Here is a 140703-nt window from a genome sequence, read left to right as displayed (position 1 = left end):
CCTTCCCCTGCCACACCCACCAAGCCACGCCCACCAAGGCACACCCATAGAACCGGTAGTAAAAAAATTTGAAACCCATCACTGCCATAACCTATGAGACGGTCTTTTGCCACCAATAGCCTCCCACCGACCAGTTCGTTCTCACAGGGAGGGACTACTCAGGGTACCGTCAGTCAAATTATGTCGACTGGCGACTCCCAGGGGGAGGGCCTTCTCTCTGGGGGCTCCAACCCTTTGGAATGAACTGCCCTCGGAGATACGGAATATCCCTGATCTCCGTGCTTTCCGCCGTGCCCTCAAGACCCTGATGTTCCAACAGGCGGGGCTAAACATACGAACATGTGAATGATTTTTTAAATGTTATCTAATTCTGGGTTTTATTTAATTGACCAAACTAAGTAATAATTTTAATTAGCAATTTTATGATGTTTGTGTGTCTATATTTTTCTTGACTGTACACCGCCTGGAGTCCTACGGGAGAAAGGCGGTATAGAAATATAATGAATAAATATGCTGAAATCTTCGCCATCTCTGCAAAACTAGCCATCTTCAAAGTCCATTCCTCGATAGTAGGCAAAGCTTCATTCTTCCAATATTTACCTATCAACAATCTTGCTGCTGTTATCATATACAATATTAGTTTTATTTCACCCCGTGTAAAACCCTTAACTATACCCAATAAAAACAATTGTGGGGAGAATTGAATTTTTTTCTTCAAAACATTCTGCATGACCCACCATATTTTTATCCAAAAAGCCTTAACTTTCCTACAGGTCCACAAAACATGATAATACGTAGCATCCAAACATTCGCATCTCCAACATTTTGGCTGAACATTAGGGTACATACATGACAACTTTTTGGGATCTAAATGCCATCTATAAAACATTTTGTAGAAATTTTCCCTCAGGTTCTGCGACTGTGTAAATTTAACATTCTGAACCCAAATTTTTTCCCATGTTTCCAACATCACTGGTTCTTCAAAATTTTGTGCCCACTTAATCATACAATCTTTAACTAATTCAGTTTCTGAATCCCTTTCTAGCAAAACATTATAAAGCCTTTTGATATGCATTGGACCTTTCTCTCTTATATGTCTAACCAATTCTTCCTCATGCAACATAATACCAGTTTTTTGGTCCTCTTTCCATCTCAATTGTAGTTGATTATATTGTAACCAAGTTAAATTAATTCCTTCATCCAACAGTGTCTGTAATGTCTTCAAGGATTGTTCACAAGAGACTTATGAATGGGAATGGAAAAGGTGGATAGAATATGTTCAGAACAAATACCAAACTAGAAAGTATCAAATAGCTTTTATTTGAAAATAATGTATTAGAAATATCTTAATGTAAAGAGACAAAGAGGAAAAATTATATAGGGGGAGGGATGGGTTCAGGTTTATATATCAGTGTTATTAGTTATGAGTACATAATAGGGAAGTCTGGGGGGGGGAGGGTTAGGGAGGGTTAGGGAGGATGGGAAGTTTGGGGAGGGAGGTGGGGGGGTGAAAAAAGGGGTGAAAATGTAATTGTAAAACTTTTGCAATAAAAAAAAAAAGAAATATAATAAATAAATAAATAAATAAATAAATAAATAATCCCCTACTCCCAGAGTCACTGGACTTGAGTGGCAGATACATTTAATAAATTGTGGATGCGGTAGTGTATTCCTTCCCAAGTATCTCCAGCAAAATTTAAACTTTTGCATTGGAACGTTTATGCAGTGAAATAAATTTAAATTCATTTATTTACATAGATAAATTTAAATGTTTATGCAATCTCTCATGCATGCTCAACCTTTCCTGGATGACCTGCTTGGTTGACAGTCCAAATCCCAATAAAGAGTTAAGAGTTTTTCTCTCAAAAAAAATGTGCAGGCAACAGGCGCATGAGCTTGGCGCATCACTGGTTCTACTGGTTGCCATGAGCCAAGAAAGAAATTTGAGCCTCTAATTAGCAGACTGTCTGAAGCAAACATCTGGAAGGCATCTGAAAACAGCTGGCTCGTTGGTCTAGGGGTATGATTCTTGCTTAGGGTGCAAGAGGTCCCGGGTTCAAATCCCGGACGAGCCCAATTTTTTTTTCTCCCTGGAATAACTTCTCCAGGAAGCAGAGAAACAAAGACAGAATTTCAAGAGGGATTTCTTGGTGTAGTTGCTGACTGGGGAATTCTGGGAGTTGAAGTCCACATATCTTAACACATGTTGGCTGGAGAATCCTGGGAGTTCACTGTATGACAGTTGCATTGTCCTGAGATCAAGTGATCCCCTTTTGTTGTGACCCAGGCCCAAGAAGGTAGTAATCGACGCAAACAGTTCCAAAACAAACAATCTTTATTAGAACAGATGAGAATTAACTGATTCTCAACGTAGTCCAAACTAAATTAAAACAAACTGTTCATAACACAAATTCTTCAGTCTAATCACCAACCTTGGTATAATTAGGCCAACTGCCAAAGGCTTCTCTTGGCAAAAGTTCAAAAGCAGAAGACACCGACAAGAGATAAGTGCAGCAAGACTATCAACATTGTTTTCCGACAAAGAGCCCAAGAGCCGTTGCTGGTCTTTTAAGCCTTATGGGAGGGGCCAATCATCTCTTGGCCTTACTCCAGAGTCGTCCTCTTTGCTTTAGCTGCTCCTGCCTTCTGGCAGTTCTTCTCATACATGCACTAGGAACAGGCTCCTCCTGTTCCTCTGCCTCTCTGCTGTCAGCCTCTGGAGGCTCCGGAGTCCGCACATCACTCCCCGATGGCCCTGGCCCCATCTCTGCCTCCGGCGCAGAGCCCTCATCCGGGCCTTCCCCAGCCTCCAGGACTGGCCCCTGTTCTTCCTCAGCCTCATCACTGTCCGACTTCGCTGCCAGCTCCGCAGGCTGCTGGCGAACCACAACACTTTTTCTGACCTTTTGATGAGCGAAGTCAATGGGGAAACCAGATTTGCTTAACAACGGTGTTACTATCTTAGCATCTAGAACACGGGTGTCAAACTTGCGGTGTCATGTGATGTATCACGTTTTTTTCCCTTCACGGAGCTAGGGTGGGCATGGCCTGCGTCTGACACATCCAGCCCACAGGCCACCAGTTTGACACCCAACCTAGAATAAACCTAGAATAGAATAGAACCGGAAGGGACCTTGGAGGTCTTCTAGTCCAGTTTCGTGCTCCAGCAGGAGACCCTATACCAGGGGTCTGCAACCTTAAACACTCAAAGAGCCATTTAGATCCGTTTCCCACAGAAAAGAAAACACCGGGAGCCACAAAACCCTTCCCGTGCCTGACGATTTCTTGAGTGGCCACAAAACTGGCATATGTAGTTGAATTAAACGTTCTATTTTCTTCTGAAACTTTTCTTTTCTTGGATTTATCCATGGTTGGCCTACCGGGGGTTGAAAAGCTCAAGCTCAAAAGGGCCTTGGTAGTACAGTGGTCTAAGGCACCCTGTTATTAAGCTGGTTGTTAAGACCAGCTTCCTGCAATTACTGCAGGTTCAAATCTCGCCAAGGCTCAAGGTTGACTCAGCCTTCCATCCTTTCAAAGGTAGGTAAAATGAGGACCCGGTTTGTGGGGGCAATAAGCGGACTTTGTATAAATATACAAAAGAATGAAGGCTATTGCTTAGCGCATTGTAAGCCGCCCTGAGTCTCCGGAGAAGGGTGGCATATAAATCGTACGTTTTCACAAATGCCAGATACTTTATAGACCCCAATAACAGTATATGTTTGTTCCAGGAAGTTAGTCAATGTGGCACATTTGTATTACAACTTTAAAGGCATAATATATGTATGTGTTCCAGGAAACAAATATTTACAGCATGCAGGTATACAAAGACATCATATGTTGCAGGAAACAACAAGTTTCTACTAATTCTGGAATTTCAGTATATCTATTTCCTTACAGTGCTTTTTCAGGCGGCAACTGGACTTTCTTGTTTTTTCTTTGAAGACGTTTCGCTTCTCCTCCAAGAAGTTTTTTCAGATCTGACTGGATGGTGGGCAATGGAAGGATTTATATTCCTTGCAGGCAGCTGGGTATTTGCATCCTTTTCAGAGAGTCGTTGAGGCCACTTGGAGGTTTATCTGTGTCCTCAGTGCCACCTGAAGGTTCCTGTAGTCTGCAGTTTTTTCTTCTCTCTCTGGAAATCCATTCTTACTCCCACACCATTCATACCGTGTTCATCCCAAATTGTATAGCTAAAATGACCAGCTGTCTGCAAGGAATATAAATCCTTCCATTCCCCACCATCCAGTCAGAGCTGAAGAAGCTTCTTGGATGAGAAGCGAAACGTCTTCAAAAGAAAAAAAAAAACAAGAAATGTCTCTTGAAAAAAAAAGCATCTTTGGGACCTCAAAGGAGACTTTGACAAGGGTTGAATTCAGCTTCCCCCCTCCCAAACCCGGGGGGGGGGGGGCGGAAGTGAGTGCTGCGCAGTACTCTATGCTTGTAGTTTTCCTGCATTCCTTTGGGGAGAGGAGGGGTCCAATTGCCCGCGAGTTTTCATTGGTCCGGACCAGGCCGCTCTTCAACTTGAAGAAGGAGCGAGCTCTGCGATAGGGCAGCAGAGACCCATCAGTCGCAAGAGGCGTGGTTTCATTGGTTGAAGTGTGAACCCATTAGATTGCGCTGGCTGGGAGCTATTTGCGGTGCGTATGCAACAGCGGAGGCTGTTTGCAAATTAGGCGAAAGTCAAAGTAAGTTCAAATTGTCAAATTTAAATTAAAATGCAATTAATTGCTAATTAGATTCTTGGTATTTGTTATGTATGTATCTATATGATACATATTATTATGTATTATGTACATATTATTATGTATTATGTTATATTATAACATACATATTATTATTATATTATAAAATTAATATTATTATGTATTATTATATTATGTATTATGTATACATATTATTATGTATGAGCTGGGAAAGCATTGTCATCCGGGCAGAATTATTTCCCATCCGGATTTTGGAGGAAAGTAATTGAATTTCTTTTTGTGGGGAAAAACGAAAGTCAGTTGCAACCCGACCATCGTCAACCTGGCGGCCTCCAGATATTGGAGGTATTACACGTCCTATCATCCCCTGCATGCAGGGTGCGGGATTCTGGGAGTGGGAGTCCACAAGTCTTAAAGGTTGCCAAGGTTGAGAAACTGCGGCTTAAGGCATCTTCTGCCTCTTAAAAGGAAGGGCTTTTAAATGGGATGCCTTAAGGGCAAGGATAAGAGGAAATTAAAACCACTTTTGAGGCAGCCAGAAGTTCGATTTTATTACTTTTGAGCAGTGGTGAAATCCAATTTTTTTTTTACTACCGGTTCTGTGGGTGTGGCTTGGTGGGCGTGGCAGGGGAAGGATGTTGCAAAATCTTCATTCCCACCCCGCTGCAGGGGAAGGATACTGCAAAATCCCCATTCCCTCCCTACTCCTGGGGGAAGGATATTGCAACATCTCCATTCCCACCCTGCTTCAGGGGAAGGATGTTGCAAAATCTCCATTCCCACCCCGCTCCAGGGCAAGGATACTGCAAAATCCCCATTCCCTCCCTACTCCTGGGGGAAGGATATTGCAAAAAAGGATATTTGCTGGTTCTCCGAACTGCTCAAAATTTCCGCTACCGGTTCTCCAGAACCTGTCGGAACCTGCTGGATTTCACCCCTGCTGTTGTGCCAGCCAGACTCGCTTGGGAGAGTGAGATCCCTTTGCATGAAAGGCCAACCTAGGCACTGAACTGCACTCTTCTGTATACTTTTGTTATTAATATTTAATTTCCCAATTTCACTCTTGTGCTATGTAATACAAAAATGTGATTAATGTGATTAATGTGTGTGTGTGTGTGTGTGTGTGTGTCTGTATGTATATAAACACACACAGACACAGAAACAAACAGGACACACACACACACACACACACACATACACAAAGACAATAGCTGGACACCCTTGCTTCTCTGGAAACGAAACTAGGTGCTACAGCTTGATAAATCGAAACTTAAGAGTTTGAAAAATAACCACTAGTTACAACCAGCCTTTTCTCCCTCAGGCTGCCCCCATAGATCCTCCCCTAACTCCCTTCTTTTTTTTTGGATTTTTTTTTTTATTTTTAAACAAAACTTAAAACATAAAACAATTATCATCCATTACAATTACAGAAAGTGTATTGATTGGTTACAAATCTTTTGTGCTTAATCCTCTAACCAAGGATTAGGATAGGAAGGGATCTATGGGGGCAGCCTGAGGGAGAGAAGGGGAATAGGAGAGAACCTATGGGAGCAGCCTGAAGGAGACAAGGGGGATAGGAGAGGATCTATGGGGCCACCCTGAGGGAGAAAAGGGGGATAGGAAGGGATCTATGGGGGCAGCCTGAGGGAGAGAAGGGGGATAGGAAAGGATCTATGGGGCCAGTCTGAGGGAGAGAAGGGGGATAGGAAAGGATCTATGGGGCCACCCTCAGGGAGAGAAGGGGGATAGGAAGGGATCTATGGGGGGCAGCCTGAGGGAGAAAAGGGGGATAGGAAGGGATCTATGGGGGGCAGCCTGAGGGAGAGAAGGGGATAGGGGAGGATCTATGGGGCCACCCTGAGGGAGAGAAGGGGGATAGGAAAGGATCTATGGGGCCACCCTGAGGGAGAGAAGGGGGATAGGAAGGGATCTATGGCGGGCAGCCTGAGGGAGAGAAGGGGAATAGGAGAGGATCTATGGGGGCAGCCTGAGGGAGAGAAGGGGAATAGGAGAGGATCTATGGGGCCACCCTGAGGGAGAGAAGGGGATAGGAAAGGATCTATGGGACCACCCTGAGGGAGAAAAGGGGGATAGGAAGGGATCTATGGGGGCAGCCTGAGGGAGAGAAGGGGGATAGGAAGGGATCTATGGGAGGAGCCTGAGGGAGAGAAGGGGGATAGGAAGGGATCTATGGGGGGCAGCCTGAGGAAGAAAAGGGGAATAGGAGAGGATCTATGGGGCAGCCTGAGAGAGAAAAGGAGAATAGGAGAGGATCTATGGTGGCAGCCTGAGGGAGAGAAGGGGAATAGGAGACGATCTAGGGGGCAGCCTGAGGGAGAAAAGGAGAATAGGAGAGGATCTATGGGGGCAGCCTGAGGGAGAGAAGGGGGATAGGAAGGGATCTATGGGGCCACCCTGAGGGAGAAAAGGGGGATAGGAAGGGATCTATGGGGGCAGCCTGAGGGAGAAAAGGGGGATAGGAAGGGATCTATGGGGGCAGCCTGAGGGAGAGAAGGGGAATAGGAGAGAACCTATGGGAGCAGCCTGAAGGAGACAAGGGGGATAGGAGAGGATCTATGGGGCCAGTCTGAGGGAGAGAAGGGGGATAGGAAAGGATCTATGGGGCCACCCTCAGGGAGAGAAGGGGGATAGGAAGGGATCTATGGGGGGCAGCCTGAGGGAGAGAAGGGGATAGGGGAGGATCTATGGGGCCACGCTGAGGGAGAGAAGGGGGATAGGAGAGGATCTATGGGGCCACCCTGAGGGAGAGAAGGGGGATAGGAAGGGATCTATGGGGGGCAGCCTGAGGGAGAGAAGGGGATAGGAAAGGATCTATGGGGCCACCCTGAGGGAGAGAAGGGGAATAGGAGAGGATCTATGTGGGACAGCCTGAGGGAGAGAAGGGGATAGGAGAGGATCTATGGGGCCACCCTGAGGGAGAGAAGGGGGATAGGAAAGGATCTATGGGGCCACCCTGAGGGAGAGAAGGGGGATAGGAAAGGATCTATGGGGCCACCCTGAGGGAGAGAAGGGGGATAGGAAAGGATCTATGGGGGCAGCCTGAGGGAGAGAAGGGGGATAGGAAGGGATCTATGGGGGCAGCCTGAGGGAGAGAAGGGGGATAGGAAGGGATCTATGGGGGGCAGCCTGAGGGAGAGAAGGGGATAGGGGAGGATCTATGGGGCCACCCTGAGGGAAGTTAGTCAATGTGGCACATTTGTATTACAACTTTAAAGGCATAATATATGTATGTGTTCCAGGAAACAAATATTTACAGCATGCAGGTATACAAAGACATCATATGTTGCAGGAAACAACAAGTTTCTACTAATTCTGGAATTTCAGTATATCTATTTCCTTACAGTGCTTTTTCAGGAGGCAACTGGACTTTCTTGTTTTTTCTTTGAAGACGTTTCGCTTCTCTGCCAAGAAGTTTTTTCAGATCTGACTGGATGGTGGGCAATGGAAGGATTTATATTCCTTGCAGGCAGCTGGGTATTTGCATCCTTTTCAGAGAGTCGTTGAGGCCACTTGGAGGTTTATCTGTGTCCTCAGTGCCACCTGAAGGTTCCTGTAGTCTGCAGTTTTTTCTTCTCTCTCTGGAAATCCATTCTTACTCCCACACCATTCATACCGTGTTCATCCCAAATTGTATAGCTAAAATGACCAGCTGTCTGCAAGGAATATAAATCCTTCCATTCCCCACCATCCAGTCAGAGCTGAAGAAGCTTCTTGGATGAGAAGCGAAACGTCTTCAAAAGAAAAAAAAAACAAGAAATGTCTCTTGAAAAAAAAAGCACCTTTGGGACCTCAAAAGAGACTTTGACAAGAGTTGAATTCAGCTTCTCCCCCCCAACGCGGGGGGGGGGGGGAAGTGAGTGCTGCGCAGTACTCTATGCTTGTAGTTTTCCTGCATCCCTTTGGGGACAGGAGGGGTCCAATTGCCCGCGAGTTTTCATTGGTCCGGACCAGGCCGCTCTTCAACTTGAAGAAGGAGCGAGCTCTGCGATAGGGCAGCAGAGACCCATCAGTCGCAAGAGGCGGGGTTTCATTGGTTGAAGTGTGAACCCATTAGATTGCGCTGGCTGGGAGCTATTTGCGGTGCGTATGCAACAGCGGAGGCTGTTTGCAAATTAGGCGAAAGTCAAAGTAAGTTCAAATTGTCTAATTTAAATTAAAATGCAATTAATTGCTAATTAGATTCTTGGTATTTGTTATGTATGTATCTATATGATACATATTATTATGTATTATGTTATATTATAACATACATATTATTATATTATAAAATTAATATTATTATGTATTATTATATTATGTATTATGTATACATATTATTATGTATGAGCTGGAAAAGCTTTGTCATCCGGGCAGAATTATTTCCCATCCGGATTTTGGAGGAAAGTAATTGAATTTCTTTCTGTGGGGAAAAACGAAAGTCAGTTGCAACCCGACCATCGTCAACCTGGCGCCCTCCAGATATTGGAGGTATTATGCGTCCTATCATCCCCTGCATGCAGGGTGGGGGATTCTGGGAGTGGGAGTCCACAAGTCTTAAAGGTTGCCAAGGTTGAGAAACGGCAGCTTAAGGCATCTTCTGCCTCTTAAAAGGAAGGGCTTTTAAATGGGATGCCTTAAGGGCAAGGATAAGAGGAAATTAAAACCACTTTTGAGGCAGCCAGAAGTTCGATTTTATTACTGTTGAGCAGTGGTGAAATCCAATTTATTTTTACTACCGGTTCTGTGGGTGTGGCTTGGTGGGCGTGGCAGGGGAAGGATGTTGCAAAATCTTCATTCCCAACCCGCTGCAGGGGAAGGATACTGCAAAATCCCCATTCCCTCCCTACTCCTGGGGGAAGGATATTGCAAAAAAGGATATTTGCAAAATTTCCACTACCGGTTCTCCAGAAGCTCTCGGAATCTGCTGGATTTCACCCCTGCTGTTGTGCCAGCCAGATTCGCTTGGGAGAGTGAGATGGGCAGCATGTAAATGAAACAGGAAAACAACGATCCCTTTGCATGAAAAGCCCACCTAGGCACTGAACTGGACTCTTCTGTATACTTTTGTTATTTATATTTAATTTCCCAATTTTACTCTTTTTGCTATGTATTACAAAAGTGAACAGTGATTAATGTGTGTGTATTTGTGTATTTATACAGACACACACACACACACACACACACACACACAGAGAAAGACACTAGCTCCTTCCCTAGAAACGAAACTATGTGCTCCGGCTTGATAAATCGAAACTTAAGAGTTTGAAAAATAATGAGTAGTTCCAACCAGCCTTTTCTCTCCCCTTCTCTCCCTCTGGCTGGCCCCATAGATCCTCTCGTATCACCCTCCTATGGGGGGGTCTATGGGGCCAGCCTGAGGGAAACAAGGGGGATAGGAAGGGATTTATGGGGGAGCCTGAGGGGGAGAAGGGGGATAGGAGAGGATCTATGGGGCCAGGCTGAAGGAGAGAAGGGGGATAGGAGAGGATCTATGGGGTCAGCCTGAGGGAGAGAAGCAGGATAGGAGAGGATCTATGGGGCCACCCTGAAGGAGAGAAGGGGGATAGGAGGGGATCTATGGGGCCACCCTGAGGGAGAGAAGGAGGATAGGAAGGGATCTATGGGAGCAGCCTGAGGGGGAGAAGGGGGATAGGAGAGGATCTATGGGGTCAGCCTGAGGGAGAGAAGGAGGATAGGAGAGGATCTATGGGACCAGACTGAAGGAGAGAAGGAGGATAGGAAGGGATCTATGGGAGCAGCCTGAGGGAGAGAAGGGGGATAGGAGAGGATCTATGGGGTCAGCCTGAGGGGGAGAAGGGGGATAGGAGAGGATCTATGGGGCCAGGCTGAAGGAGAGAAGGGGGATAGGAGAGGATCTATGGGGTCAGCCTGAGGGAGAGAAGGGGGATAGGAGAGGATCTATGGGGCCACCTGAGGGAAAGAAGGGGGATAGGAGAGGATCTATGAGTGCAGCCTGAGGGAGAGAAGGGGGATAGGAGAGGATCTATGGGGTCAGCCTGAGGGAGAGAAGGGGGATAGGAGAGGATCTATGGGGCCAGGCTGAAGGAGAGAAGGGGGATAGGAGAGGATCTATGGGGTCAGCCTGAGGGAGAGAAGGGGGATAGGAGAGGATCTATGGGGCCACCTGAGGGAAAGAAGGGGGATAGGAGAGGATCTATGGGGCCAGGCTGAGGGAGAGAAGGGGGATAGGAGAGGATCTATGGGACCATCCTGAGGGAGATAAAAGGCCAACCTAGGCACTGAAATGCACTCTTCTGTATACTTTTGTTATTTATATTTAATTTCCCAATTTTACTCTTTTTGCTATGTATTACAAAAGTGAACAGTGATTAATGTGTGTGTATTTGTGTATTTATACAGACACACACACACACACACACACACACACAGAGAAAGACACTAGCTCCTTCCCTAGAAACGAAACTATGTGCTCCGGCTTGATAAATCGAAACTTAAGAGTTTGAAAAATAATGAGTAGTTCCAACCAGCCTTTTCTCTCCCCTTCTCTCCCTCTGGCTGGCCCCATAGATCCTCTCGTATCACCCTCCTATGGGGGGGTCTATGGGGCCAGCCTGAGGGAAACAAGGGAGATAGGAAGGGATTTATGGGGGAGCCTGAGGGGGAGAAGGGGGATAGGAGAGGATCTATGGGGTCAGCCTGAGGGAGAGAAGGGGGATAGGAGAGGATCTATGGGGCCACCTGAGGGAAAGAAGGGGGATAGGAGAGGATCTACGGGGTCAGCCTGAGGGAGAGAAGGGGGATAGGAGAGGATCTATGGGGCCAGACTGAAGGAGAGAAGGGGGATAGGAGAGGATCTATGGGGTCAGCCTGAGGGAGAGAAGGGGGATAGGAGAGCATCTATGGGGCCACCTGAGGGAAAGAAGGGGGATAGGAGAGGATCTACGGGGTCAGCCTGAGGGAGAGAAGGGGGATAGGAGAGGATCTATGGGGCCAGGCTGAAGGAGAGAAGGGGGATAGGAGAGGATCTATGGGGTCAGCCTGAGGGAGAGAAGGGGGATAGGAGAGCATCTATGGGGCCACCTGAGGGAAAGAAGGGGGATAGGAGAGGATCTACGGGGTCAGCCTGAGGGAGAGAAGGGGGATAGGAGAGGATCTATGGGGCCAGACTGAAGGAGAGAAGGAGGATAGGAAGGGATCTATGGGAGCAGCCTGAGGGAGAGAAGGAGGATAGGAGAGGATCTATGGGGCCAGACTGAAGGAGAGAAGGAGGATAGGAAGGGATCTATGAGTGCAGCCTGAGGGAGAGAAGGGGGATAGGAGAGGATCTATGGGGTCAGCCTGAGGGAGAGAAGGGGGATAGGAGAGGATCTATGGGGCCAGGCTGAAGGAGAGAAGGGGGATAGGAGAGGATCTATGGGGTCAGCCTGAGGGAGAGAAGGGGGATAGGAGAGGATCTATGGGGCCACCTGAGGGAAAGAAGGGGGATAGGAGAGGATCTATGGGGCCAGGCTGAGGGAGAGAAGGGGGATAGGAGAGGATCTATGGGACCATCCTGAGGGAGATAAAAGGCCAACCTAGGCACTGAAATGCACTCTTCTGTATACTTTTGTTATTTATATTTAATTTCCCAATTTTACTCTTTTTGCTATGTATTACAAAAGTGAACAGTGATTAATGTGTGTGTATTTGTGTATTTATACAGACACACAGACACACACACACACACACACACACACACACAGAAAGACACTAGCTCCTTCCCTAGAAACGAAACTATGTGCTCCGGCTTGATAAATCGAAACTTAAGAGTTTGAAAAATAATGAGTAGTTCCAACCAGCCTTTTCTCTCCCCTTCTCTCCCTCTGGCTGGCCCCATAGATCCTCTCGTATCACCCTCCTATGGGGGGGTCTATGGGGCCAGCCTGAGGGAAACAAGGGGGATAGGAAGGGATTTATGGGGGAGCCTGAGGGGGAGAAGGGGGATAGGAGAGGATCTATGGGGCCAGGCTGAAGGAGAGAAGGGGGATAGGAGAGGATCTATGGGGTCAGCCTGAGGGAGAGAAGCAGGATAGGAGAGGATCTATGGGGCCACCCTGAAGGAGAGAAGGGGGATAGGAGGGGATCTATGGGGCCACCCTGAGGGAGAGAAGGAGGATAGGAAGGGATCTATGGGAGCAGCCTGAGGGGGAGAAGGGGGATAGGAGAGGATCTATGGGGCCAGGCTGAAGGAGAGAAGGGGGATAGGAGAGGATCTATGGGGTCAGCCTGAGGGAGAGAAGGGGGATAGGAGAGGATCTATGGGGCCACCTGAGGGAAAGAAGGGGGATAGGAGAGGATCTACGGGGTCAGCCTGAGGGAGAGAAGGGGGATAGGAGAGGATCTATGGGACCAGACTGAAGGAGAGAAGGAGGATAGGAAGGGATCTATGGGAGCAGCCTGAGGGAGAGAAGGAGGATAGGAGAGGATCTATGGGGCCAGACTGAAGGAGAGAAGGAGGATAGGAAGGGATCTATGAGTGCAGCCTGAGGGAGAGAAGGGGGATAGGAGAGGATCTATGGGGTCAGCCTGAGGGGGAGAAGGGGGATAGGAGAGGATCTATGGGGCCAGGCTGAAGGAGAGAAGGGGGATAGGAGAGGATCTATGGGGTCAGCCTGAGGGAGAGAAGGGGGATAGGAGAGGATCTATGGGGCCACCTGAGGGAAAGAAGGGGGATAGGAGAGGATCTATGGGGCCAGGCTGAGGGAGAGAAGGGGGATAGGAGAGGATCTATGGGACCATCCTGAGGGAGATAAAAGGCCAACCTAGGCACTGAAATGCACTCTTCTGTATACTTTTGTTATTTATATTTAATTTCCCAATTTTACTCTTTTTGCTATGTATTACAAAAGTGAACAGTGATTAATGTGTGTGTATTTGTGTATTTATACAGACACACACACACACACACACACACAGAGAAAGACACTAGCTCCTTCCCTAGAAACGAAACTATGTGCTCCGGCTTGATAAATCGAAACTTAAGAGTTTGAAAAATAATGAGTAGTTCCAACCAGCCTTTTCTCTCCCCTTCTCTCCCTCTGGCTGGCCCCATAGATCCTCTCGTATCACCCTCCTATGGGGGGGTCTATGGGGCCAGCCTGAGGGAAACAAGGGGGATAGGAAGGGATTTATGGGGGAGCCTGAGGGGGAGAAGGGGGATAGGAGAGGATCTATGGGGCCAGGCTGAAGGAGAGAAGGGGGATAGGAGAGGATCTATGGGGTCAGCCTGAGGGAGAGAAGCAGGATAGGAGAGGATCTATGGGGCCACCCTGAAGGAGAGAAGGGGGATAGGAGGGGATCTATGGGGCCACCCTGAGGGAGAGAAGGAGGATAGGAAGGGATCTATGGGAGCAGCCTGAGGGGGAGAAGGGGGATAGGAGAGGATCTATGGGGCCAGGCTGAAGGAGAGAAGGGGGATAGGAGAGGATCTATGGGGCCAGGCTGAAGGAGAGAAGGGGGATAGGAGAGGATCTATGGGGTCAGCCTGAGGGAGAGAAGGGGGATAGGAGAGGATCTATGGGGTCAGCCTGAGGGAGAGAAGGGGGATAGGAGAGGATCTATGGGGCCACCTGAGGGAAAGAAGGGGGATAGGAGAGGATCTACGGGGTCAGCCTGAGGGAGAGAAGGGGGATAGGAGAGGATCTATGGGGTCAGCCTGAGGGAGAGAAGGGGGATAGGAGAGGATCTATGGGGCCACCTGAGGGAAAGAAGGGGGATAGGAGAGGATCTACGGGGTCAGCCTGAGGGAAACAAGGGGGATAGGAAGGGATTTATGGGGGAGCCTGAGGGAGAGAAGGGGGATAGGAGAGGATCTATGGGGCCAGGCTGAAGGAGAGAAGGGGGATAGGAGAGGATCTATGGGGTCAGCCTGAGGGAGAGAAGCAGGATAGGAGAGGATCTATGGGGCCACCCTGAAGGAGAGAAGGGGGATAGGAGGGGATCTATGGGGCCACCCTGAGGGAGAGAAGGAGGATAGGAAGGGATCTATGGGAGCAGCCTGAGGGGGAGAAGGGGGATAGGAGAGGATCTATGGGGCCAGGCTGAAGGAGAGAAGGGGGATAGGAGAGGATCTATGGGGCCAGGCTGAAGGAGAGAAGGGGGATAGGAGAGGATCTATGGGGTCAGCCTGAGGGAGAGAAGGGGGATAGGAGAGGATCTATGGGGTCAGCCTGAGGGAGAGAAGGGGGATAGGAGAGGATCTATGGGGCCACCTGAGGGAAAGAAGGGGGATAGGAGAGGATCTACGGGGTCAGCCTGAGGGAGAGAAGGGGGATAGGAGAGGATCTATGGGGCCACCTGAGGGAAAGAAGGGGGATAGGAGAGGATCTACGGGGTCAGCCTGAGGGAGAGAAGGGGGATAGGAGAGGATCTATGGGGTCAGCCTGAGGGAGAGAAGGGGGATAGGAGAGGATCTATGGGGCCACCTGAGGGAAAGAAGGGGGATAGGAGAGGATCTACGGGGTCAGCCTGAGGGAAACAAGGGGGATAGGAAGGGATTTATGGGGGAGCCTGAGGGAGAGAAGGGGGATAGGAGAGGATCTATGGGGCCAGGCTGAAGGAGAGAAGGGGGATAGGAGAGGATCTATGGGGTCAGCCTGAGGGAGAGAAGCAGGATAGGAGAGGATCTATGGGGCCACCCTGAAGGAGAGAAGGGGGATAGGAGGGGATCTATGGGGCCACCCTGAGGGAAACAAGGGGGATAGGAAGGGATTTATGGGGGAGCCTGAGGGGGAGAAGGGGGATAGGAGAGGATCTATGGGGTCAGCCTGAGGGAGAGAAGGGGGATAGGAGAGGATCTATGGGGCCACCTGAGGGAAAGAAGGGGGATAGGAGAGGATCTACGGGGTCAGCCTGAGGGAGAGAAGGAGGATAGGAGAGGATCTATGGGACCAGACTGAAGGAGAGAAGGAGGATAGGAAGGGATCTATGGGAGCAGCCTGAGGGAGAGAAGGGGGATAGGAGAGGATCTATGGGGTCAGCCTGAGGGGGAGAAGGGGGATAGGAGAGGATCTATGGGGCCAGGCTGAAGGAGAGAAGGGGGATAGGAGAGGATCTATGGGGTCAGCCTGAGGGAGAGAAGGGGGATAGGAGAGGATCTATGGGGCCACCTGAGGGAAAGAAGGGGGATAGGAGAGGATCTATGAGTGCAGCCTGAGGGAGAGAAGGGGGATAGGAGAGGATCTATGGGGTCAGCCTGAGGGGGAGAAGGGGGATAGGAGAGGATCTATGGGGCCAGGCTGAAGGAGAGAAGGGGGATAGGAGAGGATCTATGGGGTCAGCCTGAGGGAGAGAAGGGGGATAGGAGAGGATCTATGGGGCCACCTGAGGGAAAGAAGGGGGATAGGAGAGGATCTATGGGGCCAGGCTGAGGGAGAGAAGGGGGATAGGAGAGGATCTATGGGACCATCCTGAGGGAGATAAAAGGCCAACCTAGGCACTGAAATGCACTCTTCTGTATACTTTTGTTATTTATATTTAATTTCCCAATTTTACTCTTTTTGCTATGTATTACAAAAGTGAACAGTGATTAATGTGTGTGTATTTGTGTATTTATACAGACACACACACACACACACACACACACAGAGAGAAAGACACTAGCTCCTTCCCTAGAAACGAAACTATGTGCTCCGGCTTGATAAATCGAAACTTAAGAGTTTGAAAAATAATGAGTAGTTCCAACCAGCCTTTTCTCTCCCCTTCTCTCCCTCTGGCTGGCCCCATAGATCCTCTCGTATCACCCTCCTATGGGGGGGTCTATGGGGCCAGCCTGAGGGAAACAAGGGGGATAGGAAGGGATTTATGGGGGAGCCTGAGGGGGAGAAGGGGGATAGGAGAGGATCTATGGGGCCAGGCTGAAGGAGAGAAGGGGGATAGGAGAGGATCTATGGGGTCAGCCTGAGGGAGAGAAGCAGGATAGGAGAGGATCTATGGGGCCACCCTGAAGGAGAGAAGGGGGATAGGAGGGGATCTATGGGGCCACCCTGAGGGAGAGAAGGAGGATAGGAAGGGATCTATGGGAGCAGCCTGAGGGGGAGAAGGGGGATAGGAGAGGATCTATGGGGCCAGGCTGATGGAGAGAAGGGGAATAGGAGAGGATCTATGGGGTCAGCCTGAGGGAGAGAAGGGGGATAGGAGAGGATCTATGGGGCCACCTGAGGGAAAGAAGGGGGATAGGAGAGGATCTATGGGACCATCCTGAGGGAGATAAAAGGCCAACCTAGGCACTGAAATGCACTCTTCTGTATACTTTTGTTATTTATATTTAATTTCCCAATTTTACTCTTTTTGCTATGTATTACAAAAGTGAACAGTGATTAATGTGTGTGTATTTGTGTATTTATACAGACACACACACACACACACACACACAGAGAAAGACACTAGCTCCTTCCCTAGAAACGAAACTATGTGCTCCGGCTTGATAAATCGAAACTTAAGAGTTTGAAAAATAATGAGTAGTTCCAACCAGCCTTTTCTCTCCCCTTCTCTCCCTCTGGCTGGCCCCATAGATCCTCTCGTATCACCCTCCTATGGGGGGGTCTATGGGGCCAGCCTGAGGGAAACAAGGGGGATAGGAAGGGATTTATGGGGCAGCCTGAGGGGGAGAAGGGGGATAGGAGAGGATCTATGGGGCCAGGCTGAAGGAGAGAAGGGGGATAGGAGAGGATCTATGGGGTCAGCCTGAGGGAGAGAAGGGGGATAGGAGAGCATCTATGGGGCCACCTGAGGGAAAGAAGGGGGATAGGAGAGGATCTACGGGGTCAGCCTGAGGGAGAGAAGGGGGATAGGAGAGGATCTATGGGGCCAGACTGAAGGAGAGAAGGAGGATAGGAAGGGATCTATGGGAGCAGCCTGAGGGAGAGAAGGAGGATAGGAGAGGATCTATGGGGCCAGACTGAAGGAGAGAAGGAGGATAGGAAGGGATCTATGAGTGCAGCCTGAGGGAGAGAAGGGGGATAGGAGAGGATCTATGGGGTCAGCCTGAGGGAGAGAAGGGGGATAGGAGAGGATCTATGGGACCATCCTGAGGGAGATAAAGGGGATAGGAAAGGATCTATGGGGGCAGCCTGAGGGAGAGAAGGGGGATAGGAGAGGATCTATGGGAGCAGCCTGAGGGAAACAAGGGGGATAGGAGAGGATCTATGGGTGCAGCCTGAGGGAGAGAAGGGGGATAGGAGAGGATCTATGGGACCATCCTGAGGGAGATAAAGGGGATAGGAAGGGATCTATGGGTGCAGCCTGAGGGAGAGAAGGGGGATAGGAGAGGACCTATGGGACCATCCTGAGGGAAACAAGGGGGATAGGAGAGGATCTATGGCGCCACCCTGAAGGAGAAAGGGGGGATAGGAAGGGATTTATGGGGGAGCCTGAGGGAGAGAAGGGGGATAGGAGAGGATCTATGGGGCCAGGCTGAGGGAGAGAAGGGGGATAGGAGAGGATCTATGGGGCCAGGCTGAGGGAGAAAAGGGGGATAGGAGAGGATCTATGGGTGCAGCCTGAGGGAGATAAAGGGGATAGGAAGGGATTTAATGGGGAGCCTGAGGGAGACAAGTGGGATAGGAGAGGATCTATGGGGCCAGGCTGAGGGAGAGAAGGGGGATAGGAGAGGATCTATGGGGCCAGGCTGAGGGAGAGAAGGGGGATAGGAAGGGATTTATGGGGCCACCCTGAGGGAGAGAAGGAGGATAGGAAGGGATCTATGGGGCCAGACTGAAGGAGAGAAGGAGGATAGGAAGGGATCTATGAGTGCAGCCTGAGGGAGAGAAGGGGGATAGGAGAGGATCTATGGGGTCAGCCTGAGGGGGAGAAGGGGGATAGGAGAGGATCTATGGGGCCAGGCTGAAGGAGAGAAGGGGGATAGGAGAGGATCTATGGGGTCAGCCTGAGGGAGAGAAGGGGGATAGGAGAGGATCTATGGGGCCACCTGAGGGAAAGAAGGGGGATAGGAGAGGATCTATGGGGCCAGGCTGAGGGAGAGAAGGGGGATAGGAGAGGATCTATGGGACCATCCTGAGGGAGATAAAAGGCCAACCTAGGCACTGAAATGCACTCTTCTGTATACTTTTGTTATTTATATTTAATTTCCCAATTTTACTCTTTTTGCTATGTATTACAAAAGTGAACAGTGATTAATGTGTGTGTATTTGTGTATTTATACAGACACACACACACACACACACACACAGAGAAAGACACTAGCTCCTTCCCTAGAAACGAAACTATGTGCTCCGGCTTGATAAATCGAAACTTAAGAGTTTGAAAAATAATGAGTAGTTCCAACCAGCCTTTTCTCTCCCCTTCTCTCCCTCTGGCTGGCCCCATAGATCCTCTCGTATCACCCTCCTATGGGGGGGTCTATGGGGCCAGCCTGAGGGAAACAAGGGGGATAGGAAGGGATTTATGGGGGAGCCTGAGGGGGAGAAGGGGGATAGGAGAGGATCTATGGGGCCAGGCTGAAGGAGAGAAGGGGGATAGGAGAGGATCTATGGGGTCAGCCTGAGGGAGAGAAGCAGGATAGGAGAGGATCTATGGGGCCACCCTGAAGGAGAGAAGGGGGATAGGAGGGGATCTATGGGGCCACCCTGAGGGAGAGAAGGAGGATAGGAAGGGATCTATGGGAGCAGCCTGAGGGGGAGAAGGGGGATAGGAGAGGATCTATGGGGCCAGGCTGAAGGAGAGAAGGGGGATAGGAGAGGATCTATGGGGCCAGGCTGAAGGAGAGAAGGGGGATAGGAGAGGATCTATGGGGTCAGCCTGAGGGAGAGAAGGGGGATAGGAGAGGATCTATGGGGTCAGCCTGAGGGAGAGAAGGGGGATAGGAGAGGATCTATGGGGCCACCTGAGGGAAAGAAGGGGGATAGGAGAGGATCTACGGGGTCAGCCTGAGGGAGAGAAGGGGGATAGGAGAGGATCTATGGGGTCAGCCTGAGGGAGAGAAGGGGGATAGGAGAGGATCTATGGGGCCACCTGAGGGAAAGAAGGGGGATAGGAGAGGATCTACGGGGTCAGCCTGAGGGAAACAAGGGGGATAGGAAGGGATTTATGGGGGAGCCTGAGGGAGAGAAGGGGGATAGGAGAGGATCTATGGGGCCAGGCTGAAGGAGAGAAGGGGGATAGGAGAGGATCTATGGGGTCAGCCTGAGGGAGAGAAGCAGGATAGGAGAGGATCTATGGGGCCACCCTGAAGGAGAGAAGGGGGATAGGAGGGGATCTATGGGGCCACCCTGAGGGAGAGAAGGAGGATAGGAAGGGATCTATGGGAGCAGCCTGAGGGGGAGAAGGGGGATAGGAGAGGATCTATGGGGCCAGGCTGAAGGAGAGAAGGGGGATAGGAGAGGATCTATGGGGCCAGGCTGAAGGAGAGAAGGGGGATAGGAGAGGATCTATGGGGTCAGCCTGAGGGAGAGAAGGGGGATAGGAGAGGATCTATGGGGTCAGCCTGAGGGAGAGAAGGGGGATAGGAGAGGATCTATGGGGCCACCTGAGGGAAAGAAGGGGGATAGGAGAGGATCTACGGGGTCAGCCTGAGGGAGAGAAGGGGGATAGGAGAGGATCTATGGGGCCACCTGAGGGAAAGAAGGGGGATAGGAGAGGATCTACGGGGTCAGCCTGAGGGAGAGAAGGGGGATAGGAGAGGATCTATGGGGTCAGCCTGAGGGAGAGAAGGGGGATAGGAGAGGATCTATGGGGCCACCTGAGGGAAAGAAGGGGGATAGGAGAGGATCTACGGGGTCAGCCTGAGGGAAACAAGGGGGATAGGAAGGGATTTATGGGGGAGCCTGAGGGAGAGAAGGGGGATAGGAGAGGATCTATGGGGCCAGGCTGAAGGAGAGAAGGGGGATAGGAGAGGATCTATGGGGTCAGCCTGAGGGAGAGAAGCAGGATAGGAGAGGATCTATGGGGCCACCCTGAAGGAGAGAAGGGGGATAGGAGGGGATCTATGGGGCCACCCTGAGGGAAACAAGGGGGATAGGAAGGGATTTATGGGGGAGCCTGAGGGGGAGAAGGGGGATAGGAGAGGATCTATGGGGTCAGCCTGAGGGAGAGAAGGGGGATAGGAGAGGATCTATGGGGCCACCTGAGGGAAAGAAGGGGGATAGGAGAGGATCTACGGGGTCAGCCTGAGGGAGAGAAGGAGGATAGGAGAGGATCTATGGGACCAGACTGAAGGAGAGAAGGAGGATAGGAAGGGATCTATGGGAGCAGCCTGAGGGAGAGAAGGGGGATAGGAGAGGATCTATGGGGTCAGCCTGAGGGGGAGAAGGGGGATAGGAGAGGATCTATGGGGCCAGGCTGAAGGAGAGAAGGGGGATAGGAGAGGATCTATGGGGTCAGCCTGAGGGAGAGAAGGGGGATAGGAGAGGATCTATGGGGCCACCTGAGGGAAAGAAGGGGGATAGGAGAGGATCTATGAGTGCAGCCTGAGGGAGAGAAGGGGGATAGGAGAGGATCTATGGGGTCAGCCTGAGGGGGAGAAGGGGGATAGGAGAGGATCTATGGGGCCAGGCTGAAGGAGAGAAGGGGGATAGGAGAGGATCTATGGGGTCAGCCTGAGGGAGAGAAGGGGGATAGGAGAGGATCTATGGGGCCACCTGAGGGAAAGAAGGGGGATAGGAGAGGATCTATGGGGCCAGGCTGAGGGAGAGAAGGGGGATAGGAGAGGATCTATGGGACCATCCTGAGGGAGATAAAAGGCCAACCTAGGCACTGAAATGCACTCTTCTGTATACTTTTGTTATTTATATTTAATTTCCCAATTTTACTCTTTTTGCTATGTATTACAAAAGTGAACAGTGATTAATGTGTGTGTATTTGTGTATTTATACAGACACACACACACACACACACACACACACAGAGAAAGACACTAGCTCCTTCCCTAGAAACGAAACTATGTGCTCCGGCTTGATAAATCGAAACTTAAGAGTTTGAAAAATAATGAGTAGTTCCAACCAGCCTTTTCTCTCCCCTTCTCTCCCTCTGGCTGGCCCCATAGATCCTCTCGTATCACCCTCCTATGGGGGGGTCTATGGGGCCAGCCTGAGGGAAACAAGGGGGATAGGAAGGGATTTATGGGGGAGCCTGAGGGGGAGAAGGGGGATAGGAGAGGATCTATGGGGCCAGGCTGAAGGAGAGAAGGGGGATAGGAGAGGATCTATGGGGTCAGCCTGAGGGAGAGAAGCAGGATAGGAGAGGATCTATGGGGCCACCCTGAAGGAGAGAAGGGGGATAGGAGGGGATCTATGGGGCCACCCTGAGGGAGAGAAGGAGGATAGGAAGGGATCTATGGGAGCAGCCTGAGGGGGAGAAGGGGGATAGGAGAGGATCTATGGGGCCAGGCTGATGGAGAGAAGGGGAATAGGAGAGGATCTATGGGGTCAGCCTGAGGGAGAGAAGGGGGATAGGAGAGGATCTATGGGGCCACCTGAGGGAAAGAAGGGGGATAGGAGAGGATCTATGGGACCATCCTGAGGGAGATAAAAGGCCAACCTAGGCACTGAAATGCACTCTTCTGTATACTTTTGTTATTTATATTTAATTTCCCAATTTTACTCTTTTTGCTATGTATTACAAAAGTGAACAGTGATTAATGTGTGTGTATTTGTGTATTTATACAGACACACACACACACACACACACACAGAGAAAGACACTAGCTCCTTCCCTAGAAACGAAACTATGTGCTCCGGCTTGATAAATCGAAACTTAAGAGTTTGAAAAATAATGAGTAGTTCCAACCAGCCTTTTCTCTCCCCTTCTCTCCCTCTGGCTGGCCCCATAGATCCTCTCGTATCACCCTCCTATGGGGGGGTCTATGGGGCCAGCCTGAGGGAAACAAGGGGGATAGGAAGGGATTTATGGGGCAGCCTGAGGGGGAGAAGGGGGATAGGAGAGGATCTATGGGGCCAGGCTGAAGGAGAGAAGGGGGATAGGAGAGGATCTATGGGGTCAGCCTGAGGGAGAGAAGGGGGATAGGAGAGCATCTATGGGGCCACCTGAGGGAAAGAAGGGGGATAGGAGAGGATCTACGGGGTCAGCCTGAGGGAGAGAAGGGGGATAGGAGAGGATCTATGGGGCCAGACTGAAGGAGAGAAGGAGGATAGGAAGGGATCTATGGGAGCAGCCTGAGGGAGAGAAGGAGGATAGGAGAGGATCTATGGGGCCAGACTGAAGGAGAGAAGGAGGATAGGAAGGGATCTATGAGTGCAGCCTGAGGGAGAGAAGGGGGATAGGAGAGGATCTATGGGGTCAGCCTGAGGGAGAGAAGGGGGATAGGAGAGGATCTATGGGACCATCCTGAGGGAGATAAAGGGGATAGGAAAGGATCTATGGGGGCAGCCTGAGGGAGAGAAGGGGGATAGGAGAGGATCTATGGGAGCAGCCTGAGGGAAACAAGGGGGATAGGAGAGGATCTATGGGTGCAGCCTGAGGGAGAGAAGGGGGATAGGAGAGGATCTATGGGACCATCCTGAGGGAGATAAAGGGGATAGGAAGGGATCTATGGGTGCAGCCTGAGGGAGAGAAGGGGGATAGGAGAGGACCTATGGGACCATCCTGAGGGAAACAAGGGGGATAGGAGAGGATCTATGGCGCCACCCTGAAGGAGAAAGGGGGGATAGGAAGGGATTTATGGGGGAGCCTGAGGGAGAGAAGGGGGATAGGAGAGGATCTATGGGGCCAGGCTGAGGGAGAGAAGGGGGATAGGAGAGGATCTATGGGGCCAGGCTGAGGGAGAAAAGGGGGATAGGAGAGGATCTATGGGTGCAGCCTGAGGGAGATAAAGGGGATAGGAAGGGATTTAATGGGGAGCCTGAGGGAGACAAGTGGGATAGGAGAGGATCTATGGGGCCAGGCTGAGGGAGAGAAGGGGGATAGGAGAGGATCTATGGGGCCAGGCTGAGGGAGAGAAGGGGGATAGGAAGGGATTTATGGGGCCACCCTGAGGGAGAGAAGGAGGATAGGAAGGGATCTATGGGAGCAGCCTGAGGGGGAGAAGGGGGATAGAGAGGATCTATGGGGCCAGGCTGAGGGAGATAAAAGGCCAACCTAGGCACTGAAATGCACTCTTCTGTATACTTTTGTTATTTATATTTAATTTCCCAATTTTACTCTTTTCGCTATGTATTACAAAAGTGAACAGTGATTAATGTGTGTGTATTTCTCTCTGTGTGTATATATATACAGACAGACACAGAAACGAACAGACACACAGACACACACACACACACACACACACACACACAGAAAGACACTAGCTCCTTCCCTAGAAACGAAACTATGTGCTCCGGCTTGATAAATCGAAACTTAAGAGTTTGAAAAATAATGAGTAGTTCCAACCAGCCTTTTCTCTCCCCTTCTCTCCCTCTGGCTGGCCCCATAGATCCTCTCGTATCACCCTCCTATGGGGGGGTCTATGGGGCCAGCCTGAGGGAAACAAGGGGGATAGGAAGGGATTTATGGGGGAGCCTGAGGGGGAGAAGGGGGATAGGAGAGGATCTATGGGGCCAGGCTGAAGGAGAGAAGGGGGATAGGAGAGGATCTATGGGGTCAGCCTGAGGGAGAGAAGCAGGATAGGAGAGGATCTATGGGGCCACCCTGAAGGAGAGAAGGGGGATAGGAGGGGATCTATGGGGCCACCCTGAGGGAGAGAAGGAGGATAGGAAGGGATCTATGGGAGCAGCCTGAGGGGGAGAAGGGGGATAGGAGAGGATCTATGGGGCCAGGCTGAAGGAGAGAAGGGGGATAGGAGAGGATCTATGGGGTCAGCCTGAGGGAGAGAAGGGGGATAGGAGAGGATCTATGGGGCCACCTGAGGGAAAGAAGGGGGATAGGAGAGGATCTATGGGGTCAGCCTGAGGGGGAGAAGGGGGATAGGAGAGGATCTATGGGGCCCGGCTGAAGGAGAGAAGGGGGATAGGAGAGGATCTATGGGGTCAGCCTGAGGGAGAGAAGCAGGATAGGAGAGGATCTATGGGGCCACCCTGAAGGAGAGAAGGGGGATAGGAGGGGATCTATGGGGCCACCCTGAGGGAGAGAAGGAGGATAGGAAGGGATCTATGGGAGCAGCCTGAGGGGGAGAAGGGGGATAGGAGAGGATCTATGGGGCCAGGCTGAAGGAGAGAAGGGGGATAGGAGAGGATCTATGGGGCCAGGCTGAAGGAGAGAAGGGGGATAGGAGAGGATCTATGGGGTCAGCCTGAGGGAGAGAAGGGGGATAGGAGAGGATCTATGGGGCCAGCCTGAGGGAAACAAGGGGGATAGGAAGGGATTTATGGGGGAGCCTGAGGGAGAGAAGGGGGATAGGAGAGGATCTATGGGGCCAGGCTGAAGGAGAGAAGGGGGATAGGAGAGGATCTATGGGGTCAGCCTGAGGGAGAGAAGCAGGATAGGAGAGGATCTATGGGGCCACCCTGAAGGAGAGAAGGGGGATAGGAGGGGATCTATGGGGCCACCCTGAGGGAAACAAGGGGGATAGGAAGGGATTTATGGGGGAGCCTGAGGGGGAGAAGGGGGATAGGAGAGGATCTATGGGGTCAGCCTGAGGGAGAGAAGGGGGATAGGAGAGGATCTATGGGGCCACCTGAGGGAAAGAAGGGGGATAGGAGAGGATCTACGGGGTCAGCCTGAGGGAGAGAAGGGGGATAGGAGAGGATCTATGGGACCAGACTGAAGGAGAGAAGGAGGATAGGAAGGGATCTATGGGAGCAGCCTGAGGGAGAGAAGGGGGATAGGAGAGGATCTATGGGGTCAGCCTGAGGGGGAGAAGGGGGATAGGAGAGGATCTATGGGGCCAGGCTGAAGGAGAGAAGGGGGATAGGAGAGGATCTATGGGGTCAGCCTGAGGGAGAGAAGGGGGATAGGAGAGGATCTATGGGGCCACCTGAGGGAAAGAAGGGGGATAGGAGAGGATCTATGAGTGCAGCCTGAGGGAGAGAAGGGGGATAGGAGAGGATCTATGGGGTCAGCCTGAGGGAGAGAAGGGGGATAGGAGAGGATCTATGGGGCCAGGCTGAAGGAGAGAAGGGGGATAGGAGAGGATCTATGGGGTCAGCCTGAGGGAGAGAAGGGGGATAGGAGAGGATCTATGGGGCCACCTGAGGGAAAGAAGGGGGATAGGAGAGGATCTATGGGGCCAGGCTGAGGGAGAGAAGGGGGATAGGAGAGGATCTATGGGACCATCCTGAGGGAGATAAAAGGCCAACCTAGGCACTGAAATGCACTCTTCTGTATACTTTTGTTATTTATATTTAATTTCCCAATTTTACTCTTTTTGCTATGTATTACAAAAGTGAACAGTGATTAATGTGTGTGTATTTGTGTATTTATACAGACACACACACACACACACACACACACACAGAGAAAGACACTAGCTCCTTCCCTAGAAACGAAACTATGTGCTCCGGCTTGATAAATCGAAACTTAAGAGTTTGAAAAATAATGAGTAGTTCCAACCAGCCTTTTCTCTCCCCTTCTCTCCCTCTGGCTGGCCCCATAGATCCTCTCGTATCACCCTCCTTTCGGGGGGGTCTATGGGTCCACCCTGAGGGAAACAAGGGGAATAGGAAGGGATTTATGGGGGAGCCTGAGGGAGAGAAGGGGGATAGCAGGGAATCTATGGGGCAGCCTGAGGGAGACAAGGGGGATAGGAGAGGATCTATGGGGCCAGGCTGAGGGAGAAAGGGGGGATAGGAAGGGATTTATGGGGGAGCCTGAGGGAGAGAAGGGGGATAGGAGAGGATCTATGGGGCCAAGCTGAGGGAGAGAAGGGGGATAGGAGAGGATCTATGGGTGCAGCCTGAGGGAGAGAAGGGGGATAGGAGAGGATCTATGGGTGCAGCCTGAGGGAGAGAAGGGGGATAGCAGGGAATCTATGGGGCAGCCTGAGGGAGACAAGGGGGATAGGAGAGGATCTATGGGGCCAGGGTGAGGGAACGAAGGGGTATAGGAAGGGATTTATGGGGGAGCCTGAGGGAGAGAAGGGGGATAGGAGAGGATCTATGGGGCCAAGCTGAGGGAGAGAAGGGGGACAGGAGAGGATCTATGGGTGCAGCCTGAGGGAGAGAAGGGGGATAGGAGAGGATCTATGGGTGCAGCCTGAGGGAGAGAAGGGGGATCGGAGAGGATCTATGGTTGCAGCCTGAGGGAGATAAAGGGGATAGGAAGGGATTTATGTGGGAGCCTGAGGGAGAGAAGGGGGATCGGAGAGGATCTATGGGGCCAGCCTGAGGGAAACAAGGGGGATAGGAGAGGACCTATGGGACCATCCTGAGGGAGATAAAGGGGATAGGAAGGGATTTATGGGGGAGCCTGAGGGAGAGAAGGGGGATAGGAGAGGATCTATGGGACCAGGCTGAGGGAGAGAAGGGGGATAGAAAGGGATTTATGGGGGAGCCTGAGGGAGAGAAGGGGGATAGGAGAGGATCTATGGGACCAGGCTGAGGTAACGAAAGAGGATAGGAAGGGATTTATAGGGGAGCCTGAGGGAGAGAAGGGGGATAGGAGAGGATCTATGGGACCACCCTGAGGGAGATAAAGGGGATAGGAAGGGATTTATGGGGGAGCCTGAGGGAGAGAAGGCGGATAGGAGAGGATCTATGGGGCCAGGCTGAGGGAGAGAAGGGGGATAGGAAGGGATTTATGGGGGAGCCTGAGGGAGAGAAGGGGGATAGGAGAGGATCTATGGGACCAGGCTGAGGGAGAGAAGGGGGATAGAAAGGGATTTATGGGGGAGCCTGAGGGAGAGAAGGGGGATAGGAGAGGATCTATGGGACCAGGCTGAGGGAACGAAAGAGGATAGGAAGGGATTTATAGGGGAGCCTGAGGGAGAGAAGGGGGATAGGAGAGGATCTATGGGACCACCCTGAGGGAGATAAAGGGGATAGGAAGGGATTTATGGGGGAGCCTGAGGAAGAGAAGGCGGATAGGAGAGGATCTATGGGGCCAGGCTGAGGGAGAGAAGGTGGATAGGAAGGGATTTATGGGGGAGCCTGAGGGAGAGAAGGGGGATAGGAGAGGATCTATGGGGCCAGGCTGAGGGAAACAAGGGGGATAGGAAGGGATTTATGGGTGAGCCTGAGGGAGAGAAGGGGGATAGGAGAGGACCTTTGGGACCATCGTGAGGGAGATAAAGGGGATAGGAAGGGATTTAATGGGGAGCCTGAGGGAGAGAAGGGGGATAGGCGAGGATCTATGGGACCACCTTGAGAGAGAGAAGGGGGATAGCAGAGGATCTATGGGGCCAGGCTGAGGGAGAGAAGGGATAGAAAGGGATCTATGGGGTCAGCTTGAGGGAAACAAGGGGGATAGGAGAGGATCTATGGGGCCACCCTGAGGGAGATAAAGGGGATAGGAAAGGATTTATGGGGGAGCCTGAGGGAGAGAAGGGGGATAGGAGAGGATCTATGGGGCCAGGCTGAGGGAGAGAAGGGGGATAGGAAGGGATTTATGGGTGAGCCTGAGGGAGAGAAGGGGGATACGAGAGGACCTATGGGACCATCCTGTGGGAGATAAAGGGGATAGGAAGGGATCTATGGGGTCAGCCTGAGGGAGAGAAGGGAGATAGGAGAGGATCTATGGGAGCAGCCTGAGGAAGAGAAGTGGGATAGGAGAGGATCTATTGGTGCAGCCTGAGGGAGAGAAGGGGGATAGGAAAGGATCTATGGGGGCAACCTGAGGGAGACAAGGGGGATAGGAAGGGATCAATGGGAGCAGCCTGAGGGAGACAAGGGGGATAGGAGAGAACCTATTGGGCCAGCCTGAGGGAGAGAATATGGATAGGAGAGGATCTATGGGGGCAGCCTGAGGGAGAGAAGGAGATAGGAAGGGATCTGTGGGGTCAGCCTGAGGGAGACAAGGGGGACAAGAGAGGATCTATGGGGCCACCCTCTGGGAGAGGAGGGGGATAGGAGAGGAGATATGGGGCAGCCTCAGGGAGACAAGGGGGATAGGAGAGCTTAAATAAAGTATTTGTTGCTAACAGAGTGTCCAGTCCTTTTTTGCGTCCCATACGTAACACTGGCGACGAAGGTGGGATACTGAAGGACGACAAACGCCACAATATATCTCCACGAGCAATCAGCAGCCACCTAGATCTTTTTTTTTTTAATTGAAAAGTTTTATGAAAAGTACAAACATTTTCACCCCCCCTTCCCCCCTCAACCCCCCCTCCCCTTCCCACCCTCCCTTCCCCTCCCTCCCCCCCACCCCCCTCCCTAGACTTCCCAGAACGAGCACAGGGTATAGCATTCACAAACCAAGAACTAAAATGTGCTAACAAATTATTACATTTCATGTTCTCCCTAGGTCCTTAACTCCTTATAACTCAGAAAAAACAAACATAAACTACTTAATATTATTTCATTCATAAGCTAAATGAATCTTCTTATTCGGATACTTCTTCTGTATGTAATCAATCCATTTTCTCCATTCCGATATATATCTCTCATTTGAATGGTCTTTAAGGTATGATGAAATTTTTGCCATTTCCGCCAAATGCACAACTTTTAATGTCCATTCCTCAATGGTGGGTGGATCTTCCTTCTTCCAGTACTGTGCCAGCAGTAACCTGGCAGCCGTTATTAAGTTCAAAACCAGCTTAGTCTCTATTACAGTACAATCCGTAACTATTCCCAACAGAAAAAACTGTGGTGTAAATTTAATTTTTTTCTTCAAAATATTTTGAATAATCCACCATATTTTTATCCAAAAAGCCTTAATCTTTTTACATGTCCACCATATATGGAAATATGTAGCATCTTCACACTCACATCGCCAACACTTGGGTTGTAAATTTGGATACATACAAGCCAGTTTTTTTGGGTCTAAATGCCACCTATAAAACATTTTGTAAAAATTCTCCCTTAAATTTTGTGCTTGTGTAAATCTTACATTTCTAACCCATATCTTTTCCCACGTTTCCATCATTGTTGGTTCACCTACATTTTGTGCCATTTTTATCATACAATCCTTGACTAACTCTGTTTCTGAATCTATTTCCAAAGCAGCCACCTAGATCAACGACTACCGACACGGGTTAGATCGTCGGCTAAGAAGGATGTCTTTGATCAGCCCACCCACACCGTTCAACCCGGCTGGAGAAGATTGGGAATTGTACATGGATAGGTTCTACATGTACATGGAGGCGAACGACCTGCTGAGCTTGTCGGAACAAAGAAAGAGAGCCCTCTTTCTCATGCACTGCGGTCCAGCTGTATTCAAAATGGCAAAAGTGCTCGCCGCCCCTGCTGAGCTGAGAACCATGACTTGGACGTCCCTGCAACGCATCCTGAAGGCGCATTACGCCCCCCAATCATCGTCCCTGGTGAGAAGGCAAGAATTCTACCGGAGGGACCAGAGGGAGGGTGAGACGATCAGTGAGTTCGTGGCAATTTTAAGAGAGATAGCCGCTGCGTGCGACTTTGTGAGCCTAGAGGAAGCCATGAGGGATCGGCTAGTGTTGGGACTAAGGGACCTCACCCTACAAAGCAGGTTGCTGGCCAGGCCCCAAATAACTTTCAAGGAGGCCCTGAAAGAAGCCTCAGCGATGGAGGCATCCCAGAAATCCACGGCAACCATGAAGAAGGTCAACAAGGGGCCGCAAGGGAAAAGGGAATCCTCGGTCCATTACGAGGAAGCAGAAATGGAATCGGAAGAAGAGGAGGATGAGGATGAAGTGCACCACGTCGGACCACCCAGTTCGCCGCAAAAGAGCCGATCGTTCCAGGCAAGCGGGAAAAGAAGAAGAAGTCGTAAAAGCGAGGATTCTGGTGAGGGAGACAAGGGGGATAGGAGAGGATCTATGGGGGCAGCCTGAGGGAGAGAAGGGGGATAGGAGAGAACCTATGGGGCAGCCTGAGGGAGACAAGAGGGATAGGAGAGGATCTATGGGGGCAGCCTGAGGGAGAGAAGGGGGATAGGAGAGAACCTATGGGGCAGCCTGAGGGAGACAAGAGCGATAGGAGAGGATTTATGGGGCCACCCTCTGGGAGAGGAGGGGGATAGAAGAGAATCTATGGGGGCAGCCTGAGGGAGAGAGGATCTATAGGGCCACCCTGAGGGAGAGAAGGGGGATAGGAAGGGATCTATGGGGGCAGCCTGAGGGAGAGAAGGGGGATAGGAAAGGATCTATAGGGGCAGCCTGAGGGAGACAAGGGGGATAGGAGAGGATCTATGGGGCCACCCTCTGGGAGAGGAGGGGGATAGAAGAGAACCTATGGGGGCAGCCTGAGGGAGAGAAGGGGGATAGGAGAGGATCTATGGGGCAGCCTGAGGGAGAGAAGGGGGATAGCCTGAGGGAGAGAAGGGGATAGGATAGAATCTATGGGGCCACCCTCTGGGAGAGGAGGGGGATAGGAGAGAATCTATGGGGGCAGCCTGAGGGAGAGAGGATCTATAGGGCCACCCTGAGGGAGAGAAGGGGATAGGAAAGGATCTATGGGGGCAGCTTGAGGGAGAGAAGGGGGATAGGAGAGAACCTATGGGGCAGCCTGAGGGAGACAAGGGGGATAGGAGAGGTTCTATGGGGCCACCCTCTGGGAGAGGAGGGGGATAGAAGAGAACCTATGGGGGCAGCCTGAGGGAGAGAAGGGGGATAGGAGAGGATCTATGGGGCAGCCTGAGGGAGAGAAGGGGGATAGCCTGAGGGAGAGAAGGGGATAGGATAGAATCTATGGGGCCACCCTCTGGGAGAGGAGGGGGATAGGAGAGAATCTATGGGGGCAGCCTGAGGGAGAGAGGATCTATAGGGCCACCCTGAGGGAGAGAAGGGGATAGGAAAGGATCTATGGGGGCAGCTTGAGGGAGAGAAGGGGGATAGGAGAGAACCTATGGGGCAGCCTGAGGGAGACAAGGGGGATAGGAGAGGTTCTATGGGGCCACCCTCTGGGAGAGGAGGGGGATAGAAGAGAACCTATGGGGGCAGCCTGAGGGAGAGAAGGGGGATAGGAGAGGATCTATGGGGCAGCCTGAGGGAGAGAAGGGGGATAGCCTGAGGGAGAGAAGGGGATAGGAAAGGATCTATGGGGGCAGCTTGAGGGAGAGAAGGGGGATAGGAGAGAACCTATGGGGCAGCCTGAGGGAGAGAAGGGGGATAGGAGAGGATCTATGGGGCCACCCTGCGGGAAAGAAGGGGGATAGGAGAGGATCTATGGGGCCACCCTGAGGGAAAGAAGGGGGATAGGAGAGGAACTATGGGGCCAGGCTGAGGGAAAGAAGGGGGATAGGAGAGGATCTATGGGGCCACCCTCTGGGAGAGGAGGGGGATAGGAAAGGATCTATGTGGCCAGCCTGAGGGAGAGAATGGGGATAGCCTGAGGGAGAGAAGGGGATAGGAGAGAATTTATGGGGACAGCCTGAGGGAGAGATGGGGAATAGGAGAGGATCTATGGGGCCACCCTGAGGGAGAGACAGGGGATAGGAGAGAACCTATGTGGGCAGCCTGAGGGAGACAAGGGGGATAGGGGTCTGACTCAGACGACTCTTGTATTCTTCTTGCAGATGAAAGAGACACAGTGGTGCCCAGGAAACACGTTTGTTTGCCCTTGGAACCTAGCAGCTCCAATGGAAGCGCTGGCCAAGAGGTCCAAGAACCATTGTTGGTGAGGCTTCCTGTAGAGAGCTCAAGCGATGGAACTGTCCAGCAGGAAGTTCAAGATGTTGAGGTGGATCCTCTTTCTGATGCCCAGCCTGAGCTCTCCGGAACTACATCTGGGGATGACGTATCTCAGGTAATCATGGAGAAACTGCCAGATGAAATCCTTCAGGAGATCTTTGCCCTGGTACCTCTGGTTGATCTCCTCCAAAACCTTTGTCTGGTGTGTAAGTGTTGGAAGTGTATCATCATCTCTTTATTTCGTCTTCCAATATTTGAAACGTTGCCCGAAAGAAGAGGGGGTCAAATTATTCTCCAAAGCACCCGAGGGCAGGACAAGAAGCAACAGGTGGAAACCAATCAAGGAGAGAAGCAACCTAGAACTCAGGAGAAATTTCCTGACAGTTGGAACAATTCATCAGTGAAACGACTTGCCTCCAGAAGTTGCGAATGCTCCAACGATGGAAGTTTTTAAGAAGATGTTGGACAACCATTTGTCTGAAAATGGTATAGGGCCATGATGGCGAACCTATGGCAAGAGTGCCAGAGGTGGCGCATGGAGCCATATCTGTGGGCATTCGAGCATTGCCCTAGCTCAGCTCCAGCGCGCATGCGTGTGCCGGCCAGCTGATTTTCGGGCCTTCTGGAAGTTGGGAAAACGGGCTGTTTTCAGCCCCGCCCCGGAGTGGGGATGGTTGTTTTTGCCCTCCCCAGGATCCAGAAAAGCCTCTGGAGCCTTGGGAGGGTGAAAAATAGGCCCACCGTGCCATTGTGCGCCAAACGTTGGAGGGTTGCGCGCATATGCCTGGCGGGGCAAGGCGCATTGAATTATGGATATGGCCACAAACGTACGTGACCTCCCCGTGTTCCTCCCGCTTTTGGCATGCAATGGCAAAAAGGTTTGCCATCCCTGGTATAGGGTCTCCTGCCTGAGTAGAGGTTGGACTACAAGACCTCCAAGGTCCCTTCCATCGTTTTCAGGAAGATGGACAGGACCTGGTGCAGACACAGTCTCCCTTACAAAGTTTCTTCCATGGTCTAACCCTAGTCAGGTACATACCCCTGTTTAAAACCCCCTTCTGTTTACAGAATAATAGAGTTAATTGGGACCTTGGAGGTCTTCTAGTCCAATCCCCAGCTGAGGCAGAAAATGGTTCAATCTCTTCTTAAAAACCTCCAGTCCTGGAGCACCCACAACTTCTGGAGGCAAGCCGTTCCACTGGCTAATTGTTCTCACTGCCAGGAAATTTCTCCTTAATTCCAGGTTTCTTCTCTCCTTGCTTAGTTTCCCTCTGTTGCTTCTTGTCCTGACTTCAGGTGCTTTGGAGAATAGGTTGACCCCCTCTTCTTTGGGGCAGCCCCTCAAAGATTGGAAGGGATTGCGCTCATGTCATGGCTGGCTGGCGAATTTGGGGAATTGAAGTCCACAGGTCTTAAAGTTGCCAGATTTAACCAATATTGATCTAACAGGTATCTGCTAATAACGCTTTGTAAGTGATTAACAAAACAACGGTGCAACTGTTGAATTATGGGAGGTAGGTAATGCACGGATTGTTGCTGATCCCGACGACGAGGCTGGTGTAGTGCTGCGCCAGTAGCCTGTGCAGCCGGCGCCCGAGTTGGACAGCAAGAAGGCTGAAGAAGATGTGGTGCCAGAGGTAGGGATCCAGTCAGGGCCTTCAGAACCTCCAGAGGCTCCTTTAAGTACAGAGGATGAAGAGGAGGAGCCTTTTCTCAATGCATGGGCATGCAGAGCTGCCAAAAGGCAGGAGTGGTTCCTCAGGAGGAGATCTCCTCGAGAGTAAGGCTTGGGGCTAATTGGCCACTCCCTTAGCCTATTTAAGAAAGGACGCAGCTTGCAACAAGCTGCAGGAAACAACTTTAGTTCGCTAATCATTGTGTTGGGATTTCTCTGCAACTGGTTTCTGGGCTTTCTGCCAACTCCAGTAAGACTGACTATCTTATCTGTGGAATTCTGGCAGGCTGTTAAGAATGCTTATTAACAGCCGGCATTTAAAACTGCATTTTTGAGTAAACAAAGTTTTGTTCAGAGTTTGTGTGTGCTGTGTTCTTTGGGATCCGTGGCTGGGGCAGAACAGTCATGCTTATGTAGTGTATATTGGAGGGGGTGACCCTTTGAGAGCTGTACGCCATTAAATTTCATTTTAATGTATGCTGATTAGTGTACATTTAAAGCGACAGTAAAGTTATTCTAAGTTAAAGTCAGGTCTAAGTCATATCCAATATTTGCTCTGGAATTTTAGTTAATTCCTTGGAAGACGCTGTACAATCAGTATTTGGAAAAAGATGACCACGCCTTACTGATCATAGGAGCCATTCTGAAACGGTATGGCCTAACCAAGGAGCACCGCCAATGCATGCTGGGATTTATTCAGTGAGTGGCCTTCGGTATCACAACCGCAAACCATCTCTTTTGCTTTCTCGACTGACGACCTCAATTGAGCTACAAATTTCTGTGGCTAAGCCAGACAGCTGTAAAGCAAAGTTTGGCCTGATGTTATGAACTTCTTTGACAAAGTTGTTAAGTGAATCCCTGCAGTGGTGAAGTTAGCAACACAGTCATTAAGCATATCCTTGACATTGCTCATTGGACGCTTCTGGGCGATGAGCATGTGACTCCCTGCCAAGCTATGATTCCACTGTATTTTGTTGTGTGTCTCATCTTTGGTTGTGATAAGCTCTAAATCTGTGTTTCTCAAACTGGGCCATTGTAAGAAGGATGGACTTCAACTTCCAGAATCCCCCAGCCTGGGCCAGAATTCTGGGAATTGACGTCCATCCATCTTAAACTGGCCATGTTTGAGACGTGCTGCTCTAAACCCTGGTTTGTGCACCCAAAATCTTCTGCCTTCTGACCTATTCTCTGTGTCTCCCCAATCCATGAAAAGGGAGAAACCTTTTTCCACAATCCCGCAAAAGGGGATCACGTGACCCCAGGACACTGCAGCTGTCATAAATATGAGCCACGGTCGTAAGTGTGAAAAATGGTCATGAGTCACTTTTTTCAGTGCTGTTGTAACTTCAAACGGTCACTAAACGAATGGTAAGTCGAAGATTCGTCATCCTAGTCAGCCATTCAATCGTGTGACCTTCGGCCACTGTATGGACTGACACTCTCGATGCCTCTCTTGTCTTTCACTACCTGGATCTGCCATAGATCTGAGCTTACCTGTACAAGTAGCCCTTGACTTACACCACAGTGAAAGAGGTCTTAGCAATGATGAAATGTAAAATTTGTTAATACCGGTTCTGTGGTCTTGGCTTTGGGGGTGGGGAGTGTTAATGTGACTGGGTGGGCATGGCCAACTTTTTTTTTTTTTACTTTTAAAAAAAGTAAAGTTTTTTTAGTAGAGGTTGTAAAAAAATGCTTTTAAAAGGCTCTGACAATCCCAGCCGAGCCATGCAATCATCAGAGGCTTTTTTTTAACTTTTAAAAGCATTTTTTCGGCTGAAGAAAAAATGCTTTAAAAAGTAAAAAAAAAAAGCCTCTGATGATCGTGCGGCTCAGCTGGGCATGGGGGGGGCGGCAGGGATTTTTGCTACCAGTTCTCTGAACCACCCGCCTCCATCGCTACCATATTGGGCGATCCAGTCTGAACCGGGAGCATTTCACCCCTGGGTTTTAGGTACATATGTTAACTTTGTGTGTTAATATAAGTAATCCTCAATTTATGACAATTCATTTAGGGACTGTCCAAAGTTACAGCAGCACTGAAAAAAGTGACTCATGATTGTTTTTCACACTTATGACGGTTGCAGCATCCCCAGGGCCACATGATGAAAATTCAGACGCTTGGCAACTGACTCACATTTATGACAGTTGCAGGTTCCCGGGGTCATGTGACCGTTTTTTGCGACTCCGGGACCAGTCAGTGCGGAAGCCAGATTCTCTTAACAGCCGTGTTATTACCTTGACAACGGCAGCGATTCACTTAACAAATGTGGCGAGGAAAGTCGTAAAATGGGGCAAGACTCACTTCACAAATTTTTCACTCAGCGACAGGAATTTTGGGCTCAATTGTGGTCATAAGTTAAGGACTGCCTGTAAGTTATCTATGGTGTGCTGGCTTCCTCTAATGTAACTAAGTAAAAATAAGAAATCTATATATACTTGTTTCAAACTGCATTCAGGGTTCTCTCAATCTTATGGGAGAACCCACCTTTGTTCGGCTGAATAAATGTGTATTTTTTAAGTGAGGTAACCTGGGCTCTGTCTCTTTGTTCTCACCGAGCCACATTGTAACCTGGGGTCCAGAGGTGAGTTTCAGCAGGTTCTGACCAGTTCTGGAGAACCGGTAGCGGACATTTTGAGTAGTTCAGAGAACCGGTAAATACCACCTCTGACTGGCCTCGCCTCCATCTATTCTTTGCCTCCCGAATCCCAGCTAATCGGGAGGGAATGGGGATTTTGCAGTAACCTTCCCCTGGATTGAGGAGGGAATGGGGATTTTGCAGTATCTTTCCCCTGGAGTGGGGAGGGAATGGGGATTTTACAGTAACCTTCCCCTGGAGTGGGGAGGGAATGGGGATTTTGCAGTATCCTTCCTCTGGAGTGGGGAGGGAATGGGGATTTTGCAGTATCCTTCCCCTGGAGTGGGGAAGGAATGGGGATTTTACAGTATCCTTCCCTGGATTGGGGAAGGAATAGAGATTTTGCAGTATCCTTCCCCTGGAGTTGGGAGGGAATGGGGATTTTGCAGTATCCTTCCCCTGCCACCCACACCAAGCCATGCCCACAGAAACCTCCGGCACTAGGCCGGGGTCCCAGTTTGGCAGTCCAGCCTAGTGCCGGGGGTGGGGGGGACGCGTATGAGTGGCAGGCGCACACATGCACACACAGGTCCATTTGTATGAGCAGCACACGTTTGCCCAGTTCTCCCACAGTCCAGTTTCGAATAGGCTGCGGCCCAGTAGTGGCCCTTGACCCGGGGGTTGGGGGGGCGGCCTGCTGTAACCAATCTACTCCTATTGGGATTGCCATCCTGAGAAAATGACAAAAATTAGTGGAACTGAGGACGTAATCCATGTTTGTATTTCTCTTCCCAATCCAGGTGTGTGGCTGCTGTTCGGACCTGCCACTGTAAAGATCCCACCGCTGCCCTCACATGTCTGCAACACCACTCACTCTATCCCAAGGCGAAAGTCTGCATCGCCAGGAAACTTCCGGATTTGGACGGTCGCAAAGAGACTGTAGGTCTTGGCAGTCTTAAACGCTCCCTGGAATTGAGGTTATGGGGGGGCTTCCATTGTGTTTTTCCTTGGAGGTGGGTTTTCTTGCTCAGAATTTGGGGATGTCACGCAAAAGGCAATGGATTCCCAGACAGAGAATTCCAAACCATTTGTTTTAGCAACTATTTAGTGCTTAGTCTGAGTGCCAGGCTTCCAAATAATAAGGATCTTATAGTTCTTTTCCTCTTCCTCCCCCTCCCTTCTTTCACTGATGATGTTACTTAGTTGGGTAATGAAATGTCTGCAAGAAAACAACCCAGCTCAGAGCACCAAGGATCCCACAGTCGTCCTCCTCCTCCCCCTCTCTGCAAAAGCCACTCTCTTCTAGCACTGGTGATGTTAGGTATTGGTTAATAAAATGTCTGCAAGAGAACAATCAAGCTCAGAGAGCACCAAGGACTCCACAGTCCTCCCCCTCCCCTCTGCAAACCCCCCTCCCTTCTAGCACTGATGACGTTATCTAGTCAAGTGATGAAACGTCTGCAAGAAAACCACCAAGCTCAGAGAGCACCAAGGACCCCACATTCCTTGCATAACTGTTAAGTCGGAGCACTCCTTGTACCATTCACCCTGCTCCCCTGTCAGACAGGACAGATAATACAACCCGTGAGAGAAAAAATGGTTTCCCCCACCCCTATAATGATTCACCCTATGTTCTTCCAGCCGGCCTATATTCGGGCAGTGATGGCGGCCATTGTGCTCTTTGCTGGAGGCTTTTGCGACATTCAGGAGCTGGCGAACTGTCTCCAAAGTCCCAGCTCATCCATGTCGCTGACGGACACCCTTGAGATCTTGTATTCCGCGGCCACCCTACTTTATGCCATGTGGGAGAATGAGGTCAGGATCAGTATCAGGTAAGTTTGCAAAGGGTCAGGAGGCTCCTAGGACTGATACCTGTAGTTTACGGCAGTAGTAAAACTAGGAGTATCTTTGCCAGGGCTGTGCGTGCATTTAAAAATGGTTCAGCAAAAGCACTTTGAATCTAGCATGACAGCCGATTTGGTCTAGTGGTTAACGCATCAGGCTAGAAAGCAGCAGACGGTGAGTTCTAGCCCCGCCTTAGGCATGAAAACTGGCTGGGCCAATGAGCAGGAGACATGAGTTCTAGTCCCACCTTAGGCATGAAAGCCAACTGGGTGACTTTGGGCTACTGTCTCTCTCAGTCCAACCCACCTCACAGAGTTGTTGTGCGGAGGAGGAGGAAGCTGCATTGGCTATTTTCACCCCCTTGAGTTATGTGCAAAAATAAAGGCAGGATATCAATAAATATAACTAAAAATAAAACTCCTCTTCTATTCATTAAAGCAGCTGCAACTTTGCTCTCTCAGGCATCTGCAAAGAGATGCTGCTGCTTTTAAGGGTTGGTTCATTAAAACAGAAATCTGCCGAGGTGTGTTTATTCCAACCTCTGAATTATTTTGCCTTGGTTTTGTACAATTTAGAGTTTACTTTGAGGTTCATTTTAATTTTTCCCAAATTCTGTATCCTTCTAGGCTTCACTACAGTGTTTCTTATTGCTTGTATCACTTGGAGAATTCACCCGGCAGCACGCCTTCCATAAATGATCCTGAATTACCCAGCAGTGGAGGAGGTTTTAGGTATGTACGTTAAGTTTCTGTGTTAATATAAGTAGTCCTCAACTTATAAGAGTTTGTTTAGTGACCAAAGTTACAACAACATTGAAAAAAGTGACTCATGACTGCTTTTCACACTTACGACCAATTGCAGCATCCTTGTGGTCATGTGATCACAATTCGGACACTTAGCAAGTGACTCGTATTTATGACGGTCACAGTGTTCCCGGGGTCGCGTGATCCCCTTTTGCGACCTGACAAGCCAAATCAAGAGGGAAGCCAGATTCACTTAACAACCATGTCACTAACTTAACAAGTGCGGTGATTGACTTAGCAACAGTGGCAGGAAAGGTGGGACAATGGGGTAAAACTCACTTAACAACAGTTAACAACAGAAATGTTGGGCTCAATTGTGATCATAAGTCGAGGACTATCTGTATGAACAACCAGGATTTTACGGAATGTTTGCAAACATGTACAGGTAGTCCTCAACTTACGACCGTAATTGAGCCTAAAATTACTTGTTGCTAAGGCAAACATTTGTTAAGTGAATTTTGTCCCATTTTATTACTTTTCTTGCCACCGTTGTTAAGTGAGTAACACAATTGTTAAATGAATCTGGCCCTCCCCCTTGAATTCGTTTGTCCGAAGGTTGCAAAAGGGATCACCTGACTCCAGGATACTACAACTGTCATAAATATGAATCAGTTGCCAAGCATCTGAATTTTGATCACGTGACCATTGGGATGTTACAATGGTCGTAAGTGTGCAAAACAGTCGTAAGTCACTGCCGTCAGTGCTGTTGTAACATTGAACGGTCACTAAATGAAATGTTGTAAGGCGAGGACTAACTGCCCAAGTTTTCCGAGGAGAACAATTTAGCCCAATGTGTCTCAAACTTGACAACCGTAAGCTGTGTGGACTTCAACTCCCAGAATTCCCCAGCCAGCAAATGCAAATGCTGGCTGGGGAATTCTGGGAGTTGAAGTCCACACATCTTAAAGATGCCAAGTTTGAGAAACCTTGAATTAGACCCTGTTTGCTCTGTTGTATAGACCACATGTTTACCTATGTTAACCTTTTACTATCTTCTGGTTCTATTCATCGACAGGCCTATTTCACAACCTACTAATGAACAACAACTGATCTTAGACCACAGGCTTAACCCTGGAGACCGGGTAAAAATTGTGGGTTCTGCAGGTAAGGCAGCCGGAGGCCAGAAGATTCTTGATTCTCTCTATAGGTGCAAACTCGCTAATCATTGCATATTTTTTGAGCTGCTCTAACCTTGTTCAGATCTTCATTTCACTGGTTAAAGAATCTCCTTGTGGGTGATGCATGCTACTGTGGTTCTTCTCCACTATTATGGAGATTGTAGTGTTGCCAATAGAAGAGAATATTTGTAGCTCAGGGATGAACTGTGGAGTCCTCGGTGCTCTCTGAGCCTGGTGGTTTTCTTGCAGACGTTTCATGACCCAACTAGGGAACATCATCAGTGCTAGAAGAGAGTGGAGATTGTGGAGAGAAGGAGGAGGAGGAGAAGGAAAACTAAGGGATCCTGAGTTTGATTGTTTACTTGTAGACATTTCATGATGTTCCCTAGTTGGATCGTGAAATGCTTGCAATCAAACAATCAAACTCAGAGAGCACTTTAGACCCCACAATTCTCCTCCTCCTCCTCCTCCTCCTCCTCCTCCTCCTCCTCCTCCTCCTCCTCCTCCTCCTCCTCCTCCTCCTCCTCCTCCACACCAACCTCACTCCCTCCTAGCCCTGATGATGTTACCTAATTGGGTCATGAAACATCTGCAAGAAAACCACCCAGCTCAGAGAGCATCAAGAACCCAAAGTTCAACCCTGAGTTACAAATATTTTCTTCATTCTCTCTATCTCTCTCTCCCTCTCTCTCTCTCTCTTTCTCTCTCTCTCTCTCTCTCTCTCTCTCTCCCCCTCACACACACACACACACACTCGTATACACTCATGCACACCCTTCTCCACTAGGCTAGCACTCTTGAACCCACAAAGTCCTTGCTTTGTAAATTGACAGCTTCTAACATAGACGCACAACACTTCACTTGGTGACCATTCAAACGGCACTGAAAAAAGTGTCTTATGAGCATTTTTTCACACTTAAGACTGTTGCAGCATCCCCATGGTCACATGATCAAAATTCAGATGCTTGGGAATTGACTCATATTTATGACAGTTGCATTGTCCTGGGGTTCCATGATCCCCTTTTCCGACCACTTAATAAGCAAAATCAATGGGAAAAACAGATTCACTTAACAACCGGATTACTAATTTTAACAACTCCGGTGATTCGCTTAACAACTTTAGCAAGAAAGGTTGCAAAACGGAGCAAAAATCACTTTAACAAATGTTTCACTTAGCAACAAAAGATTTTGGTCATAAGTGGAGGACTATCTGTATTGTTGATTTTGAAGTCTGATAACTGTTGATGAGATTTGTGACATTTTTTTCTTTGTTTCCTTAATGACTTGGTTTCTTCGACTGCATCCTATTTAATGAATCTGCCCTGTTTTTTTAAAAAGAAAACAGCAATACGATGTGGTATAAAATAATGAAAAAGAAATGTATCTGAAGGGATTTATTAGACAAGATTCCTGGATTTTATCCACCTTGCTTAATTTCATCTTTATACATGGAAGCTTCAATCTAACCTCACACCTTCAACCTATAAAATCCTGGGAATTTTTTCTGTCGTCATGGCTGTCTGGAAGGAACCGGGCTTTGGGGCAGGGGGGAGAAACCTCCAGAAGGACTGAAATGTTTTTAATTTTTCATGCAGGCACTGGGAAATCATCCACTCTGCTCCAGTATGCCAGGAAGTGGCCCAAGCTTAAATTCTTGTACATAGTGTTCAACAAAATCATCAAGGACCAGTTATCGCTGTTTTGCCCTGAAAATGTCACCTGTCATACCTTCCATTCCTTAGCTTATGACGAAGTCGGCAAACAGTAAGTGACTGCATTCTATTTAATGAATCTGCCCTGTTTTTTTTTTTAAAAAAACAGCAATACGATGTGGTATAAAATAATGAAAAAGAAAAAATAAACCCGATAAAAATAATAGCGATAAAATCAAAGAGGTGGTCAGATCCCAACAAACCAGAAATGAAACAATAATTTATTATTTTGAAATGGTTTCTTAGGACATTTATGAAATAGAATAGGATTCCTCCGCTGCTGGAAAGATTGAAAGAACAGAGTAATAGAATTGGAAGGGACCTTGGAGGTCTTCTAGCCCAACCCCCTGCTGAGGCAGGAGACCCTATAACATTTCAGACCAAATAGTTGTCAAATGTGTTCTTAAACACTGCCGCTGTTGGAGCACCCACAACTTCTAGAAGCAAGCCGTCTCACTGATTAATTGTTCTCACTGTCAGGAGATTTCATGAACGAGAGTGATTCACTTCACTTCAATTCAAGATGGATAACAGATGTTCTTTTCCCACCACATCATGATTTAATGCATGTCTCAGCCTGTGGTGTCGTGTCCTCCCTCTCGCAGTGCCTGGAGGCTGTTAGGGGTTGGATGGGGAGCAATGGGTTGAAACTAAACCCTGGCAAGACCCGAGTGGCCCTGGGTTTGGGGTTCGTTGGCTCAGGGATAATTGCCATCTTTAGTCTTGGATGGGGTGGCACTACCCCAAACAGACCCTGTGCGTAATCTGGAGGTTCTCCTGGACTCACGACTCCAGCTTGAAGAGCAGGTGATGGTCGCGGCCAGGAGGGCCATTGCGCAACTGCAAGTTGTGCGCAGTTACGCCCTTTCCTGGACCAGCAATCCCTACTCACAGTCATTCATGTCTTAGTCACTTCCTGTCTTGACTGTTGCAACATGCTCTACATGGGACTGCCCTTGAAGAGCATCCGGAAGCTCCAGTTGGTGCAAAATGCAGCGACTCGCATGGTTTTGTGCAGACCCCGATGTGCACATATATCACCTCTCCTGTGGGAGCTGCAGTGGCTGCCGATTTGCTTCCGGGTGCGATTCAAGGTGCTGGTTGTCACCTTTAAAGCGCTTCATGACTTGGGACCAGGTTATCTGAGGAACCATCTCTTGCCGGTCACATCTACCTGACCCATTAGAGCGGGGAGGCAGGGAATGCTGCGGGTCCCATCCCCTAGGGAGATACAGCTGGTGGGACCCAGAAGAAGGGCCTTCTCCATGGTGGCTCCCTCTCTCTGGAACATCATTCCCCCAGAGATTAGAAGGGCTCCCACCCTAATTCTCTTCCAGAAGGTGTTGAAGACCTGGTTCTGCCAGCGGGCCTGGGGAACCCAGAATGGGATGGAGCCCATTAAATGGCTCATGTGATTGGCTGTCGTTGGAGTGGGAGTTAGGTGATTTTATTACATTAATTTATTTGATTTTTTTTATGAATGTTACTGTTTTTTAAATATGGTTTTGTTTTAGAAATTAAAATGGACTCTTGAGGTCTTTGATGCTCTCTGAGCTTGGTTGTTTGATTGCAAACATTTCATGAGCCAAGTAGGTAACATCCACAGTGCTATCTAGGAGCGGCAGTGGCGCAGTGATTAGAATGCAGTATTGCAGGCTACTTTTGTTGATCACCGGCTGCCAGCAGTTTGGCAGTTTGGGTCTCACTGGCTCAAGGTTGACTCGGCCTTCCGTTCTTTCGAGTTCGGTAAAATGAAGACCCAGATTGTTGGGGGGCAATATGCTGACTCTGTAAACCACTTAGAGAGGGCTATAAAAGCACTGTGAAGCAGTATATACTGTAAGTCAAAGTGCTATTGCTATCTAAAATGCCAGAGAATTCCTGGCACTCAGGAAAAAAAAAATCAGCCATCAACAGGCACATTGAGAGAAACAACAACTACATCCCATTGAAAACCGACAATCAAAGAGCCAAAAACGAAACAGAAAGACCAAAAGGCTTCCTTGCTAGTAAGCAACATTCAAATAAGCTTAATTCCACCTTCCCTCTTTCATTCTGCTGTAGATATGAGGATGAACTTATTCCGGACATACTGACCAATGAGGTAGACCATGTCCTCTCCAATCCTGAGGTCAGTGCCAAGGAGGTTGTTCAGACCCTCAAAGCCTTTTTTGCTTCGGCACATGAGTTCTTAACTGTGGAGCACACCGTCTGTGGAAAATATGTGACGGCATGGAAAAAGCAAGTGAGTATTGGTTCTTAGGACCTGTGACAGGTAGTCCTCGACTTACAACAGTTCATTTAGTGACAATTCAAAGTTACAACGGCACTGAAAAAAGTGACTTAGGACTGTTTTTCACAATTGCGACTGTTGCAGCATCCCTGCGGTCACGTGATCAAAATTCACACGCTTGGCAACTGATTCATATTTATGACAGTCGCAGTGTCCTGAGGTTATCCAATCCTTTTTTTTTTTTTTAATTGATTTATATGCCGCCCTTCTCTGGGACTCGGCGGCTTACAATGCGTTAAGCAATAGCCTTCATACTTTTGTATATTTATACAAAGTCAGCCCACCAGGCTTCCGTGCATTTCATCAGCCAAGGGCTCAGGGCAGGGGCGGGGGGGGTGGCGGTTATTATAAAGGAAGGTCTGGATCCGAGGGAGACAACTGTTCCACAGATAGCCGGATGTGAGTTCCTTTTTGTGAAGTGGGGCCATGGAGTACAGATGGGCTTGATCACGTACCTGGTTCCCTGCCACGTGGCAACGGCCCTGCCTGAGCTGCTCAACGTCATAGCTGAGGTGGCGGTTGATACCCCCAGACTTGTAGTCATGGGGGATTTCAACCTGCCATCTATCGGCGAAATGTCTGAGGTGGCTCGAGAGTTCATGGCTTCCATGACGGCCATGGACCTTACTCAGTTAATTCATGACCCCACTCACACAGGCGGACACACTCTGGACTTAGTTTTTGTCTCTGGTCAGTGGTTGAGTGGCCTTGATATAGGGGATATAGCCATCGAACCCTTGTCATGGTCTGACCACTCGCTCCTTCGATTGGACTTTCTAACCGCTGCACCCCGCCGCAGGGAGGTGGGACCGACCAGGTGGTTCCGCCCCAGGCGCCTGATGGATCCTGATAGGTTCCAGATGGAGCTTGGGCCATTCCCTGAGACTTTGGCTCATGACTCGGCTGAAGACCTAGTAGCCGCCTGGGATAGTGCGGCTGCCGGGGCCTTGGACCGTGTCCTGCCTTTGCAGCCTCTGACCCAGCACCGAACTCACCTAGCTCCTTGGTTTTCCGAGGAGCTGAGGGAGATGAAGCGTTGGAAAAGATGCCTAGAGAGCAGTTGGAGGACCAGCCACTCCGAATCCGACCGAACACTGGTGAGGTCTCATATTAAGACCTACCTAGTGGCGATAAAAGCGGCGAAATCTAGCTATTTTGCCGCTCTTATCGCATCATCAGATAATCACCCAGCCGCCCTGTTTAGGGTGAACCTCTCCCTCCTCCATCTGGGAGTGCGGGATGACCCCTTGCAGGGTCGAGCTGAGGATTTTGTGCAGTATCTGTATGACAAGATAGCTCAGATTCGGGAAGGCCTGGCCTCTGACTGGGTAAGTCCAGACGGGATGACTGAGGCAGGTCTTGAGAGCGTTATCTGGGAGGAGTTCGATCCTGTGGCTCCCGAGGACATGGACAGGATCCTGGGACGGCTGAACGCGACCACATGTTTATTGGACCCGTGTCCCTCCTGGTTGGTACTGGCTTCCCGGGAGGTTACATGAGGCTGGCTCCAGAGGATTGTTAACGCTTCTCTGAGTGAGGGGGTCCTGCCGGCCGCTTTGAAAGAAGCGGTGGTGAGGCCCCTCCTCAAGAAGCCCTCTCTGGATCATGCTGTTTTGGCTAAATATCGCCTAGTCTCCAACCTTCGCTTCATTGCGAAGGTTGTTGAGAGTGTGGTGGCGCAGCAGCTTCCCCGGTACCTGGATGAAGCTGTCTATCTAGACCCGCTCCAGTCCGGCTTCCGGCCTGGGTACAGCACGGAAACGGCATTGGTCGCGTTGGTGGATGATCTCTGGAGGACTCGGGATAGGGTTTGCTCCTCTATCCTGGTCCTGTTAGATCTCTCAGCAGCTTTTGATACCATCGACCATGGTATTGACCATGGCACCGGTTGAAGGGGCTGGGGGTGGGGGGCACCATTCTGCGGTGGTTCTCCTCCTTTCTCTCCGACCGGTCGCAATCTGTTGACGGGGGCAGAGGTCGACCTTGAGGCCTCTCATCTGTGAAGTGCCGCAGGGATCGGTCCTCTCGCCCCTTCTGTTCAACATTTATATGAAGCCGCTGGGCGAGATCATCCGTGGCTTTGGGGTGAGATACCACCAGTACGCTGATGACACCCACCTGTACATCTCCACCCCAGGCCACCCCAACGATGCCCTTGAAGTGATGTCTCAGTGCCTGGAGGCTGTGCGGATCTGGATGGGGAGGAACAGGCTCAAGCTCAACCCTTCCAAGACTGAGTGGCTGTGGCTCCCGGCATCCCAATATAGCCAGTTGACTCCATCACTGGCTATTGGGGGCGAGTCTTTGGCCCCCACAGAGAGGGCTCGCAATCTGGGAGTCCTCCTGGATATGCAGCTGTCCTTGGAGGAACATCTGACGGCTGTAACCAGGGGGACCTTTTATCAGGTTCGCCTGATTCGCCAGTTGCGGCCCTTTCTTGATCGGGATTCCCTGTGCACAGTCACTCATGCCCTCGTCACCTCTCGCCTTGACTACTGCAATGCTCTCTACATGGGGCTCCCCTTGAAGGGCACCCGGAGGCTCCAGCTGGTCCAGAACGCAGCAGCGTGGGTAGTGACGGGAGCAGCATGGCGCTCCCATGTAACACCGCTCCTGCGTGAGCTGCACTGGCTCCCGGTGGTCTTCCGGGTGCGCTTCAAGGTGTTGGTTATCACCTTTAAAGCGCTCCATGGCATAGGGCCTAGCTATCTTCGAGACGGCCTGCTGCTACCGACGACCTCCCATCGACCCGTGCGCTCCCACAGAGAGGGCCTCCTCAGGGTGCCATCAGCCAAACAGTGCAGGCTGGTGACCCCCAGAGGGAGGGCCTTCTCTGTGGGGGCACCTACCCTCTGGAATCAGCTGCCCCCAGAGATAAGGAGAATCCAAGACCTCAGTGCCTTCCGCCCTTAAAACCCACTTTTTCCAGCAAGCCGGGCTGGCTTAAGAAGAAATTTTTAAATTTTTTAAATGTTTTAATTGGTGTGTGATTTTTAAATTTTTGGGCCAAATTTTTATATATATTAATTGTTCTTAATATTTGTAGTTCATGTTCTTAATTCTGGCTGTGCACCACCCTGAGTCCTTAGGGAGAAGGGTGGTATATAAATTGAAAAATAAAATAAAATAAAATAAATAAAAACCATGTGTTGAACTTAACAACTGCAGTGGCAAGAAAAGTTGCAATATGGGGAAAAATTCACTTAAGAACTGTCTCGCTTAGCAACAGAAATTTTGGGCTCCATTGTGGTCCTAAGTCGAGGACTACCTGTATTTATCACCGTTGCAGTGTCCAGGAGGTCACGTGATCTCCTTCTGACAAAGTCAATGGGGACAGCCAGATTCCCTTAACAACTGTCTGATGAACTTAACAACTGCAGTGATTCACTTAACAACTGTGGCAAGAAAGGTTGTAAAATGGGGCAAAACAACAACTGTCTTGCTTAGCAGTGGAAATGTGGGACTCCATTGTGATCGTAAGTCGAGGACTAGCTGTAGATCCAGACCTTCCTTCTCCTTCAAGAACTCTGGGCAGCCTAGATGAGAAAACTCTGGATGTGAATCTTTTCACTTGCAAGATCCTCTTACCAGCTTTTGCTTTCTAGATCATTGTTGAAGAAGCGGAACAAATATGGGCCAAGATGAAAGTGCAGGACCCAACCAAGGAGAAGGCGTACTACATGACGCATGACGGTAAGTGGAATATGTGAGGGAAGGTTGGTGGCATTTAGTTCTGCTGAAGAAACGGGGGAAAAAAAAGAATAAAGGGGAAATTTTCTTCATGGAGGGAAATTCCAGTTCTACCTTAGGCGTAAAGCCAGCTGGGTGACTTTGGACCAATCACCAGGAGACAGTGAGTTCTAGTCCCGCCTTAAGAATGAATGCCCAAGGGATATTAAGGTCTAGGGGAGATTTGATTGATAAAGGAATTAGGCTAGATTGGTGGACCTATGCTACAGTTCAATCTCGTTACAGGAGAGATAGAGATAATCGTGGGATATATGTGATGGAACAGAGCTTTGATAAAATATATTATTGGGAGAGGACCATAAATACATAACCAAAATGTATGTACAATTGCTTGAGTGAATGGTAGGAGAGGAGGTTGTAAAAGACACGATGATTGCCTGGGGGAGGAATTTTGGGTACTCGATCCCCCTAGAAAAATGGCAACAAATGTGGGGGCGGGGGAAATATTAAAATGACTATGGCAACGTCTTTCAAGGAAAATGCATCTAAAATGTTGTATAGGTGGCACCTCCCACCAGCAAGAATTGCTAAAATGTTTCCGGGTGCATCAGAGTTATGTTGGAAATGTGGGAAAACCAGAGGTACGTATTTCCATCAATGGTGGACTTGTATAATGGCAAAGATGTATTGGAGAAGGATTAAGAACTGGATTAAGGAAATTACTAATGCAGACCTCAAATGGAAACCTGAGATATATTTACTAGGTATTCGCCCAGAGGGGCTGAGCAAGAAAAAATGGTATCTCACTCTACATATTTTAGTCGCAGCTAGAATAATGTTCGCTCAACAGTGGAAAGGAAAAGAGATACCAGCTAGTGCCCAAATTATAAACAAAGTATTAGAGTGCGCTGAGGCGGATAGAATGACGTATAGGTTGGAAGAAAAAAAAGATTCTGAATTTTTTCAAAGTTGGGACAGTTGGTATCGGTGGTTGAATAAAAGAATTGAGATGAAGTGAGGGCCTATGTTAATATGAAGAGAGATATACTAATTTAGAATGAAAGATAATTGTATGAAAATCACATTTGGAGATTACTTACCTTATTCTATGTTGTGGGCATAATTATTTACTAATGAGGGCAGGAACAATATCTGCCGGGATAGACGTGTTTTTTTATGTTTAGTGTTATGAATGGGGGAGGGAGGGAGGGGAATGTATGGTTTTTGTTTGTATGTATAAACAATGTTTTTGTCTTGTGTTGATTATAACTTGAAAAAATTAATAAAATTTATTTTTTAAAAAAAGAATGAAAGCCGACTGGGTGAATTTGGTGAGTTCTAATCCTGACTTGGTCAGTTTAAGACTTGTGGACTTCAATTTCCAGAATTCCCCAGCCAGCATGTTGGGAGTTGAAATCCGCGCATCTTTAAGCGGCCAAAGTAGAGGAACCCTGTATTAAAAGAAATTATAACATAATGCTTCCTTTTTATTTTATTTTTTTAAAAAAAATAATATTTATTAAATTTCCAAAGATTAAAATACACAGTACAAAAAGAAACATAATACACAAAAAAAGGAAGAAAAAAAAAAACCACACACAGAAAGAAAACAAAAAATATAAACAACCAAAAACAAACATATCAAAATTTCAATACTAATAACAACTTTTCTGCATCGGTATCTCTAATCTATTTAACCTCTTTACACAAATTCTACTTCTTTTTTTTGAATTTTTTTTTTTAAACAAAAACATAAAATACATCTTTTTAGAACGAAGTATTGATCTGGTCATAAATTGGTACAATTACTAATTCCTCTTTAACAACAACTTTTTTCTAATCTCCACTAATTACCATTTTATAGAAAATTTTAAAAAAAGAAAACAGAAAAATAAAGACTAACTTATAATGATTTACTCAAAACAATTACCTTTCTATTATTTCACCTCAAATCTTAATTTCCAAATAACACAATGTCAGCACGTCAAAATGCATTTATCCTAGTGCTGACATGAGAAGGAGAATGCAAGCGTCTGCAACGGGAGGGTGGCCTTTCACCTAATTATTTGCTCTGGAGATAATGTGCCCTAGGAGATGGATGGGAGGGGGGACATTCTTTGAATTGGAGCAGTAGATAAGGGGTGAATGATTGGGAAGATGGCCAATGAATGCAGAGGAGAGGGGGAAGGAAGAGGAGGGTTTTTGGGTCAGCACAGCAGTGCTGGCAGCATGGAGTCGGTGTAAAAAGCGCTGTGCTAAAATAAATGGAAGTTTCTCTCATGAAAGACTTTGTTTTGGACTGCAATTTATTTGAAGACAGCCTGAAAACCTGACAGATTGCCAGCACTCTCTTTCTCATGTCAGCACTAGGATAAATGAATTTTGACGTGCTGACATCCGGCCCCTCTCCCTTCATTTCTCCAGGGTGGCCTGTGTAAGACAAACAACAAGTTAGGTACCAGTACCCCGTCCGGGAGTGTGTGTCCCGTCCCCTCCCACCTTTCCCGGGTGATCTGCATGGAATTTGGCTATAAGGCGGTCAGCTTGGATGTTCCTGGTCACCCAGGAAAAGCGCTGTGCTAAAATAAATGGAAGTTTCTCTCATGAAAGACTTTGTTTTGGACTGCAATTTATTTGAAGACAGCCTGAAAACCTGGCACACAATTTGTTTTCCTAAATTCTGTCTATTTAATAATACCATTATCCAAAAACCCGTTGCTTAAATCTTTAAATCCTAACCCAATATCATTTCATTTTCTTTTTCTTTTTGCTTAGATGAATGTCTCTTAAAAATATAAATCATTACAATTATCATAAATATTTAAACAATATCATAATCATCTTCATTGCTATTAATCCCAGCATAATCATTTATTTTTACTGTTAATCCCAGCATAATCCTCCTTGTTTTTACTGTTAAACCTAGTATAATCATTTTTGTTTTGCTGTTAATCCCAGCATAATCATCTTAATTTTACTGTTAAACCTAGTATAATCATTTTTGTTTTGCTGTTAATCCCAGCATAATCATCTTAATTTTACTGTTAATCTCAGCATAATCGTCTTTTTATTGTTACCATCCATCTATACCTTACTTATTCACATTTAATCATATTATCATTATCTTTTTATAACAATTTAACATTGAGACGTAGTTCTTACTTCAAGCACATCTTTGTATACATTATTAAATTTCTTTTAACATAGTATTTCTCTTATGTTCTAACTTCCATCAATATTTCAATTTTATATATCTATGACATATTCTTCTTATATTCCTATTCATCCTTATTAATCTTTAAAAACCTCCTTTTTATTACTATCCACCTATACATTGTTTTTTCATTTTTAATCACATTGTTTTAATCTTCTTTCTTTTTTCCAACCGTGTATATCTTGTTTCTTTATTTTCTCGTCTGCTTGCATATATTTCATTTCATTTTCAATATTCTCAAAGTTTATCCTCCGTGAATCATTTTAGTTCTTTTTCTTACTTCTGTTCCAAACAAAATGCATCAAATTCTTCCTTCTCTTGTTCCTGCGCCATTTTATTCTTTTTGAATTGTTGTTGTACCAATTATAAAAGTTCCGTTATAATTTCCCTTTCTTTTCACCAAAGTCAAACTGCCTGCAGACAAAAAAAACAAAACAAAAACCTTCCTCCGCAAAATCCCACGGCTATTATCTGTTAAATTCACAATTTTCCAAAACAAAAAGCAAGTTACAATGTTCCTTTTTAAACCAGAAGGTGTCTCTCTGCAATCCACAATTTCCATTAGTTATGCAAGTATCTATTTTGTTTCAATTATGTAACAGTCCAGCTTGATTACTCTTCTTTTCATTTTAAAAATGTCAAATCATCTTCTTTTTTTAAAGTTCAATTCAAATTCAAAACTCTATCCAGTCTTTTAATCATGTCTCAATATTTAATTTTTCCAATTGGTTCTATTCAAAAATCAATTTCCTGTTGGGTCTTTGTTTCTTTAAAATTACATTTTGGAATTGTCATTGCCCTTTTGTTGCTCAGCTGCTGTTTTGTGGCTAGGGGTCTTATAAAAAATATTGCTCTAAACGTTGTTACAAGCCTGGGTTGGTTGTTACTCACCCAGCTTCAAAGAACTCCGTTCCACTCCACTTTCCTCCTGCACATCTCTTTGTACGGTTTATCCCAGCTTCGTGACAGCCGCCATGGCTGCCACTCCCCGCCATCAACTCACAGAGAGTTCCCTCCAACCTCCGAGGAACTTGTCTGTTCCTCTTGGTCGTCCAAGGCGCCTCTCTTCCTACCCTGTCCCTGCAGGACAGTTCTGGTCCGAAGACCCATCGGCAGTGGTTCTGCAGTTGGGGTTTTCGCGGGACTCATCAGAGCCCGCTATTTTCCCGACTGTCTCGCCGTGACGCCAAACCAGAAGTATACTTCTAAACATCTCTATCTTAAACTTACACCTTTATCTAAATTATCTTAACTTCTATTTACAATTCGATCTCGTAACAAAAACATCCCTGAAGTTTTATGCTTACTCTCCAACCAGGAATACCATTTATTCCATATTAAATAGTACTCGGTGTCCTCCCTCTCCTTCATTTCCATAGATAATCTGTCCATTTCTTCATTGTGCTTCCTTTTTAAAGTCAGTGGGCTCTGTTTCTGCTCTAACACAGGAGCCCAAGAAACAAAATCATACAATGTTGTTTTATTGTACATTGATTTTAAGCATCGGTCTTGTGCCTTTTAGGTTACTTGAAACTTTGGCAACTTCAAAAGCCTTCTCTTTCCAAATACAACGTCATCATGGTGGATGAGGCCCAAGACTACACCCCCGGTGAGTGAGGTGTAGGGTATGAGTTCAAGTACAGATAATCCTCGACTTTTCAACTGTTCGCTTAGTGACCATATGAAGTTATGACAACACTGAAAAAAGCGACATTACTGTTTTTCACACAACCCGGTTGCAGCCATGATAAAAATTTGGACGCTTGGCAACTGACTGTACTTATGACGGTTGCAGTGTCTTGGGGATGCCATGATCTCCTTTTGTGACCTACTGACAAGCAAAGTGAAAGGAGAAGCCAGATTTGCTTAGCAACCAGGTGACTTAACTTAACAACTGCAGTGATTCACTTGACAACGGTGGCAAAGAAAAGTCATAAAATGGGGCAAAATTAACTTAACGGTCTTGGAATAGAAGGGTGCGATTTCCTCTAGATCTCTTCCTTGTTTTGGAAATTCCAGTTCCCATCATTTCTGATAAAAGATCAAAATCCATGGCTCATTAAAGCCACTGTGGTTTTTTGAGGGCCTTGTTCCTGTGAGAACGTTGATCTCCTTTCTACACTGAGTTTCTAAAGATCTCTTCCCCCCCACCCCCCATTTCTCTAGCTATGATGAATATTGTCCTCTTGCAAAAATGTGCGGTGATCTTGGTAGAAAATCCACACCAACAGATTTACATCTTCCAAGGTGCTGACAACACAGTTTTGGATGTGCCCAACAGCCGCATCTTCCACCTGACGCAGGTAAGCTGAGGAAGAAGGGCAGGCGAGCTGAGATGTTTGACTGGGAGTTGTGGGTTAGCTGTAGATCGAAGAGCCGGAAGATTCAGTTTTTAGAGATTCAGGGATCTCATTGTGATCTTCTCTAGTTCCAATGGAAAGTAATCTCATAATTCCAATTGGAGAAGATATGCAATTCGATCCAAAAAAATCAGTTCCTAGAAATTCATGGATGTAAACTGTGGATCTTCTCCAGTTCCAGTTCAAAGCTATCTCACAGTGTCAATTGGAGAAGATCCACACATCCATCCATTATATCTCTCTCTCTCTCTCCCTCTCTCTCTCATCTATCTATCTATCTATCTATCTATCTATCTATCTATCTATCTCTATTTATCTATTTCTATCATCTATCTATCTATCTATCTATCTATCTATCTATCTATCTCTACCTACCTATCTACCTACCTACCTATTATCTCTCCCTCCCTCCCTTCCTCCTTCTATTATCTCTCTCTCTCTCTCTCATGTGTTTTAGTGTTACAATGGTTTTGCCAAAAACCAGCACTTCCAGTTCTGGTTGGGTTAATCAGTGCAGCATTCCCTTGTCCCCTGCAAAACAAAATAGTAAAATTGGATCAATGATGCTACATTTTCCTTTCCCCTCTTGCTTCCATAGAGTTTGCGGTTTGGCTACGAAATAGGTTACATTTGTGCAATCCTGGATTATTACAGAAAAATCCGGAAACCCACGGTGGGAAATAACCAGGACAGTGAGTGTTTTTAGTCAGTTGTCCTTTTATTGCTCCAAGTAAGTCTTGCTAAGTGGGGCTGACAGGTTACTCTGATTTTGACAGGTGATGTCAGCGTGGAGGGGAAGGTGGCTTGGTTATCCGAGACCAACGGAGAAGTCTTTCATAAAGCTGTGAACATTATATATGGATCCTCACCTAGGATACACTTCGTGGGGGTGAGTGTGAGAAGGCACAGGAAGGGTGCAGTAGGGATTGATTCCTCCCTCCCTCTTTTCCTTCCCTCTCTCTTTTTCTCCCTTCTTCCCTTCTTCCTCCCTCCCTCTCTTTCTCCTCCCCTCCCTCCCTTCCTCCTTCTCTCCTCCTGCTTCCTCTCTCCTTCCCTCCTCCCTCCCTCCTCCCTCCCTCCTTCTCCTCTTCCATTTCTTCCTTTGCTCCCTTCCTTCCTCCTTCCCTCCTCCTCCCCTCCCTCCCTCCTTCTCCTCTTCTCCTGCTTCCTCCCTCCCTCCCTCCTTCTCCCATTCCTTCCTTCGCTCCCTTCCTTCCTTCTTCCTTCCTTTCTTCCTTCCTCCTCCCCTCCCTCCCTCCTTCTCCTCTTCTCCTGCTTCCTCCCTCCCTCCCTCCCTTCCCACTTAGCAATAGCCCTTAGACTTACATACTGCTTCACAGTGCTTTTACAGCCCTCTCTAGGTGGTTTACAGAGTCAGCCTCTTGCCCCCCAACCATCTGGGTCCTCATTTGACCGTTGCTTCTCTCCTTGATGAGTTTCCATCCATTCCTTCTTGCCTGCCCTCTGATATTTTGGAGAATATTTTGACCCCCCTCTTCTTTGTGGCAGCCCCTCTGATATTGGAAGACTGCTATGTTGAGGCATGTGTTTGCTAAACCAGGGAATTCTGCAGATGCACCTTACTGTATGGGGGGCATTAAGGAGCCCCAAAGTACAGACAGATAATTATCACTATGCATCGGACTACAACCCCCATCTCACAGGGTTCTGCTTGATATGGTTGTCTTTTTTTCGTTAGGGTATTGAAACTGTTGGACTGGATATAATTGAAGATCTCTATAATGTCCTGCATCCTGAACGTGAGTTCTCTCAACTGTTATTTTTTTGTAGGTGTCCAAGCTGTAAGAAGTGCCTGGTCATATGTCTGTGAAGTCATAAAATGGGTCAGTTATGTGGCCAACCCAATTTTACGACCCTTTTGGCAGGGGTGCTTAAGCGAGATCTCTGGTTAAGTGAACCAAGGGTTCAAAAGATGGAAGAAGTGCAGCTTTTCAGCAAAAATGTGACTGTAGGAAACTGAAAAAGGGACGTAAAGGCTACCCGGTTGCAGGTGATAACATGACAACGATCTTTCTTGCCACAATTGTTAAGTGAATCAGTGCAGTGGTTCAGTTACCAATACAGTTGTTAAGTGAATCTGGCTTCCACATTGACCTGGCTTGTCAGAAGGTCACAAAAGGAGGTTACGTAACCCCAAGGCACTGCAACCGTCATAGATATGAATCGGTTGCCAAGATCAAAATTCAGGTGCTTGGCCACTGGCACGTATTTACCGTATTTTTTGGAGTATAAGACGCAACTTTTTTTTTTTTTAATTTGATTTATATGCCGCCCTTCTCCGAAGACTCAGGGCGGCTTACAATGTGCTCAGCAATAGTCTTCATCCTTTTGTATATTTATACAATGTCAGCTTATTCCCCCCACAACTGGGTCCTCATTTCACCTACCTTAGAAAGGATGGAAGGCTGAGTCAACCTTGAGCCTGGGGAGATTCGAACCCTGCAGTAATTGCAGGCAGCTGGTCTTAATAAGCTTAATAACAGGGTGCCTTAAACCCCTGTACTACCAAGGCTCTAAAAGGGGGTGAAAATTTGGGTGCGTCTTATAAACCGAATGTAGCCCCGCCCACCCACTGGCCCCCACCCTTTGGCCTTTGCCTCCCAGCAGTTTACCTCTTTGCAGCAAACAGCAAGAAAAAACAGCTCCTTTCAGCTTCAGCACAGTCTAATTAGCACAAGTTGTTTGGATCGGCCTCCTGACTCTCAGCTGTTTTGCCCAGGCCTCTGCTGCTTGCTGCAAGGAAGAAAATTGCTGGAGCTGATTTTTTTTTCCTTGTGCTAATCAAGCTATGCTGAAATCGAAACTGAAAGTAAAGCAGGCTGTTTGCTGCAACGAGGCAAAATTGCTCGGAGACAGAGGGAGATTTCTTTTTCTTCTTTTCCTCACCAAAAAAGGTAGGTGCGTCTTATAGTCCGGTGTATCTTTTACTCTGAAAAATACGGTATGTTAAATAAGTAAATAAATAATAATTCAAAAATGTTCCAATCTTAGGGGATTTCCTTCCCTCAAACCCTCAGCCAATAACATGAACAACCCTAACATCAACACCAAGTTGCCTGATTCGTACATTGACTTAATCCTAGTTCGTTGACTAAGCTACAGCTGGATCCGTTCAGCCATCATGCTAAGCTGTAAACCAGAGATCTTCAAACTTGGCAGCTTTAAGACTTGTGAACTTCAACTCCCAGAATTCTCCAGCCAGCATAGTTGAAATCCACAAGTCTTAAAGCTGCCAAGTTTCAAGGCCTCTGCTGTAAACTATGATTTATAAAGTCAGGTTACACCCATTATAGTAGCCATCTTGTGTGGGCCCCACACTGGCCCCAAACATGTAAGACTCTTTGGGCTAACCCAGTGGTGAAATCTGAACCGGTTTACTACCGGTTTGCTGGCAGCGCATGCGCAGTGCACACCACGCACCAAATGCGAGGTGCGCAGTGCATGCCAAAAGGAGGCATGTGGTAAGTAGAACAGCGCACGAGGGGGGGCGATCAGCTGTGGCACACAATATTTTTTTTACTTTTAAAAACATTGCTTTTAAAAGTAAAAAAAAAGCCCCTGAAGATCGCGCAGCTCAGCTGGGCATGGGGAGGGGGGGGGGGCAGGGATTTTTGCTACATGTTCTCCAAACCACCTGCCGCCATCACTACCGGATCAGGCGATCCGGTCCGAACCGGCGGCATTTCACCCCTGGGCTAACCCGAATATAATTTAAGGTTTGCAGGTTTACAGTGTTGTGTGAAGTATCTACCTCAGCTGAGTAGCCTTTACCTTACAATTCGTTTAGCGCCCATTCACAGTTAAAACAGCACTGGTGGGGTGGGGGAGAAGCGAGACCCGTAGAGCAAGACGGGGCTTGCTCCTCTTGCCGTCTCTTTTCTTCCCCCCCTCACCGGGCATGGCAGAGCTTCCTGCCCCTGCCCAAATTGGATGCAATGTGGGGGTGGCAGGTGGGGAGGGGTGGGGCCGGGGAGACGCAAGACACGCTGCCATGCCCAGCGAGAGGGTGGAGAAGAGACGGCAAGAGGAGCCCCGTCATGCTCCACGCGTCTCGCTTCTCCCCTGTCCCACCTGCCACCCCCTCGACAAAGAGACGGCGGGGAAGGGAAGCAGCCAGGCTGCTGTTACGGTACCATTGGGGTGCGTGGAGCTGTTTTACCTGCCTTGAAACGTTGATTCCAGTGCTTCTTGTCAGCATCTCTTGAACTTTGTGGGTGTTTTTGCCAAAAAAAAAGCCTTTGGCAGGTTGCCTTTCGCTGCCCTGAGTCTTCGGAGGGGGGCGGCATATAAATTGAATTAATTAAATTAAATTAATTGCAGCTCCGTCGTTTGTCTCACCTTTGTCTGCAGGCAAACATGTTGTAGGGTTAAAAAAACTAGCGAGTTTGAGAAGTTTGATTGAACTCACGAGAAGTTTTCTTTTTTACCCTACAATGCGTTTGCCTGCAGACAATGATGAGACACGTGACGGAGCTGCAAGGCAGGTAAGACGCGTGTCTCCCCGGCCCCCAGCGAGGAGGGGAGAAGACACGGCAAGAGGCGCGAGCCCTGTCTAGCTCCACACATCTTGCTTCTCTCCCGCCCCACATGCCACCCCCCCACCGCCCCCAATAAGGAGCCGGGTGCTGTGGAAAAGGGAGCCAGGCGGGGTCAGGCTTTGGGCATCGGGGGCTGCCGGGGATCGCCCGGCAGAGAGGCGGGAGCAGGCCAGGAGTTTGCAGGCGAGGGGGATGGATGGATGGATTGATGGGAGGTGGGCGCGTGCCAAGAACGCCGGGGAGATTCTCACCTTTGGTTGACGAGCGGCCACGTTCACCGCCTCCTGCACCCCCAAAATAATAAGACTCCCCGATAATAAGGCCATGCTCTTATTTTGGGGTTCGATAAAATATAAGACGGTGTTATTTTCGGGGAAACACAGTACCTAAATTGTGATTTGTTATACAGAGGAGAGAATGTGCTACTGGTGTGACACTTAAAAGTTGCAACAGCACTGAGAAAAGCGGCTTAGGATCGTTTTTCACACTTATGACCGTTGACGCTTTGGCAACTGATTTGGCAACACGACGGTTGCAGTGTCCTGGGGTCACGTGATCCCCTTTTGCCACCTTCTGACAAGCTTAAGTCAATGCAGAAGCCAGATTCACTTAACAACCAGGTTACTAACGGAATCACTGCATTGATTCACTTAATGACAGTGGCAACAAAGATCGTAAAATGGGGCAAAATTCACTTAACAAATAGCAACAGAAATTTGGACTCAATTACGGTCGTAAGTCGAAGGCTACCTGTACGATGTTGGCTGGTATAGTGTCTAATTGAGCTGTGTGCCAAGTTGCTATGAGCTTCTATCTGCCTCAGGCATTCCCAAGAATTGCGAACGCACGTTCTCTGCATCTGGCCTCTCTTCTTTGATATCTATGAAGATGCTCAGTCCTCCAGGTCCTGGTAGTCCCAAAGGTGCTTTTATTTCAAGAGGCAACTGGACTTTCTGGTTTTTCTTTTGAAGGCGTTTCGCTTCTCATCCCAGAAGCTTCTTCAGCTTCTGACTGGAGGGTGGGGAATGGAAGGACTTACATTCCTGTTGTGGTCCGCCAGCAGCCTGCGGAGCTGGCAGCGGAGTCAGACAGTGAGGAGACTGGGGAGGACCATGGGCCAGTCCTGGAGGCTGGGGAAGGCCCGGATGAGGGCCCTGTGTTGGAGGCAGAGATGAGGCCAGGGCCATCGGGGAGTGATGCGTGGACTCCAGAGCCTCCAGAGGCGGACAGCAGAGAGGAAGAGGAACAGGAGGAGCCTGTTCCTAGTGGACGCATGAGAAGAGCTGCCAGAAGGCAAGAGCAGCTAAAGCAAAGAGGACGACTCGGGAGTAAGGCCAGGAGATGATTGGCCCCTCCCATAAGGCTTAAAAGACCAGCAACGAGCCTTTGGGTTCTTTGTAGAAAAGCAACTTTGATTCCAGTGCTTCTTGTCAGCGTCTCTTGAATTTTGTGGGTGTTTTTGCCAAGGAAAGCCTTTGGCAGGTTGCCAAAGACATCAGGTTGGTGATAAGGCCGAAGAATTTGTTTTGGACTAAAGCTGAGAATGAAATAATTCTCGGCTGTTTTAATAAAATAAGTTTGTTCAGAACTGAATTGTATTTGGTAAAATACAAAATTGTATTTTGTACTTGGGCCTCGGTCACAGCAATTCCTTGCAGACAGCTGGTCATTTGCATCGTTTTAGAGAGTCACTGAGGCCACTTGGGGGTTGGAGGGCAGAGATAAACTTCCAAGTGGCCTCAACAACTCTCTAAAAGGACACAAATGACCAGCTGTCTGCATGGAATATAAATCCTCCCATTCCCCCACCATCCAGTCGGAACCGAAGAAGCTTCTTGGATGAGAAGCGAAACATCTTCAAAAGAAAAAAAAACAAGAAAGTCCAGTTGCCTCTTGAAAAAAACTCTCTTGTTTGGTCTTCCTAGAGAATTACGAGCTCAAGAGTACCCTCATCAACAAGTATGTAGCGAAGGGCTTGAAGAGCATCAAGGATTTTGAAGCAACAGGAGACAAACAGCTGACACTAGCAACAGGAATTTTGAACGATTACGACGAACGTGTTCCGCACCTAGTGAGAAGGATGCGACAGTACCATGTCCCGGATCCTGAAAGTGCAGGTAAATATCACATGCGAACAACCAGATCCACATATATAGAATTCAAACTATCTGCTTTATCATTGTCTGCCTATAATACAGGAAGTCCTTGACTTACAACAGTTCGTTTACAGACCATTCGAAGTCACAATGGCATTGAGAAAAGTGACTTATTACTGTTTTTTTTTTATTGAAAGATTTTAACAAAATTTTACATATATATCCCCCCCTCCTTCTTCCCTCCCCAACCCTTCCCCATCCTTCCTCCCACCATCCACCTCCCTTACCCCTTGCCCTCCCCCCCACCCTAGTTCCCAGAACAAGATACAGGGTATATTATTCAACAATCATAATCCAACATAATCTAATTAACTATAACATCTTACAACTCTCTAGTACTTTAATTCCCCATTCATCATACTAAATTTAATTACTTAATAACATTCTTATATTTATTCATAACCTATCTGCAGTTTTTTAATCCGATATTTCCTTTGAGTATAGTCTATCCATCTTTTCCACTCCCTCACATATTTTTCATTTGAATAGTCCTTCAAATACACGGAAATTTTCGCCATCTCTGCTAAGTCTGTTACTTTTAACGTCCATTCTTGAATAGTAGGTAAATCTTGTTTCTTCCAGTATTGCGCCACCAGTAATCTTGCTGCGGTTATTAAATTCAAAATCAAATTAGTCTCTATAACCGTACAGTCCGTAACAATACCCAACAAAAATAACTGGTGTAAATTTTATCCTCTTTTTAAAAATATTTCCACCAAATAATTAAATATAATCCACCAAATTTTAATCCAAAATGCTTTAACCTTTTTACATGTCCACCATATATGAAAATAAGTAGCATCCTCACAATCACATCTCCAACATTTAGGTTGTACATTTGGGTACATACAAGATAATTTTTTTGGATCTAAATGCCTAAATGTTTTATAGAAATTTTCTCTTAAATTTTGCGCTTGTGTAAATTTTACATTTCTTACCCATATGTTCTCTCATGTTTCCATCATTATTGGTTGTTCAAAATTTTGAGCCCATTTTATCATACAGTCTTTAACTAATTCTGTTTCCGAGTCCATTTCTATCAATATATTATACAACCTTTTAATGTGCATTTGACTTTGGTCCCTAATTTGTTTTATCAGATTTTCATCACCTTGTGTAATACCAATTTTCTGATCTTTTCTCCATCTGGCTTGTAATTGCACATACTGAAACCAAGTTTGAATTATTTTTTCCTCTTTCAACATGTTCAGAGGTTTTAATTTTAATATACCTTGTTCTATATTAAGAATTTCTCTATATGTGGTTACATCCTGCCTGCTTTCTATACTTATATTTTCTATCGCGTGCCTAGGTGCTGTCCATATAGGTATCTTGTCATTTAACTTATATTGATATTTCTTCCAAACATGCAATAAAGCATTCCTCAACATATGACCCTTAAATGTTCTATCTACCTTTTTGTCTTACACTAGGTAGGCATGCCAACCATATACCAAATCATATCCTTCAATATTCAAAATTCTTCCATTTGTTAAATTAATCCAATCACTAATTGCTGATAATGCAACTGCTTCATAGTATAATTTTAAATTAGGCATTTTCAGACCACCTCTTTCTCGTGTATCCTGCAATATTTTTAATTTTACCCTTGGTTTCTTTTCTGCCCATACAAACTTATTAATACCTTTCTGCCATTCTTCCAAGCTGGCATCCTTTTTAAGTATTGGTATCATTTGAAATAAAAATAAAAATTTAGGTAAAACATTCATTTTTACTGCTGCTATCCTACCTAACAAAGATAATTGTAATTTTTTCTAGTTATTCATTTCTGCTTGTATTTTGTGCCATAGCAACTCATAATTATATTTATATAGTTTCCCATTAGAAGATGTAATATAAACACCCAAATATTTAACTTTCTTAACTATTTCACATCCCGTTATTCTTTGTAATTCTTGTTTTTGTTTTACTGTCATATTTTTAGCTATCATCTTCATTTTCCCAATATTTATTTTAAACCCAGACACTTGACCATATTGTTTAATTATCTCCATCAAACCCCTAGTTGATTTCATTGGCTGTGTTAAGGTTACAACCAAATCATCTGCGAATGCTTGTGCCTTATATTCATAATTTCTAATCTTAATTCCCTCTATCTCATCTGAATCCCGTATTTTATTCAGCAGCAACTCTAAAGTTAATATAAATAGTAATGGTGATAGGGGACAATCCTATCTTGTACCTTTTTCAATTTTTAGTCTTTTTCAAGACTAAAGGCGACCACATGTTTATTGGACCCGTGTCCATCCTGGTTGGTACTGGCCTCCCGGGAGGTGACACGAGGCTGGCTCCAGGAGATTATAAATGCTTCTTTGAGTGAGGGTGTCTTTCCCACCATCTTGAAAGAGGCGGTGGTGAGGCCCCTCCTCAAGAAGCCCTCCCTGGATCCAGCTGTATTAGCAAATTATCGTCCTGTCTCCAACCTTCGCTTTGTTGCAAAGGTTGTTGAGAGTGTGGTTGCACGACAACTGCCTCAGTACCTGGATGAATCGAATTATCTAGATCCGTTCCAGTCGGGATTCAGGCCCGGGTACAGCACAGAGACAGCATTGGTCGCATTGGTTGATGATCTCTGGAGGGCTCGAGATAGGGGTTGCTCCTCAGTCCTTGTCCTATTAGACCTCTCAGCGGCTTTTGATACCATCGATCATGATATCATGCTGCACCGGTTGGAAGGGTTGGGGGTGGGGGGCACTGTTCTACAGTGGTTCTCCTCCTTTCTCTCTGACCGGTCGCAGTCTGTGTTGACAGGGGGGCAGAGGTCGACCCCGAGGCCCCTTATATGTGGGGTGCCACAAGGATCGGTCCTCTCGCCCCTTCTATTCAACATTTATGTGAAGCCGCTGGGTGAGATCATCCGTGGTTTTGGGGTGAAGTACCATCAGTACGCTGATGACACCCAGCTGTACATCTCCACCCCAGACCACCCCAATGATGCCCTCGAGGTGATGTCCCGGTGCCTGGAGGCCGTACGGATCTGGATGGGGAGGAACAAACTCAGACTCAACCCATCCAAGACCGAGTGGCTGTGGTTTCCGTCGTCCCGATATAGTCAGTTGGCGCCATCTCTGACTATTGGGGGCGAGTCGTTGGCCCCCACAGATGGGGTTCGCAACTTGGGCATCCTCCTGGACTCACGGCTGTCTTTTGAAGAGCATATGACGGCCGTAGCCAGGAGGACTTTTTATCAGGTTCGCCTGATTCGCCAGTTGCATCCCTTTCTGGATCGGGACTCGTTACGCATGGTCACTCACGCCCTTGTTACCTCATGCCTGGATTATTGTAATGCTCTCTACATGGGGCTCCCCTTGAGAAGCACCCGAAGGCTCCAACTGGTCCAGAATGCGGCCGCGCGGGTGGTAATGGGAGCAATGTGGCGCTCTCATGTAACCCCCCTCCTGCGCGAGCTGCACTGGCTCCCAGTGGTCTTCCGGGTGCGCTTCAAGGTTTTGGTTACTATCTTTACAGCGCTCCATGGCTCAGGACCAGGGTACTTACGAGACCGCCTCCTGCCACCAATAGCCTCTCACCGACCAGTTCGCTCCCATAGAGAGGGACTCCTCAGGGTGCCGTCGGCCAAACAATGTCGACTGACGGCCCCCAGGGGGAGAGCCTTTTCTGTGGGGGCACCTACCATCTGGAACGGGCTTCCCCCAGAGTTACGAAACATCCAAGACTTACGCATATTCCGCCGAGCCCTGAAAACATTTCTATTCCAACAAGCTGGTCTGGCCTAACTCTCCCTTTTTAATTGGCTTTTAAACTGTCTTTTAATTTGGGTTTTAAACCTCTTTAGATAAATTTGGATGTTTTTTAATCTTTGAGCCTAAATTACTTAATCTGTTTCTTAATAGTTTTTAACTTCTATATGTATTTGTATTTATTATGGCTGTTCACCGCCCTGAGTCCTTCGGGAGTAGGGCGGTATACAAATATGAAAAATAAATAAATAAATAAATAAATAAATAAATAAATAAATAAATAAATAAATTTTAAAAATTTCTGTTAAACTACCATTAACTATTATTTGTGCTGTCTGTTGCTGATATATTGCCTTTATAGATTGCGTGAAATAATTTCCAAATTGCATCCTTTGCACTACCTTTAATAAAAATTGCCAATTCACTCGATCAAAGGCTTTTTCAGCATCTAAAAATATAAGCACCGCAGGAAATTGGTTGTTCCTTTCCAGATATTCCAGTATATTAACAATTTGTCTTACAATTATTTTTAATTTGTCTACCTTGTATAAATCCAGATTGATCACTATGAATCATTTGCTGCATAACTGACATTAACCTATTTGCCAATATCTTAGCAAAAATTTTATAATCTGTATTCAATAATGATATAGGTCTATAATTCTTTGGTTGTGCCAAATCTTGATCTTCTTTGGGAATTAAAGAAATAAAGGCTGTTTTCCATGAGGGTGGTACCCCTCCTCCCAATTGTATTCTATTAAATAATTCCCTAAGAGGTATAACCATTTCCATTTGTAGATATTTATAATACACAGCCATTAATCCATCTGTGCCAGGAGCTTTACCAGCTTTTAGCTGTTTAATTGCCAAAAGAATCTCCTCCTCAATTATTGGTTGGTTTATAACCTTTCCCTTTGTTCCTCTGTGACTTTAGGAATATTCTGTTTGTCCAAATATCCATCTATATCTACACCTTGTATTTTATCCTCAGCATATAATTCTATATAAAATTCTAAAAAAGCCTTTTTAATCATATTCTGTTGATAAACCTCTTTACCCTTATAATTTATTTTCTCTATAGTACGAGATTTTTGTTTTTTCCTCAACATATATGCCAGCCATCTACCTGGTTTGTTTGCGTTACAAAATGTGTTATGTTTAGCATATTGTAAATTTGTTGCCACCTGATCTGACATCAACATATTGAACTGCCCTCGCAATAATATAATTGCTTCTTTAGTTTTCTTATCCTCTGGGTTATTTATTAACACCTGTTCTTTCTTCTTTATCTCTTCTTCTAATTCCAACCTTTTTTGCCTCTGTCTACGCCTATATGCATTATTCATATTTATCAAAACCCTTCTCATATATGCTTTACTGGCATCCCATACCATATCCATGGATGTCCCCTTATGCATATTTAAAACAAAAAATTCCTTCATTAGCTTTTTACACTCTATTATATTTTTCTCATATCTGAACAAGTTTTCATTTAAACGCCAAGATCTCCTAGACTTTTCTCCATATTCCAATTCCATCCAAACTGGACTATGATCCGTTAATGTTCTAGAACAAATCTTTATCTTCTTCACCCTGGAAAAAAAATCATTTGTGATTAGTATAAAATCAATTCTTGAAAAAGATTGATGGCTATCCGGAAAAAAAAAAATCTTGTTCTTTATAATTCCGTTAACGCCAGATATCTCTCAGTTCCATATCCTCCATCATATCAAAAAAAGATTTAGGTAATCTCGCACTCATTTTAGAAGTTTGCAAAGGCCTTCTCCTATCCATCCTAGGATTTAATACTCCATTCCAATCACCCAACAAAACACATGAAATATAATCCCATTGTAGTCATTTTGAATGTATCAATTTATAAAAATTTTCTTCTTGTTGATTAGGTGTGTACACCCCCATTAAAAGTATTTTTTTTCCTTCTATTAACAACTCAATTGCCAAATATCTTCCTTATTGATCTGCCCCAATTAATTTGGTTGATAAGTCTTTTCTCAAATATATCACTATTCCATTCTTTTTCTCCGGGGCAGACGCTACAAATTATATTCCCAATTTCGCATTTATCAAGTATTTCTGGTCATTTGTCCTTATGTGTGTTTCTTGCAAACAAATTATATCATTTTTAAATTGTTTCAAATAATGAAATATTTTCTTCCTTTTCTGAGGTGAATTTAGACCATTAACATTCCAGGTTAGGAACCTAAACGCCATCTTCAGGCTCTTGAAGCTTAGCAAGAACCGATTGAACTTCTTCTTGAAATTTCTTTTTCGGTCTCGTCCCTCCCAAGCTTCACTGCTTATGTTTGTACTTTCTTGTATCAGTGCCTGGGCTTGTTGCATCTTCAATTCTTTTCTTTTTTTTATTGAAAAGTTTTACAGAAGGTTTACATGTTTATTCCCCCCCCTTCCCTACCCCCCCTCCTCCTCCCCTCCCTTACCTTACCACCCCTCCCCCCACCCCTTCCCCTTCCCCTCCCCCCACCTCCCCCCCCCACTTCCCAGAACAAATTACAGGGTATAACATTCAACAATCATAATCCATCCTAATCTAAATAATTATAACATTCAGCATCTCTTATTCCTTCAATTCCCTAATTACCCTACTAACTTAATTTCCTAAAAACACACCAAACATCTACATAATTATTCATAACCTATCTGCAACTTCTTATTCCAGTATTTACTTTGGGTATAATCTATCCATCTTCTCCAGTCCCTTAAATATTTTTCATTTGAATATTCCTTCAAGTACGCCGAAATTTTTGCCATCTCCGCTAGGTTTGTTACTTTCATTGTCCATTCTTGGATTGCAGGTAGATCTTGCTTCTTCCAATATTGTGCCACCAACATCTTGCTGCAGTTAGTAAATTCAAAATCAAATTAGTCTCTATAACCATACAATCCGTAACTATACCCAGCAGAAACAACTGTGGTGTAAATTTTAACTTCTCTTTAAGAATATTTTGTAAAATCCACCAATTTTTTATCCAGAACGCTTTAACCTTTTTACATGTCCACCAAATATGAAAATATGTAGCATCTTCACAATCACATCTCCAACATTTTGGTTGTACATTCGGATACATACAAGATAGTTTTTTTGGATCTAGATGCCATCTATAAAACATTTTATAAAAATTCTCCCTTAAATTTTGCGCTTGTGTAAATTTCACATTTCTTACCCATATTTTCTCCCATGTTTCCATCATTATTGGTTGTTCAAAATTCTGCGCCCATTTTATCATACAGTCCTTAACTAGCTCTATTTCCGAGTCTATCTCTATCAATATATTATACAATCTTTTTATATGCATTAGACTTTGGTCTCTAATTTGTTTTATTAAATTTTCATCGCTTTGTATAATACCAATTTTCTGATCTTTTCTCCATCTGGCTTGTGGTTGTACATACTGAAACCAGGTTTGAATTATTTTCTCCTCTTTCAACACATTCAAAGGTTTTAGTTTTAATTTTAATATACCTCCCTCCATGTTGAGAATATCTCTATATGTAGTTACATCCTGTTTACTTTCTATACTCGTGTTCTCTATTGCTTGCCTGGGTACTGTCCATATAGGTATCTTCTCATTTAACTTATATTGATATTTCTTCCAAACACACAATAAAGCATTCCTCAATATATGACTCTTAAATGCTCTATCCACCTTTTGGTCATATACTAAATAAGGATGCCAACCGTAAACCAAATCATGCCCTTCAATATTCAAAATCCTTTCATTTGTTAAATTAATCCAATCACTAATTGCTGATAGAACAGCTGCTTCATAATATAATTTTAAATTGGGCATTTTCAGCCCTCCTCTTCCTCGTAAATCCTGCATTATTTTCAATTTTATCCTTGGATTCTTACCTTGCCATACAAACTTGTTAATAACTTTCTGCCATTCTTCCAGGTTGGCATCCTTTTTTAGTATTGGTATCATTTGAAAGAGGAATAAAAACTTAGGTAACACATTCATTTTTATAACTGCTATTCTACCTAACAAGGACAATTGTAGTTTTTTCCATTTATCCATTTCATCTTGTATTTTATGCCATAACAACTCATAATTATATTTATACAGTTTCCCATTAGAAGGTGCAATATGAACACCTAGGTACTTAACTTTTTTAACTATTTCACATCCCGTTACCCTTTGTAACTCCTCTTTTTGATTTATTGTCATATTTTTAACTATCATCTTTGTTTTTCCAACGTTTATTTTAAACCCAGACACTTGACCATACTGTTTAATTATATCCATCAAAACCTTTGCTGATTCCACTGGTTGAGTTAAGGTCACAACCAAATCATCTGCAAATGCCCGTACCTTATATTCATAATCTCTAACTTTAATTTCCTCTATCTCATCTATATTACGTATTCTATTCAACAACAATTCTAAAGTTAATATAAATAATAATGGTGATAAGGGGCATCCCTGCCTCGTACCTTTTTCAATTTTAAAAGTTTCTGTTAAACTGCCATTAACAATTATCTGAGCTGTCTGTTCTTGATATATTGCTTTTATAGATTGCATAAAGCAATTCCCAAATTGCATCCTATAAACCACTCTCAATAAAAATTGCCAATCCAATTGATCAAAAGCTTTTTCCGCATCTAGAAATATAAGCACTGCAGGGATTTGGTTGTTCCTTTCCAAATATTCCAATATATCAACAATTTGTCTTACATTATTTTTCATTTGCCTCCCTTGTATAAAACCAGATTGATCAGCATGAATCATTTTTTGCATTACTGACAATAACCTATTTGCCAATATCTTAGCAAATATCTTATAATCTGTATTCAATAATGATATAGGTCTATAATTCTTTGGTTGTGTCAAATCTTGATCTTCTTTTGGAATTAATGAAATAAAGGCTGTTTTCCATGAAGGTGGTACCCCTTCTCCCAGCTGTATTCTGTTAAACAATTCTTTAAGAGGTACAACCATTTCCGATTGTAGATATTTATAATACACAGCCGTTAATCCATCTGTACCAGGAGCCTTGCCAGTTTTTAACTGTTTAATTGCTAAGAGGATCTCCTCCTCTGTTATTAATTGATTCAACCGTTCTTTTTGTTCCTCTGTGACTATAGGAATATTCTGTCTATCCAAATATCTCTCTATATCTATGTCTTGTATTTTGTCTGCAGTAGACAACCTTGTGTAAAATTCTAAAAATGCCTTTTTAATCATATTTTGGTGATAAACCTCTTTACCTTTATACTCTATTTTCTCTATGGTACGAGATTTTTGTTTTTTCCTCAGCATGTATGCCAGCCATCTACCTGGTTTATTTGCATTACAAAAGGTATTATGTTTAGCATATTGTAAATTAGTTGCCACTTGATCTGAGAGTATCATATTAAACTGCCCTCGTAATAGTGTAATCTCTTCTTTAATTTTCTTATCCCCTGGGTTATGTATTAACACCTTTTCTTTTTTCTTAATCTCTTCTTCTAATTCCCTCCTTTTTTCTGTCTGGCTACGCCTATATGCATTATTCATATTTATCAAAACTCCTCTCATATATGCTTTACTAGCATCCCATACCATATCCATAGATGTTCCCTTATTCACATTAAAAACAAAAAATTCCTTCATTAATTTTTTACATTCTATCACGTTTTTCTCATATCTAAAAAGATTTTCATTCAACCGCCAAGATCTCCTAGACCTTTCCCCACACTCCAGTTCCATCCAAACTAGACTATGATCCGTTACAATTCTGGGACAAATCTTTGTCTTCTTTACCCTGGAAAAAAAATCATTTCTAATTAATATAAAATCAATTCTCAAAAAAGATTGATACCTATCTGAAAAAAATGTAAAATCTTGTTCTTTGTAATTCCGTTCACGCCAAATGTCTCTTAATTCCATATCCTCCATCATATCAAAAAAGGATTTAGGCAGTCTTGCTCGCAATTTAGTAGATTGTAAAAGTCTTTTCTTATCAATATTGGGGTCTATTACTCCATTCCAATCCCCCATCAAAATACATGAATTATAATTCCAGTGTAATAATTTTGTATGTATCAACTTATAAAATTTTTCTTGTTGTTGGTTAGGTGCATATATCCCCATTAAAAGTGTTTTCTTCCCTTCTATCAGTAACTCAATTGCCAAATATCTTCCTTGTTGATCTGCTTCAACTAATTTAGCCGTCAAGTCTCTTTTCAAATAGGTCACTATTCCATTCTTTTTTTCCGGGGCAGACGTGACAAAATGTGTTCCCAGTTTTGCATTTATTAAATATTTTTGATCAGTTATCCTTATATGTGTTTCCTGCAGGCATATTATATCATTTTTAAATTGTCTCAAATGGTGAAATATTTTCTTCCTCTTTTGTGGTGAATTTAAACCATTGACATTCCAGGTTAGAAACCTAGAAGCCATCTTCAGACTCTTGAAGCTTGGCAAGAGCCGCTTGGTAATCCTCTTGGAATTTCTTTTTCGGTCTTGCCCCTCCCACAGCTTCTGTACCTGTATTCACCTTTTCTTGTAATAAGGTCTGCTCTTGTAACATTTTTAGTTCTTGTTCTTTACGTTTAGTAACTGCTCTAGTTTGTCTTTGATCTTTAACTTCTTCTGGTTTTTCAACTATATCCCATGCTTGAACAGGACTTGAAAGTTGCAATAATTCCTCCTGCATACTCATGGCTGCACCTTCTGCTTGCTTCTGCAAATCCTCTTTCCTTTCCTCTGCTGCTTCTCTTCCCTTTTTAACTCCCATGAATGGAGGATATCCAGCCTTTAGTATGTTAGTGTAAAAATCTCTTGCTTTCCATATTGTATTAAGGCGATCATCTCTCTCCTCCATAATTCACCACTATTCCAACTGGGACTTCCCATCTGTATTGTATCTGTCGATTTCTGAGTTCATCTACCAAAAATGCAAAATCTTTCTTGGATTTCAACATTTTAGGTGGTATTTCTTTGAATACTGCAACTTCTTGTCCTGCCACTTGCAACTTGTTTTTATATGAGGCTTGTAAGATCTCATTCCTAATCCTTCTTGTAATGAAATAAATTACAATATCTCTTGGCAGTTTCCTTTGTCTGGCTATCCATGAATTAACGTGATATATCTGGTCAATTTGCCATTCAAGTTCCCCTCTGGATTCTCCTGTAAACTGTGCCAGAGCTTCCACAAAGATTTCTTTCAGATTTTCTTGAGGATCTTCTTTCAAGCCTCTTATTCTTACAGCTAATTCCATCATCTTATATTGTGTGAACATCACTTCTGCTTCTGTTTTATCAATCTTGGCTTGTGTATCGTCAAGTTTGCTGTTCAAAATCTCATTAGCTTGAGCCACCTTTTCAACTCTGTCTTCAACATAATTAACATGTTTTACCAACCCCTGAAGTGCAACCACTATATCTTCCCTAATATGTTTATTTCTTGTCTTAATTATGTCCTTCATTTCCTCCATTTGATCTGAGACTCCTTTAAATGCAAATGCAAGATCTTCTTTAAATCCTTCTTTAATTTCTTTCATGGCTTCCTGAAACATTTCAAGTGTTAATGTTTTGGCTTGTAATTGTGGTTGTGGTTGACTTTGTGTATCTACTGGGGGTAATAAAGCTTGCAGCCTGGAAGTCTGGGTGGGAGTGCTTCCCACACTCCCTGTCTTGAGCACCCCAGATTTCGTCTGTTTTGAAGTCATTTTGAAATCACTCTGTCTCAGAGTCAGTTCATAAAGCCAGTAAGGAAAAAAGAATCCAAAAGGTCTTTAAATCTTAAGTCCCAAAATCTAGAATACACAGTTAAATCCACAAAGTTTTGAGCAGGGCTAGTAGCTAAAAGGCGCTAATGAGTTAACAAGTCAATAAAGACTGCTTTCTTTTTTTTTTTTATTGTAAAAGTTTTACAATTACATTTTCACCCCATTTTCACCCCCCTAACCCACCCCAAACTCCCCAACCCCCCCTCCCTAACCCCTCCTAACCCTCCCCTCCCCCCCGGACTTCCATAGAATGTACCCCATTTATATAAAAAAACCCTTGAGCTCTAAACCCCTCCAACCCCCATATCATTTTTCGTCTTCACATAGTTCAAATATTTCTATCTTAATATAATATAATATAATACTATCAATAAAAAGCTATTTGATACTTCCTAGTTTGATATTTGTTCTGCACATAATCTATCCACTTTTTCCATTCACATTCATAAGTCTCTTGTGAGCGGTCTTTTAAATATGCTGAAATCTTCGCCATCTCAGCGAAACTGGCCATCTTCAAAGTCCATTCTTGAACAGTAGGCAAAGCTTCATTTTTCCAATATTTACCTATCAACAATCTCGCGGCTGTAATCATATACAAAATCAATTTTGTTTCATCCACTGTAAAACCCTTAGCTATACCCAATAAAAACAATTGTGGAGAAAATTGAATTTTTTTCTTCAAAACATTCTGCATGACCCACCAAATTTTTATCCAAAAAGCCTTAACTTTCTTACAGGTCCACCAAATATGATAATATGTAGCATCTGTACAATCACACCTCCAACATTTTGGCTGAACATTAGGGTACATACATGACAACTTTTTGGGATCTAAATGCCATCTATAAAACATTTTGTAAAAATTTTCCCTCAAATTCTGCGACTGTGTAAATTTAACATTCTGAACCCAAATTTTTTCCCATGTTTCCAACACCACTGGTTCTTCAAAATTTTGTGCCCACTTAATCATACAGTCTTTAACTAGTTCAGTTTCTGAGTCCCTTTCTAACAAAACATTATAAAGTCTTTTAATATGCATTGGACCTTTCTCTTTTATGTGTCTAACCAGTTCTTCCTCATGCAACATAATACCAATTTTTTGGTCCTCTTTCCATCTCAATTGTAGTTGATTATATTGAAACCAAGTTAAGTTAATCCCTTCGTCCAACAGGGTCTGTAGTGTCTTCAACTGCCATCTGCCCGCATCTGTAAAAAGAACCTCTTTGTATAAAAACCCCCCGAGTGACATTATATTTGTATTCCACATAATATGACCAAGATCCAGCCATAGCGGTATTTTATAATCCCATTTGAATCGGTGCTTCTTCCAAACGCTCATCAAAGAATCTCTAAGTATATGGCTTTTGAATACTTTATCCACTTTGTTATCATAGAATAAATAAGCATGCCATCCAAATTCAAGATCAAAACTTTCTATATTCAATATTCCAGTCTTTTTCCTTCCAAACCAATCACTTGCTGAAGTTAAAGCTGCTGCTTCATAATATAACTGTAGGTTTGGAAGTTTAAGACCTCCCCTTTCTAGAACATCTTGCATGATTTTCAGTTTCACTCTCGGTTTTTTCTCGTTCCAGACAAACTTATTCACTCCAGTTTGCCAGACTTTCAGTTGTTTATCACTTTTAAGCACCGGAATCATTTGAAACAAAAAAAGAAATCTTGGCAAAATGTTCATCTTAACTGCTGCTATTCTCCCAAGTAAAGACAGCTGCAGTTTTTTCCAAGTCTCCATATCTTTCTGTACAACTCGCCACAGTACTTCATAGTTATTTTGAAACAATTTAATGTTTGATTCTGCAACCTGAACTCCTAGATATTTAACCTTTGGTACAATCTCAAAACCTGCCTTATTTTGAAATTCATGTCGTCGATCTTGTGTCATATTTTTAACTATCATCTTAGTCTTTTTCTGATTCAATCTAAAACCTGATACTATACCATAATCTTGTATAATGTCTTTCATCTGGATTATTGATTCCATCGGCTGTGTTAGGGTAACAACCAGATCATCTGCAAATGCCCTTATTCTGTAATCCTCTTGCCTTATCACTATACCTTTCAAGTTATTCGAGTCCCGTATTGTGTTCAGCAAGACTTCTAGTGTTAAAATAAATAACAATGGGGATAACGGACAACCTTGTCTGGTCCCTTTTTCAATATTAAACTCTGATGTCAAACTTCCATTAATAATAATCTGTGCCTTTTGTTCTTGGTAAATTGCTGAGACCGCCTGTATAAATTGGTCTCCAAATCCCATTTTTCTTAAAGTCTTTAGTAGAAAATTCCAGTCCACTCTATCAAAGGCCTTCTCCGCATCCAAGAAAACCAGCACTGCAGAGATCTGTTTATTCTTCTCAAGATATTCCAATAAATCTATAACTTGCCTTACATTGTCCTTCATGTATCTGCCCTCTATAAATCCCGCTTGGTCATCATGAATCACCTCTTGGATTACTGGCATCAGTCTGTTGGCTAATACTTTTGCATAAATTTTATAGTCATTATTTAAAAGAGATGTTGGTCTATAATTTTCCGGTTTTTTAGGACCTACTTGTTCTTTTGGTATCAAAGTAATATATGCTGATTTCCATGATGGGGGTATTTTACCCCCTTGTTGTATATTGCAAAATAAATCTCTTAGTTGTTCCACCATTTCTGCTTGTAAAGTTTTATAATACACTGCAGTCAATCCATCTGTTCCAGGAGCTTTAGCTGTTTTCAATTGTTTAATTGCTGCGATTATTTCCTCAACTGTTATAGGATAGTTCATTCTTTCTTTTTGTTGGCTAGTAATTTTTGAGACTCTTTTCTCTTCTAGATATTTTTCTATAAGTCCATTCTGTATATCATCTTTAGCATATAATTTAGTATAGTAGTCTACGAAAACTTCTTTAATCAGTTTTTGATGAGAAATTTCTTTCCCTCCAATGTCAATACTCTCAATAGTCCGTAAACTCTGCTTCTTCCTTAAAGTGTAGGCCAACCATCTTCCCGGTTTATTAGCATTACAAAACGTATTATGTTTCGCATATTGTAAGTTTGTTGCAGCTTGCTCCGCCAGGAGCATTTGAAATTGATCTTTCAAAAGTTTTATAACACCAGATATTCTTTCATCTGTTGGGTTTTTAATGAGTAGCTGTTCCTTATTCTTTATTTCTACTTCCAGTTCGACTCTTTTCTTTTGTCGATTCTGTTTATGTTTAGAATTCATATAAATGAGTACCCCTCTCATATACGCTTTACTCGCATCCCATACAATTTCAATTGGGGTGCCCTTATGCAAGTTCATCTCAAAAAATTCCTTCATCTGTTTTTTAAGTTCTGTTATATTTTTTTCATATCTAAACAAATTTTCATTTAATCTCCATGACCTTCTCTCAGTCTTTCCCATCTCAATTTCTATCCATACAGAACTATGATCAGTTAAAGTTCTTGGAAATATCTTTGTTCTTTTTGTTTTAACAAGTAAATCGTCTGATAACAAGATAAAGTCAATCCTGGAAAAAGATCTATGTCTATCAGAAAAAAAAGTATAGTCCAATTCTTTTGGGTTATAGATTCTCCAAATATCTTTTAATTCCAAATCTTCTTTCATATCAAAAAAAGTCTGTGGTAATCTAATCCTTACTTTCGCCAAACTCTTTTTATCTAATTTAGAATCAATTACTCCATTCCAATCTCCCATTATTAAAATAGATCTGTAATCCCATTGCAATATTTTATCATGTAAAGTCTTATAAAAATGATCCTGTTGTTGGTTCGGAGCATAAATTCCAATCAGAAGAATTTGACCGTTTGCTGTATGCAATTCAATTGCGATAAACCTACCACCTTCATCTGCTTCTATAATTTTAGCAGACAATCTTTTGTTTACATAAATAACCACACCATTCTTTTTTTCCGAAGTTGAAGCTATAAAATGCATTCCTAATTTAGAGTTTATCAGATATTTATGATCTTGAGTTCGGATATGAGTTTCTTGTAGACAAAAGTGATAAGAAGCAATCTCAGCATGAGAGGGAACAACAGTCCAAGCAGATGGAATTAGTGGAAATGCAGGGAGCTGTTGGAGGAGGAGGCCTTATGGAGGAATCCCTGTTAGAATCTTCACCAATTTTGTCAACAAGAGATGCTGCTTTGGATCCAGCTCGGATCCCTGAAGTTAAGGACCAGCGTATAACTCGTGCAATTTCCAAGCAAATAAAAGAAAAACAACAACAAGAAAGTCAACATAAAACGGGAGCTAAAAACACCACACAAAGTGAAGCCATGGGGGGAGCAAGGCCGAAGACCTCAGAAGAAGCGAGGCAAGGCAGCTCATCGCTTCAGAAAGGTCAGGATGACAATTAGGCTTTTATCTTGGAATGTTAACGGATTAAATTCACCACAAAAAAGGAACAAGTTATTTACATATCTGAGACAATTTAATAATGATATAATTTGTCTACAAGAAACTCAATAAAGACTGCTTTCTTAACTTTCACTTTCGTCTCTTTGTATTAACAAGCCAGGAGCATCTTTTCCTCTTTCTATTCAGCCTCCGCTCTTGCAGGCTCGGAAAGAAACAGCATTCAGTGGAATTAAGGTATAGATACTTGCAATTATGTAGCCTCTGTCTTTATTCTGCCTGCTTCAGTTCTCAGTTTGTTTCAGTTTCTCAGCAGGAGCAGTCGCGGCGTTTTGCTCTGCCTTTTGGCAGAGGTGTCCCGACTTTGGAGCTTTTCCCAGGCTCCTGGGGAGCCCTCACCTTCCAAGCCCCAGAATTAATTCTAGGGCTCTAAGGGGGCTCTACCCTGCGCCTGGATGCTCTCTTCCCCCTCTTCTCCCGGGGGGGAAGGTTCTTCGCTGCTAGACAGCTGTTTTTGCGCTGTTCTAGCAGCTAACAAAGTCGCGGGGTTAACACTCCAAAAAGGGGCGTCTGCAACATCCTGCGGAGCCGCTGGAAGCCCCGCATCTTCAATTCTTGTTCCTTACGTTTGGTTACTGCTCTGGTTTGCCTTTGTTCTTTCCCGTCTTCTGCTTTTTCAATTATATCCCATGTTTGAATTGCACTTGAAAGTTGCAGTAGCTCATCTTGCATACTCATGGCACCACCTTGAGCTTGTGTCTGTAAGCCTTCTTTCATCCCCTCCGTTGCTTGTTTTCTCTTTTTGACTCCTGTAGATGGTGGGTATCCAGCCTTTAGTATGTTAGCATAAAAATCTCTTGCTTTCCAAATTGTATTAAGACGATATCTTTCTCCAGCATAATTTACCACTAATCCGACTGGCACCTCCCATCTATATTGTATCTGGCGATTTCTAAGCTCATCTACCAAAAATGCATAGTCTTTCTTGGATTTCAACATTTTAGGAGGAATTTCTTTGAATACTGCCAATTCCTGTCCTGCCACTTGTAACTTGTTTTTGTATGCAGCTTGTAAAATCTCATTTCTGATCCTTCTGGTGACAAAGTAAATTACAATGTCTCTTGGTAATTGTCTTTGTTTGGCTATCCACGAATTAACGCGATATATCTTGTCCACCTGCCATTCATACTCCTCTCTGATATCTCCTGTAAACTGTGCCAGGGCTTCCACAAAGATCTCTTTCAAGTTTTCTTGAGGATTTTCTTTCAGGCCTCTCACTCTCACTGCAAATTCCATTGACCTGTATTGTGTCATCATTAATTCTGATTCTGTTTTTTCCACCTTAGTTTGCACCTCTTGGAATTTATTATCCAAATTCTCATTAGCCAGATTAACTTCCTCAACTTTGTCTTCTAAATAATTAACATGCTTTACCAGTCCTTGAAGTGCAAAAACAATATCTTCTCTGATTTGTTTGTTCCTTGTTTTGATTAAGTCCTTAATTTCTGTCATTTCATCTGAAACCTCTTTAAATGCAAACGTAATTTCTTCTTTAATGTCTTCTTTAATTTGCCTCTGCATTCCTCTTAAGGCTTCTTGAAGCATTTCAGGTGTTAATTGTGGTTGTGTTTGAGCCTGTGTGTCAGCTGGGGCCAGTAAAGATTGCAACTTGGTGGTCTGAGCTGGGGAGCTGCCTGCGCTCCCAGCTGACTTAGTCACCCCTGGCTTTGTTTGCTTTGAAGCCATTTTAAATCTGCACAGAACTTAAAGTCTTAAAGTCAATTCAGTAAGCCAGAAATTCAAAAAGCAGAAAATAATTTAAATTCAAATCTTTAGCCTTTAACTAAGTCTTATTCTTAAGCCCCAAAGTCTTAGCTGTATTGAAAAGTCCAGAAATCTTTAATGGAGCTGAAGCTGACAGCTTTAACAAGTTAACAAGCGCTTCCTCTTTAAGTTTCACTTTCGCCTCTGTTAACAAGCCTGTTAACAAGCCAGCGCCATTTTTTTTTCCTTCAGCTTCTCCGCTGTTAAAGACTCGAAACGAAGCAGCACTCTGATGGAATTAAAGTAAAAATCCTTGCAATTTCTTGGTCTCCTGTCCTTGTTCCGCCTGCTTCAAAAATCAATTCTTTTCAGTTTGTTCGCAGGGATGGACGCTGCGTTTTGTTCTGCCCTAGGGCAGACGCGCCTCGGCTTTGGAGCAAGTATCCCAGGCTTCTTAGGGAGCTCTCACCCTCCGAGCCCCAGAATAATTTCTAGGGCACTTGGGGAGCTCTACCTTGCGCCTGGCTGCTCTTTTCCCCCTCTTCTCCCGGGGGGGAAGGTTCTTCGCCGCTAGACAGTGGATTTTTCGCTGTTCTAGCGGCTAACAAAGTTGCGAGGCTAGCGCTCCTTAAAGGAGTGTCCACAACGAAGCGGAGCCACTGGAAGTCTCCCCTTATGACTGTTTTTTTACAATTATGACCATTGCAGCATCCGGGGGGGGTGGGGGGTGGGGGTGGGGGGTCACGTGATTTACATTCAGACGCTTGGCAACTGGTTCACATTTATGACGGCTGAAGTGTCCCACGGTCACCTGATCCCCTTTTGCAATCTTCTGACAATCAAAGTCAATGGGGAAGCCAGATCCGCCTAACAACCATGTTGCTAACTTAATAACTGCAGTGTTTCACTTAACGGTGACAAGAAAGACTGTAAAATGGTCATAAAATTGGGGCAGACCTCACTTAACAGCTATTGTGCTCAGCAATGGAAATTTTAGGCTCAAGTGTGGTCGTAAATTGAGGACTACCTGTATAGGAATCTTTCCAGACTGCCAAGATTAGATAAGGCCCAAAGCCTTTTTGGGCTTTCCTCCGTGGTTTGTGTTTACATAGGGAGTCTAGGCCAGTGATGGTGAAACTTTTTGGCGTTGCGTGCCAAAAGTCCGAGCGCACTCCCGCTATCGCATGTGCCAGCACCCATAATGCAACGCGTGCCCCATTTGTGCATGCACACATGACCCCCCCCATGCATGCACCCCACACAGCGCATGCGTGTGCACCCCCACTTTTTCCAAGGGGGCCAGTGCACATCTTACCGGAGGACAACCAGATACCGAACTGTTCTCTGGCAAGACAGCTGTTTCCTGGCCAGCAGCAGCACTCTCGGCCCCGCCCCCTTGGCAGTGCCATGTGCCAGCTGGGGAAGCTCTGAACACACGGCCTTACCTTGGCTCTTCCCCACTGGGTGCTGGGTGCTGGGCTTCCCGGCCCAGAAGCAAGGGGGTGGTGGTGGCAAGGATGGGCGAGCCGGGGCTTCCTTGTCTCCCCGCATGAGCAGGCTTCTGACATGGCCCAGGCATCGTGGGGGGGGGTTTGAAGCCCCGGCACACCTATCCTTTCCGCTGCCACCCCATCGCCCCGCCACTGGCACTTCTCACACTACTGCTTCCCTCTCAGTGGCAGGAGCAGCTGGCGGCAGGCTTCAATCCCTCCCCCGGAGGCCTGAAATGCAATGTACTTTTTTGGCCTCCGCACGCCCTATTTTTGGATTTGGAGAGGAAAGAGTTTTTGGGCAGCAGCACTGAGATCCCCTCCCCGAATCAAAAAAGTGCCCTGCGTTTCAGGCGGCAGATCTGGCCAGGAGGAAAGAGAAGGTGAGTCTGCAGAGAAGGAGGAGGAAGGCGCGCGGTTCTGCAATGTGCATTGGAGAACCATGGAGGAAAGCCTTTTTGGGTAGCAGCGCTGTGATCCCCTCCCCGAATCCACCCGAAAAGGCTTTCCTCCTTGGTTCTCTGGTGCACATTGCAGAACCGCGCACCTTCCTCCTCCCTTTCAGCAGACTCACCTTCTCTTTCCCGCTGGGCCAGGAGCAGAAGCCAACCACCCTCCAGCTGGGTTGTCTGAAGAAGGAGCAGGCAGGGTGGCTAGCCGCCTTCCTTTATGCCCCCTGCACAGCACCCAAAACTGTGATGCTCTTGTTTTGCCTGCGTATGCCCGGTTTTTGGATTTGGAGAGGAAATCCCCTCCCCGAATCAAAAAAGTGTACTACGTTTCAGATGAGAGATCTGGCCAGGAGGAAAGAGAAATTGAGTCTGTGGAGAAGAAGGAGAAGGGCACACGGCCAGCCACGCCCCCCGTTCTTGGATTTGCCAAAAAATGCTTTCCTCTGTGGTTCTCCGGTGCACTTTGCAGAACCATGCGCCTTCCTTCTCCTTCTCCACAGAAGCCAGATCCTGGTCAGATCCGCCACCTGAAACACAGTGCACTTTTTTTTTTGCTGGGCATATGCAGGCAAAACAAGAGCACCACAATTTCAGGTGCTGTGCAGGGGGCGTAAGGCAAGGCAGCGAGCTGCCCTGCCTGCCCCTTCTTCAGACACCCATGTGGAGGGTGGTTGGCTTCTGCTCCTGGGCCAGGAGGAAAGAGAAGGTCTCTGCGGAGAAGGAGGAGGAAGGCGCACGGCTCTGCAGTGTGCATTAGAGAACCAAGGAGGAAAGCCTTTTCGGGTGGATTCGGGGAGGGGATCGCAGCGCTGCTGCCCAAAAAGGCTTTCTTTTATGGTTCTCCAATGCACATTGCAGAACCGTGCGCCTTCCTCCTCCTCCGCAGACTCACCTTCTCTTTCCTCCTGGCCAGATCTGCTGCCTGAAATGCAATGCACTTTTTTGATTCAGGGAGCGGATCACAGCGCTGCCGCCAGAAAACCCTTTCCTCCCTGAATCCAAAAATGGGGCGTGCAGAGGCCAAAAAAGTGCATTGCATTTGAAGCCTCTGGGGGAGGGATTGAAGCCTGATGCCGGCTGCTCCTGCCATTGAGAGGGAAGCTGTAGCGTGAGAAGCGCCGGTGGCAGGGGCGATGGGGTGGCAGCGGAAAGGATAGGCATGCCGGGACTTCAATCCCCCCTCCAGGTCTGAGGCCATGCTACAAGCCTGCTTGTGTGGAGAGACAGGGAAGCCCCAGCTCATACGGAGATGTGGCAGGCTTTATACTGAACAAAACTAAAACCGAAGTACTGATTAAGAACACAACTGAGAGTCAGAAAAATGAGATAGAAGAAATATTAGGACTACAGGTTGCCAAAAAAATTAAATACCTAGGAATTTGGATTACATCAAGATGTACGACCTTAAAAGAGGACAACTATACCCCCTTAATTAGAAAAATGAAACAAGACCTTGACAGATGGAAGAAAATAAGATTGTTACTTTTGGGTAAGATAGCCGCAATTAAGATGAATATTCTCTCCCAAATATTATTTTTATTCCAAAACATACCGGTGAATTTAGATAAAAAGTTTTTTTCAGAATTAGATAAAATTACCAGAGAATTTATATGGGAGGGGAAGAAACTGAGGTTTTCTATTAAAATTTTAAGGGGCAAAAGAGATATAGGTGGATTTGGGCTCCCCAATTGGGAAATATATTACAGGGCAGCTAAACTAGTCTGGATAAGAGATTGGATCACCCTGGAAAATGAGAGGATTTTAACCCTAGAAGGCCACGATTTACAAAAAGGGTGGCATACCCACATTTGGGAGGTAGAGAAGAAAAGGAAGACATATTTTCATAGACATAAAATTAGAGACTCATTGATACAAACATGGACCCCGATTAGGCAAAGATATTACAAAAAAGTCCCAAGTTGGCTCTCAACGATGGAGGCCCTGATCTACCCCAATAGATGGGGAATGGAGAAAATGGGCAGGTACAAAGATATTTTAGATGAAGGAGGGAATCTTAAATCAAATGATACTTTAAGAGAGCAAGGAATAACTTTAGATTGGTGGACCTATTTACAAATAAAATCTAGATACCAGAAAGACAAAGAACAGCTTAGAATTTGGCTTAGAATTTGGACCAAATGGATTGGATAAAGTCCTGATGGGAACGGGTAAAAAGATTTTGGCTAAACTATATAATTATTTATTAGATGACGATAAGTCCGAGGATATAACAAAGAATCAAATAAATGCATGGGAGAAAAATATTGGACGAGATGTAAATTTTGGGGAAGGGGAGGAGGCATGGAATAGGAACCTTAAATTGACCAGAGCGGCGACATACAAGGAAAACCATTACAAAATGTTCCATAGATGGTATTTAGCCCTGGCCAGACTAGCAAAGATATACCCTAATATACACCCCAATTGTTAGAAATGTGGCCATGGTCAAGGCACCTTCTTTCACATGTGGTGGACATGCCTGGAAGCGAAAGGATATTGGAGTAAGATTAGGAGATGGTTATACGAAATAATTGGTGAAGATATTGAATTAACACCAGAGATATTTCTCCTGGGAATAGTAAAGAAGCCATACGGAAAGGAAAAGATTCATTTAATGATTCATATAATTACAGCCTCTAGACTGGCATACGCACAGTACTGGAAAGAGAAAACCCAGCCACCAGAAGAGTTTATAATTAGGAAAATACTGGAGTGCGCAGAGATGATTAAATTAACTCATGAATTAAATGATGATGATAAGTCAGATTATTATATTGAGTGGGAAAGGTGGTATAAATGGACGCATGATAAAATGAAAGAAAGACCAAAGGGTGTGTTAAATAACGGTAAAAAGTAATTCGAAATTATCACCAGAATATTATTTCTGTATATCAGAATCAATTGCCTCCAGAGATAAGGAGAATCCAAGACCTCGGTGCCTTCCGCCGTGCCCTTAAAACCTTCCTTTTCCAGCAAGCCGGGCTGGCCTAATTTTTTTAAGTGTTTTTAAGTGTTTTGTTTATTGTTTTTAATTAATGGGGCCAAATTTATATATGTATATTTTAACTGTATTTTAATATTTGTACTTGATGTTTTTACTTGTCTGTTCACCGCCCTGAGTCCTCAGGGAGAAGGGCGGTATACAAATTTAAAATAAAATAAAAATAAAATAAAAAATATAGTTAAAACACTGCACATCTGATGTTAATTGAAAATGTTAATATATTTATGTTTTTTTTTTTAAAACTCAATAAAGTTTTCCAAAAAAAAAAGGGAAGCCCCGGCTCGCCCATCCTTGCTGCCACCACTCCCTCGCCCCCGGGATTGATGGTTCTTGCATTGCCGCTTCCCTGGCAGTGGCAGGAGCAGCTGGCAGGGCAGAGAGGGCGGCGGCAGGCCGTTCGCACTGGCTAAGAGGCAGCCGGGGCTCCTTCTCCTGCCAGCCTCGCACTCCGGACGGCGTACAGTCATACCTGGTCTCCCCCTGTGGCAGCCCACGTGGATCCCAGGTAGTGCAGCTTCAGAGCCTTTCCTCGCAGCGGTGGTGGCGGTGACAAGGCAAGCAGGCGGGCGGGCGGGCACAAGGGAGCGACTGGCAGCAGTGCTCCTTGCTGGCAAGGGGTGGATGTCCCGGAGCTGCATGCGGGTGACGACGGCATGGCCGGTGCACACCCATGCTAAGAGCATGCTTTCAGCTGACTGCTTCCGCACATGCGAAGGTCAGCTGATCATCGCACGCCCATGCACAACAGTAACCAGCAGACTAGTTGGCTGGTGCGTATGCATGCCTCGGAAGAGGAATGGGTGATGCTGCGCGTGCCAGGCAACATGGCTCTGCGTGCCACAGGTTCACCATCACGGGTCTAGGGTAATTCCTCGTTTGAGCCGTTACCCGACTGGTTGCTTTCTAACATTAAAGCCAGGTAAAATTGGGATTCAAATGGGATCTTTGGAGGAAAAAAACATCTGTATGAGCTCAACTGATGATGTTCCCTAGTTGGGTCATGAAATGTCTGCAAGAAAACACCCAAGCCCAAAGATCACCCAGGACCAGGGGTGAAATGCTACCGGTTCGGGCAAACTGATAGCGGCAGGTTCGGAGAACTGGTGGCGGCAGCATGAGGGTCCACCCACCCCCTGGATGTCGTTACTTCCTGGTTTTAACCAGGAAGTAACCTGGTTTTGACCCTCTGTGCATGTGCAGAAGGCTTTGTGCAAGGTGTGCACAGTTCCGAACCGGTAGGGAAGGTAAATAGATTTCACCCCTACCTAAGACCTCTTCCTCATCCTCCACAAAACCCATTTGGTTCTAGCACTGATGATATCACCTAGTTGGGTCGTGAAAGGTCTGCAAGAATACCACCAAGCTCAGAGAGCAGAAGGGCCACTGAATCTCTGTCCAGTCCTGACTTCAGGTCACTTTGGAGTAAAGTGGGAACGGAATGGACCCATTCTTATTCTGAGCATCGGTGGAGCTTCAGGCTGGAGAAGGCTTCCAGGCCCCCCTTTCTCTGAGATCTCTGCTGCTCGTGAAAAGCTTTAGAAATGAGCTGTTACGGGTCTCACGGCTTCTCCTCTCTCTGTGTTTTAGATTACATCCTAGGGACTGTGGAAGAGGCCAAAGGGCTGGAATTTGACACCGTCAAAATTGATAATGTATTACTGAACAGTCACCATTATCGGACGTGGTATCTGGACCGAACTGGTGAGCATAACTTACTTACTCCCTCCCCTCCCTCCTTCCCTCTATCATCCTCCTCCTTTCCTTCTCCCTTCCTCCCTCCCCTCCTCCTATCTTTATCATCTTCCTCCCTCTGTCCTTTTTCTTTTTTTTCACCTCCCTTCTTCCCTTTCATCCATCCATCCTTTCTTCCATCCATTACCCTCCCTCCCTTTCTCTCCTTTTGAGGGAAGCCCTGATAGCAATATCTAATCAACAATGGAACACCTCCCTTTCTTGGTGGCTGGGATGGAACACCACTCGGTGCTCAAGAGTTCTGATGTGTATTTGGAACAGATCTGTTCAAAGAATTCCCATTAAACTCTGTTTTTCCTTTTCCCTCCTTCTCTCTTAATCTCTCCCACTCATTCCGGAAGATGAGTGGAATTTGCTGTACGTCGCTGTCACTCGAGCCAAGAGGCGTCTCATCCTGCCAACGCATTTTACTGACTTCCTAAACAAACAGACCAAGGTGATTTAAAGCTATTCACAACGCAGCTAGTCCTTGACTTCATTTAGTGACTGTTCAAGCTTACAGTGGCACTGAAAAAAGGGACTTCACACTAATGATGATTCCATCATCCCCATGATCAAAACCTGGACACTTAGCAACTGACTCGTATTTATAACTGTTGCCGTTTCCCGGGGTCCCCTTTTGTGACCTTCTGACAAGCCAAGTCAAGGGGGAAGCCAGATTCACTTAACAACCATGTCACTAACTTAACAACTGTGGTCATTCACTTAGCAATGGTGGTGGGAAAGGTGGGAAAATGGAGTAAAACTCACTTAACAAATGTCTCACTTAGCCACAGAAATTTTGGGGTTGTGGTCGTAAGTCGAGGACTACCGTGTTTCCCCGAAAATAAGACAGGGTCTTATTTTCTTTTCAACCCCAAATTAAGGGCTTGGCCTTATTATCGGGTGTGTGTGTGTGTCTTATTATTTTGGGGGTGCAGGAGGCAGTGAGCATGGGACTGGATGTTCTGTCCCCGTACCAAGCACACACCCAACCAGCCAGCCGAGGGTTAAATAAACTCTTCAAACACACAACGTCAGTGATAAGGAACTTGGCAGCAACTCCGTGGCTGCCTGCCAAGAGCTTTCACTCCGATAACACAGACAAAAATACACACAGTTTGAATAGTCCAGTTCGTAATTAAATCCACAGCAAAATAGGTGTTGTGTCCGAAGGCGCAAAGTGCTTCGCCAGAGATTAGCTTTGTCCGTCAAAGAGTCGGAATGGCCACCACACTCCCTTTTATAGCCTGTGGGGTGTGGTCCAGTGACTCAGCTAATCTCTGGCACGCCTTCCCCTCTGCTGCGCACGCTTCTCCCTGCGCCTCTGGCGAGGGTCCAGCCAGCACTTATCTCCTTCATCGCTGTCCACCTGTGGCTGCAGGGACGTGCTTGGCTCTGAGCCTATCGTTTGGCCTTCGGTGTCCTCCGGAGGCATTGCCAGAGAGGAGGGTCCTGGAGAGGGAGGCCTGGCCGTCTCCTCTCCTTCATGTTCGGAGCCTTCTTCCTCCGATAAGATAGGCTCGGAGGACGGAGCCACAACACTGGATGTCCCATCGCCGCCCCTCCCTGTTTTTCGTGCCGGCTGAGCGGCTGGCTGCCACTACCCTGACATCTCCTGCCACCGCCGCTGCCTCGTGGAGCAGGACTCTGCAAAGCTTGTTGTGCCGTTGCGTGCATAAACTGCAGCACTGCCGTGAGCTTCATCGTATCGGCACAGCTGGCATCCTGCTGCTCACGGCTGCACCGGTATGTCGAACCTTCATGTATGCAACAGCACAAGCCTTGCAGAGTCCTGTTCCACGAGGCGGCAGCGGCACAACAAGTCTCACAAAGACTCATTTCTGGCAGGTGGGGCAGGGGAGAAGCGAGATGCGTGGAGCGAGACATGGTCCCCTTGCTGTCTCTTCTCCCCTCTCCAGGCATGGCATGGCAGGGCTCCTGCCCCTTGCTTAGCCCCCTGCCCGCTTTAGGGATGCAATTTGGGGGTGGCAGGTGGGGCAGGCGAGAAGTGAGATGCACGTTTTACCTTTCCAGTTCCGTTGCCGTTCCTTGTCATCGTATCCAGGGAAACACGTTGTAAAAAAACCCAACCTTTTTGCGAGTTCAATCAAACTTCTCAAACTCGCGAGAAGTTTTCTTTTACAGCCGGTTTCTCTGGACACAACGACGAGGAACGCGACGGAGCTAGAAAGGTAAGACATGCGCCCGCTTCTCGCCCACCCCGACTGCCACCCCCAAATTATATTCCTAAAAGGGGTGGGTGTGAAGTTTCCGAAAGATGCCCTAATTAATTCAAGAGCCACGAGCCAAACTTCAAAAGAAATACAGTTCATTTAATAGGAGCACCATTTTGGCAATATTCAGAACTAATCCCACGTAGATTTACGTTCCCCTCTGACCCTGTCTCTCCCTTCCTCCCTGGCCATGTCATAAATCACATTCTCCAATTAACCACTTTGGCTGGCTGGGAAACCCAAAACTCCCCTACTGATTGCATAGAAAGGCTTCTGTGGAATGTAGTTTCAGTTAGGGAAATCAATCAGCTCCATCAGTTCTCTCTCCTTCCTGCTCATGGCAACTTGAAAGCTTTGCAAGTTGACAGCAGGTAGCTAAGCAAGAGGCAGGAATGGGGCACGAGGCGCGTCGCTGGCCTTCTGTTCTTTTTGCGGCGGCCATCAGCATTACTGGTAGGCACAGTAAAGGCGTGTGGGGTGCATGGGACATGTTCCCCCCACCTTTCCCCCCTCCCTCCGGCCTCACCTCCTCATCTCATGGTGTTTGCGTGGCAAGCAACCACAGGAAATGGCGGGACCAGCTGCGCATATGTGTAAGTAGTTGGTGGGGGGGTCTTATTTTGCCGGGGGGGGTGTCTTATTTTATCTCATGCGCTGAAAAGCCTGATTGGGCTTATTATTCGGAGAGGTCTTTGTTTCAGGGAAACACGGTACCTGTATTCAGTGGTGAAATGTAAAATTTGTTACTACCAGTTCTGTGGGCGTGGCTTGGGGGGGTAATGTGACGGTGGGCGTGGCCAACTTTTTTTTTTTTTTTTAACTTTTAAAAGCATTTTTTCTATAACCTCTTTGGCCGAGGTTGTAGAAAAAATGCTTTTAAAAGCCTCTGACGATCCTAGCTGAGTTGCACGATCCTCAGAGGCTTTTTTTTTTACTTTTAAAAGGATTTTTTCGGCCAAAGGGGTTGTAGAAAAAAATGCTTTTAAAAGTTAAAAAAAAAAGCCTCTGATGATCCCGCGGCTCAGCTGGGCATGGGGGAGGGGCAGGGATTTTTGCTACCGGTTCTCCGAATCACCCGCTACCATCGCTACCGGATCAGGTGATCCGGTCTGAACTGGGACCATTTCACCCCTGCCTGTATTCCAATGCTCAGGAAGGAGCCCCTTGGTTTCCTAGCTGGCTAAGCGCTTCTGGTCTTGCTTGTTTTTTGCCCAAGGAGTCCGGTTTGTCTGTCCGGTTTGAATTATCTACCACACTCTCCAATACGACACCACCGGACTGTGTACACTGCGGAGTGCCCATCCCAGCGGATCCTGTGCTAATCCTGAAAAGGATAAATCATCCTTTTGGAGTACGTATCTTCTTTTATTTTATTTTTTTACAAAACGTTTTTTTTAATTTTTTTCCCAAACATACAAATCACATCTTTTCGGAACAGAGCTTTGATCCGGTCATCAATTTGTTCATTTTTTTGTCATCTTTAACAACATTTTATCTATTCTATTTTGCCATAATAATTATTTCTTAATCGTAAATCACATATTTAACTAATACCATTTTTTAAAAAAATAACACATATTTACTTGATCAAAACAATTACACTGTTAATCCCAGTGTACTCATCTTTATTTTTCTCACTGTTAATCCCAGCGTAATCATCTTTTACTTTTGTAGATATGTTATTAAAATATTCAAATTATAACAATTGTTGTAGGTATTTAAACAATATCCCAATTATTATAACCATCAGTTTTCTCAAGTGGTACTTTCTAACATCTTAATAAAAAATTAGTGCATTATATCCATTGCTATATTTTCTTTTAACATGTCTATTTTCCATATATTTTAGCTTCAATCCCTATTTCATTTCTAAATGCCTGTAACATATTTCTTCTCATATTTGTTAATCTCAATATAGTCATTTTATAAATCCAAGTCCTGGACTTTTTTAATTTCCTTAATATTTTCCAACCTTTTATTCTTTTATCATTTACTATTATGATAAATAATATAATGATGATTACCCATATAATCATCATTATATTACTGTTAATCTCAATATAATCTCTAGAGACCTCCTTTTTATTGTTACTATTCACATGTTCAATTATTTATTCATATTTAATCACAATGTCTTTATCTTCTTTATTTTCCACTTCTATATCTTATTTCTCCATCTTCATTTTCTTGTCCACTCGTGTATACTCCATTTCAATTTTTATATCCTCGAATTTTTGTCCTCTATGCAGCATTGTAGTTATTTCTCTTATTTCCATTCTCCAAGTCAAATAATTATTCCAATTATGAAAGTTCCGTTGTATTCCCTTCTATTACTTTTTTTAATTCTCCAAAAGTCAAACCTCTTGTAGACAAGAAAATCTTCCTCCACAAATTCTCACGGTTGTTATCTGTGAAGTTCACAATTTTCCAAAACAAAGAATCAAGTTGCAATGTTCCTTTTTACTCCAGATGGTGTCTCTCTGCAATCCACAATTTCCAATTGCTTAACAAGTATCCATTTTGTATCAATTACATCAGGTTCTTACTTAGCTTCTCTTTTTCTTTTTCAGTTTAAAAATATCAGATCATATTTAAAGTCCAGTCCAAATTTAAGTACCGTATTTTCCGGCGTATAAGATGACTTTTTAAAACATGAAACTCTTCTCAAAAGTCGGGGGTCGTCTTATACGCCGGGTGTCGTTCTCCTGTAACCAGGCAGACCAGCCCGAAAGGCTCTGACGAGCCAAGCTCTGACCATCCCAGCTGAGTTGCCTGCTAATCAGGCAACTCAGCTGGGATCGCCAGAGCCATTTAAAAGGGAAAAAAACTTTTTTTCTTTTACATGGCTCTGGCAATCCAAGTTCTGACGATCCCAGCTGAGTTGCCTGCTAATCAGGCAACTTAGCTTGGATCGCCAGAGCCATGTAAAAGAAAAAAAGTTTTCCCCCTCCAGCTTGCTTACCTTAGCTGCTAGTCGCAACGCTTGCCTTGCTTCGCTTGCCTGCAATCCATTCCATCAGCAGGCAACTCCCTGCCTGCAATCAAGCAGTCAGGGAGTTGTGGACTTCAACTCCCAGAATTCCTCAGCCAGCAAAACAAAGCTTGGGTAAGTTTTTTTCCCCTTTGGGAGCTTTAAAAAAAAATAGTTAATTGGGTTTTTTTTTAGTTGTTCTTTTTTAGACCTAGCCATTTAAAGTTTAGGAAGTTTTAAATTTAGCTTTCATAGAAAAATAAAAATAAAATAAAATAATATTTGTGCAGCTTTCTGAGATCTAGTGTGTTTCTGTAGTGTTTCACTCTAACTACACAAACACACAAAATCTCACAAAGCTGTATGTGGAATTTTGTGTGTGTAAAGTGTGAAAGTTGTTTTTTGGGGCTTTTTGTGGCTGTGTGAGGTTCCTGCTTGTTGCAGGGGCCATTTTGGGTCTAGCACAGCTGCTTTTACATTGTGGGTGAGCCAGATGATGTTTTTTAATTTTTATTTGGTGTGCGTTGGAAGAGGGGTAGTCTTATACGGCAAGTATAGCCCAAACCCTATATTTTAACAGGAAAAGTCGGGGGTCGTCTTATACGCCCAGTCGTCTTATACGCCGGAAAATACTGTAGCTCTTCTCACTTCTTTTTTCCTTTTTTCCCTTTTTATTTATACATCACTTTTTTTTTCTCTTTTTAAAGCTTATTGTCCATTCTTTTTGGGTTTTTTTGCAATTTAAAAAGGAAAAGGAAACAAAAGGATCTCTTTATTTCTTTCCAATCCTTTGACCATAACTGATTGTTTAATGTTTCCAAATAGTTTATTGAAAAATCGATTTTCAATTGGGTTTTTATCTCTTCAAAGTTACATTTCAAGGTCTTCTTTGCCCCCATGCTCCTTAGCCGCTATTACACATTAGGGGTCTTATAATTGTAAGATGTTTCTCTTGTTGTTATTCAAGCCTGAGTTGGCTGTCACTCACCCAGCTTCAGAAAGACTCCATTCCGTTCCTCTCTTCCTCCAACTCTACACTTAGTCCAGTTGTCCCAGCTTCATGGCAGCCGCCATGGCTGCCGCCCCCTGCCGACGACTCACAGAGAGTTCCCTCTGACCTCCGAGGAACTTATCTGTTCCTCTTGCTCATCCGAGGTGCTTCTCTTTCTTCCCCGTCCCTACAGGACGGTTCTGGTCCAAAGACCCATCGGCAGCGGTTTGTCAGCGAGGTTTTCGCGGCGCTCATCAGAGCCCGCTAATTCCCCGACTGTCTCGCCATGACACCAAACCGGAAGTACGTATCTTCTTTTAGTAGGCAACTAGCTCAGGAATATAATCTAGTAAAGCCACACCTGGAATGCTGCATCCAGTTTTGGTCACTGCATTACAAAAACAAAAAATGTGGAGACTTTGAAAAAAAGACAGAGAAGAGCAAGTAAGATGATGAAAGGCCCGGAGACTAAAACCTGTGTTTCTGGTCAACTTCTCTTACAAGCAGGAGATGGAAATATTTCCCTCTCTTGCCTTTGTTCCTCGCAGCGATGGTTTGGAGACAGATTGCTCCCCATTCGGAGTCACACATGGAGTGTGGGGTCCTTGGTGCTCTCTGAGCCTGGTTGTTTTCTTGCAGACATTTTATTACCCAACTAGGTAACATCATCAGTGCTAAAAAGCTTGTGCTAGGAGGCTTCTAACTGAGGTTGTTACCTGTTGGGTAATAAAATGACTGCAAGAGAGCACCAAGGACCCCACAGTTCTCCTCCTCCTTCTCTGACACCTCTCCCTTTCTAGCATTGATGATGTTACCTAGTTGGGTCACAAAACATCTGCAAGAAAACAACCAAGGACTCCACAGTCGCCTTCCTCCTCCTCCTCCTCCTTCTCCTCCTCCTCCTCCTCCTCCTCCTTTCTACAAGCCTTACTCCCTTGTAGCATTGAGGATGTTACGTAGAGGGTCATGAAACATCTGCAAGAAATTCACCAAGCTCAGAGAGCACCAAGGACCCCACAGTTCATCCCTAAGCTACAAATATTCTCTTCTATAGTAACCCCAGAATCAGGACGATGCTATTTAGAGCCACGTCCCACGAACGCTGGTGGGGGGAGATTGTCTGTATCGCGAACCTCACTTTTTTCCCCCCTCAACTTCTTTCCGGCAGGTGGACAACACCGAAAGAAAGGGATTTTTGTGTTCTTCTTGTGCGCGCAGTTTTGGCCCCATTGCACAGCTCACAGGATCTTCCAGGGCGCAGGGCCCAGCCCGTCTCCCAGAAACCATTGAGGTTCCCTCCGAGGTCCACATCCTCCTTGAAGATTTTTAAGTACTTCAAACAAACAAAACAAAAATTGCACTGGGTGTTTTTCAAAAGAAAGCAAGGAATGTAGAAAGGAAGGTTATCCTCTTGATGTGGGATTGATGCTCTTGTTGTGCTGCCTGGAGAGTCAGAATCATCAGAATAGAGCTCCAAGGGACCTTGGAGGTCTTCTAGTCCACTACCACACCCACCCACCCACCCACCCCTTGCTCAAGCAGGCAACTCTATCCCTTTTCAGACAAGTGGCTGTCCAGTCTCTTTTTAAAAACCTCCAGTGATGAAGCCCATACAACATCTGGTGGCAAGCAGTTCCACGGGTTAATTGCGCTCACGGTTAGGACGTTTCTCCTTAATTCCAGGTTGCTTGTCTTAATGGAATGGAATACAATAGAATAGGAATAGAATATAAATGTATAGAATAGAATTAGAATTAAAATTAGAATAAGAATAGGAATAAGAATAAGAATAGAATAGGAATAGAATAGAATAAGGAATAGGAATGGAATGGAATGGAATGGAATAGAATAGAATAGAATAGAATAGAATAGAATAGAATAGAATAGAATAGACTAGAATAGAATAGAATAGAATAGGGGATGGGGATGGATAGAATAGAATATGGAATGGAATGGAATAGAATAGAATAGAATAGAATCAGGAATAAGAATAGAATAGAATAGAATAGAATAGAATAGAATAGAATAGAATAGAATAGAATAGAATAGAATAGAATATATGGAATAGAATGGAATAGAATAGAATAGAATAGAATAGAATATATGGAATAGAATGGAATGGAATGGAATGGAATGGAATAGAATAGAATAGAATAGAATAGAATAGAATAGAATAGAATAGAATAGAATAGAATAGAATAGAATAGAATAGAATAGAATAGAATAGAATAGAATAGAATAGAATAGAAGGGTTGGAAGGGACTTTGGAGATCTTCTAGTCCAGGGGTGTCAAACTCAAAGCCCGGGGGCCAGATCCGTCCCATGGGATGCTTAGATCTGGCCTGCAGGGCTGCCCTGAAAACAGCAAAAGATCAGCCTGGAGCGCCTCTGCCAGCAAAAATGCAGCTTGGAAGGGCCGCTGACGGCCTTTCAAGCTCTGTTTTCACTGGCAGAGGGTTGCAGCCAGGGGTGAAATCTACTTACCGTCCCAACCAGTTCGGAAGTGCGCGTGCACGGACCCTCTGCGCATGCGCAGAGGGTAAAAAGACAGTTTACTTCCTGGTTAAAACCAGGAAATAATGACAACCGGGCAGATGGACGGAGCCTCGTGCCGCCATCGCTACCGGTTCAGCCGAACCGGTTCGAACTGGGTGCATTTTACCCCTGGTTGCAGCCGAAATGGAACTCGGGAGCCTGTTTTCACCGGCAGACCACTTGCGCACCCCTGACAGGAGTGACGTTGAGTCGGCCACTCCCACCCTGTCCCCCCTCCCAAGGTCAAACACAACCTTGATGTGGCCCTCAATGAAATCGAGTTTGACACCCCTGGAATAGAATATAAAATATGGAATAGAATTAGGAATAGAATAGAGTACTGAATGGGATAGGAATAGAGCTGGAAGGGACCTTGGAGGTCATCTAGTCCAGCCCCCTGCTCAAGCAGGAGAATACATACCCTTTCAGACAAATGCCTGTTCACAGTTGTTTTACTGGGGATGCGTGTACTGCTGTCCTTACAGCCTGAACATTTTTTCCAAGAGGCAACTGGACTTTCTGGTTTTTCTTTGAAGACGTTTCGCTTCTCATCCCAGAAGCTTCTTCGGTTCTGATGTCTTCAAAAGAAAAAAAGGAGAAAGTCCACTTGCCTCTTGAAAAAAAAATCACTTTTTGGAACAGCCATGACCTGGAGGACTGAGAATCTCCATAGACATTTCTCAGACTCCAGGGCTGGTGGTTCTCTTGGCTGAAATTTCCTACATCTGCCATCATATCAAAAGGACTGGCAATAGCCCTTAGACTTATATACCGCTTCACAGTGCTTTTACAGCCCTCTCTAAGCGGTTTACAGAGTCAGCCTGTTGCCCCCAACCATCTGGGTCCTCATTTTACCCACCTCGGAAGGATGGAAGGCTGAGTCAACCATGAGCTGGTCAGGATCGAACTCCTGGCAGTGGGTGGAGTTAGCCTGCAATACTGCATTCTAACCACTGCACCAGCACGGCCCTTTCTTCCTTCCTTCCTTCCTTCCTTCCTTCCTTCCTTCCTTCCTCTCCTTTCCTTAGCATTTAGCAATAGCACTTAGATTTATATACTGCTTTATAGTGCTTCACAGCCCTCTTTAAGCAGTTTAGAGAGTCAGCCTCTTGCCCCCAACCATCAGGGTCCTCAATTTACCGACCTCAGAAGGACGGAAGGCTGAGTCGACCTTGAGCAGGCCAGGATCGAACTCCTGACTGTGGGCAGAGTTAACTTGCAATATAAATAGTCCTCGATTTACAACAAACTCTGTTTATTGACCATTCAAAGTTACAACGGCACTTCTGACAAGCAAAGGAGGAGGATGACGACCGCTTTCAAACGTAAAACTTTTGCGCCATCCCCATGGTCATGTGATTGAAATTCGGACGCTTGACAGTTAGTCACTAAATGAACTGTTGTAAGTCGAGGACTGCCTGTAGATTTAACTGAGGAGGCCTCTCTGCATTCTGGTGGAAACGTGTTTGAGTTTTTAGGCCAATTTATCAGCCACTGACTCTCCGTACCGAGAGAAAAATGGAAAGCATCAAAATGTTTTAATTCTGGTTCCCTTCGTGGCCTTCCATGGTGGGAGAGGCTGTTTCAATGCTCCTCAAAATCAGACAATCTGCTTTTTTTATATCCGCTAAAAGTTTTTTTTTATAGATTTAAGCCATTCCAGCAATCTTGCACTAACGCCAGGGCCCTGCAGCTGCACTTTTTATAAAGAGAGTTTTTTTAAAGTATTTTTGCTATGAAAAAGAAGTAAAAAAAAATAAGGTCATCCTCCCAAATGATGTTAGAAAGGGAAGGAAACTCTCTGTCGCTTTCCAATAACTCTTTAGCACTTTCTCATTTGTTCTTCGGGAACAAAGTAATATTTGCACTATTTTTTGAAATAAAAATTGTTCTGGTTAAATGGTGAGAAGTGTACTTTGCTTGCTTATAATGTTATTAATGGATCTGACCCCCCCCCCAATCAATAAATAAACCAGTAATTGATATGAGTCACAATGGTTTGATGGTTTCCTTCTTCATGAAATATGGATGGATGGATGATAGAGATGATTGATAGATAGATAGATAAATAGATAGATAGATAGATAGATAGATAGATAGATAGATGATAGGTAGATATGTAGGTAGATAAGTAGATAGATAGATATAGTTATGGGAAAGATTTTATCCTATAACTATATCATCTATCTATCTATCTATCTATCTATCTATCTATCTATCTATCTATCATCACCTATCTAAATCTATCCCTATCTAAATGATAGATAGATGATAAGATGATTGATAGATATAGATAAGAGTGGATGGATGGATGAAATATAGAAGGATGGATGGATGGAAGATGATAGATTGTATTGGATAGAAGAGAGAGTTACATAGAGTAATGGATGGAGTAGAGGATGGATGAAATCTGATAGAAGATGGATGGATAGATGGACGGACGGATGGATATACACACACACTATGGATGAAAAACAATCCATTGGCCACTAGATGGCAGGAGAGAGATATAGAAGGGAAGATTGTGTTACACAATTTTAAATTGATTTTAAATTGGGTTGTTTTAATTTACGGCCAAAATATTTAATTATTTTAATACTGTTTTTAAATTTTGTATGCTCTGTTTTTTACTTTGGCTGTTCACCGCCCTGAGTCCTATTTGGAGAAGGGCGGTATAGAAATGGAAACAAATAAATAAATAAATAAAAATACCCAGACATAAAATTATTTTGGAACTGCTCCATCCCTTTGTAGAGTTACAGGTCGAGCAGATTTTTAAAACACACTTCAAAGTCCAGCTTGATTCCTGCTGATTTCTGGGAGGCCTCCCGGAGGTCTCAGCAACACAACCGACTGTGGTGTCCTTCCTGGACAGTTTTTCTTTTAACTTCTCAGTTGCCTTTAGACTTGCCTCTCCTCCCACCCAGCGAGCCGGATCTGATCCCACCGATTTTTTTTCCAAGCTCAGCCAATATCAACTTGGGGCTGCCAAACTCTCAGCTTACAAAGACGATACTCTTGGTTGCATCCCTGATGAGGGGACCTCATGAAGACTATTCTTTTGGCCTTCTCGGTCCCCTCTCTCCATTAAAAAAATAGTATTAAGAATACTATTAATTCTTAATACTTTTAAGAGTTATATTTCAGAGTCCATACTTCCCATTTTTTTACAGAGAAATAATTAAATGTATTTTGTTAAAAGAGTTAACTCCAGGTCGTCCTCGACTTAACAACGGAGCCCAAAATTTATGTCGCTAAGTGAGACAGTTAAGTGAGTTTTGCCACATTTTACAACCTTTCTGGCCCCAGCTCTTTAAGTGACGTGGCTTTCTCACACTTATGACCGTCGCAGCATCTCTACGGTCACGTGATCAAAGTTCAGACCTTTGGTGACCGACTTGTATTTATGACGGTGGCAGCGTCCCGGGATTCCCCTTTGGCAAACGTCTGACAAAGCAAAGTCAGTGGGGAAGCCAGATTCGCTTAACGACCATTGACCCACTTAACAACTGCAGTGCCTCACTTAACAACTGTGGCGAGAAAGGTCGTAAAATGAGGCAAAACTAATTTAAAACTAATTTAGCAACAAAGGTTGGCACAATTGTGGTCGTAAGTCGAGGACTGCCTATAATGGGTCCCTATTTGGACTCGAACCAGGGACAAAGTCATATCGGGATTTTTTATCCTCCCAGAATGCTCTGCGGCAGACCTCAAAGGAAGGGCTAAATTCCTCCTTTCCCCCCCGCCCAAGCGCGCGGGAGAACCGGAAGCGAGTCCTGCGCGGTACTCTATGCTTGTAGTTTTTCTGCATCTCTTTTAAGGAGGGGGCGGGCCCGTCCAATCGCTCGCGACTATTCATTGGTCCGCACCGGGCAACTCTTCTGCAGTAAGGAGGAGGAGGAGCAATGAAGAAGCGAGCTCTGCGATAGGGCGGCAGAGACCCATCAGTCGTGTGGGCAAAGAGGCGGGGTTTCGTTTGGCCGAAGCGCCATCAGGTTAGATTGCGCTCGGTGGGAACGAGTTGCGCTGCGCCTGCAATGTTTGCAAATTAGGCGGAAGTCAAAGTAAGTTCAAGTTGTCAACTTTAAATTAAAATGCAATTAATTTGCTAATTAGATTCTTGGTATTGGGGAGCTGGGAAAGCATTGTCATCCGAGCAGAATTATTTCCCATTCCGGATTTTGGAGGAAAGTAATTGAATTTCTTTGGGTGGGGTGGGGAAAAAAAATGAAAGTCAGTTGCAACCCTACCATCGTCAACCTGGCGCCCTCCAGATATTGGGGGGGGGTATTACACGTCCTATCATCCCCTGCATGCAGGGTGGGGGATTCTGGGAGTGGGAGTCCACAAGTCTTAAAGGTTGAAAAACGGCAGTTTAAGGCACATTAAAAGGAAGGGCTTGTTAATGGGATGCCTTAAGGCAGTGCTTCTCAACCTTGGAAGCTTGAAGATGGGTGGACTTCAACTCCCAGAATCCCCCAGCCAGCAGCGCTGGCTGGGGGATTCTGGGAGTTGAAGTCCACCCATCTTCAAGCTTCCAAGGTTGAGAAACACTGCCTTAAGGGGAAGGATAGAGGAAATTAAAATCTCTTTCCAGGCAGCCAGAAGTTCAGTTTTATTACTGTTGAGCCAGCCGGACTCGCTTGGGAGAGGGAGATGGGCGGCATGTATGAATGAAACAGGCAAACAACGATGATCCCTTTGCATGAAAGGTCAACCTGGGCACTGAGAGAGGGCTTGTATAGGGGTGTGTGTAGGTGTGTGTGTGGGGTATGGGTTTATATATATTTTCTTTTGAGAAATAGAAATATAGCATATATATCCCTGTCTTTCTCCCTCTCCTCTCCCCCCGCTCTCTAGTGTGTTTGTGTATGTGTGCGCACATACATGTATGCACACACACAGTCTACGATCATAGACAAAACGCTCTCTCTTTGTCCGTCTATTTCCACCCACCCACCCTCTCTCTACCAATCTATCATGTCTCTCATCTGTCTGTCTGTGTTGTCTTTTTATCATCCCTATCCCTATCTATCTATCTATCTATCTATCTATCTATCTATCTATCTATCTATCTATCTAGTCTCTATCATCTGTCTGTGTTGTCTATCATCTCTATATCCATCCATCATCATCTATCATCCATCCATATCTATCTATTTACCTACCTACCTACATCTATCAATCAATCTATCAATCATCTGTCTGTGTTGTCTATCATCTCTATCATCCATCCATATCTATCTATCTACCTACCTACCTACCTACATATATCAGTCATCTGTGTTGTCTATCATCTCTATCATCCATCCATCCATCCATCCATCCATATCTATCTATCTATCTATCTATCTATCTATCTATCTATCTAGTCTCTATCATGTCTGTGTTGTCTATCATCTCTATCATCCATCCATATCTATCTATCTATCTATCTATCTATCTATCTATCTATCTATCTAGTCTCTATCATCTGTCTGTGTTGTCTATCATCTCTATATCCATCCCTCATCTATCATCCATCCATATCTATCTATCTATCTACCTACCTACATCTATCAATCAATCAATCAACCATCTATCTGTATTGCCTATCATCTCTATCATCCATCCATCCATATCTATCTATCTATCTATCTATCTATCTATCTATCTATCTATCTATCTACCTACCTACCTACCTACCTACATCTATCAATCATCTGTCTGTGTTGTCTATCATCTCTATCATCCATCCATCCATCCATCCATATCTATCTACCTACCTACCTACCTACCTATATCTATCAATCATCTGTGTTGTCTATCATCTCTATCATCCATCCATCCATCCATCCATCCATCCATAGCTATCTATCTATCTATCTATCTATCTATCTATCTATCTATCTAGTCTCTATCATCTCTGTGTTGTCTATCATCTCTATCATCCATCCATATCTATCTATCTATCTATCTATCTATCTACCTACCTACCTACCTACCTACCTACCTACCTACCTATCAATCATCTGTCTGTGTTGATTATCATCTCTATCATCCATCCATCCATCCATCCATCCATCCATCCATCCATCCATCCATATCTATCTATCTATCTATCTATCTATCTATCTATCTATCTATCTATCTATCTATCATCTATCTATCTACATCATCTACATCGCCTAACTACGGTAACTAAATATAAATGAAATCATGGGGGAATGCACCAAACCTCACATATTTTAACAACCATTTTGCTTGGAAGCCAAACCACTTTTTTTCATTGGTTACATTTATTTGCCTCCTATCTCGCTACTCTGTGCTGAACTATATTACTATGCTGTGCTATTAGGCTACTCTGAATTCTTCATGCTGAGTGATGGTCGGATGAACCCTGGTTGATTGCTTAAAATGCGATCGGCAGTGGCCACACTTAAACCATCAATTGCGGTTTGCAGAGGGTTGGGGTCTGGGTTTGCAATGGGTCCCTGTTTTTTGTCTTTCATTAAGAGGTCTTCTCTTATCCAGTGCCGTTTTTCGGGGGGTTTTCTTGTTGGGTCAGTGAGGTCTTTCAAGCAACTCCGCCTGACAGCGAGCGATTGTGAAGTTCTTCGGCAGAGCCCAGAAGGCACGGCCGCCCTGACGCAGCCCCTCAGCCAGAGACCGGGCAGCCGAGATTCCTGTAGGCGCCTTGGCCCAACTCCTCGGAGGAGGAAGAAGTGTTCCAAAGGTGTGATGAGTTGTGATATTTGCAATGCGTTGCAAGAAGGCGCTTTCCTGAAAAGATCAGTGAATGGTTTCGGGGGCACATGCCGCGTCTGATGCTTTGGTTAGAACCCACAAAAGTGGTGTTGTGTTGCTGCAATGCAAGATGGAGGGTGTGTCACAGCAGTTAGGTGCTGCGTTTGTCCCCTGTTGTTAGAGCTTGGCTCCCTGTTTATATAGCCACGTGCATACAGACAGCAAACCCCACCTCCTTCTGGCACTGATCATGTTACCTAGTTGGATCATGAAATGTGCATGAAGATCACTAAGGCCGGAGAGCACCAAGGACCCCTACCTTCCTTCCTTCCTTCCATCCATCTTTTCCTTCCATCCATCTTTTCCTTCCTTCCTTCTCTTCCTTCTTTCCTTCCTTCGTTCCTTCCTTCCATCTTTTCCTTCCTTCCTTCCTTCCTTCCTTCCATCTTTTCCTTCCTTCCATCTCTTCCTTCCTTCTTTCCTTCCTTCCTTTTCTTCCTTCCTTCCATCTTTTCCTTCCTTCCTTCCTTCCTTCGTTCCTTCCTTCCATCTTTTCCTTCCTTCCATCTCTTCCTACCTTCCTTCCTTCCATCTTTTCCTACCTTCCTTCCTTCCTTCAGTCTTTTCCTTCCTTCCATCTCTTCCTTCCTTCCTTCCTTCTCTTCCTTCCTTTCATCTTTTCCTTCCTTCCTTCCTTCCATCTTTTCCTTCCTTCCTTCCTTCCATCTTTTCCTTCCTTCCATCTCTTCCTTCCTTCCTTCCTTCCATCCTTTCCTTCCTTCCATCTTTTTCTTCCTTTGTTCCTTCCCTTCCTTCCTTCCTTCCATCTCTTCCTTCCTTCCTTCCTTCTCTTCCTTCCTTCCTTTCATCTTTTCCTTCCTTCCTTCCTTCCTTCCTTCCTTCCTTCCTTCCTTCCTTCCTTCCATCTTTTCCTTCCTTCCATCTCTTCCTACCTTCCTTCCTTCCATCTTTTCCTACCTTCCTTCCTTCCTTCAGTCTTTTCCTTCCTTCCATCTCTTCCTTCCTTCCTTCCTTCTCTTCCTTCCTTCCTTTCATCTTTTCTTTCCTTCCTTCCTTCCTTCCATCTTTTCCTTCCTTCCTTCCTTCCTTCCATCTTTTCCTTCCTTCCATCTCTTCCTTCCTTCCTTCCATCCATCTTTTCCTTCCTTCCTTCCTTCCTTCCATCTTTTCCTTCCTTCCATCTTTTTCTTCCTTTGTTCCTTCCCTTCCTTCCTTCCTTCCTTCCTTCCTTCCTTCCTTCCTTCCTTCCTTCCTTCCTTCCTTCCTTCCTCCCTCCCTCCCTCCCTCCCTCCCTCTCTCCCTCCCTCCCTCCTCCTCCTCTTCTCCACAAACCCCACTCTCTTTCAGCACTGATTATATATCCTAGTTGAGTCTTGAAACGTCTGCAAGAAAACAATCAAGCTCAGAAAGCACCAAGGCCCCCACAGCCCTCCCTCCCTCCCTCCCTCCCTTCAAGTCCCTTTCCTTTCCTTTTCCTTTTCTTCCCTTCCCTTCCTCCCCTTCCTCCCCCTCTCCCTCCCCCTCCCCTCCACAAACCCCACTCTCATGTCGCACTGAAGACGTTCCATAGTTGGGTCATGAAACACTTAAATAGGAGATATGAAAGTCAGTACAGGGTAGTCTTTGACTTACAACCACAATTGAGCCCCAAAGTCCTGTTACTAAGCGAGACGGGTGTTAAGTGAATTTTGCCCCGATTTACGACCTTTCCTTGCCCCTGTTGTTAAGCGAATCACCACAGTGGCTAAGTTAGAAAACACAGTTTTGAAGCCTATCTGGCTTCCCCATAGACCAGTGTTTCTCAACCTTGGAAGCTTGAAGATGGGTGGACTTCAACTCCCAGAATCCCCCAGCCAGCAACGCTGGCTGGGGGATTCTGGGAGTTGAAGTCCACCCATCTTCAAGCTTCCAAAGTTGAGAAACACTGTCATAGACTTTGCTTGTCAGAATGCCACCCAAGGAGATCATGTGACGCCGGGACATTGCGACCGTCATAAATACGAGTCACTTGTCAGTTGATCCCTTGACCTTGGGGATGCCACAACAGTCCCAAATATGAAAAACGCTCCCTTTTTTCGGTGCCATTGTAACTTCGAACGGTCACTAAATGGAACTGTTGTTACGTCGAGGACTACCTCTACAGATGCCTGCCATTGTCCACCTTGCTTTTCTACCCGGGCGCCACAGTTGTCCTTTGAAGGTGCTGTCATTTGTCTTTTCTTTCTGCCTCTATTGGGTTTGCAGGCCACCAAAGGACCATCACAGATTACTTCAGGAGTAGATCTCACATCTCGCCATGCTCCGGTAAGATGGCGGAAAGCCAGAAACCCAAAGTTGAGGAACCTCTGGAGAACTTCGCTCTTGACGCGGCGTCCGACTCGGACGACTCCTGCAGTCTTCTTGACGATGGAAGGGACACGTCGGCGGCCCCCAAGAAACGGTTACGTTTCTCCTCGGGACCTAGCAACTCCGACGGAAATGCTGGCCAGGAGGTCCAAGAACATAAACCGTGGTTGGTGAGGCTTTCTGAAGAGAGCTCAGGCGATGGACCGGTCAAGCAGGAAGAGGTGGATCCACTTCCCGATGTCCACTTTGGGCTCTTAGGAACCACATCTGGGGATGACGTACCTCAGGGGACCATGGAGAAACTGCCAGATGAAATCCTTCAACAGGTCTTTGCCCTGGTACCTTTGGTTGATCTCCTCCAGAACCTCTGTCTGGTGTGTCGACGTTGGAAGCGCATCATCTCTGACGTGAAGGTAAGGGAGGCCGTTATCTCAGGAATGGTGGACAGGACCTGGGGAAGGCCTTTGTCTCCCTTGCATGGTTTCTTCCGTGATTTAATTTATCATGGTCAGGGACATTCTTCTGCTTGGAACCCTTTTCCATTCGGCAATTATCTTTTAGCTTGGAAGGAGAAGAATAGAATGGAATAGGAATGGAAGGGGTGTTGTGGCCCGTCGGTGGCCTTTGCAGCTAGTAGCTGATTCTGACAGCGAGGAGGCTGGTGTGGTGCTTCCCCAGCAGCCTGTGCAGCTGGCGCTCGAGTCGGACAATGAGGAGGCTGGAGAAGATGTGGTGTCAGAGGCGGGTATTCAGCCAGAGCCTTCAATCTCCAGAAGCTTAAGTGAAGAGGACGAAGAGGAGGAGCCTCTTCTCGATGCACAAACGTGCAGAGCTGTTAAAAGGCAGGAGTGGCTCCTCAGGAGGAGGTCTCCTCGAGAGTCAGGCTTGGGGCTAATTGGCCACTCCCTTAGCCTATTTAAGGAGGAACACCGACTGAAGCAATTTGCAGGGAACAACTTCGTTCACTCTCCTTAGTGTCTTGTCTTGCTTATCTTATCAGCTTCCTGCAAATTGCTTCTGGGCAATCTGCCAACCATAGTAAGCTTTCAGTTATTATTCTTTGACTTCTTGGCGGCTGTTAATGCAGTTAATTACCAGCCGTTGTTGTAAAATACTGGTTTATTTAGTAAACTAAGGTTTGAACGGACTTTGTATGTGCTGCGTTCTTTGGGGTCCGTAGCTGGGGCAGAACAAAGGAAGGGGAGAGGAGAGGAGAGAATAATAGAAGAGAATAATAAAATAAAGTTATTAGAATTCTTTATAGTGTGATTGGACATACCAGGAATTTGTCTTCGGTGCATAAGCTCTCAATGTACATAAAAAGTACAAGTGAACTTGTACTCATTTGAACTCTAAATTATGGCACTTGGTGTTTGACATACCGTATTTTTCGGACTTTAAATTCTTAATTTTGTGGATTCCCTGCACTAGGGGTGCTTTTGATAGCTTGGTTCCCTAAAGCGGAAAATGCATGCAGTTCACAGCGAAGGATTCGATTCAAAGCGTATAAAAATAATAAAAGGCTGGATTAAAAAATAAAAATAAGAAGCCCCCAAATCATAATATCCGATGTTTTTTGCTCTGGTTTTTCAGTTCATTCCTTGGAAGAAGGTTTACTATCAGTATTTGAAGGGAGTCGACCACGCCTCGTTGACCCTTCGAATCGTTCTGCAACGATACGGCCTAACCAAGGAGAACCCCCGATGCATGCTGGGATTTATCCGGTGAGTGGCCTTCGGTATCGCAACCGGAAACCGTCTCCTTTGCTTTCGTTAACGGGGGTATCTTGGTATACGGATGGTCCTTGAGTTATGACCACAATGGGGAGCAGTACGTATTTTCTTTGCTAAGCGAGGCGACTGTTAAGTGTGCTTGATTTTATTATCTTTTTTTTGCCACCGTTCTTACGTAAATCACTGACGTCTTTAAGTAAACCATTTGCGCCTTTAAGCGAATCCAGATTCCCATACTGAGTTTGCTTGTTGATAGCCAGCTGGGATGGTTGCAGATGGCGATCAGGTGACCCCATGTGCTCGCTCACACACAGAGAGAAGTGTGTTTTAGAGAGATTATCTGTCGAGAGAGGTCTGTTCGGTTTTGACAAAGATGGCCTCTTTGACTCCTCTTTCAAACCAGCAGTCCTCTCTGTCCAAAATGTGGAGTTTGTTGTCTTCAAAAGAGTGGCCTGTGTCTTTTAAATGGGCAAATGGGCTGCTGAATCTTATCCCGATGGGATTGTTCTCCAGTATTGTGCCATGAGTTTGTGAAGTGGCTGTTTTGTTTCCCCAAAGTACAGATCTGCACATGGCTCACTGCATTGTACTGCATATACCATGTTGCTTAGTTTGTGTTTTATCCTTGGGGTGGACAAGCTTCTACCTTAGTGTATTCTTGGGTTTGAAGTGTTTGTGTATGTTGTGTTGGCTGAAGAGCCTCCTGAGCTTTTCCGATATGCCGGCAACGGAATGACAACGTTGCTTCGTTTATTGTTGTTTATTGTTGCTTTGTTTATTGAAGCTTCTTGGATGAGAAGCGAAACGTCTCATCCCAGAAAGTTCCAGTTGCCTCCTATAAAAAGCACCTTTGGGATCTCACCTGTCCATGTTTCTCTTCCCAAATCCAGGTGTGTGGCTGATGTTCGGAGCTGCCACTGCCGAGATCCCACCGCTGCCCTGGCCTGTCTGAAACGCCACTCGCTCTTTCTCAAGGCAGAAGTCTGCATCGCCAAAAATCTTCCGGATTTGGACGGTCGCAAAGAGAAAGTAGGTCTTGGCGGGCTTAAACGCTCCCTGTAATTGAGATTTTGGGGGGTTTCCATTGTGTTTTCCCTGGGATGTGGGTTTTCTTGCTCAGAATTTGGGGATGTCACTCAAAAGCAGGGTGGATAAAGATCAATGATTTTTTTTTTTAAATCAAAAAAATCAGATTTTTTTGATTTAAATCGGATTTTTTTGATTTTTATTGAATTTATTTTAATAAAAAACTTTTGGGGTAAAAATCTATCGTAAGATAGTTTTCTATTTAAGATACATAAATAATTTAGTTTATTCAGCATGAAATGGAGCTTAGTTATGTAGCATGAGGCTGTATATTCTGCAACGCTGGAACTATCGGTGAGTCAACAATGGGTCAAAGGAGTAGCAGAGATGACAGTTGCTCTTTAAAAATTATGATTTAAATCGAGTTGATTTAAATCAAGCCTATTTACTAGTGATTTAAATCATGATTTAAATTGTGATTTAAATCAACTCGATTTAAATCAAATCCACCCTGCTCAAAAGGCAATGGATTCCGAGAGAGACGGTCCTTCGACTAGTTATTCGTATAACGATAGTTATTCGTTTAGCGACGGTTTAGGGATTTGCCTGAGTGCCAGGCTTCTAGGAACTCTGCTGCTTTTTGGACTCAGTTTGTCTAGGATGCTCACCGTTTTCCAGTTGAAACTATGGCGAAGTCTGTCCTTGTGTGGTACAATTAAGGAGTGAACCCATTTCCCCACAAGGTAACATCATCAATGCCTGGTTGGGTCATTTAACGTCTGCAAGAAAAGAGCCAAGATCAGAGAGCATCAAGGACCACATAGTTCTTTTCCTCCTCTTCCTCTTCCTCCTCCTCCTTCAGCACTGATGATGTTACTTAGTTGGGTCAGGAAACGTCTGCAAGAAAAGCTCAGAGAGCATCCAGGACCCCACAGTTCAACTCTTGAGTTACAAACATTCCCTTCTACTACCGGTAGTTTATACGTTGCAGTCCTCGGAACATCGATGCAAAGTTCTTGGACCATGCTAAGCGTAAAGATTGAACTTTTGCAGCCTTCTCTGAATTCAGCTTTTAAGGAAGGGCCGTTCCCAAGTGGTTATCAGTTGCAAACAGGCTGGCTCCTCCCTCCCTACTTAGGCAGATAGAATTTCCTCCTAAGTTCCTCTAAGGGTGTAAAGGATAAGAATTAAGTCAGAGAGAAGCAAAGATGCAGTTTAACATCGTTCTTAACAATAAATTGAACTACTCTTTTAGGAAGGCAGGGAAGCACTTAAAAGGGAGACTGGATTAGGAATTTTTATTATCTTTGTTCAGTCTTGCAGTACCGTATTTTTCGGAGTTATGAGACGCTCCGGAGTATAAGACTCACTGTTCTGTCCCCTCCCACGAGTGGCCTTGCAGAAGCTCAAATAGCCCGGCAGTAACAAACGCAGGCTGGAGAGATTGAAGCTGGCCCTTTAATAAACAGTTCTCCTCCTCCATCTCTTCCTCCTCTTCCATCTCTTCCCCCTCCTCCATCTCTCTTCCTCCTCCCACTCTTCTCCTCCTCCTCCATCTCTTCCTCCTCTTCCATCTCTTCCTCCTCCTCCATCTCTCTTCCTCCTCCCACTCTTCTCCTCCTCCTCCATCTCTTCCTCCTCTTCCATCTCTTCCTCCTCCTCCATCTCTCTTCCTCCTCCCACTCTTCTCTCCTCTCCTCCATCTCTTCCTCCTCCTCTATCTCTCTTCCTCCTCCCACTCTTCTCTCCTCTCCTCCATCTCTTCCTCCTCCTCCATCTCTCTTCCTCCTCCCTCTCCTCCTCCTCCTCTATCTCTTCTCCTCCTCCTCCTCCTCCTCGGTCTTCCTCTGTTTCCCTCACCCCTATAATGATTCACCCCATGTTCTTCCAGCCGGCCTACGTTCGGGCAGTGATGGCGGCCATTGTGCTTTTGGCTGGAGGCGTTCGCGACATTCAGGAGTTGGTGGGCTGCCTTCAAAGACCCAGCTCCCCTATGTCGCTGATGGACACCCTTGAGGTGTTGTATTCCACGGCAACCCTACTATACGCCATGCGGAAGAATGAGGTCCACATTAGTAACAGGTAAGTTTGCAAAGGGTCAGGAAGTCTCCTAAGGCTGATATCTGTAGTTTATGGCAGGAGTAAAACTAGGAGTATCTTCTGTTAGGGAGGGCTGTGCACGCTTTGAAAAAAAAGTACACAATCTAGCATGAGAGCCACTTTGGGTCTTCGGGTTAGAAAGGTAGCGGACTAGAAAGCAGGAGACAGCTAGGTGACTCTGGGCAATCAGTAGGGGACGGTGAGTTCTAGTTTCACTTTTAGAAGCGGAATGGATAACTTTGGGCCAGTCACCAGGGGATGGTGAGTTCTAGTCCTGCCTTAGGCATGAAAGCCACCTGGATGACTTTGGGCCGATCACCAGGAGACAGTGAATTCTAGTCCTGTCTTCACTATGAAAGCTCTCTGGGTAACTTTGGGCCGATCACCAGGGGACGGTGAGTTCTAGTCCCATCTTTGCTATGAAAGTTGGCTGGGTGACCTTAGACCAGTCCACAGGAGATGGTGAGTTCTAGTCCCACTTTAGGATGAAGCCAGCTGAGTGACTTGGAGCCTATCACCAGGATGCAGTGAGTTCTAGTCCTGCCTTAGGCATGAAAGCCAAATGGGAGACTTTGGACTTCTCTCTCTCTCTCTCAGCCCAACCCACCTCACAGAGTTATTGTTGTGGGGAAAGTAGGAAGAAGAAGCTGAATATTGTATATATAGTAGGAGGAAGAAGCTGTATATTGTATATTGAATTAGATGCAGGAATCATAAAGGCAGGATACCAATAAATAAATAAAAAATAAAGCACCTACTCATTAAAGCAGCTGCGACTTTGCTCAGGCAAAGTTTAGAGTTTTTACTCTTGAGGTACGTTTTCACTCTTCCCATTTTCTGTGTCCTTTTAGGCTTCACTACAATGTTTTTTATTGCCTGTATCACCTGGAAACTTTTCCCTTCAGCCCGGCTGTCAAACATAATCCCAAATTATCCAGCGGCAAAAGAGGCCTCAGGTGGGTACATTTGACTTTGTAGGTTAATACAGGTAGTCCTCGACTTACAACGGTTTGCTTAGTGACTGAAGTTGCAACAGCACTGAAAAAAAAAGTGACTCACGAACCGTATTTCACCCGGTTTACGACCGTTACGGCATCCCGGTGGTGACATGCAGGGGCAGTATTCACTTACTTTCCCTACCAATTCACAAATGTGAGCGCACACACCGTGTCCACCAGTGGTGAGTTCCTCCCGGTTCGGCCCGGTTCCACCAAGCCGGTAGCGGTGACGATATGACATCACGGAACCAGTTCTGTCCCCCCGCCCCCCGCTCTCCCTGTCCCCCCCCCATGTTATTCTTACCTTTTATTTGGCCCCACCCCCAATCTATTGCTGCCTCCTGAGTCCCAGCTGATGGGCTATAAGGAAAAAAACTGTTTAAATTCTTGCCGGGGGCTTCAAAGGGCCGCCCTACAGCTGATCAGTGTTAAAAGAAAACAAATGAGTAGACCGGTGCCTGCAAAAATAAATGGGTAGACCAGTGACTGCAAAAATAAATGGGTAGACCGGTGCCTGCAAAAATAAAAGGGTAGACCGGTGCCTGCAAAAATACATGAGTAGACCAGTGCCTGCAAAAATACATGAGTAGACGGATGCCTGCAAAAATAAATGGGTAGACTGGTGCCTGCAAAAATACATGAGTAGACCGGTGCCTGCAAAAGTAAAAGGGTAGACCGGTGCCTGCAAAAATACATGAGTAGACCAGTGCCTGCAAAAATGCATGAGCAGACCAGTGCCTGCAAAAATAAATGGGTAGACCGGTGCCTGCAAAAATAAATGGGTAGACCGGTGCCTGCAAAAATACATGAGCAGACCAGTGCCTGCAAAAATAAATGGGTAGACCGGTGCCTGCAAAAATACATGAGTAGACCGGAGCCTGCAAAAATACATGAACAAACTGGTGCCTGCAAAAATAAATGGGTAGACCGGTGCCTGCAAAAATACATGAGCAGACCAGTGCCTGCAAAAATACATGAGTAAACCGGTGCCTGCAAAAATATATGAGTAGACCGGTACAGTTCTGCAAGCAGTTAAAAGCCTGGTAGACCAGTACCTCTGCTAAATCCTAATGAATTGTCACATGACCATCAAGCCACGCCCACAAAATAAGCCACCCCCACAGAACCGGTAGTAAATAATTTTAGAACCCACCCCTGGTGTCCATGCATGCGCACGGCCTTCCACGCATGTGCTTTTTCTCATGCGGCTTGCAGGCATGCGCATGGCTTGAAAACGTGCCTAAATAGGTCAGCATAGCGCCTGGGCACGTGGGCAGCCCACCTGCAGGTTGCTACTATACCGATTCGGGCGAACTGGTCTGAATTGGCCCGAATCGGCTGAATACCATCTCTGGTCATGTGACCAAAATGCAGACATTTGACAACGGAGTTCATATTGACCATTGCAGTGTCCCAGGGTCATGTGATCCCCTTTTGAGACTTTCTGACAAGGAAAGTCAATGGGGAAGCCAGATTCACTTAACGACCCGTGTGAACTAACTGAACAACTGCTGTGATTCACTTAACAACTGTGCACAGAACGGTTGCGAAGGGGGGCAAAACCCATTTAACAATAATCTCGCTTAGCAACATTGGGCTCCAATGGGGTCGTATGTTGAGGGCTAGCAGCCCGGCAGTGCCTGTTAACAACTATGATTTTACACAACGTTTACAACCATGTGTAACTACTACTTCTTCTGTTCGCCAACAGGCCTGTTTTACAACCTACTAGTGAACAACAACAGATCTTAAACCATGCCCTTGCACCTGGAGAGATGGTAAAAATTGTGGCTTTCGCAGGTAAGGCAGCCCGAGCCCCAAAGATTCTTGATTCCCTCTTGTAGGTTGGGCGCGATCTAACAAAATGAAATTCAATGGCGAAAAAAGAAAGGTTCTACATTTAGGCTAGAAAAATAAAATGCACAGGTACCGTATATGTGGTACTTTGCTCAATAGTAGTGACTGTGAGAGGGATCTTGGAGTCCTAGTGGACAACCATTTAGATAGGAGCCAGCCGTGTGCAGCAGCTGCCAAAAAAGCCAACCCAGTTCTAGGCTGCATCAACAGAGGGATAGAATCAAGATCACCTGAAGTGTTGATACCACTTTACAAGGCCTTGGTAAGGCCACACTTGGAATCCTGCATCCAGGTGTCTTTTATTTTTTTGGTCTTTTAATGACCCCGTAATCCCTTACATCAGGGCAGAGTTCTCGTCTGGACTATTGTAACGCTCTCTACATGGGGCTCCCTTTGGGGTGTACCCGGAGGCTCCAACTGGTGTAAAATGTGGCCGCGCGGGGGATTATGGGAGCGACGGGGCGTTCCCACGTGACACCTCTCCTGCGCGAGCTGCATTGGCTTCCGGTGGACTTCCGGGTGCACTTCAAGGTGTTGGTGACCACCTTTAAAGCGCTCCGTGGCTTAGGGCCGGGGTACTTACGGGACCGCCTTCTGCCACCAATAGCCTATCACCGGCCAGTACGCTCCCACAATGTGGGCCTACTCAGGGTGCCGTCCGCCAGACAGTGTCGGCTGGCAACCCCCAGGGGGAGAGCCTTCTCTGTGGTGGCACCTACCCTCTGGAACGATCTACCCCCAGAGATACGAGTGATCCCAGACCTCCGGACTTTTCGTCGGGCCCTAAAAACTTACTTTTTTCAGTTAGCCGGGCTGGCCTGATTCCATGTTAGTTTTAAAGTTTGATACTGATTTTTAATTGAAATGTTTAAATGATGGGCCAAATTTCATTTAATTATTTTTTAAATGATTTTAACTTTTGTGTACAAATGTTTTTATTTTGGCTGATCACCGCCCTGAATCCGAAAGGAGAAGGGCGGTATACAAATCTAATAAAGATAAAGAAAGTTGGGGCAACTGAATGGAGCTGAATGTTTCCTGGCCGGATTCCCTTCCTGTCACCAATGTTGAGTTCGCAGCACACAATTACTCATTGTGCTCCAAAGAGAGAGAAATATATGCCGCTACCTAGGATCAAACTCGCAGCCTCCTGATTGTGAGCTTCACCTCTAGGCCACTGCACCACTCATGCAGGATTCCAGGTGTGGTCTTACTAAAAAAAAAAACCCCAGGCAACAAACCCAGAAGGACTGAAATGTTTTTAATTTTTCACGCAGGCACTGGCAAAACGTCCACTCTGATCCAGTACGCCACGAGGTGGTCCGAGCTGAACTTCTTGTACTTGGCGTTCAACAAGACCATCGCACAACAGGCGTCGCAGGTTTTCCCTGCCAACGTCACCTGTAAAACCATCCACTCCTTAGCATTTGCAGAAGTCGGCAGGCAGTAAGTGACCGGGTCTTCTTTACAGGGAGTTAGTCCTCGATTTATGACCACAATTGAGCCCAACATTTTGGCTGTTGAGTGAGACAATTGTTGAGTTTTGTCCAGTGGTGAAATCCAAAAAAATTTACTACCGGTTCTGTGGGCATGGCTTGGTGGGCATGGTGTGGCTTAATGGGTGTGGCAGGGGAAGGATACTGCAAAATCTCCATTCCCACCCCATTCCAGGGGAAGGATACTGCAAAATCCCCATTCCCTCCCCACTCCAGGAGGATACTGCAAAATCCCCATTCCCTCCCCACTCCTGGGGGAAGGATATTGCAAAATCCCCATTCCCTCCCCACTCCTGGGGGAAGGATATTGCAACATCTCCATTCCCACTTCACTCTGGGGGCCAGCCAGAAGGTGGTATTTGCCGGTTCTCCGAACTGCCCAAAATTTCCGCTACCGGTTCTCCAGAACCTGTCAGAACCTGCTGGATTTCACCCCTGGTTTTGTCCCATTTTACGACCTTGTCGGCCACGTTAAGGGAATCAGTGGGGCAGTCCAATCTCCTCTTGAAAGCCTCCAGTGATGAAGCTACCCAACTTCTGAAGGCAATTTCTGTTCTATTGGTTGATTGTTCTCACTGTCAGAAAATGCCTCCTTATTTCCAGGTTGAATCTCTCCTGGATCAGTTTCCATCCATTATTCCTTGTCTGGCCTTCGGATGCCTTGGAGAATAGCTTGACCCCTTCCTCCTCTCTGTGGCAGCCCCTCAAATATTGGAAGATGCTCTCCTGTCTCCCCTGGTCCTTCTCTTCACTAGACTAGCCATGCCCAGTTCCTTCAACCGTTCATCGTATGTTTTAGCCTCCCGTCCCTTAATCATCTTGGTTGCTCTTCTCTGCACTCTTTCCAGAGTCTCAACATCTTTTTTAGATCTCTTGCGGGCACGCAGGGACTCGTGACTTATGACGCATTTGAGCCCTCCTTCAGGCTGAGCCTGGATGTGTCCTACGAGCTCCTTGCTAGCAATCCGCACCCAAATAAGCAGAGATTTAACGTCAGGATTAATTCCACCTTCCGGTCTAGTGGCCTAAAGGTGGAGCTCTGGCCTGTTGTGGCTCCGATCCCCGAGCCCATCTTATCGGAGGAAGAAGGCTCCAAACATGAAGGAGAGGAGCCGGCCAGGCTTCCCTCTCCAGGCCCCTCCTCTCTGGCAATGCCTCAGGTGTCTGCCAAGGGAGAGGAGATTGACCAGGAGCCAGGTGTCTCCGATGACAGCGATGAGGGGGATAAGTCGTTCCTGGATCCACGCCAACGAAGGCGAGATAAACGTTTGCAGCAGATGAGGAGGCGTGCCAGGGATTAAGCTGAGTCACTGTCACCCCACAGGCTATATAAGAGAGTGTGGTGGCCATTTAGACTCTGTGACGGACAAAGCTAACTTCTGGCTAGTCACTTTGTACAACGCCTGATCTGCTGAAGATTTCATGTTTGAGCTGGACTGTTTTGAAAACTGTGTGTATTCGTTGGTGTTATCTGGTGGAGGAACACTCCCTCTTCTTGTAGTAAAGCACTTGGCAGACGGTTATCGTACTGCTGCCAAGTTCCTGATAACGAACCTTGTGTGTGCCGAGTACTTCTTTAACCCCCGGCTGGCTGTTTGTGTGTGTGTGGGGACGGGGACAGAACATGGCCTCCCAATCAGAAGGCTGTGAATTCAATCCTAGATAGAGGCACAATGAAAATATAGATATAGATGAATAAAACTCCGTATTAGCAACAAGAAGGGCATCCGGCCAGTAAATAATAATAATAATAATAATAATAATAATAATAATAATTTTATTTCTATACCGCCCTTCTCCCGAAGGACTCAGGGCGGTGTACAGCCTATTTAAAAACACAAAAAACACGACAACAATTAAAATTAAAATTTTAAATACTCAGCTCCGTTCAGTCGCTCACACTCCACCCCGATACAAGGGATTCTGAGCTCGTTAAAAGGAGATGATGATTAATTCCACCTTCCCTCTTTCATTCTGCTGCAGTTACGGACGGAAGCTTAACCTGGGCTCGCTGACCTCCTACCTGGTCAGCTTTGTCCTCTCCAATCGCCAGGGCCAGTCTCCGTTCATCAGAGCCAAGACGGTCGTTCAGACCCTCGCTGCCTTTTTCGCTTCGGCGGATGTGGCCATCACCGTGGAACACACGCCCATTTGGTGCAAGAACAACCGTGGACAAAAAGTCCTTGTGGAGGAACACGAAAAACACGTGAGTGTTTGGTTCTCGGGACCAGGGACAGTTAATCCTCGACTTACGAGCGTTCGTTTAGCGACCGTTCGAAAGTTATTAACGGCCCTGAAAAAAAGGACGGGATCATTTTTTTTCACGCTTATGATCGTTTGCAGCATCCCCGTTGGTCACGCGATTCCAAATTCAGACCCTTCACATCTAAGCATGTCCAGGACGTCCTCGAATTACCACAGCTCACTTAGTGACGCTTCAAAGTTACAATGGCACAGCAAAAAAGCGAGTTATGGCCAGTTTTTCACACTGACAAACCGTTGCAGCATCCCCAGGATTATTTGATCAAAACCGGCAACTGACTCGTATTTATGACAGTTCCTGAGGTCACGGGAGATCCTCCTTTTGCGACCTTCTGGCAAGGAAAATTGGGAAGCTAGATTCACTTAACAACCTTGTTCCTTACTTAACTTCTGCAGTGATTTGCTTAACAGCAAGAAAGGTTGCAACGTGGGGCAAACTTCACTTAAGAACTGTCTCGCTTAACAACAGAAATGTTGTTCTCTAGTGTGGTCGTAAGTCAGGGACTATATTTATGACGGTTGCAGTACCCTGGTGTCTTTTGCGACCTTCTGACCAGCAAAGTCCATGGGGGACAGCCAGATTCACTTAACAACCATGTGACTCACTTAACAACAGCAGCGATTCACTTAACGACTGTGCCGAGAACAGTCGTAAAATGTTAACAACTGTGTTGCTTAGCCATTGTGGCCGTAAGTCGAGGACTAGCTGTAGATCCAGACCTTCCTTCTCCTTTCAAGATCTCTGGGCAGCCTAGATGAGAAAACTCTGGATCTGAATCTTTTCACCAGCAAGATCCTCTTACCAGCTTTTGCTTTCTAGATCATTGTCGAAGAAGCGAAACAAATATGGGCCAAGATGAAAGCACTGGGCCCAACCGAAGAGGTGGCACACAGAATGACGCACGACGGTAAGTGGAATATTTGAGGGAAGGTTGGGGGCATTTAGCTTTGCTGAAGAAACAGGAAGAAAAAAAAAAAAAGAAGAAAGGGGCGATTTTCTTCATGGAGGGAAATTCTAGTCCTACGTTACGTATAAAGCCAGCTGGGTGACTTTGGACCAATCACCAGGAGACGGTGAGTTCTAGTTCCGCCTTAACATGAAAGCCAGTTCAGTGACTTTGGGCCAATCAACAGGAGACAGTGAATTCTAGTTCCACCTTAACATGAAAGCTGGCTGGAGGACTTTGGGCCAATCACCTGGAGACAGTGAGTTCTAGTTCCATGTTAACATGAAAGCTGGCTGGAGGACTTTGGGCCAATCACTTGGAGTTAGTGAGTTCTAGTCCTGCCTTAGGCTTGAAAGGCAGCTAGGTGACTTTGGGCCAATCACCTGGAGACAGTGAGTTCTAGTTCCATGTTAACATGAAAGCTGGCTGGAGGACTTTGGGCCAATCACTTGGAGTTAGTGAGTTCTAGTCCTGCCTTAGGCTTGAAAGGCAGCTAGGTGACTTTGGGCCAATCACCTGGAGACAGTGAGTTCTAGTTCCACCTTAACATGAAAGCTGGCTGGAGGATTTTGGGCCAATCACCAAGAGACGGTGAGTTCTAGTCCCGCCTTAAAGCATGAAAGCCAGTTCAGTGACTTTGGGCCAATCAACAGGAGACAGTGAATTCTAGTTCCACCTTAACATGAAAGCTGGCTGGAGGACTTTGGGCCAATCACCCGGAGACAGTGAGTTCTAGTTCCACGTTAACATGAAAGCTGGCTGGAGGACTTTGGGCCAATCAACAAGAGACGGTGAGTTCTAATCTTGCCTTGGCCACTTTAAGACTTGTTGACTTCAATTCCCAGAATTCCCCAGCCAGCATGTCGGGAGTTGGAAGTCCATACATCTTTTTTTAATTTTTTTTTTTAAAATTTTTTACACACAAATAAACATACATCTTTTCGGAACAGAGCATTGATCCGATCATAAATTTGTTCAACTTTTTGCTCATCTTTAACAAAATTTTATATATTCTATTTTTGCCATAATACTTATCACATATCTCAACTATTACCATCTTATAAAAAGCTAACTCATATTAACTTGATCAAAGCAATTACCCTTCTATTAATCCACTTTAAATCTTGATTCAATTAATACCTCATACTACATTTCACAATTCTTACCCTAAATACTCACTATTAACAATACAGTTCAAACCATGTTTATATTTCTAAATCTTATTTCCATTTCTAAAACTTCCTTACATTGTATTATTACTTCATATAATATTCATTAAATCTTTATTTAATTGTTACTTCCTCAGATTTAAATCTTATCTCTAATCTTGAAAATATACCAATTTGAGGTTTAAATAGAGTGCTTAGTTCAAATAACACAACATAATACAATTCACAATTATTTCCCTAAATTCTGTCTATTTAACAATACCATTTATATAAAAACCAGTTACATGAGTTTTATCTAGTAAATCATAATCCTATATCATTTCAATTTTCTTTTCTTTTTGCTTAATTGAATATATTATTGAAAATATTCAAATTATTACAATTGTTATAGGTAGTCCACACATCTTAAAAGTGGCCAAGGTTGGGGAACGCTGTATTAAAAGAAAATTATAGCGCTTCCTTTTTAAAATAATCGTGAGCTGTGCTTCTGCAGGAGCCCAAGAACCCAAAATCATACAATGTTGTTTTATTGTACACTGATTTGAATGTCTTGTGTCTTTTAGGTTACTTGAAACTTTGGCAACTCCAGAAGCCTTCTCTTTCCAACTACGACGCCATCTTGGTGGATGAGGCCCAAGATTGCACCCCCGGTGAGTGAAGGTGTAGATTTTGGGTTCAGTTTTTAAAGTACAGGCAGTCCTCGACTTACGACCGCAACTGAGCCCAAAATTTATGTTTTGCTAAGTGTGAAAATTATTTAAGTGAGTTTTGCCCCATTTTATGACTTTTCCTGCCATGGTTGTTAAGTGAATCGTTGCAGTTTGTTAAGTTAGTCAGCCGGTTGTTAAGTGAATCTGGTTTCCCCGTTGACCTCGCTTGTCAGAAGGCTGCAAAGAGTGATCACGTGACTCGGGGACACTGACCGTCACAAATGTGAGTCAGTTGTCAAGCATCCGAATGTAAATCATGTGACCTCGGGATGCTGCAACAGTCGTAAGTGTGAAAAACGGTCATAAGTAACTTTTTTCAGTGTGGTTGTAACTTTGAATGGTCACTAAGTAAACTGTTGTAAGTCAAGAACTAGAGGCCTTCTTCTTTAAAGTTACATTTTAAACTTTCCATTGCCCCTTTGTTGTACAGCCGCTGTTTTATGGCTAGGGGTCTTATGGTTAAAAAAATTGCTCTAAGTGTTGTTACAAGCCTGGGTTGGTTGTCACTCACCCGACTTCAAAGAGCTCCGTTTCAATTCACTTTCCTCCTGCACATCTCTCAGCCCGGTTGTCCCAGCTTCGTGGCAGCCACATGGCTGCCATCCCCCGCTGCCGACTCACAGAGGGTTCCCTCTGACCTCCGAGGAACTTGCTTGTTCCTCTTGGTCGTCCAAGGCACCCCTCTTTCTTCCCTGTCCCTACAGGACGGTTCTGGTCCGAAGATCCATCGGCAGCGGTTCGGCAGCCGGGGTTTTCGCGGCGCTCATCAGAGCCCACTATTTCCCCAAGTGTCTCGCCGCGTCGCCAAACCGGAAGTCCAACTAGAGGCCTTATCTCCCGCTCATTTCCCTTGACTGTGAGTTGGTCAGATTCTTGTAGAGAGCTTAAACTTGCAATAAATGTTCGACTTACAACAATTCGTTTAGTGATCATTCCACGTTTCACCAGGACTGAAAAAAAAAGTGACTCATGACCGTTTTTCAAACTTACGACCGTTGCAGCATCCCCGTGGTCACACGATCGAAATTCAGACGCTTGGCAACTGACTCATGACAGTCGCCAATGTCCCAAGGAGGGGGTGAGGGGTCACGTGATCCCCTTTTGCGTCCTCCTGACAAGCAATGGAGAAGCCAGATTTGCTGAACAATCGTGTCACTAACTTAACAACTGCAGGGACTCACTTAACAACGGTCTTGCTTAGCAGTGGAAATTTTGTGCTCGGTTGTGCTCGTAAGATGAGGATTGGACCTGTCATGGTTGGGTTGGTCTTTTGGCAGAGAAATAATTCTTAAGACCCCTTTTGCAGAGGAGACAAGTCTAAAGGAAGGGCTCTGGCCGGCTGGGGAATTCTGGGAATTAAAGTCCACATACCTTCAACTTGCCAACATTGAGAAACTGTGATCTAATATTAGGGCAAGGGTATCAAACTGGATTTCTTCGGCCTGGACAGCCTCCTGCAACACCCTGCCAACCAAAACGGGGCACAGGAGGCCCTTGCACCGCCCCCCCCCACTCTTTTTTGGCTGGCAGAGTGCTGCAGGAGGCCATCCAGGCCGAAAACAGTGCCCCATTTTGGCTGCCAGAGGAAGAGAAGGAGGAGGAGGAGAAGGAGGAGGAGGAGGAAGAGAAGAAGGAGGAGGAAGAGGAGGAGGAGGAGAAGGAGGAGGAGGAAGAGGAGGAGAAGGAGGAAGAGGAGGAGAAGGAGGAGGAGGAAGAGGAGGAGAAGGAGGAGGAAGAGGAGGAGAAGGAGGAGAAGGAGGAGGAGGAAGAGGAGGAGAAGGAGGAGGAAGGGCCTTGAGTTTAACACCCCTGTATTATGGAAAGCTGTGTAAGATTCATGATTGGTGAGTTTTGGAGTAAGGTAAAGGTTCCCCTCGCACATATGTGCTAGTCGTTCCCGACTCTAGGGGGCAGTGCTCATCTCCATTTCAAAGCCAAAGAACCAGTGCTGTCCGAAGACGTCTCCGTGGTCATGTGGCCGGCATGACTAAATGCCAAAGGCGCAAGGAACGCTGTTACCTTCCCACCAAAGGTGGTCCCTATTTTTCTACTTGCTTTTTTTACCTGCTTTCGAACTGCTAGGTTGGCAGAAGCTGGGACAAGTCATGGGAGCTCACTCCGTTATGCGGCACTCGGGATTCGAACCGCTGAACTGCCAACCTTTCGATCGACAAGTTCAGCATCTTAGCCACTGAGCCAGCACGTCCCTTGAGTTTTGGAGTAGAGGGGTGCAATTTCCTCTAGATTTCTTTCCTGCTTTGGAAATTCCAGTTCCGATCATTTATGGTAAAGATTAAAATCCATGGCTCATTAAAGCCACTGTCTCTTTTTGAGGATCTTGTTCCTGTGAGAACGTTGGTCTCCATTCCACACTGAGCTTCTAAAGGTCTCTCCTTTCCCCCTTTTCTCTAGCGGTTATGGACATTGTCCTCTCGCAAACGTGTGGGGTGATCTTGGTAGGAGATCCACACCAACAGATCTACACCTTCCGAGGTGCTGTCAACTCACTTTTGAACGTGCCCCACAGCCGCATCTTCTACCTGACGCAGGTAAGCCGAGGAAGAAAGGCAGGTGAGCTGAGATGTTTGACTGGGAGTTGTGAGTCAGCTGTAGATCGAAGAGCCCAGACGATTCAGTTCTTAGTGATTCATGGATCTAAATTGTGATCTTCTCTAGTTCCAATTGAAAGCAATCTCATAATTCCCTTTGGAGAAGATACGCAATTCAATCCAGAAGTTTCCTAGAAATTCATGGATCTCATTGTGAGTCCACTCCAGTTCTAGTCCTGCCTTAGGCATGAAAGCCGGCTGGGTGACTTTGGGCCGATCACCAGGAGACTGGGAGTTCTAGTTCTGCCTTAGGCAGGAAAGCCGGCTGGGTGACTTTGAGCCGATCACCAGGAGACTGGGAGTTCTAGTTCTGCCTTAGGCAGGAAAGCCGGCTGGATGACTTTGGGCCGATCACCAGGAGACTGGGAGTTCTAGTCCTGCCTTAGGCATGAAAGCCGGCTGGGTGACTTTGGGCCGATCACCAGGAGACTGGGAGTTCTAGTTCTGCCTTAGGCAGGAAAGCCGGCTGGGTGACTTTGGGCCGATCACCAGGAGACTGGGAGTTCTAGTCCTGCCTTAGGCATGAAAGCCGGCTGGGTGACTTTGGGCCGATCACCAGGAGACTGGGAGTTCTAGTTCTGCCTTAGGCAGGAAAGCCGGCTGGGTGACTTTGAGCCGATCACCAGGAGACGGGGAGTTCTAGTTCTGCCTTAGGCATGAAAGCTGGCTAGGTGACTTTGGGCCGATCACCAGGAGACGGTGAGTTCTAGTCCCACCTTAGGGATGAGAGCCAGCCGTAGCTTAGGGGGAAGAAAGCCCAGCAAATGTCACTTCTATTACCGGATCCAGTTCTAACCTCATTGAAGGATCCTTTTCTTCTTCCCCAGAGTTTTCGCTTTGGCTCCGAAATAGCTTACGTTGGCGCGACCCTTCTGGACGTTTGCAAGAAAGTCGGGAAGAAAACCCTGGTGGGAAACAACCAGGAAAGTGAGTGTTTCCGGCCAGTCGTCCTTTTTATCGCTCCGGTAAGAATTGCTAAGTGGGACTGACACGCTGCTCTGTTTTCCACAGGTGACGTCAGTGGGGTCGGCGTGGAGGGGAAGGTGGCTCGCTTATCCCGGAACAACCAAACCGTCTTTGAGGATGCGGTGAACGTTACAGGTGGAAACTCACCTGCTAAGATACACTTGCTGGGGGTGAGTGTGAGAAGGTCCAGGAAAGGTAGAATAGGGATTTCTTCCTCCCTCCTTCTTTTTCTCCCTCTCTTCTTCCCTTCTTCCTTCCGCTCTCCCTCCCATCTGTCCTCCTTCCCCCCTTCCTTCCTTTTCGTCTTTTCTTTCCTCCTTTCTCCTTCCTTCCTCCCTCCCTCCTTCCTTCCATTTCACCTTTTTTCCTTCTTTCTCCTTCCTTCTGCCATGCCCCTCCCTTTTTCCTTTTCTTCTTCCCTTTCTCCTTCCCTTCTTCCCTCCCTCTTTCTTTCCATTTCACGTTTTCCTTCCTCTTTTTTCCTCTTCCTTCCTCTCTTCCCCTTCCTCTTTGCTTTCCTCCCTCCCTCCTTCCTTCCATTCCATCTTTTTTCTTTCTTTCTCCTTCCTTCCTCACTGCACCACCCTTTTTCCTTCTTTCCTTCCTCCTTTCCTTCCTCACGCCTTCCATTTCACTTTTTTCCTTCCTTCCTTTCTTCTTCCTCCCTCCCTCCCCCTCCCTTCTTTTTTTCCCTTCCTTCTTTCCTTCCTCCCTCCTTCCTTCCATTTCACCCTTTTTCCTTCCTCCTTTCTCTTTCCTTCCTCCCTCACCCTTTTTCCTTCCTTCTTTTCTTCCTTCCTTCCTTCCATTTTACCTTTTTTCTTTCTCCTTTCTTCCTCCCTTCCCCTTTTTCCTTCTTGCTTTCTTTCCTCCCTCCCTCCTTCCTTCTCTCCCTCCCCCTCTCCTGACAACCTCTTCTCTGTGATAACCCTTTCAATACTGAAAGATTGCTATGTTTTGCAGCCTGTTGCAAACATACTGAATTTTGCAGAGACATCTGACTATTTGAAGTACATTAAAGAGCCCCAAAATATAGACAGATAATTACAACTGTGGATTGGACTACAACTCCCATCTCACAGGGCTCTACTTGATATTGTTTTTGTTGTCTCCTTTTAATTAGGGTCTTAAAGCCTTTGGCCTTGAGAAGATTCATGACCTCTGGAAGCTGCTTCATCCTGAACGTGAGTTCTCTCAACCGGCATTTTTGTAGTCGTGCAAATTGTGTAAAGGTAGTCCTCAGCATACGACCGTAATGGAGCCTGGCTACTATGGTCATATGTAATAAGAGTCTCAAATGGCTCAGTCATTTACAACCCCCTGCAGTGATTCACTTAACAACAGTGACAAGAAGGGTCGTAAAACGGGGCAAAACTCACTTAACAAATGTCTCACTTTGCAACAGCTATATTGGGCTCAATTGGGGTCGTAAGTCGAGGACTACCTGTATAGAAAATCAAGAAGACATTAGGGAAGAATTCCTACAACTGCTGGGTGTAAAATATGAGCTCTGTTTATACCAATCAAGGTGGCACTTCCTCTTCTCCATTCTCTGATCCTTTAAGAGCAATGTAATTTCATTTTGATGTATGCCGATTAGGGTACATTCAAAGTGACAGTAAAGTTATTTATTCTATTCTATTCTATTCTATTCTATTCTATTCTACTCTACTCTACTCTACTCTACTCTACTCTACTCTACTCTACTCTACTCCACTCCACTCCACTCCACTCCACTCCACTCCACTCCACTCCACTCCACTCCCATTCCATATTTTTTCTTTTCTATTCTATTCTATTCTATTCTATTCTATTCTACTCTACTCTACTCTACTCTACTCTACTCTACTCCACTCCACTCCACTCCACTCCACTCCACTCCACTCCACTCCACTCCCATTCCCATTTCATTCCCATTCCCATTCCCATTCCTATTCTTATTCTATCATGAAGCACAAGGAAATTGTTTATAATTTATAAATAACTTTATAATTTCACCTGGGATTAGCACTCTCTCCGAGAGTCATTGAGGCCACTTGGAGGTTGGAAGGAGGTCAGAGATCAACCTCCAAGTGGCCTCAACGTCTCCCTAAAAGGATGCAAATGATCAGCTGTCTGCAAGGACACCCCACCATCCAGTCAGAGCTGAAGAAGCTTCTCGGATGAGAAGCGAAACGTCTTCAAAAGAAAAAAAAAAAACAGAAAGTCCAGCTGCCTCTTTTTCAAAAGACAAATTCTCTTGTTTGATCTTCCTAGTGAAACTCGAGGTAAAGGATTTTTTCATCAAGAGGTGGGTTGAGAAGGGCTTGGCCAGCATCAAGGACTATGCGGAAAAATCAGAAGACAAACAACTGGAAATAAAAATTGGAATTGTCGAGAAATACCGGGAACGTATTCCGGAGCTGGTAAACAGGATACGCCAGTGCCATGTTTGGCATCCAGAAGATGCAGGTAAATAGCATGTGCGAACAACCAGATCCACATATATAGAATTCAAACTAGCTACTTTATTATTGTCTGCCTATAACCGTGATGGCAAACCTGTGGCACGGGGGCCACAGGTGGCATGCGGAGACATATTGGTGGACAAACGAGTGTTGCCCTAGCTCAGCTCCAGCGCGCATGCGCGCACCAGTCGTCTGGTCTGAAGTGGCTGATGAGGAGGAGGAGGAACAGCTGAGTCCAGTGCTTGACACACAGATGCACAGAAGGCAGAGGAGAGGAGAGCAGTGGAAATCTATGGGCCGGTCCTCGGGACGGAAGAGCCACCACTGCTAGTGAAGCCCCACCGTAGCTCTGGGGATACAAGGCAGGGGGCGGAGATGAATAGAGGGGGCAGACAACTATTCATCTCCCGGATGGACGTACTTGTTAGCTTGCAGTGAGAGAGATTTTTTGTTTTTGCCGGAGCTACTGGCGCTCCTAATAAAGGAATCATTGCTTCAAGTACAGAGGATTTGTCGTGTTTGGGGAGCCGGGTCAAAATACCCACACTCCCTTCTAGCACTGATGATGTCACCTAGTTGGGTCGTGAAACGTCTGCAAGAGCTCAGAGAGCAGAAGGGCCACTGAACCTCTTGTCCAGTCCTGACTTCAAGTCGCTTTGGAGTAAAGTGATTTACTAATTTCTATATTCACTACAATTTATACCTATCTATTACACAATAACTATTTCGCTCCTCTCTAATATCTTCTCTTACATTTATACATTAATTTTGGATTCTTTCTCCAACCAGCTATATCATCTATTCCATGTCTCGTAATAGATTGTTTCCTCTCGGTCTTTTAGTTCCATTGTTAATTTATCTGCTTCTGCTCATTCTAGCACCTTTTTTATGATCATCGTATTTGCTGGAGCAAATCTGTGTTTCCAATTTTGTGCAAATGAAATTCTGGCGGCCATAATTATGTGAAGTATAAGATAATAAATTTCTTTCCTAATCTTCTCTTTTATAATTCCCAATAGAAATAGTTCGGGTTTCATAGCAATTTTTCCCACTGTCATTTCCTCTAACCATTTTGGGATTTTTAACCAATATGCCTTTGCTTTGGGACATGTCCACCACATTTGGAAATATGTTCCATGTTGATGATTGCATTTCCAACAATTTGGTGTATTTTAGATTATATCCTAGGGACTGTGCACAAGGCCAAAGGGCTGGAATTTGACACCGTCCAAATATCTGGTGACTTTGTCAGCATCCCGTTTACATGGCCCTATCTTGGAAGGTTTCCTCGGAACCCACCTGGTGAGTATAATTAATTTCCTTCCTTCCTTCCTTCCTTCCTTCCTTCCTTCCTTCCTTCCTTCCTTCCTTCCTTCCTCCCCCTCCCTCCCTCCCTTCTTTCCTTCCTCCCCTCTTCTATATCATGTTCCTTCTTTCCTTCCTCATCTCCTTTTATCTTCTACCTTCTTTCCTCCCTCCGTTCCCCTCTTCCTTCCTTCCCTTTCTCTTTCCTTCCTCTCCCTCCCTCCCACCCTCCATCTTTCTCTCCTCTTTCTTTCCCCTTCTTTTTTTTTAAAAGTAATTTTATTGTAGTTTTTCTTTTCCAATAACTCTAGTACATAGTCAAACAGACAGTGTCATTTTTATTTATTTATTATTTATTTATTGGTTTGATTTATATGCCGCCCTTCTCCAGAGACTCAGGGCAGCTTACAATGCGTTAAGCAATAGCCTTCATCCTTTTGTATATACCTGCTTAGTAGGGCTTTCGGGCACCCCTAAGCGGAGTTCTTTTTTATACAAAGTCAGTTTATGGCCCCCACAATCCGGGTCCTCATTTTACCTACCTCGAAAGGACGGAAGGCTGAGTCAACCTTGAGCCTGGTGAGATTTGAACTTGCAGTAATTGCAGGCAGCTGGTGCTACTTAACAGCGCTTTAGTCTGCTGCGCCACCAAGGCTCTTTTGTATACTTTGGATTAACAATTCATGTAATATATACATTATATACATATTTATACATTTAATGTCAAATCCTCAACTTCCTTGTGTATATTACCTATTTTTATTTCTATTGTCTAGCCACCTGTACCATTTTCCCCAAACCTCATAGTATTCCGAATCATCTTTTTCTTTTAATTTTAGGGTAATAAGTATCTTCATTTCGGCACATTCATATATTTTCTGGATGATCAGTCCCTCTGATGGTAAATTGCGTTCCTTCCAATATTGCGTGAATGCAATTCTTGCCGCTGTTAATATATGTAGGATTAGATTTTAATTTTTTTTAATCAAATTTAGTTTTTGATATTCCCAGGAGAAATGTTTCCGGATCAATTTGACAATTTATTAGGTCTTGCAGCCAACCTTGTATCTTGGTCCAGTACTTTTTTGCTTCAGGACATAGTCACCAGACATGAAAGAAAGTACCTTGGTACTGGTTACATCTCCAGCACTTTGGGCTTAGGTTTGGGTACATTTTAGCCAGCCTTGCTGGGGCTAAGTACCAACCTTTCCCCTTCTTCTTACCTTCCTCCCTCCCTTCCATTTTTCTTCTTCCCCTTCCTTCCTTCCCCTGTTCCCTTCCTCTCTCCCTTTCCTCTCTTCCCTCCCTTCTCCTTCTTTCCTTCCTTTGTTCATTTCACCCTCCCTCCCTCTATTTTCTTTTCCCCTTTATTTCCCCTTCCTTCCTTTCTTCCTTCCTTCCTTTCATCCATCCATTCCCTCCCTCCCTCCCCTTCTCTTCTTTTTAGGGAAGCCCTGATAGCAATGTCTAATTGTTGATTAACAATGGAACACCTCCCTTTTTTGGTGGTTGGGATGGAGCACCACTCGGTGCTGAAGAATTCAGATGTGTGTTTGGAGCAGATCCATTCAAAGAATTCCCATTCAACTCTTATTTTTCCCTCCTTCCCTCTTTTTCTTAAGCTCTCCCAGAAGCCATTCCGGAAGATGAGTGGAATTTGCTGTACGTCGCTGTCACTCGAGCCAAGAAGCGTCTCGTCATGTCCAGATTTCTTGCCGATATCCTAAAAGTCACCAAGGTGAGTTAAAGCCATTCACGATGCAGGCAGTCCTTGACTTATGACCATTTCGTTCAGTGACCGTTCAAAGTTACAACGGCACTGAAAAACATGACTTACGACCTGTTTTCACACTTACAACTATTCCGGCAACCCCATGCTCACGCGATCAAAATTCAGACTTTTGGCGACTGACTCATATTTATGACCAGGGTCACGTGATCCCCTTCTGGCAAGCCAAGTCAACAGGCAAGCCAGATTCACTTAACAACCGTGTTCCTAACATAACGACTGCAGTGATTCACTTAACAACTGTGGCAAGGAAGGTGGTAAAATGGGGGCAAAACTCAATTAACCAATGTCTCGCTTAGCGACAGAAATTTTGAGCTCGATTGTGGTCGTAAGTCGAGGACTACCTGTATTCCTGTGCTCAGGAAGGAGCCTCTCAGTTTCCTAGCTGGCTAAATACTTCTGGTTTTTTTCTCCCAAGGAATACTATGTACGCTTTGAATTAACCGAGGAAGTGTGCAAGAAGATGTCACTCTGGTGTTCGGAGCACGGCTGCTGCAATTCCATCCCAGCGGATTCTCTGCTAATCCCCGAAAGGATGAATTTTGTTTTCGTACGTATCTTGGCTTAGTAAGCAACTGGCTCCGGAATATAATCGAGTAAGGCCACACCTGGAATGCTGTATCCAGTTTTGGTCACCCCGTTACAAAAAAAAAAGATGTGGAGACTTTGGAAAAAGGGCAGAGAAGAGCAACTATGAAATGATGAAAGGCCGGGAGACCAAAATATAGGAAGAACGGTTGCAGGATTTGGGTTTGGCCAGTCTAGAGAAAAGAAGGACTAGGGGAGACATGATAGCAGGGTTCCAGTATTTAAGGGGCTGCCCCAAAGAAGGGGCTTCTTTCTCGCCTTCTCATCTTCCTTTCGTTTATGGTTGTTCTGGGAGAAAAACGTTGGATGAAACTTATGGAGAGGAACAGTTTCTTCAACCAATGGATCTTGTGCTCTTCCTTCTCCTCTTCCTCCCTCTCTGCAACTCCCACTCCTTTCTAGCACTGATGAATGTTACACAGTTGGGTCATGAAACATCTGCAAGAAAACCATCAAGCTCAGAGATCATCAGGGACCCCACAGTCATCATTCTCCTCCTTGTCTCCTTGTCCTTTTTTCCTCTTCTCCGTTTCCTGTTTCTCCTTCTCCTCCTCCTCCTCCTCCTCTTTGCCATACCCCACTCCCTTCTAGCACTGATGATGTTCCCTAGTTGGGTCATGAAACATCTGCAAGAAATCCACCAAGCTCACAGACCATCAAAGACCCCGCAGTTCTCCTCCTTCTCCCCTTCCTTCCTTCCTTCCTTCCTTCTTTCCTTCCTTCTTTTCCTCTTTGTCTCGGCAACGCCCCTCCCTTCTAGCACTCATGACGTTATCTAGTTGGGTCATGAAATATCTGCAAGAAATCGATCAAGGACCCGACAGTTTAACCTTCAGCAACAAATATTCTTAGCTACTCCAGGAATAGGACGATGCTATTTAGAGCCATGTTCCACGAATGCTGGTGGTCTTGCTAACCTCACTTTTTTCTCTCTCTCTTCTCTCAACTTCTTTCTGGCAGACGGACGGCACCAGAATCCCCGAGGGGTTACTTTGTCCTTCTTGCGCAGTGTGGAGACTTGGACCCATTGCACAGCTCACAGGATCGCCCACGATGGAGCAGGACGCAACCTGTCCCCCAGAAAACATTGAGGTTCCCTCTATGGTCCACATCCTCCTCGAAGCCTTTTGAGTTCCTCAAAAAAGAAAAGAAAAGAAATTGCACTGGGCGTTTTTCAAGAAAAAGAAAGCAAGGCAAAAAATGGTAAAAAAGGACTTGATAAGAGTTCACCACCATGACAGAACGCCAGATTTCTGTTGCCGAGCAAGACAGATGTTAAGTAATTTTGACCCCATTTTACGACCCTTCTTTCTCCTGAGTTGTAAAGTGAATCACCGCCGTTGTTCAGTAAAATGAAATCTGGCTTCCTCATGGGCTTTGCTTGTCAGAACAACACCAAAGAGGGTCATATGACCGTGGGACACTTATGACTGTCATAAATATGAGTCGGCTGCCAAGTATCTGAATTCTAATCACGTCACTATTGAGATGCCGCAACGGTGCGGTGTGAAAAACAATCATTATCACTTTTTTGTCAGTGCCGTTGTAACATGGAACAGTTACTAAATCATCCTCTTTGAACAACCCCGTAATCCTTTGCGGAGTAGAGTCGGGGCAACTGAATGGAGCTGAGTGTTTACTGGCCGGATGCCCTTCCTGTTGCCAATGCAGAGTTTTGTTCGGCAGATATATTCTCATTGTGCCAAGAGAGAGAAATATCTGCCTCTACCCAGTCTCGGACTCACAGCCTCCTGATTGTGACGCGAGAGCTCCACCTCCGGGCCACCGCACCACTTTGAACAGTCACTAAATGAACCGTTTTAAGTCAAGGACTGCCTGTAGATTTAACTGATCAGACCTTAAATTCTGGTGGGTTTTTAGGCTCACTTATCACCCACTGGCTTTCCATGCTGTGTCCTGAAAGAACAATAGAAAGGATATAAAGTTTTATTTCTGGTTCTCTTCGTGGTCTTCCATTGTGAGAGAGGCTGTTTCAATGCTGGTGCTCTTAAAAGTCCAAAAAAATCTGAGTTTTTTTATATCTTGCAAAGTTTTTATAGATTTAAGCCATTCTAGCAGCCTTGCACTAATGCCAGGGCCCCGGGGCTGCATTTTTTATACAGCAAGGTTTTGTTTTTTTTAAAAAAACTTTTTGCAAAAAGGAAAAGGTAATTTTTTCCAAATTGTTGTGCCTAGAAGGGAAAGGAAACCCTCCGTCTCTTTCCAACGTCTCTTTCGCCCTTTCTCGTTCGTTCTTTAGGAACGAAGTGATGTTTGCAGTCATTTTGTCTTTAGTGTGTTTGTAATAAAAATTGTTTTGGCGGGACGTGTACTGGGCTTGCTTTAGAATATTACTAGCTGAATAGCTGTGCTCTGCTATGAAACTATGTGATCGGGCTTGATAAATTGACACAGTTTGAAAATTAATGAATAGTTACGATTGGCCTCTCCTCTTCCCTTCTCTCTCTCAAGCTTTCTAGCCCCCCTCAGGGTTTCTAGGCCCTTCGCCTCCCTCAGGCTTTCTAGCCCCCCTCAGGCTTTCTAGCCTCTTCACTCCCTCAGGCTTTCTAGGCCCTTCTTTCTCTCAGGCTTTCTAGGCCCTTCGCCCCCTCAGGCTTTCTAGGCCCTTCTGTCCCTCAGGCTTTCTAGCCCCTTCGCTCCCTCAGGCTTTCTAGGCCCTTCTTTCCCTCAGGCTTTCTAGGCCCTTCGCTCCCTCAGGCTTTCTAGGCCCTTCTTTCCTTCAGGCTTTCTAGCCCCCCTCAGGCTTTCTTGGCCTTTCTGTCCCTTAGGCTTTCTAGGCCCTTCGCTCCCTCAGACTTTCTAACCCCCCTCAGGCTTTCTAGGCCCTTCGCTCCCTCAGACTTTCTAACCCCCCTCAGGCTTTCTAGGCCCTTCGCTCCCTCAGACTTTCTAGCCCCCCTCAGGCTTTCTAGCCCCTTCGTTCCCTCAGGCTTTCTAGCCCCCCTCAGGCTTTCTAGGCCCTTCTGTCCCTTAGGCTTTCTAGGCCCTTCGCTCCCTCAGACTTTCTAGCCCCCTCAGGCTTTCTAGCCCCTTCTGTCCCTCAGGCTTTCTAGCCCCTTCGCCTCCCTCAGGCTTTCTAGGCCCTTCGCCCCCTCAGGCTTTCTAGCCTCTTTGCTCCCTCAGGCTTTCTAGGCCCTTCTGTCCCTCAGGCTTTCTAGCCCCTTCGCTCCCTCAGGCTTTCTAGCCCCCCTCAGGCTTTCTAGCCCCTTCTGTCCCTCAGGCTTTCTAGGCCCTTCTTTCCCTCAGGCTTTCTAGGCCCTTCTGTCCCTTAGGCTTTCTAGGCCCTTCTTTCCCTCAGGCTTTCTAGGCCCTTCGCCCCCTCAGGCTTTCTAGCCTCTTTGCTCCCTCAGGCTTTCTAGGCCCTTCTCGCCCTCAGGTTTTTTAGGCTGTTCTCTCCCTCAGGCTTTCTAGTAAGGTGACCAATTTTTTTACAATGAGAAAGAGTACAAATAAATTGAAGAAAAAATATATTGTAAATAAAAGAAACATTCATTGCAACAATAATACAGAATACATTATAATATGATAAATGCATAATAAAAATATTTGTAACAATAACATTTTATATTGTAATTATGCTTACATGCCTATTAATTATTGTTTAAAGGAGTACTTTTCCATTGAATGAATATGTTTTGTCAGTGTATCATCTTCTAACAATATATTGGAAATATCTGAACAAGGAATATCCTTCATATTGAATTTTACGGCAAGTGCTGCAGCTAGAATATCAACATTTCAATCTCCATTTCTCACTTTTCCAAAAATCATTAGCAATTGGAAAAAAAAACTCTTTCAACTGCTGCATTAGTTCCAGGGCAGCACAATGTAAATTGAACATGAATAAATAAATTTTCACATGGAATATGTTCATTTTTGAAACGACTGAATATTTCCACCCATCTTTTATCGATTTCAACATGTTTATTTTCCCATCGTATTAATTTTTCAGAATTTAAAAATACACTCAGTCTTCTAATTTCTTCAAAGAGACAACTGCTGTCTATTTTAATGTCTGGCATTTCTTTAGATAAAAACTCAACACAAGAATCAATATCTGTCCAATATACTTGCGATGGAGTCAAAAAACACCATTGAAAACTTATTTCCTGTGATGTTTGTTTCAGACCATTTTTCGATCTATTGAAAACATGTTTGGTAAAAATTCTGCACTTCTTGGATAAACTTTTCCGTTATGCCCGGATTTGGTTCCTCTTAAGTTTGACAATTTTCTTTTTATAACTAAAGGAAGAAATTTTTCTTCAAATCGAGTTTTATATTGAAGGATAAAGTCATTCAAAAAAAGACTAACTTCTGTAGCTGAAATGTGTTCACCTTCAATCTTTTGAATCGTTTTGTGAAAAAAATAGATGCTTGATTATGTACAAAATACATTAATATCTCAAATATTTCAATATTGAAAAACGATTCCAGGATTTTAGGACATTTGTCTAAACTTAAAAGATATGGGGAGGCTCAAATAATTGGAGAACACGCTCTATAGCAGGTGTTAGAGCAAGCCATCTAACTTTTTAATATCCTAAAAGTTTTTTTGTATTGAACATTCTTCAACCAATGGACCTTGTGCTCTTCCTTCTCCTCCTCTTCCTCTTCCTCTCTGCAAACCCTATTTTCTTCTAGCACGGATGATGTTACCTACTTTGGGTGATGCAACATCTGCAAGAAAACCACCAGGATTGCCGGGCTATCAACATAATAATTTTAAATTGGGGTATTTTAAATTTCTGGGGTTTTAAATTGAGCCGAATTTATTTAATAATTTTTAATTTTTAATTGATGTTTGTCTTGTGTTTTAAATAGGCTGCACACCGCCCTGAGTCCTTCGGGAGAAGGGCGGTATAGAAATAAAAATTATACTATACTACTATACCAAGTTCAGAGACCACCAAAGACCCCACAGTTCTCCTCCCCCTCCTCTTCCTCTTCCTTCCTTTCTTCTTCTCCTCTTTGTCTCGGCAATGCCCCTCCCTTCTAGCACTGATGACGTTACCTAGTTGGGTCATGAAACATCTGCAAGAAAACCACCCAGCTCAGAGACCACCAAAGAAAACACAATTCTCCTCCTCCTGCAAGATAGATAGATAGATAGATATAGATGGACGGATGGATGGATGGATATTGATAGATAGAGATGGATGGATGTAGATAGATAGATAGATAGATAGATAGATAGATAGATAGATAGATAGATAGATATAGATGGATGGATATTGATGATAGATAGATAGATAGATAGATAGATAGATAGATAGATAGATAGATAGATAGATGATAGACATAGGTAACAGTGAATGGATGGATGGATGAATGAATGAATGGATAGATGGATGATGGATGGATGATGAATGGATGGATTGATGAATGGACGATAGGTAGAGATAGATGATAGACAGATATAGATAATAGAGTGGATGGCTGGATGAGATACACACACACTGCATGGACCAAATTCAGAATCCATTGGCCACTAGATGGCAGGAGAGAGATATGAAAGGGAAGATTGTGTTACACAGACATAAAATTATTTTGGAACTGCTCCATCTCTTTGGTGAGTTACATGTCGAGCAGATTTTTAAAACACACTTCAAAGTCCAGCTTGATTCCTGCTGATTTCTGGGAGGCCTCCCGGAAGCCTTCCTCGACAGTTTTCCTTTTAACTTCTCAGTCGCCTTTAGAGCCCTGGGGTTTTGCACCCCCTCCTCCCACCCAGCGAGCCGGATCTGATCCCACCGATTTTTTTTCCAAGCTCAGCCAATATCAACTTGGGACTGCCAAACTCTCTGTTTACAAAGACGATACTCTTGGTTGCATCCCTGCTGAGGGGACCTCATGAAGACTATTCCTTTGGCCTTCTCGGTTCCCTCTCTCCATTAAAAGAATCGTATTAAGAATTCTATTAATTCTTAATAATATTAAGAGTTATCTTTCAGACTCCATACTTTCTTCCTATTTTTTTATAGAGAAATAATGACATGTATTTTGTTAAAAAGAGTTAACTCCAGGTCGTCCTCGACTTAACGACCAGAACGGAGCCCAAAATTTATGTCGCTAAGTGAGACAGTTAAGTGAGTTTTGCCTCATTTTACAACCTTTCTGGCCCCAGCTCTTTAAGTGACGTGGCTTTCTCACACTTATGACCGTCGCAGCAGCCCCACGCTCAGGTCATCAAAGTTCAGACGTTTGGCAACTGACTCGTATTTATGATGAGTCAGTTATCCGGGGTCAGGTGATCCCCTTTTGCGACCTTCTGAGGGGCAAAGTGAATGGGGAAGCCAGATTCGCTTAATGACGTGTTACTAAGTTAATAAGCGCATTGCCCTTCATCACGACAGGGGCAAGAAAGATCGTAAAATGGGACAAAACTCGCTGAGCAACAGAAATCTGAGCTCAATTGTGATTGTTAAATTGAGGACTAACTGTGGTTAATTATTTTATGGCTATGTTTCGCTGGCTGGGGAATTCTGGGAGTTGAAGTCCACTTGTCTTAAAAGCTGTATTACTCAGAGGCATAACAGCTTGCCGGCTCATTTATCTAGAGCCGAAATGAAGCGACACGACAACACAACACAAATGGCTTTGGCATAAAACCAATGTGAGCTGTTTCAACCCGGCCAAATCCTTCGGCTTTTTCAAGTGTTTGTTCAGTTCTCTTTGCCTGTTTTTTTTCCAGCCAAGAAGCTGAGATCGGAGGCTTCGGCGGGGAAGGGGAGACCACTGTGAGCTTCCTCAAAGCCAAGATTGTGGGTTTGTTCAACAGTTTGCAGACACCATCCTAACTTGGTTGGCAGTGGGGTGACCAGGAAGACCCCCTCCCCCCTTGTTCCCAACCCAATACAATCTTCGAAGAGAACCTCAAGAAGTGGCAAGGAGTTTCACCGGTTTATTCTTCTCACTGTCAGGAACTTTCTCCTTAATTCCAGGTTCCTTCTCACCTTGATTGGTTTCCATCTGTTGCTTCTTGTCCGACCCTCAGGTGCTTTGGAGAATAGGTGGATCCTCCTATAAAGAAGAGGGGTGTATGTCAAGCTATTCTCTAAAGCTCCAGAAAGCAGGATGAGAAGCAACGGATGGAAGCCAATCAAGGAACGAGTTCCCCCCCGGAGATACGGAGGATCCAAGATTTACGTACTTTCCGCCGCGCCCTAAAAACGTTTTTATTCCAACAGTCTGGTCTGGCCTAACTCTCCCTTTTAAATGGGGTTTTAAATGTTTTACATAAATTGGATGTTTTTAAATTTGTTTTGAGCCCAAATTATTTAATCTATTTTTAGTAGCTTTTAACTTTTGTTATGTTATTTGTATTTTTATCTTGGCTGTTCACCGCCCTGAGTCCCTTGGGAGTAGGGCGGTATATAAATATGATAAAATAAATAAACATAAATAAATAAGGAGAGAAGCAACCTGGAATTAAGGAAAAATGTCCTATCAATGAGAACAATTAACCAGGGGAACAACTTGCCTCCAGAACTGGTGGGTGCTCCATCCCTGGAGGTTTTTAAGAGGTTGGACAACCATAAGAGCCTTGGTGGTGCAGTGGACTAAGGGCTTCCGGTCTGGCTTCCCTCGCCGCCAGACGGTCCTTTGAGACCGCCAGCCCCGTCGCCCGTAAAGAGCCGCCTTTACATCTGAAAGGCGGCTCGAAAAACTCCGTTTCCGTAAGGAAACGTGAGACAGAGCCGGCGAAGGCAGGTAGAGCCCTCTGCGAAGTCCCCAGAGTTCTTTTTTACCTCTGGGGAGGAAGCAGGATGAGGCTCCCTATTCTCCTCGCCGCTGCACCAGGCTCAAGGTTGACTCAGCCTTCCATCCTTCCGAGGTAGGTAAATTGAGGACCCGGATAAGATGACTTTGTAGAAACACCACTTATGGCGGGCCGAAAGCCCTAATAAGCAGGTATATACAAAAGAATGAAGGCTATTGCTATAAGTGCATTGTAAGCTGCCCTGAGTCTTCGGAGGAGGGCGGCATATAAATTGAACTAATAAATAAATAAATAAATTTGCCTGAAATGGTATAGGGCTGTGATGGCGAACCTATGGCACGCATGCCAGAGGTGGCATGCAGCGTCGAATCTGATGGCACATGAGCTGTCGCCCCAGTTCAGCTCTGCTGCACATTCACACGCACCTCCCGTCGGCCAGCTGGTTTTCAGGTGTCTGCCGTGCATGCGTGGAGGGTGGGGGCGCATGCAGGGGGCGCATGCAGGGGAGTGGGGCCATGTGGGCAGGGCACATGCAGGGGGCCACAAGTGCATGCATGGGAAAGCGGGGTGTGTGCAGGTATGGTACATATAGGGGGGGCCACACCAGAAGTGAAATGCTCCCGGTTCGGACTGGATCGCCCGATCCGGTAGCGATGGAGGCGGGTGGTTCGGAGAACCGGTAGCAAAAATCCCTGCCCCTCTCACCCCATTGCCCAGCTGAGCCACGCAATCATCAGAGGCTTTTTTTTAATTTTTAAAAGCATTTTTCTACAACCTCTTTGGCCAAAAAAAAATGCTTTTAAAAGTAAAAAAAAATTGCCTCTGATGATCGCGTGGCTCAGCTGGGATCGTCAGAGGCTTTTAAAAGCATTTTTTCTACAACCTCTTCGGCCAAAGAGGTTATAGAAAAAATGTTTTTAAAAGGAAAAAAAAGCCTCTGCCGATCAGGCAAGTCAGCTGCGATTGTCAGAGGCTTTAAAAGCATTTTTTTTTTACAATCACTTCAACCGAAGAGGTTGTAGAAAAAATGGTTTTAAAAGTAAAAAAAAAAAAAAGTTGCCCACGCCTACTCAGTTATATTACCCCACCACCACCAAGCCACGCCCACAGAACCAGTAAAGCTTCTCCATTATTCCAAAATAAACCGAATCTTTCCTTTTTACGACGATGTGGGAGAGTGGCCAAAAGTAAAATAAAATAAACCCAGAGACAGCAGCTTTTTTTTTCCTCCTCTCTATTTACAAATTTAATACATACACATTTAATATATTCCTCTCTATTTACAAATTTAATACATACATACAACCCTGGCTTTCAAAAACTATAAACAATCGCATACAATTTCAAACACACTTTTTCACCATGTCAGATTGCAATCCCTCCTTCCAGCTTCTTTCCCTCTATTTACAGTTTTTACACTCTTCTCTGGACACTTTTCCTCCTACAGGGAGTCCTCGACTTAACGACCACAATCGAGCCCAACGTATCTGTGGTTAAGCGAGACAGCCGTTAAGCGAGCTTTGCGCCATTTTTCGACCTTCCTTGCCACAGCGGTTAAGCCGAATCGTTGCCGTTGTTAAGTGAGTCACAGGGTTGTTACAGTGAATCTGGACTTTGCTGGCAAGAAGGTCGCAAAAGGGGATGGCGTGAACCCCCCAGGACCATCATAGCTATGAATCCGTTGCCAGGCGTCTTGAACTTTGATCACATAACTCATTGGGAGGCTGCAATGGTCGTAGCTATGAAAAATGGTCGTGTCACTTTTTTTGCCATTGTAACTTCAAACTGTCACTTCAATCTTCCTCCTCTTTTAACGACCCCAAAATCCCTTGCGGAGTTGAGTCTGGGCAACTTAAATGGAGCTGAGTGTTTACTGGCCAGATGCCCTTCCTGTCACCAGTGCGGAGTTTTGTTCAGCAGATCTATTCTCATTGCGCCCAGAGAAGAGAAGTATCTGCCTCTACCTAGGATCGAACTCACAGCCTCCTGATTGTGAGGCCAGAGCTCCACCTCTAGGCCACGTTCTTCAAACCATTACTCAATGAACTGATATAAATCGAGGACTTCCTGTATTTATGTTTCTCCTGGTGTCCTTCCATCTTTTCTCTTTCTTTAATGAGTTTCTATCTTTTCTCCCTGGCTTTTGTCCAACAGCTAATAATATTTTTCTTGCACCCTTTGAAGTGCAGGCAGCTCAGTAATCTACAGCCCAGTCGCACATTTCGGAGTAAAATACCTAATTTCTGGTAGAGGGTTCGGGAACGGTTTGTCCCATTATCCATTATCCCAACTGTGGTCGTAACTCAAGGACTACCTCTATCCTGTTTCTTGCCTTTTTTTACGATACCCGTACTGTTCTTATTTTCAATTTTTGGTCCTCTTATATTCTTCAATATATTAAATGCACTTAATTTTTTTTTAAAAAACTATTAGACAACAATCTCTCCCATCCTCTCTCTTTGCAAACCCCATTCCCTTCCAGCACTGATAATGTAACCTAGTTGGGTTATGAAACGTCTGCAGGAAAACAAGCTTAGAAAAGCATCAAGAAACCCACAGTTCTCCTCCTCTCTGAAAACCCCATCCTCTTCCAGCACTGATAATGTAACCTAGTTGGGTTATGAAACGTCTGCAGGAAAACAAGCTTAGAAAGCATCAAGAAACCCACAGTTGTCCTCCTCTCTGAAAACCCCATCCTCTTCCAGCACTGATAATGTAACCTAGTTGGGTTATGAAACGTCTGCAGGAAAACAAGCTTAGAAAGCATCAAGAAACCCACAGTTCTCCTCCTCTCTGAAAACCCCATCCTCTTCCAGCACTGATAATGTAACCTAGTTGGGTTATGAAACGTCTGCAGGAAAACAAGCTTAGAAAGCATCAAGAAACCCACAGTTGTCCTCCTCTCTGAAAACCCCATCCTCTTCCAGCACTGATAATGTAACCTAATTGGGTTATGAAACGTCTGCAGGAAAACAAGCTTAGAAAGCATCAAGAAACCCACAGTTCTCCTCCTCTCTGAAAACCCCATCCTCTTCCAGCACTGATAATGTAACCTAGTTGGGTTATGAAACGTCTGCAGGAAAACAAGCTTAGAAAAGCATCAAGAAACCCACAGTTCTCCTCCTCTCTGAAAACCCCATCCTCTCCCAGGACTCATAATGTAACCTAGTTGGGTAATGAAAGGTCTGCAAGAATACAACCAAACTCAGAGAGCACCAAGGGACACCACCCCCCATTGGAACATCATCTGGTTGTCATTATACTGTGGCGTCCTCTCCACCTACGTCCCTCTCCACCTGCATCGAGGATTCTGGCGCCTGGGTGCAAGCATGTGCGTGCTGGTCTCGAACCCAGATCAGCTTCTAACGCTGCTCTAATTTCCTGCATAGAGTTCTGGGTGCAAATCCTGTCTTTCCCTTCCTCAAATGACACTACCTTGTGTACACTACGAACCCATCTCCGTGTCCGGATCTGCTCCAGATCTTCCACGGACTACTGAGAAAGAAAAGTGGGAATTGTTTTTCCAGATAGATATGGCCAGTTCTGCTCTGTTTACAGAGATGATTTAATATATAAACATCCTTGACTTAGCAAAGAATACACAGGCAGGCCTGTACAGATTATTTTTGAATGAGCTTTCATGGTATTTTATGTGTTAAGTTCCTTCCCTTCTCCTCAGACTCATGGATTCTTCTTTCCTAAGAACGCACGAAAAAGAACTATTTTCTGGATTTTCGAGATCTTAGCCATCCTGTGCTTGTGACTTCTGATCCCTTCTGATCCGAAAACTTTCCTCAGCAGATCACCAGATTGCTCTCTGATCCTGCTTGCTCCTGATCCTCCTGGATCCAACCACATCACCAATCCATGCCACCCCCAGACAGCTCCACAATCTCTCTTAGATAACAGAAGGGACCTTGGAGGTCTTCTAGTTGAACCCCCTGCTCAGCCAGGAGATCCTATAGTATTTCAAATGGTGGTCCAATCTCTTCTTAAAAACCTCCAGGGATGGCGCACCCAGAACTTCTGGTGGCAAGCAGTTCCACTGATTCATTGTTCAGGAAATTTCTCCTTGGTTCTAGGTTGCTTCTCTCCTTGATGAGTTTCCATCCGTTGCTTCTCACCTCTGCCTTCAAATGCTTTGGAGATCAAGCTTCCTGGCTGTGAATCGTTTTAACTTTATTTCTCCTTGATTGACAGATTTAAAATAAAAAGGTTTCTATGGACTGAATCTTCTCTCTGTGGGCGTTAAGAGGTTCCTGGGTTGAAAGAAAGACTGGTCATATTTTGGAGATTGTCTCATGTTGTTAAAAGATTTAATTAAAGTTGGATAACTTTCTGAATTTCATTGTAGTTTTAAAGTATTAAAGGTGGATAATTTAAAACTGAATGGATAACTTTTTGAAAGTTTTGAAACTTATATTTTGGAGAATGTTCTGCTAATGTATTAAGAGATTTTAAAATGTTTAAAATAAGATTATGGTTTTGTTTTTGTTTTTTTCTCTTTTTTTTATAAATGTGAAATGTGATAAGAGAATTTATAAAAGGAAGGTTGAAGTATAATTTTTAAAAGGGGAGTTAACAAGGGTGAGAGAGTTTTGAATTCTGTAATAGTTAGCATATTTTAGCTTATGTTTGTTAAATGCTATATCCTGTTTTTGCTCTGGGAAGTCGGGGGGCGGGGGAATGGGGGAGGGGGGGTTTGGGTGGGGATAAAATGAAGTATGATAATTGATTGTGTAGTGTTTGGTTGTTTGAATATAAAAAAAATAGAAACTTTTGTTTTAAAGAGGTTCCTGGGTTCTCCTTCTCCAAATACGTGACTCTGCGACATTTTAAATCTCCCACTTAGTCAGAAACTCAGCTTGCCTGCTTGCCAATTGGCGTAACAGTCAGAGGTCTTGGATCTCCGGAAAAATCCATCTTGAGATGACTTGAAATTGTTGGCTTCTTCGGAACTGAAAGATGGAGACTCGGACCCCCGAAAGACACAGGGCAAGAGAATATTCTGGACTCAAGGACTGGCCGCTCCCCTGAGAAATAAAAGGAACATTTCAAGTCACTGATGCAATTTTTTGCTGCTTCTGCAGAAGGAAACCTGCCAAGGCGGATTTTTGAGACCCAAGTGGGATATTTTTCTTCTTAAAATAGAGGTCGGATGTCTTGCTGCCACGGGCTTAACCCAGAAAACACAGATAAATCCTCAACTTACGACCATAATTGAGGCCAAAATTTCTTTCGCTAAGCGAGACCTTTGTCAAGTAAGTTTTGCCCCAATTTACGACTTCTTATGCCCGAGTTGTTAAGTGAATCTGGCTTTCCCCGTGGACTTGTCTCGTCAGAAGGTCGCAAAAGGGGATCATGTGACCCAGGGACAGTGCGACCGTCATAAATCTGAGTCAGCCTCAGAGGAAGAGGAGGAGCTTGTTCCTAGTGCATGCATGCGAAGAACTGCCAGAAGGCAAGAGCAGCTAAAGCAAAAGGGACGACTTGGGAGTAAGGCCAGGTTTAAAAGAGCAGCAGCGCTCTTGGGCTCTTTGTAGGAAAGCAACATTGCTACATTTGTTTCTTGTTGGCTTCTCTTGCTTCTGAACTTGGGGTTTTGCCAAGAAAAGCCTTTGGCAGGGTGCCAAAGAAGACAAAGGTTGGTGATAAAGCCAAAGGACTGTTTCTGAAGAACTTGTTTTGGAATTAATTTGGACTAAGCTGAGAATGAAGTAATTCTCAGCTGTTCTAATAAAATAGGTTTGTTTAGAACTGATTTGTGTCTGGTAATAACTACTTGGGCCTAGGTCACAACAGAAAAGTGGTAATAAGTCTGAGTCCCGTATGGACTAATAGTCTCTCTCGAACAGCCAATTCTTTCTTGCTTTTCACTCATAGCATTTATACTAGGGCCCACGGCCCATTGCCAGTTTAGAACTGGGCCACGGAAACGGCGGGCAAATAAGCGTGCAGCTCCGTTTCAGTGAGCGGCGCGCACGCGTGCAAATGGACCTCTGTGTGCACTTGCCTGCCGCTCATGTGGAACATCCCCTCTACCCCTCCCTCCCGCTGGTCTGCAAAGCTGCAACTGTTGGGCACCACTGCTTTATAGGTCTCCTTGAATCTGAAGCAACCCCACTCGTACGATCAATATATGTCCTTTATTTATTTGTACGGATGAGGCTACCTAGTTGGGTCATGAAACGTCTCCAAGAAAACCACCAAACTCAGAGAGCACCAAGGGCCCCACAGTTCTCCTCCCTACCCCCTCCTCCTCCTCCTCCTCCTCTTTCTCTCGGCAACGCCACTCCCTTCTAGCACTGATAGTGTTACCTAGTTGGGTCATGAAATGTCTGCAAGAAAACCACCCACCTCAGAGAGCACCAAGGACCCCACAGTCCGCTTCCTCCTCCCCTCCACCAGCCTCCCTCCCTTTTAGCAGTGATGATGTTAGCTAGCTGGGTCTTCAGACGTCTGCTAGGAAACCGCCAAGCTCAGAGAGCGGAGTAGCAAGGA

The 140703-nt window shown here is 45.4% G+C and overlaps 2 protein-coding genes and 1 non-coding gene across 4 annotated transcripts; all 3 read left to right on the top strand.

Annotated features, from left to right (window-relative positions):
• The first annotated feature begins 2003 nt into the window (after positions 1–2003).
• Positions 2004–2075, top strand: TRNAP-AGG (transfer RNA proline (anticodon AGG)). Its single transcript has one exon. It is a non-coding gene; the product is annotated as a tRNA-Pro (tRNA).
• Positions 2076–29886: 27811 nt separating this feature from the next.
• On the top strand, positions 29887–95342 carry LOC139319656 (F-box DNA helicase 1-like). The gene is made up of 20 exons (XM_070947603.1): positions 29887–30499; positions 32229–32458; positions 34587–34717; positions 37395–37533; positions 38236–38426; positions 39066–39170; positions 40258–40346; positions 41956–42124; positions 44137–44317; positions 47971–48058; positions 52792–52878; positions 53436–53572; positions 54228–54321; positions 54406–54518; positions 55329–55389; positions 60114–60305; positions 84489–84602; positions 84995–85089; positions 88086–88220; positions 92000–95342. The coding sequence occupies exons 1-20, from the start codon at positions 29926–29928 to the stop codon at positions 92159–92161; spliced, it is 3087 nt and encodes a 1028-aa protein (XP_070803704.1). The 5' UTR covers positions 29887–29925; the 3' UTR covers positions 92162–95342.
• Positions 95343–102404: 7062 nt separating this feature from the next.
• Positions 102405–130164, top strand: LOC139319657 (F-box DNA helicase 1-like). Of its 2 annotated transcripts, XR_011600633.1 has the most exons (20): positions 102405–102872; positions 104053–104183; positions 105083–105221; positions 107110–107300; positions 108170–108274; positions 110028–110116; positions 111451–111619; positions 113653–113875; positions 114752–114839; positions 116611–116697; positions 119170–119306; positions 120194–120293; positions 120378–120502; positions 121456–121516; positions 122589–122783; positions 123956–124081; positions 125707–125822; positions 126292–126423; positions 127422–129205; positions 129431–130164. XR_011600633.1 is itself a non-coding variant. In XM_070947605.1 (19 exons), exons 1-19 carry the CDS (start codon positions 102423–102425, stop codon positions 127590–127592), a joined length of 2835 nt encoding a protein of 944 aa, XP_070803706.1. In that variant the 5' UTR covers positions 102405–102422; the 3' UTR covers positions 127593–130164. The 2 variants fall into 2 exon arrangements, 1 of the variants encoding a protein (XP_070803706.1); XM_070947605.1 differs by having other exon boundaries at positions 127422–130164.
• The last annotated feature ends 10539 nt before the right edge of the window (positions 130165–140703 follow it).

This window comes from Pituophis catenifer, unplaced genomic scaffold (assembly GCF_029215685.1).
Source record: "Pituophis catenifer annectens isolate HBS135680 unplaced genomic scaffold, rPitCat1.0.hap2 SCAF_7, whole genome shotgun sequence".
In the NCBI taxonomy this organism is placed as follows: Eukaryota; Metazoa; Chordata; class Lepidosauria; order Squamata; family Colubridae; genus Pituophis; species Pituophis catenifer.
This window is presented reverse-complemented; position numbering and strand designations above follow the sequence as displayed.

Bases quoted from the DNA above. Each gene is read 5' to 3' on its own strand.
- LOC139319656 (XM_070947603.1), top strand. From the start codon at position 29,926: ATGCACTGCGGTCCAGCTGTATTCAAAATGGCAAAAGTGCTCGCCGCC. The intron at 32,459-34,586 runs GTAATCATGGAG...CTGGAATTTTAG, and splicing joins CTGGGGATGACGTATCTCAG to TTAATTCCTTGGAAGACGCT. The intron at 34,718-37,394 runs GTGAGTGGCCTT...TTCCCAATCCAG, and splicing joins TGCATGCTGGGATTTATTCA to GTGTGTGGCTGCTGTTCGGA.
- LOC139319657 (XM_070947605.1), top strand. From the start codon at position 102,423: ATGGCGGAAAGCCAGAAACCCAAAGTTGAGGAACCTCTGGAGAACTTC. The intron at 107,301-108,169 runs GTAAGTTTGCAA...GTGTCCTTTTAG, and splicing joins GAGGTCCACATTAGTAACAG to GCTTCACTACAATGTTTTTT. The intron at 116,698-119,169 runs GTGAGTGAAGGT...CCTTTTCTCTAG, and splicing joins GGCCCAAGATTGCACCCCCG to CGGTTATGGACATTGTCCTC.